Below are 111,774 nucleotides of genomic sequence, written 5' to 3'. Positions count from 1 at the left end.
ACACCGAAGGTGCACTTATCGGGGTTCAGCTTGAGCTTGATCCTGCGGAGGTTGTCAAACATCTCCCGCAGGTCATCAATCAGCGAGTCCCCACGCTTCGAATTGATGACGATGTCGTCCATGTAGGCCTCCGTGTTGCGGCCTAGCTGGGGCCCCAAACATTCACGCAGGGCACGCTGAAATGTGGAGCCCGCGTTCTTCAACCCGAAAGGCATGCATGTATAACAATAACAGCCAACCGGGGTGATAAACGCTGTCTTTTTCTCATCCTCGACCGCCATCTTGATTTGATGGTAGCCGGAGAAAGCATCCAGAAAACTCAGCAAGTCACAACCAGCGGTAGAATCAACTATTTGATCGATACGGGGCACAGGGAAGGGATACTTGGGGCATGCGCGATTAAGATCAGTAAAATCCACACACATGCGAAGCTTATTTCTTGCTTTAGGCACCACTACAGGGTTAGCCAGCCAAGTAGGGTACAGAACTTCCCTGATTGCCCCGGCAGCCTTGAGCTTGTCCACCTCTTGCTTGATGAAATCTTTACGCTCTTGTGCTTGCCGCCGAATCTTCTGCTTGACGGGGTGCGCATCCGGGCGCACCGCGAGCCGATGCTCAATCACCTCCCTGGGGACTCCGGGAAGATCCGACGGTTCCCAAGCGAACACGTCGGCATTATCCCGGAGGAAGGTGATGAGGGCGCTTTCCTATTAGGCAGTAAGGTTTGCACCGACGGTAACGGCGCACCCCTTATCACCGGCTTGGAGGGGCAGCTTCTTCACCCTGGCGGCCTCCTCCCGGAGCCCCCGCCCCTTGCCGGGGCACGAGCTCGAGCCTGTGCCTCCCCCGGCAAGCTCTTGCGGGGTAGCGCGGGCCTTCTTCGTTGCCGGGGCATCGCCCGGCAAGCAGTCGTCCCCGGCAACATCCCCGTCACCGGCGTCAGCTGCGGCAGTGGCCCAGACGACTTCGCCAATGCACCAGGCCGCGTCCTTGAGGTCGCACCTGATGGAGAGGACTCCATAGACGGACGGCATCTTCATCACGCCATAGGCGCCATGCGTGGCCGCCATGAACTTGATCAGCGCTGGCCGACCAAGGATCCCGTTGTAGGGCAACAGGGTATGCGCCACGTCGAACACTATGTGTTCGGTCCTAAACGCTTCCCGGGACCCGAAGGTGACCGGCCGCGTGATGCGTCCCAGCGAGCACACGATCCCGGGGTTCACCCCCCGGAACGGGTCGGTGGGCTTCAGCTGCTCCACCGGCAGCTGGAGCTTTTCCACCAGCCTGGTGAACAGGAGGTTAAGCCCCGCTCCGTTGTCCACCAGCACCTTGGTCACCGTCATATTGCTAATGATCGGCGAGACAACGAAGGGTATTACCCCTTAACCCAACTGTCGTGCTGGGTGATCGTCGGCGCTGAAGGTGATCGGCATGTGCGACCACCTCAGCGGCTGTTGCGGCTCCGCATCCGGCAACAGCGCACACACATCGTGGGTGAGGCACTTCACCGCAGCGTGGGATGAGAGAGCGTAAGCTCCCCCATGGATGCAGGCTTGTCGCTGCCAGTACAGTCAGACTCGTGCTGCTCCTCAACGCATGCCCTGTCGCGTCCCCGGGGTGGGCATTCCCGCCCAGCGCGGGGCTGAACGCGCCCCCCTTGGGGTTCATCCCTGTCGGCACCGCCGCCGGCAGGCCTCGGCCCCGCCCTGGAGTCGTTCGGGCAGTCTCGGGAGAGATGCCCGATGTCGCCAAAGTTGAAGCAGGCGCCGGCGGCGCGGCGCTCCTCCCGCCGCTGCTTGATCCCCTGCAGGACACGACAGTTCTGCGCGTCGTGGGTGGAGTTGCTGTGGATGGGGCAGCGGGGCGCATCGCCCTGCTTCTCGCCCGACCCGCCACCCGGCGAGGCCTTCTTCACGGGCCTCGCAGCAAGAGCCCCGAGTCCGCAGCGAGAACTTACTTCCGGCTGCGCTTGTGGGAACCATTCTTCTGCGAGCCCTCGCCCGGGCTCGCGGCAGCCTTAGCTACTAGCTCGGGCGCTAGGCGCCCTTCCTCGGCCATGGCACATTTGTGTGCCGGGGCGTACAGGTCCTGCGTCGTCCGGATCCGATGCGTGCTCAGCTTCTCGCGCATCTTGGGATCGCGGACGTTGATGGCGAAGGTGTTGATGATGGCGGCCGCTTCCGCCTCTGGGATGGAATAGGAGAGGTTGGAGAAGCGGTTGACGAAGGCCCGCAACGTCTCTCCCGGCTTCTGCACGATAGTGTGCAGCTCCGCCATGGTTCCCGGGCGCTTATAGCTGCCCTGGAACGTGCTCACGAACTGCTCGCGCAGGTCCGCCCAAGTGGCGATGGACCCAGCGGGCAGGTGGAGCAGCCAGGTTCGCGCTGATCCTTTCAGGACCATCGGGAACCAGTTTTCCCTGACCTTGTCGTCGGCGCCGATGGCATGCATGCCCAACGTGTAGGTTAGGAGGAAATCCTTGGGGTTGGCGGTCCCGTCGTACGTACCGAGCGCGAGCGCTTGGAACTTACGGGGCCACGTCACCCGCCGCAGCTCACGTGTAAACGCGGTGCAACCGTCCTCGGGGCCCATGGGAGCGTCTTCCTAGTCCTGTGGGTGCTGGCGCTCTACCTCGCGCCTGCGTCGGCGCTCCAAGCGTTGGCGCAAATCCTCCTGCTGGCGGGCATTCAAGATGCCGCGCGCATCGCCCCCCGGAACGGTGGGCGATGAGTTCGAGGACCCCTCCGGGCCCCCGTCTCCTTGGCCTCCCTACGGAGGGGGAGGATTCTCCTCCTGTCGCGAGGCGGGTGGCGCGTCCCCGCGCTCCGGATTCTGCCCGTGGTCGGAGCCTACCGGGGCACCCTCGCCTCGCGCCTGCTGGGCGGCCAGGGCGAGAAGCGCTTCTAACTCCTCGCCCCACGTCTCGTGTGCCGGCGTGCCCTGTTGCGGCTCGTACCGCAACATGACGCACGCGGCGATGATGGATTCCGCCGGGGTTCGTGCGGGGGGTAGCCGGTTTCCTGAGCGGCTGCTTGCTGCTCTGGCCCCGGACGCCTCCGGGTGCACAGGGTGCGAACCCCCAGGGGTCGCCCGCGACGCGGTGTGCTCCCGGTGCCGCTGTCGCGGAGCATCCTCGGCCCGCGACTCAACCCGCTGCCGGGCGCGGGCGGCACCGTGCGTGCTCGCGCGACTGGCCCCGGCACTGGGAGCAGCCGGTCCCCTTGGCCGATTGTCGGCAGACGGCCGAGGAGGCGGGGGCAGCAGCTGCGTTTGCTGCACCCTCGAGGGCTCGGGGTTCTCCTGAGCCCCCGACTCGGGTCGCATGTCATGCGACCACATGTGCACCGCTGGGGCTTCATGCGGGTCTATACGAGGATCACCAGCCCGCTTGGGAGGCATGGCGACTAGTCCCGTCGGCGAAGAAAGCGAGGCCGACATCGATGCGAACGATGTTCCGGCGACCACCGGCAGGCTCTTCTCCCGTGCCCCCTACCTGGCATGCCAGATGTCGTCGCACGGTGCTCCGACACTGGGGGCGTGCGGTCACGGCCCCCTTTAGGTTCGGTAGGGGCGTCGGTGTTCGCCCCGGCGATCGCCGGCACAGCCGATGAGGCCCTGCGGGGCCGGCGAAATGAAGTACTGAAAGTGCGCTAATCAAAGAACAGACACACGCACGTTTTTACTAGGTTCGGGCCAACCGGAGGTGTAAAACCCTACGTCCTGCTTGTCTGAGCTGGTATTGGTTTAGAATCAAGTGTTTACAAGTTGCCGGGTAAGTTCCCGGGCACCCTCTTCCTTTGGCTAGATACTCCTTACTATTATTCGCTAGTGTTGGTGGCTAACTGTGAGCTGGTCGAACTCAGCCGAATCCTACTGTCTAGTGGGATCAACGGCGAGTCGAACTGAGCCAAACGAACCAAGACCCCACTTACTCGGAACCCCTTGACCGTTGGCGAGGGTCCTCCTTTTATACTCAAGGGGATGCCACAGGTGCCACGGTGCATGAGCTACAAGTGTCGAGCGGGGAGGCATACAACTCCCTCCGGTGAGCTGGTGGCGCGCATGGATGCCACCTCCGCCGCTAGGGATCTAAAACCCTAGAGTAGAATTGGACAGCCACTGTTCCCTCGATCGGATGGGTAACGCCCCGCCTAAATGAGCCGTGTGCCTTACTCGCCACGTGCCTGCATGGCGCTGTTGATCTGGCTATTGGGCCCCACGCTTGAGGCGGGGGCATGCGCCCGGGAACCCCCTGTCCCGGCAAGTCGATCCCCGGGAAGCGCCCGAGCCCAACGCACCCGGGAACCTCCCCCGGGAAGCAGCTTCCCGGGAGGCGCCCAGGCGGGAATATTCCTCGAAGCCCCGCTAGCCCTTCCAGGCTGGTAACTTGCCGGGCTGCTCATAGACGCTGCCCGGGATGAAACCTTCCCGGGAACCCGGGAACAGGGCCCGCGCATCGCGCAGCGGTTGTACCCCCGGTGCCACTGGTGCGACACCAATCAAGCCATCTCTGTTACAGTTGCGTCGATCCATCATGTCTCTAGTATTCAGACGATCTTGCGAGAGGAGCCACATGAAGCCTTTGATTTTGCTCACACACTTGTTCTTCCAAATCCAAGTGTCCACGTCAGCGCTGAGTTGGGGGAAGCAGTGTAAGTAAAATTTCTTAGAAGAAAAAGGTCCAGCGCCCCAGCGGGAGACCCAAAGATCATTGTCTGTAGGAACGAGAGTAATGTCGTCCAAGATGGTGTTAATGGACTGAAACTCGTGAAAGGCCAAGTCAGACAGAGGGAGGGCAAAGAGCTCGAAGCGATCAGTGGCGAGGCAAAATCTCTGAAGTGTAATGTTTTTGTCAATTGCAAAGGAGAAGGCTCTCGGGAATTGAGTGTTGAAGGAACGGCCATTCCAATTGTCTTCCCAGAAAGAGAAGGATGCCCCATTGACGGGCAAACCTTTGAACATCTCCTTAAAGTAAGGAATCAGGCGAGACAAATCTCTCCACCAGAAAGAGCCAACCCCGTCATCCTCAGAGGGCGCTATATGGCCATAGTAAGACTTCCAAATAAGTTTTACCCAGGGGGTATCGGCATGTTGTAGAACTTGTGAAGGAACTTGATCATCTGGGCTTGATTGAAAACAAAAAGGTTGATCACACCCAGACCTCCTTTGGAGGAGGCAGACTTTCTCCCAAGCAGCAAGCGCTTTGCATCTTCCAGTGATTTCAGACTTGTTCCAAAGGGCGATTCTCCTGCGCTTATTAACCGCTTCAATAAAACCATCTTGAACCTTGAACACGCTAAGCGCATACGCCGGAAGAGCGGAGAAGACCGATTTCACCACCTGCAACCGACCCCCAAAGGAGAGAAATGATGCATAAGAGGCCAGGCGTCTGTCAATTCTGTCAATAATGGGCATGAGATCACGGATCTTGGGTCTTGAGGTGCCAACAGGAAGACCGAGATAGGTGAACGGGAAGGATCCCACCGCACAACCCAAAGTGCCGACTAGGGTGGCCGCACGTTGTTCCGAAATGTTAATCGGCATAAGGCACGATTTGGCGAAATTAACACGAAGATCGGTAGCTTGGTGGAAGGATTCAAGCAGCGCCCTAAGCCAGACCAGTTGCATGCTGGAGGCTTGCATGATGATCAAAGTATCGTCCGCATATTGCACAATAGGAAAATCCACATCGCCATTCGGGATGGGGAGCCCAATCAGACCGAGATGGAAAGCTCTGTTGATGATGATCTGCAGTAGATCCGTCGTAAGAACAAATAAGAGAGGGGACAACGGATCCCCCTGCCGGACGCCACGGAGATAGTTAAGTTGCTTGCCCGGCACTCCGTTAAGAAGCACCGACGAGGTCCCGGAAGCTAGAAGGTTGTCAATCCAGCCCATCCAAGTGTCATCGAAGCCCATGTGAGAGAGAATGGAGCGGATGGCAGAATGCTCAATCAGATCAAATGCTTTCTCAAAATCCAGCTTAATGACCACAATTTCTCTTCTAGAATGTTTACATTGAAGAATATACTCCAGAGTCCAAGCCAAGCAATCTTGAATCGACTGACACTTAAGAAAGCCATACTGGTTGGCGTGCACAAGAGAAAGAATGACCCGTTGAAGACAAGAGGCGAGAAGCTTGGTGATAAGCTTAAGACACGAGTTGAGCAGAGAAATAGGTCGGAAGTCATTGACCGATACGGGGGCGAGCACCTTGGGGATTAACGTGATGAAAGAAGAGTTTATGCAGCGCAGACTAACATTGTCAGAGAAAAACTCGTTGCACAGCTCATAGATCTCGGTCTTGATTAGCGGCCCGCAGGTCTTGAAGAACAGCCCATTGAAGCCATCTGGGCTGGGGGTGCGGTCAGGCGGGAGGTGCGCCACCACGGAGTCAATTTCCTAGGTGGTGAAATGGGCCGAGAGGGCACCCAGCCCATCAAAGTGAGGGATGAGCGAGGCCAGGTCCAGATGAAGGCTGCGTGGCTCGGACTGCCCCAAGCAGCCACGAAAGGCCAGCCAGAGAGCCTGGGCCTTGGCCGGATGAGAGTCTGCCAGAAGTCCATCCGGGCCTCGGAGGGCGGGAATGGCATTCTGACGATGTGCTTTAGTGGTCCAGGCATGGAAAAATTTAATGCATTCATCGCCAAGTTTAACCCATCTAATAGAACACCTCTGCTGCCAAATAATTCGCTTCAGATTTCTGAGATGGCCCACCTGGTTCTTGAGTAAAATTCTGAAATTGAACTCCTGGGACACCAAACATCTAATCTCCTCCAGAAAATCCAACTCATTAATGACAAGTTCACAATTATTGATCAGAACATCCAGGCGGGGTAAACGCTTGCTCCATCTCTTGAGCCCACGTCTAACAGCTTTCAGACGCCCCACCACCCTACTAGCCACATTGTTAGCCCGGACCGGAAGATTCTAGAAAGTGGCAACAACGTCGGCGAAGCCAGGCATGTGAATCCAGTAATTCTCAAAGCGAAAAACCGTCGGTTTAGGAATAGCAGATCCAATACTAACCACACAAGGCACATGATCGGAAGTAGAGCGCACCAGAGATCTGACCGAGGGATTAGGGTGGTTGATGGTCCAAGCATTCGAAGTGAAGAACCAATCCACTTGTTCAAGAAGGGGATCCTCCTGCATGTTGCTCCAAGTGAAGGCCCTGCCTTGAATGGGTAACTCATTAAGCTCCAGCGAGGCAATCACGTTGTTGAAGTTCAAGATGTCCTGAATGTTGCCCCCCGTTCTATTCCGGTTCTCCAGCGAGCGATAGAAGTTGAAATCGCCCAAAAAAAAGCGAGTCTTCATCCTCTCCAACTGTTGTCGTGTTAACTGACTTTTCTGTATAATGACATGTTTATATTATTAATTACGTAATACACAGGGCTTCTGCAATAGTAGTAGGTTGCCAGGTTTATCTGGAGCTACTAATTTGATATTGTCCATGTTGCTAATTTTTCTATAAATCTGATCAAACTTGCTATTTAAAAATGGGCCGCCCTTAAAAATGGAAGAAATATTTGAGACAGAGATGAAAACAAGACACCTGATGTGATGAACACAGAGTGAATCACTGTTGACTGGCCCTTCATAGTTTCAGAGCAAAGCTCATGAACGGCTAGCTAAAACTGAACAGTTCAGTTTAATCTAATTAGCAGCCCATGGCAGCTGGAAAAGATACGGCAATCCACTGCCATGGTCACAAAACTCAGCCTTGGTCTTGAGGTCCTTCAAACCAACGGCGAAGTGTCGGCTCTCGCTCTCCCGAACAAGAGCTATCCCGGCGGCGACCGTGGTGACATGACAGTGACACCAGCGGTGGCAGCCGTGGGGCACCACCTCGCTCACCGGCGTCTCCTTCTCCAGCTTCCAAGCCTTGCCTCCGGCGCCGAAGCCGCGGCCCTCCTCCTCCTCCCTGACGAGCAGCCACAGCTGGAACATTTGCCTGCCGTTGTCGACGCAAGCGAGGCAGCACGCGCCGTGCTCCGTCTCGCCGACGGCGTAGCTCGACCTCTCCAGGCCGCCCGCCGGCCAGGGGAGCAGGAAGAAGTCCCTTGTCGCGGTGTTGAGCACGGTACAGGAGGATGTGATCCGTTGGTGTAGTCGGCGGTAGAATATGAGCCCGGCCGCCTGCATTGTCGGCCGTTCGCGACGACTCTGAACCAGCGACGCGTACCCGAAGTTGTCCTCCCGCCATGGGTGGAAGCGCCACCGGGACGTGCCGGAGTCGTACACGACGGCTCGCTGGCGCCCGTGGTGCTGCACCTGCACAGAGACCACGCGGAAGGAGAAGAAGGCCGACGACTTTGCGCCGCGGCGGCGGATCAAGGAGTCCAGGATGTACCCGTCCACCGGGACGATGACGCCGTCGCCGTCGAGTTGAGGACGGCGTATGGTGACGCGGCGGAGGGAGACGGGGTCGTAGACGGTGAGAGGTCCGCCGCCGCTTCTGGAGAGGAGGAGGAGGCCGTCGTGGCAGTCCCGGAGGCGCCACGCCGGGTCGTCGCCGAGGCGGGTGAGGAGGAAATCCCCGCCGCGCGCGATGACGGCTAGGTCGGGGTCGGAGCGGACGGGGGGGGCAAGGTGGAAGACTGGGAGGCCGCCGCAGTCGTGGAAGACGAAGAGACCGACGAGGAGGTGCGATGACGACGAAGAGGCCGACGGGTGGCATGCGCGGAAGCGGCGGAGGAAGCCCCTGCGGGAGGCGACGCGGCGCCAGCGGTTGGACGCGAGCGCGGCGCACGCGAGGGACGCCGGCGACGAGAGGCGGAGGAGGATCTCCTCGATGTTGTCGTCCTTGAGGCAGTCGATGGTAGGCATCGGTGGCTCCATTGCGTCGTCGTTGGCTGGATCCGCTGCCGCCGGCGCTGAGCTCGTACGGATCGGAGGAGGCGATACTTGTTGGCTCCATTTGTATTTGTTAACCGTTGGATGTTATCCGCATACCAGGCCAACAGAGGATGATGGTCTTGGGCCATGGGCTGGGAGCTTCGTGGGCTGTACGGTCTGAGTTAGTTTTTTTGTTTGTTTGAGAAAACAAGATACAAATCCAAACGCTCACAAACAAGTGCGGGTATACCCATTTTTATGAACGCACACACGCATATTCTGTCCTTAAGTGCACCTTTGAGAGATTGAGCCGGAAGATCTTGAGAGATTGATGAAATCACCACAGATGCCTCCCTGTTGTTGATTGATATGTCACATACCACTGAAATAAAGCGCAAGTTAAAATTTGGAAAAATCCTAAACACACGGAATCAAACCACCTGAGTTAAGATCAGTTCATGTTTGAGTTGGCTTTCGAGCAAACTGTCGGTGCTCTATTTTGTTTTTTTGAATTAGCTCTACGGGCATATTCTATTTCAAATCGGTTTTATTAAATCATCACTTTCTTCAAAGAAAAAATCATCACGATATGCATCCTTGCGTTGTCATTATTTGATATTGACAATGGTGCATTTTCTATTAATTTATAACAACTTGTAACTCGGGCATTTTCTATTAAGTTTTTTCTTTCCTTCTTCCACACGCATCCTGCAGTAAAAGAAAATGTCCAGGTCAATCAGCGATTTCGTTGCGTGCGTCGCTGAGAAATCGAGAACCGCCGGAGGTCATCTTCCAACAACTGGACAGAAAAAAGAAAAGGATCACCAACACAGCACACCTTTCAGACGACCAAGCAAGATGTCACACCGTGCGACTGTACTGGTTTACACGTACCAAAAGTAAAAGCAAAAGAAAGAATAAGTGTGCGCTCGATGCATGCATCATATGTTTGGCCATGTCGTTGTGGGTAAGTACGTTGGTTGCTTAATCTTGATAATCAAGATTGATCATCTGGCGTCAATCGGGTGGATCACATAGCTCCGACAGACCAAACACTCGTCAATCGGGTGGATCACATAGCTCCGACAGACCAAACACCGCAAGCGAGAGACACCTTAATTATCTCCGATCAAATCGTTTCTAATCGAAGTCTTTTCTCGCATTTGCTGTCGATCTGTGTGGAGATCGACCAGTTAATTCGGGAACCATCGATCGGCGCCCCATGTAATGTAAACCTTGGGATGATGAGTTGATTGAGTTCTGTCTCTACACGTGATCAGAAAACTCGCTCATCCATCCGGGATAAGCCCGTGCGTTCTGGAATCCTGGATCAATCAGGGCTGTCGTCGTACAGTTCAAGCAACGTACAGGTACGTACGTATTTGTGGCATTGTCATACAGAGAGCTCGGGCTGGTATTTTTCACCAGTGGACGGGAGAGAGCTACGTCGCTGCCGGCGAGGACCATGGCGACTTGTGACAAAAACAGCCGTATATATCCCCGGCTGCTGAAGTTGAACTCTGTGTGGGAAGTGGGGACTTCAAATTCATCCATGAACTTGACGAACGTACGTATTCCTCAGTCCAATAAAATATGTCTAAACTTTGATTAAATTAAAATACATTTATACAATAAATCATGTTTAAATGCATTCAAATTTTAACAAACTCGAGACATCTTTTGCTGCTGGATGGGGGTGAATATGTTCTTTGTTGAGTCGCCCAGCGTGTCGAAAAAATGGCCAGTTGCGTGATAACCTGGCTAGGGAAGTAGTATAGATGAGTACTCAGTATTTGGCTCCGTTGGAGAGAGACGTGGTAAATTCAGCGTTTGGCTTGTCGTGCACGCTCGATTCAGCGTCTGATTTTTTGTCGAGACAAGGGCCGATTTTTCACCGATGGGAATTGAAACGGGAGAGCCGCGCGCTGCGTGGCGTGGCGAGACGGAGGCCCCGAACGAAACCCGATCTCCCCTGCTGCTGCTGAATTGAAAATTCCCCGTCATTTTCGGCCATTATGTTACTACGCACACGTGGATCACGCCTGGACCTATCCGCCCGACTCTCGTCCCCGGGGCTCCAATCAGCGAAGTCGTCTGTCTCGCTCGCAGCGCTCCCGTCAAGGCGATCTCTTCTATTCTCCATTCTTCTCCTCCGATCTCTCTACGCCAGAGCCCGCCCAGTTAACCAGATTCCCAGCTCACCCGAAATCCAAATCCCAAACCCTATTTATACCCTCCACGCCAGCATCCATCCAGGCGAAGTAGTCCGTCGAGGAGTGGAGTAGGGAGAGCAGGGGTTGGTGACAGCTAACTGCGGCGATGGCCTCCGCCAACTACCTCCCGGTGCTCGTCCTGCTGCTCTCTGCTTCTGCTGCTGCTGCTGCGGCGGCGGCTACGGGTGTCGAGCGGGAGGGGAACCTGTCGGCGGCCTACGAGCCGCTGTTCGAGGCGTGGTGCGCGGAGCACGGGAAAGCGTACGCGTCACCGGGGGAGCGCGCGGCGCGGCTCGCGGCCTTCGCCGACAACGCGGCCTTCGTGGCGGCGCACAACGCCGGCGGCGGCGGCGCGGGCGGGTCGAACGCGGCGCCTTCGTACACGCTCGCGCTCAACGCGTTCGCCGACCTCACCCACGCCGAGTTCCGCGCCGCGCGCCTCGGCCGCCTCGCTGTCGGAGGGGCGCGCGCGCCGCCGTCGGAGGGGGGATTTGCCGGCAGCGTCGGCGTCGGAGCCGTGCCCGAGGCGTTGGACTGGAGGCAGAGCGGCGCGGTCACCAAGGTCAAGGACCAGGGCAGCTGCGGTGAGCGCACGCTTCTGAATCTGTTCTACGCTTAACATTGCAGGCCCATCTGTTCCCTATCAGAACTCTGAATCTGTTCTACGCTTAGTTATTGGGATTTATTGTTAGAACTTAAATATTGAAATGATAGTACGTAAGTATCAAACGGAAATGTATTACCTGGCACGTCAAAATTTATAAGCATACTCATACTTCAGATATGTATGACCGAGGCATTTTTTTTTTCTGCAAATGGTTCGAAAAAATGGAATCCATGATAGGGAGCAGAAATACAGACTAACCTTCCCTTTTCGTAACTCACTAGGTAACACGGTGGTAGATTAATTGGTTAGCACTTGGCATTCAGTACATGCCTGACTGTGGTGCTTATCATGATGACATGATGTGCAGTTAAATAAGATGTTGAAAAAAATTGCTCTGTTTAGTTGTGGTATAACTTGGTGAACCAGTCACAGGCAGCACAAGGTGTTTTGTTCGGAGTCTTGATGTGCAATTTTACTCGGTGCATTTATCCAGGTTATGTTGGTTTTTAGTCACTTCAGTTCTTTCCAGCACTACTTCCACTGGCTTTGTTATATCCTTAAAAGTTTAAATTGAAGTGACTAACCAGTGTCCTGATGACTGAGTAAACTAGATGGATAAAGAGTTATGCCTCGAATTCCTTAGGCGGTGTTTCTTCTTTGAGAGTCTGCACAAGAGAATTGTTAGCTTCTGCTGTGTAAATACTAAATAGCTAAGTGATGTTTCAGTGTGCAGTTCAGTTGTTCCATCTGGTTTAATTAAGAATGTTGGAAGAAGTTGGGAATAGGTTGGCAACTTGGGATTATCTGGTTAGGAACTTTGGAACATGGAAATAGTTGTACCATGCTTCCAACAATCTGGTGTTCTAGGCTCATAACTTGGGATTTTCTATGGTGCCTCTGGTAATATTGGAAAGGGGCATCAGAGATGAGACTCGGGAGAGCTACAAGGCCGTTTCAGCAATCTTGTTTTACAAGTTAGGATTAGGATTGAGGAGTAATACTAAAGACGCAAGGCTTTGTTTCCACAGAGTCACACCTTTTTGGACTCAAATCCAGTGTGTGGTTTGGATGATGGCCAAAACCCAAATATTTGGTCATGACAAAAGATTAATCTTTGTTTCGATGGTTGCCAATTTGTTGAGTATTTAATATCGAGATGTTTGTTCGTAAGTACAACAAAAGCACATTTCATTTTTCTTGTCAACATTGGCTAATTCATGGACAAGCAATCTTGGGCTGAAACCAAACATATCCCTTTGTTTAATTTTTGTAAAGGACCTTTATATAAGATATAAAGTATATTTTCACTTAACTGTTGGTGCTGTCTCATTGCTTATTACTAAACCACAGTAGTACTTTTCATTAATGTGACATGTATGTTTTCACTTAACTGTTCTCTCCTTACTTCAGGTGCTTGCTGGAGCTTCTCAGCTACAGGTGCCATCGAAGGCATAAACAAGATCAAGACGGGCTCTCTCATCAGCCTTTCTGAACAGGAACTAATTGACTGTGACAGATCCTACAATGCTGGCTGTGGCGGTGGGCTCATGGACTATGCTTATAGGTTTGTGATTAAAAATGGTGGAATTGACACGGAGGATGATTACCCATATCGTGAAGCAGATGGAACATGTAACAAAAACAAAGTAAGATGGAGGTGTAAAAAACTACCTTGAAGAGCATGTTTAGGCACCTGCTGTGTAATATTTATAGTCTGTCTGCTTGTTTTGCAGTTAAAGAGGCATGTGGTAACAATTGATGGCTACAGTGATGTACCTGCTAATAAGGAAGACTCGTTACTCCAGGCTGTTGCCCAGCAACCTATTAGTGTTGGAATATGTGGCAGCGCTAGAGCCTTTCAGCTATATTCTCAGGTTTGAATACAATTTTTGGTTGTTATTTCTCAGTAACAGTACAATTTTACCACACACTGTACTTTACTTTCATTTTTTCTCTTATTCAGGGTATCTTCGATGGTCCATGCCCAACATCTCTTGATCATGCAGTGCTAATTGTGGGATATGGTTCTGAAGGTGGCAAGGATTATTGGATTGTGAAAAATTCTTGGGGTGAAAGATGGGGAATGAAGGGCTATATGCATATGCACCGAAATACTGGCTCGTCCTCAGGTATCTGTGGTATAAACATGATGGCGTCGTTCCCAACAAAAACAAGCCCGAACCCCCCTCCTTCACCAGGCCCTGGTCCAACCAAATGCAGCGCTTTTACTTCCTGCCCTGAAGGATCCACCTGTTGTTGCTCCTGGCGTGCATTGGGATTTTGCCTTTCTTGGAGCTGTTGTGAACTGGATAACGCAGTTTGCTGCAAGGATAACCGTTCTTGTTGCCCCCATGACTACCCTATATGTGACACAGATAGGGGACGGTGCTTGAAGGTAGGTCATATGCATTCTTTATTTGAGCTCCCATCATGTTTGTGAGGAAACTGACCAGCTTCAAAGCTTGATATGGTTATGCTTGACAATGCTCTAAACTAAAAAGTTCTTCTATCTTAAATTTTTTTCATATCTTGTTCCTTTTTTTATGGACTCTTCGGATGTCAATCAAGTTACCAACATGGTTTACATCAACATCGGAGAAATGCTGTGTATTCTGAGGACTGAGCATTTGGTGAATCACTGTTTCAGGCTAACGGCAACATCTCCAGTGTGGTGGGGGTTAAGAGGAAGCAAGCTTTCTCCAAGGTTCCTTATTGGAATGGTTTGTTGGAACTTCTCGATCCATGAACATACAAAACGTGACGGTTCCAGGTAAGATCATGCCAACTTGATTTGTCCAGTACTGCCACAATCTGCATCCTTAATGTGATGGCCGCTTGAATCCGTTATACTCACCACTGACCATCCTTTCTCCCGCGGACAGATGCACACGAGTGGACAATCTTATAGAAGCGACGGGGTTCACTGTGTTCTTCAAGTGCCCTGCTGCCTTGTTGTATGCTCTTATAGCCTCTAGCTGCTGGTTGTCTTGCAGAGAGATGTCCCAGACGTTTTTTGAGGAAGAGATGCCCAGGACCCCAAATTGTAGTGTGCACTGGTGACTCACGCAGCTAGCACTGTATTTGTAGAATTTTATGATTGTAGTACGTATCAAATTAGCCTATTATGGGCTCAGATATTCGTTGCACCTTGCACGAATGGTTTGATTTTACTCGACTTGTATTAGATGTGAGAGAACAACACACATAATAAAGCTCCCAGGTTCCATGATCTTCAAATTTGTGTGTGTGTGTGTGTGTGTGTGTGTTCTGCAAGCATGTTTTTAGTTACTCGATGAATCTGGTTCTGTCGCTACAGGATAGGATGCTGCTACAAATTTACTATAGTTAGCATGCATGGTCCTTTGATTAACCAGTCCTTTTAGTTCTTCTGTAACAGGATAGAATACTGGAGTTCTACCAGTTTAGCTCATGGTCCTTTGGTTAAATCATTTTCCAGTTGTTCTTCTGTTTGATCTTCACTTCGTGCCTGTGAACCTTTACTTTACGGCTTTACCCAGCCCGAACTCGTTTTCCATATTCCGGTCCCCGGACTCCCGGAATCGGAGAAGAGGAAACGAATCCATCAAATCCTGTGGCGCTTCGCGGCCCCGCAACACGGTGCGGGCGTCCCAAAAAGGGGCGGCGGACATATTCCGACCTCGACACACTGCTGAAGGGGGGCAATATGCGGCTGCGGCGAGGCCTCCCATCCCAGCCGCACAACCGGAGGCGGAGTGCCCACTGCCCGGCGCCGCCTGCTCGATGCCTGAGGGCGACGCCGTAACCGCCCCGGCCTGACCACGTGCGGTGCCGCCTGGTGGAGCGCAGTCCCCCGCGGCACGCACGCGCTCGATTCGCGGTTAGTGCTGCTTCATCACGATTCCCCCGTGGGGAAAAATGGCGTGCGGCGAGAGCCGAGTGCCTTCCAGTTCACCAAGGTAAAACAACCAACCAGCCAGCCCCGCCAGGATCCGTCTTTTCCTTTGCATCAAAGCTCCCCGTGCCGTGACATTACCACATTGCACAATTAGCCAATTAGGGATCTAGAATCTCAGACATTTATTACTCTTTCATGTGCAGTTTGACACCGTGAGCATGGTGGAGTCTCCCTCTCTCATTTCATTTCAGAAAATGCAGAAAAAGATGTAGTCACGAAGTGCCCGTCAAAGAAAGGTAGCAGAATAAAAGCATCCTGCAAAAATAACGTCTGAAAATGATTTCTCTCTTCTTTTGTTTCACCGCAAGCTCTGCTTGCCCCACCATAGTGGAATTCGGCCATCCACACACAGCACAAAATATATTCTAGAATGCCAAGGAAATAACATTTTGTTGGGGAATAGCTTCTTTAATTCTCCACCACCAAAGTCAGCATGGGAGATGAAAAAAAAGAGAGAGGAGAATATTACAGGCTGGGAAAAGATTGCATCATTTTCCATCTTGTGTGAATTGGCTCCAGTAGGTCATCGAATCGAGTTCCCTTTGGTTGCTTTCAGGTCTCCTCAACCGTTAACGCGGCTGACAGTGGTTTCTTTCTCTTGGCCCTTCTTGTTCTTGCCATCCTATAAATTGGCAGGTCGGTGTTTCCCGGTGTCTTAGTAAGCTCAGACATAGCAGCGGACAGGCGGTGGCAAGAGTCACAATCTTAACTGTCTATCCCTCGAGTCTTTGATCCTATTTGCACAGCGGAAATATGGTACACTATTTTGTTTGCTCATGAACTTGTGTGTGTGTGCATACTTGTGTGTTTGTTTTCATGAACATATGTTTGTGAACAACAGAGAAATGAGATTGTGAGCATGCATAAAAATCTTCAGAAATTACTTGGATATGGAATTACAGCGACATTTCAAACATCTGAGTTTTTCTCTACTTTCATTTTTCCATTGAACAGTTGTAGACCCCTAAAATTTCTTCTGACACTGAACAGAATTCACATCAGATTGATACTTTTTTTCTTCCATGCTAAGAGTATGGTGTGACATCATTTTGATTTGACTGGCAATGAAATGTAAAGCATTATTTTCTTGATGGATTTATAGTTTCTATTATTCAAATTTCCATGACCATACTCTAACAAAATCTTGGTGGCCATGTCTAATAGAGCGGCAATGGAAAGAGCCCCATAGTGGTTGGGCCTTGGGGAGGCACAGGAGGATACCCTTGGGATGACGGTGTGTACACGACGATACGCCAGTTTGTGATCACCCACGGAGCAGCTATCGACTCCATCAGAATCGAGTATGACCTGAAGGGAAACTCAGTCTGGTCAAAGACGCATGGGAGTAATGATGAAGGGTCAGAAATAGATAAGGTCTAGTCTACTAAAATCCTCACTAAAACGTTTTCAATGTTCTCTATTATTGGAGACTTCCTATTTACACAACCTGAAAAGCTGATTGTTGTCCTTCGTCCAAGAAGTATGAACTTCTATATACAGATCTCATAAAGTTTTCCAGTAAAACAAACCGATAAAATAGAAGGGTACTTGTTATCCGAGCTCATAATTGTTGCTTAGATGATCATAACTATGTTTGTACAACACAAGTTTACTTTGGAGTAGTATTTCTTAATTTTCATATTTCTGAAAAAAATATTCAGACTTCATATGTATGATCTACAGGTGAAACTAGATTTTCCTGAAGAAATTCTTGTGTCTGTAAGTGGCCACTATGGATCAGTCTGCGGGACTCCAGTTATCATAAGATCACTGACATTTCAGAGCAACCATACCAAGTATGGGCCTTTTGGAACTGAAGATGGGACACCTTTCTCACTTCCAGTGAGTAGTGGCAAGATTATTGGTTTTCATGGAAGATCCGGGTCGTATCTTAGCTCAATAGGCTTTTACCTGAAGCAAGTGCATGTTCCAAATGCCTCAAGTTATCCATCCTCACCTCAAAGTCAAAGGCTCCCAGCTGCATATAAAAATGGTTATAGTGTGGCTGAGAGCGGTCTTGAACATGACATGGTCCTTGCTGTGCGAGATAGAGGTGACAGCTATGCCGTTTATTCTAGCAATTACCCTAAGCAGCAGTATACAAATCCATCTCCATACTACAATGATGGGGCTCTCTGGAATAAGGTGCCTAAAACTTGTCTTGTCACATTCGCATTCCGGTGTGCGGTCCGTTCTTTGTATTTCTGGCAATTCTTAAGTCTTGAAATTCTGAACTTTGCTTTGCAGATGGTTTCTTTTCCTAGTTCATACAGAGAGAGGGGGTCCGCAACAATGAACAGCCATGACACACATGGCCCCTGGGGTGGAAGTGGCGGCACCATCTTTGACGATGGCATATACACCGGTGTGTGGCAGATCAATTTGACACGAGCGGTGGGTGTTACTTCTATGAAGGTATTGTACGATCGACACGGGCAGGCGGTATGGGGCAACAAACATGGATTCAGTGGAGGTGTTCCGGCCGACAAGGTAATGCAATTTTCAGTGCTGCAACTCTTCCGCTGAATATGTAGGAATCTGAATGTATGATGGACTGAAACTTGTGTCTTGCAGATAGCGTTCGATTTTCCATCAGAGATCTTGACTCACATAACTGGGTTCTACGGTCCAACAATGATCATGGGCCCAACGGTGGTCAGATCGCTTACGTTCCACACAAACAAGCGGAGATATGGACCTTACGGGGACGAATACGGCACATACTTCTCCACAAGCTTTACCAATGGGAGAATAGTAGGATTCCATGGCAGGGATGGCTGGTACATTGACGGCATCGGCGTTCATGTCCAGGAGGGCAAGGTGGCAGCACACAGAGCCAGTAGGAGGGTGACCGGAACAAGCCCGTCTTCTTCGCCCTACAACATGGTTGCACAAGCACCGAGCGATATTGACGAAGAGGTAACAACTAGCAAAAAAAGAACTCTTGACCAACTTTGAAAAAAGAGCATTGTGGTAAATAAAAAGGTTCCGTTTTCGAAAGATGATGAATGTGAAAATTCTGAACCGTTGTGCGTTTGTGCAGGTTCCTTATAGTGTCATGGTGAAAGAGCCCGTTCCGATGGGGCCGGGGCCGTGGGGCGGGGAAGGAGGCATGCCGTGGGACGACGGCGTTTACACCGGCGTGAAGCAGGTCTACGTCACGCGGGGCGCCTTCATCGGGTCGATACAGATCCAGTACGAGCGCAGAGACCAGCAGTCGGTGTGGTCGGCGAGGCACGGCACCAGCGGCCACATCACGCACAGGGTGAAGCTGGACAGCCCCCACGAGGTGCTGACGAGCGTGCGAGGGTACTACAACACCGGTGGGGAAGATGGCGGGCCGCGGGTGCTGCGGTCCATCACGTTTGTGAGTAACAGGGGAAGGTATGGGCCGTTTGGGGATGAAGTTGGTGTGTACTTCTCGTCGCCGGCGACAGTGGAAGGGAAGGTGGTGGGGTTCCATGGCCGGAGCGGGCAGTATCTGGACGCCATCGGGCTGCACATGCAGCACTGGCTTGGGGACGCCCGGGGCCCCGCGCCGAAGTACGTCCTCTCCAAGTACCTCTTCTGATGATCTTATCTCATCCGGGACGCGTAGTTGGAGTTAGGAGGCTATATGAGATTCGATTGGTTTTGAGATTGGATTTCTTTTTCACGCTGCGAAAGCCAGAAGATATATTTAGTTCCTTCTTTTTTTATCCTTATTATCAAAGAAAAATGTGGTGTTGCACCGATGATCTGAATGCCTCTACGCAAATCTTGAGCTATTCGTTGGCTGGCTGTTGTGTGCATTTGCCGACGTGTTTGAATCAGGCCCTTGCACTGGCCGCACAGCTAGGATGGTTTCATGGAGAAAATTCCATATGTACCACTCAAAACTTACTAAGATGCTCACATACCACTAAAAAAATCAGTTTCAAGTTGTGGCACTGAAATTTTGCACCAGTGACAATTCGTCTCGATCCTTCAAACGAGCCTTGGGCGAGAGAGATCACCTTGAAGAAGCTTAGACCACATGTATGAGAGAAAGCTCTTTATTCATACGAGCGAATAGCTTGACACTTTGATCGAGCAGTCCAAAAGCTCCGGGAATTTGATCTGTTTCCTGCGTTGTATATCCACTGGTTTCTTTCTGCTCGTTGAAACCAAGACTTTTTTACAACGTTTGGTGAATCCGATCTGTTCCCTGCATTTTTTAGCGCACAAGAAGGTTGTGCTTAAATCGAGTCAGGATTCTTATTTGCTTTCATGTTTGATTGATTCGGCGCAGAGCCTTATCCAACATCTTAGGGGCGCGCATTGTTGCTTTGATTCTGGCTATATATTTTCTTGCGAATGTATGAGCCTTTGTTTTCCTTGCAAATTGCAATAGATGGTGATTGACTTCACTGCATCCTGGTGACGGACATGCCGCGTAATGGCTCCATTTTTTGCTAAACTCGCCGAGAAGTTCATAAGATTACATCATTCACCAAACCAAAAGAGGTGTGTAATACTAGGGGAATGAGAGAATCAAACCAAGAGGCTGCTAAAAAATTTCTTGCCATCTCAGCAAGCTCATGGACAACGTTGTTGGCTTTAAGAGTACAGTACTCGAACTCTACGTTCCCGAGCGCAATCATCATGCTCTCTCCGTCACGTATAAAATGATTTTCTATTACATGTATCTAAATGTTTTTTAGGCATAGATTGATAGATACATTCATATTTGGATAAATTTAAGTCTTTTAATATGAGACGGAGGGATTAGACTGCAATGGCTGTCCCCATATGTCATTGGGTACTCAGTTTGAGCGCCTGAACAACAATCAAAGAGTCTGAATGAGTCGAATGCAAGATAACCCAGAAGCCCCTCGTCGATGCCTCCGCTCCAAGCCGATGCGAGCCGCTTGTTCTTCGGCTCGTTCTACATCCTCAAAGAAATCAAATTTCCATTTGATCGGCGAGACAAGTCGTCCCGAATTATCCCGAATAACAAATGCCATTTCATGCAAGCAAATGTATCTACACGCATATAGAACTACAGAAGTCGGCACTTTAGAGCAAGATTAATAGTTATAGCCTGCTACTGACTGTAAGCATTGCCATGTCATTTTTAAGTAGTATAATAGCTAACATGTATAATAAGTTGGTTATAAGAAATACTATTTCATTAATAGCAGGCCCACATTACAATCTCACAGGATGCTTAGGAACACGTGTTGCAGAGTTAACATCCCACTTCTCTTCTCTCTCTTCTTCTCTTTTCTCCAACTAAACATCAAAACAATATTTTAATTCTTGTAACAGGTTATAGCTCATTATTATTCTTGCACTTATACACGTTTCCGGTTTTCACGAACGCATCCCTCCGACGGTCCGACCGTTCGTTCAAGATCGGACAGCACACTAGCACAGGCACCGATTCTCGGCGAGGGCTCTGACGTAATTCCGTGCAGGAAAAAGGGTACATTCGTAATGCGGCCCGACAGGACGAAATCCGATTCCTCCCAGACGATATCTTTCGGAAGACGAACCGGGCAGAGGAGAGAGAAAAAACAGAACAAAGGACGTGTCTCTCTTCGCGTGAGAAAGAAGCGGTTCTTGCCAAGAGAGAGAGAGAGATGGCGGCGGCGGCAGGGGCAGCGGCAGGTGCGGCGGAGGTGATCGCGATTCACAGCTTAGAGGAGTGGACCATCCAGATCGAGGAGGCCAACAACGCCAAGAAGCTGGTATCCGCTGATTTCTTTCTTCTCCCTTACTCCCCTTCCCTAGATGGCTAGATCTGCAAGGCGGCGCTTGCCTAGCCTAGCCTGGGTTTGTTTCAGAATCCTTCGTTCGTCCAAGCCTAAAACCTAGAGTGTTTGGTTAATTTTGGTTGGGTCTAAACACGTGAAATAGTTTACTGAATTTTCCTGTCAGGGCATCGTTTTTTCCTTTCTGAATCCAGTGTGAATAGTTGATTTTGTTAACAGAGAGAAGTACGTATAATTGTGTCGGTCGCATGTAATGGTGCATATTTTGTGAAAAGTTCTTTATACTTCCTCTGATGCAGATGCCATATGGAGATTAGAGAATGTTTCCTTTTAGGATTGTAGAAATTGCTAGTATTAATCTTCCCCTTTTTGGTAGTGCTAAATTCTGCTTCAATTTTCATACAAAGGTCAGAGCGTCTTCCTCTATGTATTTGGTAGCGTTAAATTTGCACCAATTTCTCATATGGAAATCAGGACGTCTCCTCAAGTTTGTATACTTATTAGGAAGCATCATGTTTACTTGATGGATCCCTAACCATAGAGTTTGTATCTTCACGGTTGCTTAGTTTGTAATTGTGTGTGTGCTGGGGGGAGGGCGGGCTTGTAAATTTATTGTAATTTCGATTGGAAAGTAATCACTCTAATGTATATCTATTTCGAAAACATTATTGAATCACAAGATCTGATAATTTGTGCTTTTCACCAAGCAACAGAATTGTTGGGCCATGTTGTTTTTTGTCAAATGCATGTTAACCTTAATTTTCTTGTATATATAGGTAGTGATTGACTTCACTGCATCATGGTGTCCTCCATGCCGTGCCATGGCTCCAATTTTTGCTGATCTCGCCAAGAAGTTTCCCCATGTTGCTTTCCTGAAGGTCGATGTTGATGAACTGAAGGTTAGCTGGACTTCTGACACAGTTTACAGTGTACTATAGTACAACTTCTTAGTTGATTCCCTCCTGGGATGATGTCCTAACAAAGCTTGATGTGTCAAACAGCCAATTGCTGAGCAATTCAGTGTTGAGGCCATGCCGACATTCCTATTTATGAAGGAAGGAGATGTTAGGGACAGGGTTGTCGGAGCTATGAAGGATGACCTGACGGCGAAGCTTGGGCTACATGCAGCCCAGTAATTACATAATGGAGTTGTATTCTGCTAAATAAAATGACTCTTCAACTTTGAAAGATGTACTGCCTCTGTAGTGGCAACCTTATATGCTGTGTTAACTACTGTTTGATACTGCTTAGTTTATGGATAATGCCATGCTTGATCCAAGCTAGTGCTTTTGCATATAATGGTTTGCTTGCAGGTAAGATGCCAGAATGGTGAATCAGTGTCACTTTCTTGTGAATAGTTGAAGTTCTTATGGTTAGCTAATCTAACCTAGTTACTATTTGGCTATATAACCAACTCCTGGAATGTGCCTACTGGCTGGCATGCCCATATGCCACCAACAGAGACCCTACAGAAAATGGTATGATACTCAAATCAATGTCATCTCAAGCCAGTACATTGCTCTCTTGTTTAGAGTTCTCCAACCTTACAAAATAGTGATTGCGGTTTCAGAAGTGGCGGCCTGCGTTTGGAACCCAACCTTTTCTACTACTCCGACCGGTATTACTTGTCTCAAATTTGTCCAAATACGGATGTATCTATGTGTAAAAAGCGTCTAGATTCATGTAATATTTTGTGTGTGTTTTTGATTCAAACGAATTTCATAGGATTCCAATCCTTTTAAGATTCTCTTTTCGATGCTGTTTCTTTGATTCTTTGCGGTTTGAGAAATTTCTCCAAGGATATCTTTGCAATTCTTTGGAGTATGACTTCACCCTCCTTGAAATATTTCTTTCTACGGTGTAAACAAATAACCTTTGGTGAAATTTCATTTGGTATCCAATTGAGATTCGAGGTGACAAGACTTTGTAGTCCTATGTTTTTCCTATTTATGATTTCTCAGAATCCTTGAAATCAAAGATTTAGTCCTATCGGGGGAGCCATCAGCCATTTCTTTTTCGGTGTGCGCTAGCTAGATGTATTAAGTCAAGTACGGAGTAACAAGGCTACAGGTCAAACACAATTCCGAAGAACAGAGCAATACAGCGGTGATGCAAACCCATACAGAGCGTGTTCTAATGTGGATATTGCGTTTTCTGATTCTATAACCTATAGTCTATACTTTTAGCTTCACTACTGTTGCATTTCTGCTAGGCTGCATTACATACTCACGTTACCCGTGTAAGCGATGCTATCCTTTACTTCACTGGGTGTCTTCTGGTCGGCGGTTCTGACGCTGCCTCCTCTTCTCGTCTGTCCTCTCCGGGCGGAAAGGCGGTTTTGATCACCAGCCGAGCTGCTGAGAATCCTGCGCTGATTTGAAGAAAGCTTGACGAAAACTCTTTCTCTGCCAAAATGTTTGTGCGAAACCTTGCAAGATTCTTGCCTTCCACCGTATGCCCACCGCCCACAGCGGCAAAAGAAGTTCCTCGCACACACATTTCAATCCCATTCCTTGCTCTCCTTCTCAGTTGGGGGTCCATTGATTTCATCCTCGGAACATGAAAACCAAAACAAATCATCGGGCAACCAGGCAACATTGATTAGCCTTTCATGGTAAAGGCGCCGTCATCATGGAGGTGCCGACGACCAGCAGCAAGGCGGGCAACGGCGGCGGAGTGCGCATCTTCGAGAACCTGAACACGGTGGAAGGCCGGCTCCTGCGGCTAGAGGTGGTGGTGCTGCTGAGCGCGCTGGTACTCGCGGCGCTGGTGCTGTACGGGTCGACGGTCCGGCGGAGCAGCGACCGGCTCCTCCGTGGCGTGATGTGGATCGCCTACTCGCTCTCCTACGTGGTGGTCACCTACGCCGTGGGGATCATCCAGGACGGTCCCTTCCACGGCGAGACCTTCGTGCTCTGGGCGGCGGCGCTGCTCCTGATCCAGGCCAGCGCGTACGCGGCGCCCGTGCACAGCCGCCGCGACGTGGACCAGCGGAAGAAGCTGCTCCTGCAGCACGTGCTCCAGACGGGGCTCGTCCTCTGGCTCGTCCTCAACGCCACGGGCGCCAACGCCAGCTACCGCGCCGCCATCTGGGCATTCTGGAGCCTCAACGTGCTCAAGACCGCCGCCAAGATCGCCGAGATGGTCAAGGCCAGCCTCCCCGACCGCTCCGTCAAGGTCATCGCCGACTATATGGACGTCGAGGAGTCCCTCGCCGCGGATGACGAACCCTTGCCGCCGGACCCGGAGACGATGCGAGGGTACAAGTATATCTTCCATGGGGAGGACATCATGGAGCTGACCACCGAGTACGGGCGGCTGTCGCCCAAGGAGATCCGGCTGCAGAGCTCCTGCAAGTCCGTGGTCACCATCGACCAGGTGTACCGGTGGATCGACACGCAGGATGACTACAGCGAGAAGGAGAAGGACATGGCCAGGGACTTCTGCCTCGCCTTCGCGCTCTTCAAGCTGCTCAAGCGCCGCTTCTACGGCTACGTCCCCGCCGAGGCCCGCTCTTCCAAGGCGCTGAACCTCGTCCTCAACGGCCTCATCCACCACCAGGACGCCGTCGCCATGGGCACTGACGCGGCGTTCCGGGTGGTCGACGCCGAGCTCGCGTTCCTCTACGACTTCTTCTACACCCGCAACATCGTCCTGGTGGGGGTCAGGACATACATCTGCATCGCCGTCGTGGTGCTGGCGCTCACCCTGTGGGCGGCGTTCTACGGCACGCTCGGCCCCGCCTACCGCCGGCTCGTGATCGGCGTGAAAGACCTCGACCGGTCCGTGACGGTGGTTGTGGTGGTGATCACGGCGGGGCTCGAGATGTGCCAGGCGCTGGCCGCCTTCTCCAACAACTGGCGATACACCAAGCGGGTCTACCGCTGCGTGCGCGACGGCCGCCCATGGCGTCGCGGCGGCCACGGCGATGACGAGAAGAAGCGGCGGCCCGGCGTCTGGCGGATTTGGTGGTGGTGGAACAAGGAGAACATCGCGCCGCCGGAGACGAAGTACTGGGAGGAGAAGATCGGCGAGTACGTGCTGCTCAAGCGGTACGACCACCGGCCGCTGAACCTGCTGTCGTGGATGACGCTGTATTTGGTGGAGCCGAGAAGGCAGGGGCAGAAGCGGGGCCGGAGGAAGGACCTCCCGTGGCAGGTCAGGCGCGCCGTGCTGGGCTCCTTCAAGGCGAGCCAGGGGAAGCTCAGCAATGGCATCGTTGCCCTGGGGAAGCACGGGCTGCTGCCGCGGCTGGCGTGGGCGTGCGAGGAGTTCCCCAAGGTCACCGACCAGATCCTTGTCTGGCACGTCGTCACCACCCGCTGCGACTGGATCTGCCGCCGCCGCCATCGCCATGAGTCCCATCGTCGTCGGTACCGTGGTGGTGGAGGTGAGGAGGACCGTGGCCATGGCCATGGGGACGAACTGTGCGGCGGGGACGACAGGGTGGTGGCGACGAAGCTGTCGAGCTACTGCGCGTACCTGGTGGCGTTCGTGCCGGAGATGCTGCCGGACCCGAGCTACAACGCGGAGCAGATCTTCGACACGGCCGTGCAGCAGGCGCGGTGCCACCTGGCGGAATGCCGGGACAAGGATGAGATACTGGCGCGGCTGGACGAGATCGAGGCCGAGGAGATGGACGCCGAGGCCGGCGGCGGAGGAGGAGCGGGAGCGGCGCCCGGGAATGGCAGGGCGGGGAGCAGGACGGTGATCGAGAAGGCGGCGCGTCTCGGCGGGCAGCTGGAGGCGGCCGTGCGCGGGGACGAGGCACGGCGGTGGGGCGTGCTGGCGGAGTTCTGGGCGGAGCTCGTGCTGTTTCTCGCGCCGTCGGATAACGTGGACGTCCATGCCGAGATGCTTGGCGCTGGAGGCGAGTTCATGACGCAGCTCTGGGCGCTGCTGTCCCACGCCGGCGTCCTCGAGCGCCCCGCCGCGGGCGCAGGCGCAGGCTCAGGTGCCGCCGCGCAGGTCACGGCGCCGCGGCAGCAACGCCGGCGGCGTGATTGATTTGGCTTAATTTTAGCTTCGGAACGAGAACAGAGGGGAACTGATTTGCCATGCCGCCCGTTTTTGCCTCGATCGTGCCTGAGCTCGTTGCCACGTCCTTGTTGATCAGCAGTCCGTCCTACTCGATCGGTCGAATCGTTTGCTCAGATTCACATGGGGTGGTCGAAATATAAACGCGTTTGTAGTAGCTAGGGAATTTAGCTGAGGTTGTTGGCATGTCTCACCCGCAGTGTTCAAAGGTTCCAGCTCCCGCGAATGTGGGCTAATTTTCGGACTGTAGGACATCGGAGATAGCTTTCGAAATGTTGTTTAGAGATTCTAACCTTACCCCGCACGTATGAATTCAACTACTCTCTCCAGTCCATATTAGTTGTCGACATATTACATGTATTTAGAGACCTTTTAGGCATAGATACATCCATATTTGGTCAAATTTGTGATAATTAATATGGATCGGAGGGAGTAGAGATTCTAAACTTTCCCCTTCACCATTGGATTAAACCTGTGCGCTAAAACATCAAGCCCATGATCAGATCGTCGGGTGCTGATCGGACAAGAAACATAGCACGTAGAGCATTTTTTAGTCGACTACTCCCTGCGATCCTAAATTCTTGTCGTTGAGTACTTCCCATTTTGTTCAACTAGGTCATGTGATAACTACGCACATTTGGTATTGGACACGCGCTTTTTTTTTAAAAAAAATGGGGGTCCTATAAACATTGTCGACAACAAACTCATGCTGGCGCAATACAAAAGCGATGGGGCTAGCAACCGCACGGAGGTCGAAAGAAGTTGATGAACTAATGACAGTCCTCTTTGAACCGTCGTAGTAGCTAAGACCTAAGGTAGCAAAATTATTTGTCATGTAAGTTCCGACAATAAAATATTTAGATTATTTCAAATAAAATCTTATCACACGTCACAGTTTCTACCATTCTCTCACTGCTTCTTCTCGAATGGTTAGGTTTGAATTCCATGACAGAGCTTCCCAAATAAATAAATTTCATGAGTTAATTTTCTCAAATTTATTAATCTGGGTAGCTATTTAATTATTGCTTTAAATCGAACCTTTTGAATGGCTCTACCCTATCGCTGAGAAGAGAAAGCAGGGGAGGATTAAAACAATTAATAGCAATAAATTGCATCCTAAGGAAATCAACCGACAATCAGCCGTCTCTAGTTTAATTTATATGTTAAATATTGATGGTGGTTTGGGTTTTCGGGACATGCACCTCTTTAATCAAGCATTGCTCGCTCGACAAACATAGCGCCTCATTGACAGACTGGAAAATCATTGTTCACGCTTGGTAGATACCGTTTTCAGCGGCACTACCTTTGCGGTGTGGTGAGGTACTCTGCATGGCTTGGAATTTCTCAAGAAGGGAATCATTTAGAGGATAAGGAGATGGTCGATCGGTGAGAGTGCGGAGAGATCCATGGTCGCGAGGGGGATGTCACGGCCCATAGTCTTTGTTCGAGGAAGATGCCAGTCAAATCGAGTGGCTAACTTTCTGGATGACCGGTGAGAGTAACTTCCACGGGAACACTTCGATCTACCAGTGGATGTGGACGCAATTTTGCAAATCAAACCTTCGAGGCTCATGGTTTTGGTGCATGGCATCCAGATAAGCAAGGGTTGTTTTTGCGGTTCGTGGTGCCTATCATTTGGCGGTGGAGGTAATTTATGGCAATCTGGCCGAGTGGTGCCTCTAGCTCTCAGCGTTTGGGAGATAAGCCGGAGTGGAACTTGGTATGGCAAGCAAGTGTACCACAGAAAATGAAGTCGTGAATCTGCCGGTTGATTGTGAGTGGTCTTCCAACCATGTCCAGTATGAAGCGGCATCATATGGACGTGCAACAAACTTGTCCGCGGTATGTAATGGGCGGCAGGGACACTTTCTCGCAACATTACCAGGATGCGCTGGTGGCGGAGGCGTCAGTAGTGATGCGTTGCGACACTCTGCACTTCCTATTACGCTCCAATCCGACTGAGAGGTATTACCGCATGCTATGGATAGCCTTTTCAGATGCCATTCGAGCGTTGAGTTTCTACTTCATGAACTTCGAAGTCTCAAGAAGGTTGGTCGTTCACAAAACAAGACCACATATCTTTTAGCAAATTTTTCTAGGGTTTATCGAGGGTCAGATGTTGTTTCGGATTGTCCTCAACCTTGTTTTTTTACGAAACAACACAACGTGTTATTATAACCTTGTCAATCAATAACAATGCTCTCTTAAAAAATCATATGTAGAAACTGAATATACAAAACATATATTTACAAATGAAGTGTACAAAACAAATAAAAAAGGACACTGTCAATATCTAAGGCTCAACAGGCGTGGCTCCCGAGGTCCCGATTCGGAGGCCGCAGCGAGCAGCTTCCCCCCACCGCCAATCCCATGGGCCGACCACACGCAAGTCCACAGAGCCTCCCTCGCGCTCTCCAAATCACATCGTCCGCCATCTCCAGCCGACTTCTCTCCCCGCTTTTCCTTCACACGGGCGTCGACGCGCATCGCAGCGCAGCGCAGTGGACGAAAGGGAGATCAGACCGTGCCAAGGTCTCACACACCTCATCACCCTCTCCTCTCGATTTTCTTTCCTTTTCTTTCTCTCCACACCCCCCCCCCCTCCCTCTCTCGCTCTACCCGTCTCGTCTCGCTGTTACAAATCGCAATTCCCCAATCCAAACATATTCCTCTCTCTCTCTCTCTCGTCGCCGCCGCGCGACCAGCAGCCAGCACACTCCCCTCGCTCGCTCCTCCTCCGCCGCCGCAGCAGCTCGCTCCTCACGGCGGCGGGCCGCGGCAGGTAAACCCCGCCACCCCCGGGCCTCTCGGACCGTTTACTTAGATCCCCGTTCGCCGGCGGCTCGGGCGCGGGGGCCCCCCGTCTCGTGGGGGCTAGGGTTCGGGCGGTTACGTGTTGACTTGGTTTGGTTCGAGAGCTAGCTGATCCGATGGCGAGCTGGCTGCCTCGCGCACCCGAGAGGTGCTGTCACCTCGGGTTGTCGCGTTTGTGAGGAGGGTGAATTGTCGAAATGGGCAGATCCCCTTGTTCCGTCCCCGTTGGGCGGAGCGGAGTAGCATTAGAGAATAGAGATGGCTGAAGCGTCAAGTCCACAGATAGTAGTCTGTTCGGAAGAGCAGAGATTATTTGACTGTCTCAATTCGATGGCAACTTTACAGTATTTGAAGGTTCTGTGTTGGGTTAGATTATGATATGCTTATTTATGTGTGTGTGTGTTCGTGGGGGGTGGGGTGGGGAGGGGTTGGGTTCGAGAACTGTTTTCTCTGGTTGCAGTAGACTTTAGTACTTGTATTGTTATATCAGTCTGGTGTGCTGGACTAAACTCAAAATTAATCCTGTTGTTGTTCATGCTTGCAGCCACGAATAAGGTAGTCTCAAGTAGTTGCTGATTTGCTGATGGCTGGTGCCTCAGCAACCGATGAATCTTCTGCAAGCACAGCTGGGATGAGGGATGATGACCGCAGCCTGTCTGGCGAGTCCTTGTCGGAGTGGCGATCCTGCGACCAGGGCGAAAGTGGGAGCCCTTCTACGTCCCCACCCTTCTGGGACACTGACTGCGATGATGATGATCCTGGTGCGTGAATGCACTTGCATAATTGCATGTTTATAGTACGTTATTTTGGTGTGGTACGTTGGTATGCTGCGATGTCTTTATTTCACATCATTGGCGTTTGTCGACATTGGGGAGAAGTGTGTAGATTGTTCCCATTAGTCCCCAAAAGATCCAAGGTTGATTCATGCTGGCTACTGGTGTAGCTTACTGTACTAATAACTACCCCCTCCGTCCGGGTATGTAGCCGTTCTCCAAACAACGCCGATTCGGAATTGTTAAGCCGTTTGCCGCGCATGCATGATCGGAAATGGGGAGTAACCCCTGTATTGTTTCCTCTTCCACCTCGCATTAATTAGTCAGTCTTTAACTCAAACTTCCGCATAGTTGCATGCCCAAAGTTCCTCATCCACGCCGCATTAATTAGAATCCGTTACATGTTGGAAATTTGCGGTTGCTTGGCCATACAGCGGCGATTCTGTTGCTGGAGCAAAATTAAGGAAACCGTCTCGGCAATTAAAGAAGGAGCTCGGGAGTAGATAGTGTCGCAGTTAATTATGGGGGAGGCAAACAGTAAGTGCAGAATTATCACGTATCGATCCAATTAAGGAGGAATACTATGGAGCGCAATTATTGGCCAATTTCTGGCTCGAAATTTTCGGCCTGCTGTCGCCCAATGTTTGGTTACGGCGTTTTCGGAGAACTACCTTACATACCCGAACGGAGGGACTATGATTAATAATGTGGGTTGACCACTCAAATCATTGTGTGGACATTGTGAGGGATAGTGTTTGGCGTTGGCTCTCACATGTGAAATCTTGTCGTATCTGATTTGCACTGTATAAAATATATGCAGAAAAGTTAATTTATTCCTAATATCTGTCTTTAAGTGGGAAAAAAAGACAGACTTTGTTATATTTCAAAACACTTAACATTGATAAGTGTGTAGTATATGAAGATGGAACTGTTTGACCAGTAAAGAAATAAAATGTAATCATGCTGTTGTTTGTTTTTGTTTAGGACTTTAGGCTATCCATATGTACCTTGTCGATTGCACTTATTGTTTTTGGAAGTAACTTGTACCATTACCTTCTGGCTTCTGCAGTTGTTCTGATGATTACTTAATTCACTTTCTAACCAGAAATTGGAATATCTAAACTACTAAATAAACACAATATGATTAAATCTCACTTAAAAAAATGATTAAATCTTAGCTAATTCACATGTAGAAATTTTAAAGATTCGTGATACTCTTTGTTTGTTGCTCCACAACCTGAAAACTCGAAATTATTTTATCCCTCTGTACAGTGAAAATTTTCATTTAACTTCACATTTGTGCCACTTCACAATGTAACTAGTTGTCTGGTTGATGCAATTTTATTATTGCAAACTGGTGAATTGGGGTAAGTATTTTAAATAGTTAATTCCATGCTGATGTTGCATAGATAAATATAATTCCTTACTCTGATGCAACATGCAACTCTTGGCATGCTATTGGTTGAACTTTTATTTAAGGCTGTGATTTTTGGAAGCTGTACATTTCGTCTTTTATCATATTTCTTTGAACTACCATAGCAGGCCCCAAACCTTCAGGCTTATACGGCCGGCATGTATGGAGGATTGATAATTTTTCTAAGGAGAAGAAGAGAGAAATGAAGAGCGAGCCATTTGAAGCTGGTGGTTACAAATGGTAAAGTACTTGTTGATTATTGTTTAGGAACACTGTCTCCAATATTTGTAGAATGTCTTGTTAAATGGTGTGTTTTTCCAATGTGACTTGGAAACTTTGGTGTATGAAATCTGCCATCTATCCTACATGTCCTAGTGAACTGATTGCTTGGACTGTATAGATATAATCCAGCTTCTGTAGTTTCCAGTGTTCCACAATTCAACATTGTATGTTTTCTTTTTTCCTTATGTAGTGGCGTAGCATGCAAGTGTTTGTTTCGTGCATAGATGAAGACATTATGTAGTTTTCTTGTATCTTGTCATTTGTTTGATTTCTCCTATGTTGATATTTAGAGATTGTAATTTGGACCAATTTTCATCTTACTATGTTTTCCTTCATTTGGGGGCCCCAATCATGTGCGATTATGACCTAATGCCTACCATATAATACAAGTTCTGCTGATGTATTGACCCTCACCAAGAAACGCTAGTTCTGATAATATCGCTCCTTAAGTTGGAGATTGGAGAGTACTATTGCCTCAATCAAATGTTTTGACATGTTTGGTTTATATTTTCTTATTACAGTTATTCATTTCATGTGGGTGGTTGTGGGAATGGATCCCCTTAAAGTTCATGATCCTGCTATCTCTATTTTTATTATTCTGTTAGAAACTGTTAGCACGATGCATGTTGTTACATAGATATCTCCAAGGAAATAAACAAATCCAGAAGCTTCCTGACTCATTTTCTGGTGTATATTTGTTATTTTCTGTATGCACAGATACTGAGTCCACTGTTTCTGATTGGTATTCTACAGGTATATACTTGTATACCCTCAAGGATGTGATGTCTCCAATCACTTGTCATTGTTTCTTTGCGTTGCTAATCATGACAAACTTCTCCCAGGTTTGATGTTACCCTTTTTTTCTGCTACGTGCTATCTTATACGATGGAATTTTTCTGATTCTAATATGACAATTTCAGGATGGAGCCATTTTGCACAGTTCACTATAGCTGTAGGCAATATGGATCCTAAGAAAATTAAATACTCAGGTGAGCTGAACTTGGTTTGTGCTCTTCCTAGGAAGCTTGCAATTAATATCTCATCACTGTGTTCAGGCTTTAATTCAGTAGATACTGTAGATACTTTGCACAGGTTCTGGAAGAAGGAGCATGATTGGGGATGGAAAAAGTTTATGGAGTTATCAAAGATTCAAGATGGTTTTCTAGTGGATGATGTTCTTGAAATCATTGCTCAAGTTCAAGTTATCAGGTAGTTAATCTGTCTATGCTCAGAATTGTTAGCTAGTATGTTCATCATGGTGCTTCTTATTCATGTCTGAGAAGAGAACTATTAGATCTGTTCCTTTGAGCATGTCTGTGTATAATGCTTCATGTCCTAACTGCAAGAACAATGCTGTTGAGAATTTACAAGGCAGTCTGCCAATTTAGCTGAATATATTGATTCATCCTACAATTTATTCCAGTTTTTCTTTTGGTCGGTCTTTCAGTAATCAAGCAGATCTGCTGACCATCTTTATGCGCATCTATATAGTATATATGTTGCAGCTTTTGTTTTCTCTTGATATTTAGAATCAACTGTGAAATATCATGTAACACCAGAATGCTGTATTTTCATATTTAAGGGAAAAAGTGGACAGACCATTTCGCTGCCTTGATCGTCCTTATCGAAGAGAATTGCTCCGTGTCTATACAACAAATATAGAACAAATTTACCGACGTTTTGTTGAGGAACGAAGAAATAAACTTACCAAGCTCATCGAGGACAAAATGAGATGGTCCAGGTGAGGCCATTATATTTTAGGGAATACTATCGCGATAAGTTAATGTTGCTTGTTTGTTCTTATTATGTTTACAAATTGAAATCTTTCTTGGCCTTCCAGTTTTCGTGCTTTCTGGTCAGCAATTGACCCAAGAACGAGGCATCGCATGTCCAGAGAGAAGACTGATACTATCCTTAAAGGATTGGTGAAGCATTTTTTTGTAGAAAAAGAGGTCACTTCAACATTAGTGATGGACTCTTTGTATACGGGTCTGAAGGCACTCGAATACCAGTGTGAGCGCAAGAAAGGAAGAACAAAATTAGCAGAGTTGGATGAATTGCCTGCACCCATGGTCCATGTTGATGTGGACTTATTTGTCTTGGCTGGCGATGTTATAACTTTACTTGAGAGAGCAGCCCTTGAACCCTTGCCTTGTCAACCAGTATCTCCAAAGGATGACAAATGTTCCCAGAGCCGCATGAAGGTAGGAAATGTGATATATTGCAAGATGATTTGTTTTCCAGTTCACATTTGTTAGTAAGTCGCCCCAACCCCAGATGTGTTCTATTAGGCGATATTTCCGTTACTAGTGTCTCAGTCATATCTCTGCATACTGTTTTGATGATACAGTGTAGTTTATCTACTGTAGCCTAGTTTCTGTACTCTGTTTTCATGATACACACAAGTACCTGCTGCAGCTTTTTCTCACGCCGTTGAAAGAACTTTGTTGGTGCTGGTTGTAGCTACCTAGTTTATGATGTTCACTGAATTATATGCTGGTCTTTATGAAGTGTGAATAATGCTTTTGGACGGAGTTAGCATGTTTTCTGAATTATCTTGATAGAATGGGCAAATGTGAGCTTATATTTATCATACGATCCTGTAATTTTTGTGGTCTTCAAATTTGCGTCATATGCTCTTCTATTATTACTTAGAGCAGTGAAATCATTTCTGCACCTAATCATTTTATAACTATGCTCATCTTCATAGGATGGTAGTTCTGGTGAGGTTAACAAAATTTCTATGGAGCGTGAGGAAAGACGCCTAACTGAGCTTGGGCGGAAGATACTTGAAACATTTGTGCTATCTCATATATTTAGGTAACAATTGTTTTCTGTATTTTGCACTTCTCCTTAAAAGCTAGTTTGTTCTCTTGGCAACTATCAGAAGTGACAAGTTTGTATTTGGTCTTCATGCTTTTGCGGTTTGGCTCATATGGAGTCTTGAAACAGTTGGACATTTAAATAGCGCTTGTTAAGTTTCAAGATAACTGGACATAGCGAATTTTATGAAAAGCAAGAGCTGTCTGTTAGTCTTTCTGATTTGATGCTCAAGGCTTACAGTGAATCCAACTCCAAAGCACTAGAAAGCTACTATATCGTTCAAATCTCATATTGAGCCGTAACTTTTTGTTTGGGAAACTGATGTTATAATCATTAGCAACAATTTTTTTTTTGATCCTGTTTCTCATATTGGGCCATATCTTATTGTATGGGAAACTGATGTTATAATCATTAGCAATAAAAAAAAATTGATCCTGTTGAAAATAGTTGGTGTCCCAGAATTAACGCAGCCAAACTTCTTCTTTTTTCAATGATCTAGACGAGTTATTAGATTAGGCACATGAGCGTGATAGAAGTAGATTTGTCTGAAGAAAAAAATATTACGCATGTAGTTTTACGATATATTGCAAATACAAATCGGTGGTCAATTGTATTTTGGGTACCTATTTGTGTCTAAAGTATAAGACTGGTACGAGTCGGTTGCTATTTATTCTTTTGTTTAAATGGGCTGCTATTTATTGTGTGTGGTTGTGCTCCACTTCTTTTAGATGAATGGTATTTTGGCAATTTTGCAATGAAGCAGGCGTCTATTCTATTTAACTCAAAATAGACTAAGATATTGTACTTTTGTTTGTATTATAATAGAAATTAGAGGTATTTCTTCTGTTTATGTGCAAATGAAGTTTATTTACAATCAGAAATTAAAGCCATTTCTCCTACTCCGTATTTACGTTTGTAAAGAGAAGTTGGATGAATATCTTCAGTTGTGGGTTAACTGTTTTTTAGTGGTGATAACGAGCTGTTACTATCGATTCTTAAATCTGCTTGTATCAGTGGAATTGAAGTTGCATACCAAGAAGCAGTTGCCTTGAAGAGGCAAGAAGAGTTAATTCGTGAGGAGGAAGCGGCAGGGCTTCTTGAAAATGAGACAAAGGGAAAGCGCAATGGTGGTGTGAACGAAAAGGACAAGCGTGCAAAGAAAAAGCAGGTTACGTTTTACATGCCTTCTTCTTTCGTCTTAGGTTTGATTTTGTATTGCACAATTGCTATTGGTATTTAGAAACGCCACGGTAGGGAGGAACTCTCTAGCTAATAACTATAATTTTCTGGAACAATTTTCTCACCCAAGAATTATTGAACTTAATAAATTGATTGATCACTGTGAGTTAGGATTTATAATTCTTCTTTGTCTTCTTATTTATTTGATCAGCCTTGATGTATGATAAAGCACCATTTTGAGTTTAGTTGTGCCCTATATTTTTCATTTTCATCAGTCACAACTTTTCATATACTTCCCTGTTACTGCCAAGTTGTTGTGAGCATGTTCTGGACAGGAACTGCCTGGGACTCGCTGCTGGGATGTTAAACCAAAAAAAAGGCAGCATCTGGTTTCTCAGGGATTTCAGTTATTTTATGGAACTACCTGAAAAAGTTTAGCATGCTGTGTTGTGATGAACTTGACTTATATTCCATCTAAAAACTTGCATAAAGTTTCCCAAGTTTGAAAGAGCTGTTTAACCTATAGATGTATTGAAGGTCATCCCATTTAACCAGAACAGTTTTCTTTCTGTTTTGCAATACCATGGTTTTATGTTGTGCTGCCTACCTAGCAGCTAGCATTTTTTATAACAATATCCTGTAATTGGCATTCGTTAATTAGCACTGATTTTACTTCTGTTCCTCCCTTACGTGATATTCAAGATACAAGTATAAGCACCTAGTCTTAGTCCTATTTTTGTTATGCTGTATTATATTCTGAAATCTGAAGTCTTGTAATACTGATATTTTAGAAGAACAATTTTATTTCTTGTGACAAATAAGCTATTGGGATGGACATTGATTAATGTAATGGTGTATCTCTGAGGATAAATTTAGCAGTGCAGTGCATTGTCTGGGTTTTCAAATGTGTTTCTGCACTTCTAGTTTTTGAACCTCGAATCTCAATGTCCTATTGTTAGGTTGATGCTTTCGTTGCTCTTGCATTTTCTTGTTTTCTGCTTATGTGATTCTCTTTTGTTTTCAGGCCAAACAAAAGAAGAACAATCGTAAAGTTAAAGACAAGGAAAGAGATGAGAAATCTGAAGCTAAAATTCTAGAAAGACTTGATGATGAAATCACAATTGATGATAGTGATGGCTTACCATCTAAGCAGGCTGAAGAAGTAACAATGAAGGTTGGTGATTCATTGGAAGAAGGTGCTTCAGATGTGCCAGATAATTCGGATAGTTCAGTAATGACGTGTCAACAAGATTCTGGTGATAGACATTCTAGACCTATGAATGGAAAGAGAGTCTCCTCTGTGGAGGCTAACTCGTCAACATTTTTGGCTGATTCTAGTGGCATGAATGGTACCCACAGCAAAGGAAACGGTTTGCCAGACAGCAAAAATCACCTGCCACCAAATAGGTAGGTGAAAACACTGTTTAAGTTTTGCGTTGTTCTTGTAAGATTGGCCCCTGGCCTGACTGGATTTGTGTGCAGAGGAAAAAATCAGCGTAACAAGGGCATTAGCATTATCAGCTTCGCCGAAGAAGATGATTGCCTTCCCTCTTCCAGTGTTGCTGGTAGTTCAGATCGCAATAGTTCTGGCTGTGGTACTGCTCCAAAATTGGACCGAGATACCGTTTTACTCACCTTGAAAGATAGACTCCGTGAGCTAGGGCAACGCCTGCATGAGGTGAAGTTACTCTTTCAAAAAGTATTTGTCTTTATATCATCATGAAGTCTATAGTTTTGCTGCATTTTCTGAGTTTCTAAATATGCATGCCATGAAATTTGATGGATCTTAATTATGAGAACAAACGCTCATTATCTGAATCAGAGTCTGGATAAACTAACGTGATCATAATCTTGAACCAAAATTGAAGTTACTCGTTGGTGCTGTGGTTAGCTGGTAGACGATGCCTAGTGATTTTGTTACTTGGTTTGTCAAGTGGATGAGGATGGCTTTGAGAGAAACAACTTATATCTGTAAACAGGTTCTGATTTACTTTTCTACCCCTGGTGGGAAAAAATATGTATCTTTATGTATATTTTGAGTGCATAAAACACAGATATATTTACTGTAGTAACCTGTAGTAGATGTGCTACCAATTCACTTCCGTGACCTGTTTTTCATTATGTATATTTCAGAAGAACATTGAGGGGAGAAAACTTTTCAAAGCTCACTTTGAAGCTATGGAGTCTCAAACGAAGACAGGTGGGTCATCATCCAGTTCTTTGGAGAAGCCACCTGATGTTCCAAAGAGCCCAGACCATTCCTCGGAAGTTATAACTAGCGTAAAAGTTAATGGTACAGCCAATAAGGAAGTACATGTGGCCAACTCTGTGCCAGAGGAAGCTGCTTCGGTCACACCAGTCACCGCGAGTACCGAAGCTGTGCCTGGTAAGGCCCCTGCCAGATCAACAGTTGACCCAATTTCAGACAAAGATAAGGAGTCAAGTTTGACACCGCCTGCCGATAGGGCACCTCCAAATTGCTCAAAGTCGACTCCAGTTGATATGGATAAAGATGTTCCTCTTCCTTCAAGATCACCTCGAATCAATAAAGCTGCTCCCATTTCCTCGAAATCGCCACCAGTTGACAGAGCTACTACAGTTTGTCCAAAATCTCCAGCAACTGATAAAGCTACTCCTGTTCGTCCCAAATCTCCATCAGCTGGTAAAGCCACTCCAGTTCCTCCAAAATCTCCTCCAACTGATAAAGCTACTTCAGTTCCTACAAAATCTCAACCTACTGATAAAGCTACTTCAGTTCCTACAAAGTCTCCACCCACTGATAAAGGTACTTCAGCGCCTGCAAAATCTCCACTGGCTGATAAAGCCTGTGTGGTTCCTGTAAAATCTCCAGTGACTGATAAAGCTATTCCTGTTCCTGCAAAATCTCCATCAGCTGGTAAATATTCTCTAGCTCCTTCTGTACCAGCAATATGTGCTAAAGATGCTTCCCTTCCTTCAAGGCCACAACAAGTTGATAAATTCACACCAGCCCCCACAAGAATACCACAGGTTGATAAAGCTGCTCCACTTTCCTCGGAATTGCCACAAACATCTCACACGGCTTATTCAGAAGCTCGAGAAAATACTGCTCCCATAAAGGCCGCATCCACCACAGTTTCTGAGGTTGCTGTCATCACAACATCACGGCCTTCAAGTGCCCCTGTATTCGCTACACCAAGAACAACTGCACCAGCTGCCCCACAAGTTCAAGTTTCCCGCTCAATGAGTGAAGTAGCTGGAAGATCAGGAAATGAACCTTCCCCTTCTGCCCCAGCGTATGTTCCACAAACCTACCGTAATGCCATCATTGGTAAGCCTGGTCTGGGTACAACCTCTTTAAATCTTTCATATCAGCCAACTACTATGGGCCAAGCTAGTGCCCTTCCACAGCCTCTTTCAGCATATGCATCAACCACGTCAGTAATGATGCCTCCCGCTGGGAGGAATGATCTGTTGTCAGCTAGGCATGGATTCAAGTCTGAGTTGGGGAAATCTGATACACGTGATAGTTGGCAACCATGGAAAAGTGATAGCAACATTAACAATCACCTCTGGAGGGATGACTCCCCTTACCAACGAACGACCAACAGTCATGCATATCAGCAAACTTGGAAAGATGATGCTTACCAGCAAGCACGGGGTGCTGAAACAGAAATTCTCAGCAGGTTTGGAGGATTGCAACCACCTAGGCAGACTCCAGTCAGTTTTGTCATGCAGCAGCCACAGGCGCCAGTTGCTGAAGAGTATCAGCACCTCGACATCATTAATGATTTGCTCGACGAGGAGCAGAGCAACGACAGCATGCCAGAGCCTATTCGCCATGATTACCATGCATTTGGCCTGCCATATTCGCTAAGAGGCAACTTGGCAGATGCAGAAATGACTTCTGTTAGCAGTCCCGGGCGGTTTAACAGGGGCAGCCTGGCAGATCTGGAAATGGCCTCTGCTAGTAGTCCCAGGCGATTTAGCAGAGGCAACATGTCAGAATCGGAAATGGCTTCTGTTAGTAGTCCCGGTCGGTTTAGCAGAGGCAGCATGGCAGATTCGGAAATGGCTTCTGCTAGTAGCCCTGGTCGGTACAATTCCACCGAGCGCTACTACGATGAGGGATTCTCGAGGGCCTATGACATGAGCCCTCTTCAAGGGTCGAGGGAGAGGCAGTTCCCCTCGATGGATACATATGCTAACGGTGGCTTGCCTGACGTGAACACGTCCAAGCCATGGCCATATGGCCTTCCCAACCCATCGATGAATCTTGGGGTGAATGCCAACGGGTTCCAGCAGCACCAGATGGGGGACTATGGTAACCTGGCTAGTGGGGTGAACGGAGGAGGTTCCTTGTATCGTCGCCACGCCAACGGACGCTGGTGATGCGATGCCTGTATACAGTCTTACAGTCAAGAATAATGCTTGTTGTAACAGATACTGGTTCCGGGCCCGACCTTTGCCGTGGCCTGTAATTTGAAACATTTAGTTTTAAAATGGAAAAAAGGAGAGAAAAGGATACAGTTTACATTCTGTAAAGTGCTCGCTGCGTTTAGGTTGCTCTCGATTTTTACTGATTGAACGCATTGTTTAACGCTCGTCTTGTCTCACTCAGCCGTCGCGCCTACTGTGTATGACTCCGTCGCTCTTGCCGTGCCATTCCATTTCCGCCCGACCTAACTTTGGCTGTATACCAGAGTCGATTGGTTTCTCATTTTATGTTATTCTTCAGAAAACTGGGAAGCAACAAATGATAATCCAGTCTGACCAGCATCGTCCAACCGTCGTGCAATATCGTAGGCATTTATCATGCTGAAGAACAAAGTCGTTGGCATTACTGATGTTCAAAAACAAAAGTCGTTGGCACTTCTGCCAGTCGCTGCCTCGCCAGGTGCCATCAACTTCCAACACGGCGGCCAAGATCAAACGCTTTTGCTTTTGCTGGGCCAGTCGCTGGCTACCCACTAGAGGTTCCAACAATCCGGCTGCTACTCCTTCACTCACGGTTCAGAGTCGAGACATTACCGAGGAGTACCATGCTACCGACATACGATCGTGTAAGAAATTTAGACACTATTTTCCGGATTGGTCGTTTTTTCTTTTCTTCTCTGTGTACAATAAATGCGAATTTTCTGTGGAATTGTACACACATACGTACATGTTGCGAGCGCGCTGAATTTAAAAAAATGATTTTAGAAATCTTTAGAGGTGGTACGGTACGGTGTGTTGATCGATAGGCCAGCGACGAACTCAATTCCGAGAGAGGATCCGGAAGGTGTCGCCGCACATGGCTACGACCGTGCAACTCGGACTGAACGGAATCTGGACGGTGGCCAAGTCAAAACTGCGCGATCATTTCACTCCCACACTCCTACTACTAGTACGGTATACACACACGTTTCCTCCGAAGCCCCCCGCTCCCGGCAGTTGCCACGCACGCACGGACGCCCGCCGGCCACCAACCGCCGCGTCCGCCGTCGCGAGGCCGCGAAACCGCCATAAACAGCCACCCACCGAGAGGCCACCCATCCTCCATCGTATTACATTCCCCCTCGGCCCTCTCCCTTCGTTCCTTGCCCGGTCAGGTCTCCCTTCCGTTCCCTTCTTCCTCCTTCTCGCCTACTAGTCTCCCCATCCCACGCGGATCCCCGCCGCGCGCCGCCCCGTCGCCATCGCCGGCCCCGCGCGGCGATTTCCCGTTCCGTGGGGTGCTGGGGCACGCCACTGGCCCCAAATTTCCAACCCGCCTTGATAGATAGCTAGCGCCAAAGCGGAGGAAACCAACCTCGGCCCTCTCGCCCCGTATAAACAAACAAAATCGACGCCGCGGCACGGTCCTCCTCGTAGCCTGACGTTCCTGGACTGGTGCCGGGAGTGTTGCTCGGGCTTGTTGTGCACTTGTGCAAGCCCGACACCTCGCCATCCCGCTTCGCCTTGACCGCCGCTGCGAGGGAGGAGGAGGAGGAGGAGGAAGGGGCATGAGGGACGACGGGCCTGCGGCCGCGCTGGTGCCGCGGCTGGTGGTGTCCAGCGGCAGCCGCGTCGAGGAGCTCGAGAGGTTCTCCCATTACGTCGGTACGGTTCTCCGTTCTCGCCCCTCCCCACTCCAACACTGCTTTGCTACCTTCGGCTGCTACCGCTAGGCGTTGCTCTTCCTTCATTTTGAGTAACGATTGACGGGAGCAGCTTTGCATTTTCAGAGTTGGTTTATGGATTCAGTTGTGCTGTTTGTTCATCTGTACTCCCTCCGTCCCATAATTCTTGTAGCTGTTTTAGTACAAATTTAAACTAAAACAGCGACAAGAATTATGGGACGGAGGGAGTACCGATTAATACCAGTGAATTGTGTGATCCATTTCATCAGGCCAACTACGGCAACTTTTTTTCGGAGTTGGCATTGCTTTTCGTTTACTTGCCCCAATTTCAATCCAAGAAATAAGGATACAGCTCGGGATTCCAGCAAAGCATCTCGATTTGTTAATTCATTATCGGGTCTCCTGGTGGAGATTTAAAGTAGAGCCAACTTGAGTAACGGAAAAAAAAACTTATACCTTCGATAATGTTTCTGCCGCCCACAGCACTATCATTTCCCTTCTTTTGAATAAAAAACACATCACAATCAAGATCCAAATGCCATGTTCTTAGTGGCTGTGGTTGCCCATCTTATGATATGCTATTTTGGACCTACGCTGTTTCCCGTGCACCTTCCTGCCTTGCCTGTATTCATGACAAATGATTGACCTTTTCTTCAGCTAGGCAAATTGGCTTTGACCATGCGAATGAGTGCCACCACCTGTGTACACTAGCTTACGATTATCTGAGGAAGAACAAGGGTTATGAAGAAAATATATTTGCATTCTTCCAGAATACCCCGGATCCTGAATCCCTGGTTGTAAAGTTCATCGAGGAGCTCGACAAATGTATACTTGGTTACTTCTCCTTCCATTGGAAATGTTCAACTTACATGATTACCCAGGTAAAAAGGAGTAAGAACTTTTGAAACCCCTTTTGTTGTTTCTTCCTTCAAATCTTCTTCAACTGATATTTTGTGTATTGATACAGTGGTGATGTCCACAGGTTCTAACTGTAGAAGGTGCCCCCAAAAGAAAGCTCAGGAACATGGTACTGGAGGCCACTAGGTAATTATCTATCGTTAACCTACGTGGCTCATAGCAATGCACATCGGTTGACTATTCTTTGCTTTTTTTCTGCCTATTTGTTCAATTCCCTTTATCTTACATCATCTCCTATGCCAACTCTAGTAGATTTCCATGTTACATCACTCTGTTGTATATAGTTTGAGAATCTCTCGTTTATCGTTGTGCTGGATCTCATTCCTTAAATTTTAATTATTTACCCTCGTTGACTTTCTATTTTATCCTTTCCACTGAGTGGATTAACCTGACAGTAGATGAAATTCAGAGCCCAACCTGGATATTGTAGCAGAAACTGCATCTTTTGAAGCCAAAAGTAATGAGTTTAGATGCATGCGCTAAGGTTTTAATTACTCCTAGAACCGCACGTTGATTTGTCATGATATTTTTCTGGAAATGTTAACTACAACTAAATGCATTGCTAAATTCTTTCAGTCTATGGGATACAATGATTTCAATATGAATCTACCAATTCTCAAATCCTCTGTTCTGGTCTCTGGATTGGGGAACCATAGTTCAGTTCATCCATCAAAATGTAAGAATATAATGATAAAATAAAATTACAAGAACTGTATCCTTAAGATTCCCCTTTGATGTAGCATCTATCACCCTAACTTCCTAGATGAAGGAGTTCAGGTTGATACTTCTCAGGAAGCATAGACAAACTGTAATCTGGTACAATCACACATGAAATGCATAAGCATATGTGTTCCTCTCGAACCTCAAAGTGGAGTCTAGTGTCTGATTCTCCTCTGAACACAGGAATCAGAGATTTGAGAGGGTCACAAGAAACTTAAAGGTTACCAGGCTATTTTCCACACTGGTAGAGGAGCTGAAGGCCATAGGGCTATCTTCCCATGATCAGGCACAATGCAGTGATGTGATGGTCCCAGCAGCACATTGTGATCGCAGCCCAGTCCTACTCCTGATGGGTGGTGGGATGGGAGCTGGCAAGAGCACTGTACTTCAAGATATACTCAAGGAGTAAGTTGATCAATTTTGTAATTGTTGCTCATTGTTAATTTAGTTTTGCAATCTGCACAGTGCACACTTTTGTCACACTAAAGAACACTTAATGAATGAGAAATGCTGAGATGTTTGAATTTATCTGAGAATAGAGAAACATCACCGGAGCATTTCTTCAAAGCAAGTAGAGAAACTAAAGGAAACAAAAACATACCTTATAAGTGGCTTGCTGGCTATTAACTGATCAGTGATCTCCATGCTATACTTATTATTTGCAGAGCATTTTGGTCTGGAGCAGCAGCAAATGCAGTGGTGGTGGAGGCAGATGCATTCAAGGAAACCGATGTTATCTATCGAGCCATCAGCTCAAGAGGCCACCACAATGACATGTTGCAGACGGCAGAGCTGGTATTTGTTATTTTGTTTCCTATATACATACATTCTTTAGAAAATCAACCTAACGGAGTAACACAGTATGGACCTATTAAGTGACGAACCAAACTGAATGAGCTTGCATATTCGACTGGTTCAGATTTAAAATAACCGAAAACAGTATCAGCAGCTTTGGTTAATCAAGCCACAACTTCAAAATATACTGTAACGAGCCATTTATACTGGAACAGACTTCAAGGTTGCTTCCTGATCTTGGAAGAGAAAAAACGGCCTGAAGCAAATCCACAACCTCATTGTTTCGAATATTACTGAAACAAGCAATCTATCCAAACTGCAAATAGCTGATGAACTTATGTAGTGATTCACAACATTGATGCAGGTGCACCAGTCATCGATGGATGCGGCCTCATCACTCCTTGTGACAGCCCTCAACGAAGGGAGGGATGTGATCATGGATGGCACGCTATCGTGGGAGCCATTCTTCCAGCAGACGGTGGCCATGGCAAGGGCCGTACACCGACAGCGGTACCGCATGGGCGTGGGCTACAAGGTTACTGAAGACGGGACAATCACCGAGGATTACTGGGAGCCGGTTGAGGACTCCAGTACTGATGAAGATAGCTCGCCAAGAAGAAGGAAGCCTTACCGCATCGAGCTCGTCGGTGTAGTCTGTGATGCCTATCTTGCAGTTGTGAGAGGAATCAGGTGAATTTCATAACTTAATCCATGCCAAAATTAACCCTGACGTCAGTAAAATTCAGCTCATTTGTGCCTATTTCTGCTTGAACTACTATCTCCTGCAACTGCCATTGGCTGAACTACTTGCTGAGTTTCGTGTACTTAATTCACGCAAAAAAGATCTTAAGATGACAGTAAAATGCTGGAAGATTTTTGCTCACGCTTGGATACAAACATAGAACACTATCTAAAATAAGTGGCCTTGGCAGGAGAGCCGTGATCACAGGGAGAGCAGTGAGGGTGAAGTCCCAGCTGCAGTCCCACAAGCGATTCGCCATGGCGTTCCACGGATACTGCGGCCTCGTCGACAATGCGAGGCTTTACAGCACCAACTCCATGGGTGCTCCAAAGGTGAGTATGCAGTCCAAAACGCAAAGCCAATCCAGTCCTGGAGTAGCATATAGACACAATATCATACTTTTCGTTATATACTAATGAACCCTGCTGTGCTGTTCGACGCCGCAGTTGATTGGGTGGAAGGACGGCGATAGCAACCTCCTGGTGGACCCCGAGGAAATCGGTTGCCTGGATAGGGTGGGCGGCCTGAACGACGAGGCCAACAGCGTCGACGAGCTCTACCCCGGCGGCGCGCCGTCACCGTCGGCGTGGCAGGACCTCGTCGCGTCGCCGTCCAGGGCGTCCTCGCAGCGGGAGCTCAAGGCCGCCGTGCAGACCAGCGAGGCGCGCTTCCGGGCTGTGTAACCGGCCGTGCGTGGGTGTAAACTTTTGACACGATGTCAGGGCTGAGGGATGCTGGATTGACGTGGCCGCGAAAAGGCCATGCTTTCCTTGACCTCGTCTCGAAATCTTTTTCAATCACTGTGTTATAGTACTAGTAGTACTAGTGGGTAGTGATATATGAACTGATCACGTTTTACGGCCAGCGTCGGTGCAAAATTTTGTGCAACGACAGCGAAGGTGCGCTTTGAATCTTTGATGAAGCATCTGTTCAAGCTTGAGTTGAATCAAAAGCCAATGAAGGGATCTCATTTGTGATTTCTGTTCCCGTTAAAAAAAAATTGTTACCTTCTGGTGTACTAGTATAGTACGGAGTACATGTCAGCCCTGTTCCAAATTGAATCAATGCGGGAAACATTTGTAACACTTTTGATCAGCATCAAACAGTCAACATCTTCAAATCACTACGTACTACTGGTTGCGACAAAGCACGATTTTGATCCGAGTAGAACCCAGTTTTAGGTGATCGAGATTTTTTTTTAAAGCAAAATACTTGAAATCTAAGTTCACGAATCAGAGCCGTTAGATTAGTAGTATTTTTTTTTTGTTGAAAGGTCCAGCAAACGCTGGCTTTCGATGTATTAGCATAGAGAATAATTATAAGGCTGCCCTGAGTCAAATGAGTAGGAAAAAAGGAAAGAAAACCCGAGGCGTGGAAAAGTTAAGAAAATTAAGGTGGTTCTCAAAGTAACTTTCTAAGGGTCTTGGCGCCCGCCAAAGCCCACTCGCGGGCCTCATCCTTAATGAAACAACAAATCTGGCGAAACGAAATTTCCTTGTCGTTGAACAAATCTGGCGAAAGAAAAAAGGGATTAGTAGTATCTGGATCTCATTTTACCTTTCGTTTTTCATCATCCGTTTTAAATCTTGAAGCACACTCATATCCAACGGTTGAGGAATCTTATCTCTAACTAAAAATCAGACAACTTAGATGTAGCAAACCCTTTTTTTTTTATATACACCATCCATTCATCTGTTTTTACAAAGATAAATTATTCACGGATATTTGAAGAATTGTGACCCTACATTTCACCGTATCCTAAATTTGAACTTTGGTCAGACCGGCCAGTGAACTAAACACAAAGTAAGCAACTAATAAAATATCGCTACAGTAAAAAAAACCCGAAGGGCTCGCGTTCTAAACTTTAATGTCTTTCTAAGGATCAATCATGCTCATGTTCCGGATTATTTGAGAGTATTACTCTAACATCACATCAAACACAACATGCCACTCTTATAAACAGTCAATCAGACTAGCGTGAATCAAGTTTTAATTTTTCTATGTGACAATATCACATACAAATGATGAAATGGCACACACACCTATTATCTATTTGGTGTTTTCTGATCGACGTAATATAGCAATACATATATCTACATCTACATTAGTAAAAATAAATAAGTCCACCACATTCGTTTGTAACTGTAAGATGTTCTTATTTTTTTCGTAAGTCGTATTTTTTAAAATTTGACAAAATTTATAGAGAAATCTATCAGCATCTATAACTTAGTTTTATTAAATTTGTCATGATACATGTATTTTCGTAGTATACCTATTTGATACCGTAGATATTAATATATTTTTCTACTGTATAAACTTTAACTTAGAACAAATCTAGAACATGTCACATTTAATAACGGGGCAGTGCTACTTAAACAGAAAGGAATAAAAATCAACATCCCAAGAAGGCAAGACCGAGGAGGCCGGAAACCGATCTCCACGAAGCCCTAGGCCCCTAGCGCGGTAACGCCGCTGCTCCCGAGGGTCTGCTCCTCCAGCAACACCACCAGCGGCGAGCGATCAGCCGCGGTCATGGTGAGCTACGAGAGCAACTCACCCCCGCCACGTATCTCCAATTAAACCCTCCCGCATTCCCCTCGCTGATCCATGAGCTGCGCGGGTTGCCGGCCTTGCAGGTGGACTTCGACGACGAAGGTGGCCGCCGCCGGAGCGGGACAGCCGATGATGATCAAGAGGCCGTTCCGCAAGTTCACCTACCGCGGCGTGGACCTCGACGACATCCTCGACATGTTCGCAAAAGAACTCGCCGAGCTCTTCCCTGCCCGCGCCCGCAGAAGGTAGATCCGGTGTGAGATTGATCCTCTCTCTTTGTCGAAGGGGGTCGAGGGAAATTAAGAACGGCGAGTTTGTTCCTTTTTTTTTAATAAAAAATCTCTTCTGCTGTGTCGCTTTAGGTTTACCAGGGGCCTCCTGAAGATGAAGCATATCAGACTAATCAGGAGCCTGCGCGTGGCGGTAATGCATACATCAGTACATCACTGCCTCTTTCTTAAAAAAAAAAAGTTCGCAAAGTGAGCTAGGCACGAGAATCCGACACTGGGGGGCGAACGGTATATCTCGCTGGACTACCACCCGAGCTGAGCGCTCGGTTTTCGACTGCCCCTTTGCTTCTGGGTTTCATGGAATTGCTGTTTATAAATGTCGTTGTGTGTTACAGTTTTGCAACTTAATTGTGCCAGCATGCTGGAATGGGTAATTTTGAACGAGCCGTTTACTGCATGTGGTTTCTTTACTTAGTACCAGTACTTACGAGTACCAATTAATTAGCTATTAGCATGCAGATATGCAGTCGTCTGCCCATGTAGATTTTGGGATCTAACCATTTGATGGAATCCATTTTTCTTGTGGAATCCAAATTACATTTATGCCGGCTGTAGTTTCTGACATATCCATTTTGTTTGCTTTCAATGGTACTGAAATTATTTGGAGATTTTTGAGGTTTTGCCTTCCCACTTTGTAGGTTGCAAATTCATGTCATGTGCTGACGCTTGGCAACATACTGTATTGTAGATTTAAATTGGGATTCCCAAATTGCCAATAAACCCTTGGCATTGTATTACTAAGAAACTGTACGTAGAGTCAAATTAGACAACACATGAACTTATGTTGTTAATTTTCTGATGCTTTGGCAACATATCTTTGTTCTGATATGTAGTCCTTCAGATCATTAGTTGAATTTGTTGGATATATTGTAGCAGATACTACTATACTATATAGGACAGTGGAACCAGTTGACTACTGTATTATTTATTTTTGCCATTGGTGATGTATTGCTTGCGTCCTTCTCCGTGGTATCACAACATCGAAATGTTGGTCCTGACTTTTCTTTGTTTTTAGCATAGCTGGTCCTGACTTTTCTGTTTGAAGAAGTATTTTGCTTACGCTACAGGATGGAAGAAGTTTAGGGCACACGCTATAAATTCTTCTAGTGTTATCAGCTTCCGGTTATGATATGTCATTTATGGTCTGTGCAAATATCGATTTGGAGAAATGGGAGTACTGATGCAGAGTTATGAAACTTCGGGCAAGGGAATATATATCTTTAGCCTGAGCACTCTTGTGCATCTTTTAGAATCCACCGAGATAAAGTTAATGTTCTCTAATTTTTGGCAGACCTATGTATTTGTCGGGAAATGAAAAATTAGAAATGTGCGATATAGACTTCTGAGTAAATTTTGTTTGAGAGGTATTATATAGATGTGATTTGGATAAGGTGGTAGAACCATGCGTGTATTACTTTTTCCGAAACGGAATGTGTTTAAATTTACTGGAATGCCATTATACCTGCAGTTTTGAGTGTTTCCATCATTCCAAGTTATTTGTGTGCTCCAGCTCTAACAGTATACTACCAATTCTGTTCTGGTCTGAACCATTAACTCTGCTGTACTACTATTTTTATGTGAGATTATAACATCTGAAGCTCATCCGTCGTTTTCTGAACATGCACAGAGACAGGCTGCAGCTCCTGGCGAGAAGCCAGGGTGTGTAAGGACTCATCTGCGCGACATGATAATTGTGCCAGAGATGATCGGCAGCCAAATCGCAGTGTACAACGGGAAATGCTTCAACCAGATCGAGATCAAGCCCGAGATGATGGGTCACTACCTTGCCGAATTCTCCTGCAGCTACAAGCCCGTCAGGCATGGAAGGCCTGGGATTGGCGCCACCCACTCCTCGAGGTTCATTCCTCTCAAGTGAAGAGGATCCCGCCGCATGTGTGCACGCTTTGCCCGTCCCAGCATTTCGCTTGGAATCTTGTTTATCTGTTTTTGCCTGTGAAGTGGAGCTTCAAAGCATGTCCATTGGAAGTCTGAGCTGAAACTTCTATTATGTGGAGTCTGCCCTATGTTTAGAAACTGAAAGCAGAGCAGGCATATGGCATCTGTTATCTGTGTGGCTTAAGCTAATGTTTATCTTTCTGCACTGTCCAAACTGCAATCATCTGTTACTCAACGTGTTGGCTTTCTTTTCCTTTGAGAAGCACATAAGAAGATGATGTGTTTCACCTGACGCCTACGATTCCAAGTTGGCTGTTTGCCTGGTTGGAGTCTCCTTTCACCGTGCAAACCTATGGTTATTTTCAAAGGGGATCTGTGGTGTCCAGGTGGCGGATTCTTATTGGACGCACCCCCAAGAGGATAGAACATGCACGGCCGGCGCCTGGATCCCCAAACACTTCTCACACCCAGGCTTCAGTTGGCTGAGCTCTCCTGCTGCCTGTCACTTTGCTGCCTCTACCCCCAGAGCTCAGGGCAGGTCAGCAATGGCAACGATCAGCGCCGCCGTTGGCTTCGCCACCGCCAGGCCATCGCAGGCTTCAGGTAATTAAGGAAGCTCATCATCCAAAAAAAGAAGCATGTCAGCAACTTGTAGCTTTGTGAAGAAGCCTCTTATTAACGGTGAGACGCTGCTGCTAACTGTCGTTGCAGGGCTGCCGCAGCTGAGAGTGGTCAGGGCCGAGAGACTGAAGTGCGGCTACTCCAAGGATGGTAAGTCTACGGCCGCTGTGGCGGTCGTCAAGGGAGCGGCGCCGCTGGTGGCAGCCGTGACGGCAGCTGGCCCGGCGCTGGCGCTGGTGGACGAGCGGATGTCGACGGAGGGCACGGGGCTGAGCCTGGGGCTGAGCAACAACCTGCTGGGGTGGATCCTGCTGGGCGTCTTCGGCCTCATCTGGTCCCTCTACACCGTCTACTCCTCCACCCTCGACGACGACGACGAGTCCGGCGGCCTCTCGCTCTGAACTGAACGCCGTCACCATTCACCACCAATCATCTTGTTCTGCATATCTGCCCGACTGATCCATGAAATCTTTGCCTACGGGTGCGTGCTAATTAAATTTGCTGCGGATGTTTGTGGCATTTTGTTATTGTTAATCCCGTTTGCGAGTATGACACCAAGTTCAGCCGTGTTAATATATTGATCTCTCGCCCAGCTAGCTGTTTTTTAGTTTTATAAATCTCTCGTCCAGATGTTCAGTCGGTTTAACCCAATGGGATGATACGAAACATTTGTATTAGGATCGGAAATGAATGTGATAAACGCGATGTAGGTTCACATAAAGTTCGCTGTAATTACATTGGTGGAACAAATTGACCATTCGTCTTCCAGCTATCACTTCACCATCATATGATAGAATCGGGGTATCTGGAGACAGATAGCTCTTTTGTGGCCCAAGAGGCCAAGACCTGGACGACACCAACAGAAACAAAATGGTGTGATTAATTGAAGGCGCCAACAGAATTATATATGCTCCAGTCCAATTTTGCCTTGGCGTCAAGATGCATGGTGGATCGATTAGCAGTGATGGATGCTCACCCTTTAGCCGGTCTTTTCGTAACTATATATGGTTTCACAGTAGGTGCTGGGGCGCGCTCTTGAGCGCCACCTGGACGTTATTGATTAGCCGGTGATCTAACCAGGGTCCAGGAAGACGTTAATGATGCGCGCATGGATATATGGTGTGAACTATGGATGGATATATGGTTTCACACGTCAACAATCGATTCACAATGCACGTACGGACCAGCATAGCATCCGCTTAAACCCCTTTTTCCAGAAAGGGATGGAATACCGCGTGTACGTCCGCGCTGCTGTCCGAGCGCGCGACGCTGTACGCAGGCGCTTTGGTCCGCGAGAGCTTGCACTATGTACGTAGTACCATGTATCTATGTTATTTCTTCGCCAGATTCCGAGCAGAACACTAACGACGTTATTTTTTGTCTGATTCCTTAGCATAAGGACAGTGACACGGTATGGTACCTGATTCCTAGCATAACAACACCGAACAACAAGACTTCACGAGATGAATCAAAACAGACTTAGAATTCTTTAAAATTTCACATAATAACCTCGTACCAAATCAGAGTAAAACTAAGAGTTGCCACACAAACCATGTCTCCCCTAATGAAACACAAATTGACAGTCCTCTATTAACTGCAAATTGCTAGTCCTCTATTGACTGCAAATTTTTGGTCAAAATCTACCACTCACAAGTGTATATAGCATCTCCTCCACTCCAGCAAACTAAGTTAAATGACCAACCACTAATACAAATCATCACCCCTAATGAACACAAATAATCATGTCAAATAATAATAAGAATTCGCTTAAAAATCTATCACCCACAAATTGTCACCCATAATGTATAAGAGTTGCCATCACTGATAAGTACAAATAACCATATCAAAAGGAATATATTTCGGTAAAAAAAACTATCCCTCACAAATTGTCATACCTAATGAATACAAATTGTCATCCCTAATGAATACAAATAACCGTGGCAAAAAATAATATGCTTAGGCCAAAACTCTATCGCCTGCAAAATGCCACCCCATAATGAACATAAATAAGCATGTTCACCCCGTTTCGGTCAAAATCAAACTCCCACAAATGCATCATGCATCTCCACCAATCCAAATCGAGTTACCAGCTCCATTCAAACAACCCCACAAAAATACTATCTCGCTGTCACCCCTAGCAAACACAAATCGTCACACCTAAAGAATACAAACTGCCACCCCTAGGGAATATAAATTGTCACCCTAATGAATACAAGTTTTCATCTCCAATGTATACAAATTGCCACCTCTACAGTACAATGTGTCATCCTCCTAACGAGCACAAACTTCCATCTGTAATGAAGACAAATTGCCGTCACTACCATACAAAGTGTCATCCCCTAATGAGTGCAAACTGGCACATGTAATGAACACAAATTGTCATCTCTATTGTACAAAGTGACATCCCCCCTAATGAACACAAATTACCACGTGTAATGAACACAAATAACCATGTTTATCTGTTTGAGTCAAAATCTATCAACCACCACAACATCCAACATCTCTACTACTCCAAAATCGAGCTATCACCTCCATGCATAACAACTCCACATCAATATTATCTTCATGTCGTCTCTAATGAATACAAATTGCCAACCGTAATGAACGGAAATTGCCTCCTGTAATGAGCACAAATTGCCTCCTGTAATGAGCACATGTTGCCAATCGTAGTGAACGCAAACAACCATGTCATCAAAGTCCGCCACCCACAACCGCATGACGCATATCCTCCACTCCAAATTATACCTGGGCATTGACAACCTAGCCCGAGTCCGGATAAAAAGCCTGGGTCAAGAAGGGCTTCCCATCCGGGCCAGGCTCGTGTCTTGATTTGTAGCTCTAGAAAAATTTCAGACCAAGTTTCGGGTTCAATTTGCAGCCCTAAAATAATCTGGTCCGGCCCGGTAGTAGAAATCTGGACAGAAGGAAAAAACAAAAGACCCACCCAAAACATTCTACCTCAGCCCAGCCCAACAATGCATGAAACCGTTCCTGACTTCCTATACTACTCGAGAACGATGGATCGCAGTTCCTACCTACCACCTCCTCCCGTGAGTCCCCGTCCCCAATCCCCTCCTGCAGCATCTAATTCCCCCCCCCCCCAAATTCCCTCATTCAAAGCACGAGCACCCGTGCAGCCTGCCTTCTCCACTTGCTGTTCCTGATGGCGCGGTGGCGCACAGCATTGCTCGGGGCGGCGGCGGCAGTGAGCGACGCCGGCTGGGGGCGGCTCCACGGCTGGGGCAGCGCTCGGCGGCGGCTCGGGGCGCCAACGCACGGTGGCGTGGATGGTGCGCGGCGACACACCAACAGAAATGCCACGAGACGAAGGGGATGGGTGGATGAGCATAGCCGGGACTCACAGCGCGTCACGCGGGGAGGACGGCGAGCGAACGTTCGTTTGTTATAATTCCTGTTCCAGAAAACCCCTACTAAAGACACAACATTACCTTTTCCCTTTGGACCCCAATCGTCCAGAACACTTCCTCTTCCTTCGCTCTGACACAACGATGGAGAACCACCGGCCTCCACCGGCTGCCTATCTTTGGATCAGTGCCGGCTGCCTGCAACTTTGGGTATCTCTCGCAGCAGCAAAGCCGCCAGCGTCGTGGCCCTCGGGTCTCCGTCGCGTGGGGGAAGCGCCATGACGCTGTCGGGCCGTCGTGCGGGCCACCTCCATGGCCGCTGATTCGTGGCCGCATGAAGCCAGCGCTGCGACCGTCGGGCCTCCGTCACGTGGGCGCGTGGGTAAGCTCTAGTAGCCGTTGCCTGGGGAAGCGCCAGGTCTTCGTCGTGGAGGTCGCCATCGCACGGGAAATCGCCGGGGGATTTCCATCACGTAGGGGCGCCACCGCGATCTCCGAGTCGTCGTCACCTGGGTAGGGGCGTGCTACAGCCGCCGCATCTGTCGCCATCGTGTGTGATCCAGGAAGGGGATGACCCAGGTATAAGGGCCATGGAAAATGTGATCTTGACTTGTTAGTAGGGGTTTTCTGGAAAAGTGGTTTAAGTGGATGCTAAGTCTCCCACCTTTGATCTGGTACGTGCATTGTGGATCTAACGGTTGACGACGGAAATTTTTCACATTTGTCCTGAAAAGCCATTTTCATTGGATATACTTCCCTAATCAACATAGAGAGCTACTCCTTCTGTCCCACAAAGATTGGCACGGATTTAAACTGAGTATCTATATAAACAAGTAGTCCTACCTCAAAAACCTTTAATTAGCTGGCATAGTATGTGATTTGAATCAATTAATTGGCATTCATCCAGTACATAGTCGTTGATGCAACAGACAGAAACAAACAGGAACAAGTACATAGTCGTTGATGCAACAGACAGAAACAAACAGGAACAAGTCTGTAAACTGTTCATGCGCACGTGTGTGAGCCTTCAACACAACACGATCGGCAGGCCACCTTCAAACAAGGTAAGATCTTCTTTTCCTTCTAAAATACACCTAGAGAGGTGTGTCATATATTGAAGGAGAAATCCGCGACGCGGTTACAATCCAGTAGAGGCAAGCCACCTTCAAACAAGGTAAGATCTTTTTTTCCTTCTAAAATACACCTAGAGAGGTGTGTCATATATTGAAGGAAAAATCCGCGACGCGGTTACAATCCAGTAGACGATATAAAGCAATTACTCACGCAAATACCCACTCCGGACTCGACCTATCAAATGTACCGAAAATAGTTCCTTTGAACAAGCCTGCACTAACCCAGGTGCCACCCTCGTGAGCGATGGGAATGGCGAATCGTGCACACTCTAGGTTGAACTCCATCGAAAACCATTGCATTTCGATGCCGCCAGATGCAGCAATAAACCAAGACCCACGCAGTGTTTATGTCGTTGTGGAGTCACGGCAGATGCCATGGGATGGTTTATCTTGGGGCCGATGGAAGAAGGAGGATCTGGAGGAGGGAGGACGTGAAGGGAAACATGCACGAATACACAAGCACACACAGATTTACCCAGGTTCGGAGCCCTCTTGCCGAGATAAGACTCCTACTCCTGCGTTGTATTAGCCGAGATAACAAGCTCTACAATGGCGCTCCTTGAGTTGTATTCTTGAGGAAGAAGAAGAAGAAGGGGAAAACCCTAGATGCCTAAGTGACCGCCCCTTCTCCTGTGAGGGGTAGTGCTCTATTTATGGACCCCCATGTCACACTGACATGTGGGCCAGAGCCTAACGTTATCTTCTTTGGGCCCCGCCGGGCACGCGCCTTGGTTCCCTCCGGGTGGCGCCGCAGGGGACAAGACAACTTTACTTTTCCTGACGTCCTGCAACAAGTACAACAATCATCTGCCGGCTTCCATCAGAAATTCTCTTTCGGTGCTTCTCTGTGCAGTCGCCTGGCACCGCAACGTACGCGGCGACTACTTTTCCGTGATAAAGATAGTGCTGCTTTACTTTGCGCCATGCGGTGAGAATAAGACAGTTGAGACATCTCGGCACCAGCCGAGATCAGAGTATTCGTCCTTATCCTGCAATCTTATAAGACGAGATAGTCATGGCGGCATACACTTGGTATGCCGGCTTAGCAATAGTTTAACTTAACAATGCCGGCATACACGACTATGCCGACTTTGCCTTCGTCTTCTCGGTTAAAGCGTGTCGTCGTGACCCTACCCGGGGTTATCCCCCCGACACTAGTCCCCGAAGCTGTTGCGGTCCGGCAGGGAAGAATGTCAGACCACGACAGTTTCCCATAAACAAACCACTGAAGCCAACCCGGGCTTAGCTGAAGAGGATACCAAAAGAGCCCCGAGTTCTCTTAGCCGAGATCAAGTTATTCTGACATATTGAATCGGCGTGCTTATTCAGCCCTGAGCCGAGATTCCTTTTTCCTCCGTGGCCAACAGTAGTAAACCTGCTCCTGCTGACATAGGTGCCACCTGTCGCTCGTACTCTGAGCTCTGCTTATAAGATTGCAATCCGCCATTGTGCTAGCTCCAAGTTCTTCCACCGCCGCAGTTCTTAGCTCTTAGCCACCGAGCTTGCCGCTGCAAACTCGCGCGCGCTCGCGTGGCTCTCCGCCGCACTTCCTTGCTTCGCTCGAGCCTCGCGCCAGCACCTTCTCAACGGAGAAGCAAACCCTAGATCACTTCTTTTTGGCTAAGTGTTCTTTGCTACTTTTGGACTGCTGATAGTGTGGTACTACGAGTTGGTCCAGCGAACCCTTTGACCGTTGGCGGGGGTCCTCCTTTTATAGCCAAGGAGATACTACAGGTGCCACGGTGCATGGTTTACAAGTGGCGAGCAGAGAGCTCGGGTAGCTCCTCCTCGGAGCGCTGGCATACATGCAAGAATACTAGCCCTGTAACTAGGGGTCTAAAGGCCTAAAAACTACTCTTGAGCAGTCATTGTTTGCTTGACTTGACGGGGAATCCCCTTTCTGCCGGTTCATTAAATGCGTCGTGCGCCTCACTCCTTGTCCTGACGAACCTTGCGCACAGGGTGCCTGTCGCGCGCCCACGTGGCGTCGCTGTTCTGCTTGCTCGGTCCCGCTCTCGCAACGGAAACCTGCGCCCGGGAACGCCCCTCCCGGCAAGTAGCTTCCCGGGAGGCGCCCAGGCGGGAATTCTCCCCCGAAACCCTGCTAGCCCTGCCAGGTTGGTAGCTTGGCAGGCAGCTTGTACACTGCTGCCCGCGGTGTGATCCTCCTGGGGAGCAGGCGAGGCGACCCACGCGTCGTGTAGCGGTGCTACCTCGGGTGCCACTGGTGCGACATCTACTAAAAAATCTGTGAGAGCCTGAGATTTTATGGCATCCCGCCTGTCGTATTGCAGCGTGTAGAGTGCTAACTCAATAGCCCATTTTACAATCCGGCCACTTGCGTCTTTATTACTCATGATTTCCGAGATGGGCGCCTCACATACAACCCGGATTTGATGGGCATCAAAATAATGCTTCAGCTTCTTTGCCGCCATATAAACGCCGTATGCCATCTTCTGCTAATGGGGATAATTCTGCTTAGAAGATGATAGCACTTTGCTCAAGTAATATACCGGCCTTTGCACCAATTTGCCGTCTTCATCTCTTTCCACCACTATGACGGCACTAACGACTCGGTTTGACGATGCTATGTATAGCAACATCGGCTCCTTCTCCATCGGCGAGGCTAATATCGGCGCCGTAGCAATCATCTTCTTCAGCTCTTGAAAAGCTACTTCTGCCTGTTGCGTCCACACAAATTTGTCAGTTTTCTTCATCAGCTGGTATAAGGGCATTGCCTTTTCACCCAACCGACTAACGAAACGACTTAGTGATGCTAGGCACCCAGTGAATTTTTGCACATCTTTGAGGCATTTCGATAGTTTCATTCTCTCTATGGCGGCGATTTTCACCTGGTTCGTTTCTATACCTCGGCTTGATACCAGGAATCCAAGCAACTTCCCTGCCGGCACACCGAACGTGCATTTGGCCGGGTTCAGCTTCATTCGGAATCTCCTCAGATTTGCGAATGTTTCCCGGATATCATCCAGAAGCGTGGCGCTTTCCTTGGTTTTTATGACGACATTGTCGACATATATCTGTACATTTTTGCCGAGTTGATCATGCAAGCATTTCTGCATGCATCTTTGATAAGTTGCCCCTGCATTTCTCAAACCAAACGGCATAGTGCGATAGCAATAAGCCCCGAATGGGGTGATAAATTATGTCTTTATTTGATCGTTACGGTTCAGCGGTATCTGGTGAAAACCAGAGTACATGTCTACAAAAGAAAAAAACTCACACCCGGCAGTACAGTCGATCACTTGATCGATCCGAGGTAACGAAAAATGATCTTTTGGACATGCCTTGTTCAGGCTGGTGTAGTCGATACACATGCGCCACACCTTGGTAGCAGTTGGATCGTCTTTCTTCTTCTCAACCATGACCGGGTTTGCCAGCCAGTCGGGATGCAAAACTTCCATGATAAAGCCGGCAGCTAGAAGCCGAGATATCTCTTCCGACATGATTTTCCTTCTGTCGTCGGCAAAGCGTCGAAGGGTTTGCTTCATCGGTCTTGCGTCTGGTCTGACATGTAATGAGTGCTCAGCCAGCTCCCTCGGCACACCCGGCAGGTCCTGATTTGACCATGCGAAGATGTCCCGATGCTCATGGAGGAACCTGGTGAGCTCACCTTCCTATTTTTCACCCAGGCCGGCACCAATGATGACGGTGCGGTCCGGGAATTCGCTGTCGACCAGTATCTTCTTCGTCTCCTTGGCTACTTCGAAAGCACACTCCCAAGGGGATTGGTCATAGTCGGCAGACCAATTTGTGCCGCCTGTGCCATCGCGATAGCTTCCTGTAACTTCTTCTTCTCACCAGCGATGACTAGTGACTCGGCCAAAGCAGACCCTGCCGCTGCGCACTCCATTGAACGCTTGGAGTTGCCAGTGATGGTGATGGTACCATTAGGTCCCGGCATCTTCATCTTCATATAACCAATGTGAGTAGTCGCCATGAATTTGGCGAGTGCCGGTCTACCGAGCAGCGCGTGGTAAGGACTGCTAAGGTCCACCACCTCAAACACCAAGTTTTCGGTCCGACAATTCTCCCTGGTGCCGAATAAGACGTCAACTCGGATCTTGCCTACTGGGGCACAAGACACTCCCGGCACAATACCATGAAAAGTAGTCCGGCTGGGCTCAAGCATGTTATCAGTGATGCCGAGCTTAAGCATCGTGTCCCGGTACAGGATATTTATGCTGCTCCCATTATCAATGAGAACCCGAGTGAACTTGACATTAATGTCGGGCCCGATGAGTGTCGGGTCAACCACCAGAGCATATCCACCAGGGTTGGGCGTAACCTTGGGATGATCTGTCCGGTTCCAGTTGATCTCCTGCTCCGACCAGTACATGAACTTCGGAACAGCCAGCATTACGGCATTGACCTCCATCTCTCGCCTGCGCTGACTTTGCTTGTCAGTCGGCTCCGTGATGAAGATCATGTAGCTTTGGTGATGCTCCTTATACTCATTTCTTCTGGCATATTCCGGAATACCTTGGTCCTCCATCTGGTTGACGGCATTGTTTGCCGGAGGGGGTCCCTGGATCTGCGCGTTAGCACCTGTGAGCGATGGAGGAGGGGGCAGCTGACTTGCCTCACCCTTCTCGGCCCGCTGCATCCAGCTGCATTGCCGCGTTGTGTGATTAGCCGGTTTGTTGGGGTTAGTCATGTGAAAACGACAAGGCTGATCCGGCATCACCTCGAACGTATATTTCGGCTTATCTTGCCAGGGCTTCTTTTGCTCTCCCTTCTTGACCCACTGCTGATTCCCTGTCTTTTGACGCTGGCTAGAGCCGGCATCGGGTTGATCCTGAATAGCGGCGACATGGGCTGGCCTATACCGGTAATCCGGCCTGTCATCCCTTCTCTTGTTGCTGTGGTCTTCATGATCATTCCTCCGGAATGCTCCGGCAGGATTGTATGTCGGCTGTTCCCTTTGCGGTTCCGCCGGCATCAGCGATGGCTGGGTCGGATCACCGAGCGCATACATATGATCTTGATCATCTCAGACAGAGTTGCCGGCATTTCTCTTTGCAGCTTTTTCCACAACATGCTGCCGTGTCAGCATCCTTGGGCAAACCACGCTATGGCTTGCGACTCCACTATCCCTTCACAGGAATTGCGGAGGTTGTTCCATCTTGTCAGGTAATACCGGTCAGTCTCGTTGTCTCTTTGCTTGCACATGGACAACTACTGCGGGCGGTTTGGCCTCTTGTAAGTACTTGTGAAATTGCTGACGAAAGCTTCTTCAAAGTCTATCCAGCAATTTATGCTGCCTTCCGGCAGATTATTCAGCCATATCCTTGCCGGCCCTACCAGCATCTAGGGTACATAACGTACTGCCCATCGGCGATTGCCACCTGCCACATGCACCGCCGTGACATAATCGTCCAGCCAATCCTCCGGCTTAGTACTGCCGTCATATGTTCTTGTACCCCTGGGCAGCTGGAAACCCTGGGCTGGTGTCTCCCTCATGATCCGGTGCGCGAAACAACGCGGTCCCGGTGGACCTTGTTCTTCCAGAAGCTCTGACAGATAGATTCTGTCGAGCCGATGTTGGGCGTCCAGCGGCAACACTTGTTTGTTCCCAACTCAGGCTTCGAGCGGACCGAGATAATCACGCTCTCGCCTGAGATAACCTTCATCACCCATGGTCGAGTACCGTCATTGTAATGATTTTGCCGGCGATCTTCACCTCGATACGGGGGGTTGCGCCCGACACCCTGCTGTCCTGCAGCAGTATTGGGTGTCGGACCCCGAGGTTGGTGTCCATGACAAGCCGAGTGAGGTTCTTGCTGATCTCGGCGATTATTTCCAAGACGAAGACCACTCTGGCTGTCATCGACTCTCCTGACCATTTGTCTCTCGGCCAGAACTGGATCATAACACTCTAGGCGTTTATCTCGGCCTGAGTTGACACCTTTGTCCCGTTTGCCACCAGGCGAGGACGCTTGTTTGTCAGCCCGGCCATCGGCGCCTGCTGCGGCGTGAACGACTTGAGACGCACCAGGCTTGTCGTGCAACCTCATGTATGCCTCATTCTGCTCGTTGGCTGTGTGGAGCAATTCGGAGTGCCTCTCCCGTAAGATTCGGCAGCTCTTCGGCCGCAGCCTTGGCGGCTTTGAGATTCTTGGCAGGGGTGTTATATTTTGGCCTCAGCGCCGAAGCAAAACCTGCCGACACTGCGGGCACCCCTCTGCCATCTCTAGCTATCTCGGCATTCAAGTTCCTGCCACGGTTACGCACCTCCCCAACTCGGCTAGGGTTAGTCAATGCGGTAGAATTGAGACCATGGGCTTTGTTATACTCACGGAACGAAATATCAAGTTCTTGCCGAGCACGAGCCACATCGACGGCCTCCTTCAGCAGCTTTTGGCGCTCCAACTCCAACTCCGCCTGCAGCTGGGCCGGGTTAGCGTTTGACGCCACCGGCGCAATCAGTCGTTCGATGGAGGCCTGGAGCTGAGTCGGTTTTGGCGGCAGAGCCAATGTGCCGGCTTGAGCATCGACGTTATCCGGCTTCTCCAGGGGGAACTTTGCCGTTCTGCCGGACTTGCTTGGGACCGCGCCACTCTCTGCGGTGCCGTTGCCAGCATCGATGCCATGAGCCTTCACCATGACCTCCACACGGTCAGCAGGGCAATCGACGTGCCGGACGCGAACCGTGCAGACAACGGGGAGATCTTCGTCCACCATCACCTGCTTGGGATACCTGCAGGGACTGTCAGTAGCGACATAAACCTCATGTATGCTGAAGTTGATGAAGCGGCCCGCGCAAGGAAGCTGTGCGTTGTTGAAGCAGCCCACGTTGTTGTCGATGAAGCCTAGAGAGCCGAATCTCTGGACCAAACCGGAGACCATGCGCTCTCCGGTGGCGAGAAAGCTTCCCGTTCGGATGAAAACTCCAGCCAGCGCCGCTGCTGGCCCCACGGTAGGCGCCAACTGTCGTGGTGGAGTCACGGCAGATGCCATGGGATGGCTTATCTTGGGGCCGATGGACGAAGGAGGATCCGGAGGAGGGAGGACATGAAGGGAAACACGCACGAATACACAAGCACACACAGATTTACCCAGGTTCAGAGGTCTCTTGCCGAGGTAAGTCTCCTACTCCTGCGTTGTTGTATTAGCCGAGATAACAAGCTCTACAATGGCGCTCCTTGAGCTGTATTCTTGAGGAAGAAGAAGAAGAAGGGGAAAACCCTAGATGCCTAAGTGACCGCTCCTTCTCTTGGGAGGGGTAGTGCTCTATTTATGGACCGCCCATGTCACATTGACATGCGGGTTGGAGCCTAACGTTATCTTCTTTGGGCCCCGCCGGGCACGCGCCTTGGTTCCCTCCGGGTGGCAGCGCAGGGGACAAGACAACTTTACTTTTCCTACCGTCCTGCAACAAGTACATCAGTCATCTGCCGGCTTCCGTCAAAGATTCTCTTTTGGTGCTTCTCTGCGCAGTCACCTGGCACCGCAACATAAGTGGCGACTACTTTTCCGTGATAAAGATGGTGCTGCTTTACTTTGCGCCACGTGATGAGGATAAGACCGTTGAGACATCTCGGCGCCAGCCGAGATCAGAGTATTCGTCCTTATCCTGCAATCTTATAAGATGAGATAGTCATGCCGGCATACACTTGGTATGCCGGCTTAGCAATATTTTAACTTAACGATGCCGGCATACACGACTATGCCGACTTTGCCTTCGTCTTCTCGGCTAAAGCGTGTTGTCATGATCCTACCCGGGGTCATCCCCCCGACAGTTTAGATCACGTCTATCCTTGGCGCATGGCACACGCATTTCGTCCACCATTCCACCAGGTTCTCCTGCCCATCCGGCACCCACTCCTCTCGATGCCATAGCCGCAAGAAGAAGTCCCAAACCTGCCTCGCAACCACACAATTGACCAGCAAATGAGAAATACTCTCCTGCTCTTGGTCGCACAATGGGCAACAGGGAGGATGCGGTAGCCCGCGCCGGCTCAGTTTGTGTGCCATCCAACATCGATTGCGCAGGGCCAACCACTCAAAGAAATTGCACTTGCTCGGCACGCGAGAGTCCCAAACCTCAAATGCCCCTGGCATCATTTCACGACCACGAAAGAACGCGGCGTAATCAGGTGCGCGGGCTTCGACCCCTCCGGCTGGGAGCCGAATGATTCCATGGAAATTTGGTGGCTGCATAGGAGTGAGGCGGCCAGGGCAGAGACCTCTAAGGCGGTAGGGCGTGGTGCCACATCTCTTTTTCTGCTCACCTTTGGTCTATTTGAAAGGAGAGAAACAACCGCATTTTCAATCTTAAGAGATTGCCGGCCGCCGGGGTGGTCTCCATCATCAAGAATGAGGCGACGATGTGGAGCTTGATGGATACTTCGGGGCTTGGGAAGTTGGTGTCCGGAACGGATGATGTTCCTTGATGCCTTTTAGCTTGATTTGATCCCCTTGTACAGTGTTTTCGTTGTCTTGTTTTGTTTTTGATCTCTCTTGTACTCTCGGGTTAAGGTTCCTCTTGACCTTGTTTGATACATGAATGGTACGCCGTACCGTTTCGTGAAAAAAAAAGGAACGAAGCCGACGCCGCAGGAAACTGGCCCGAGCCATTCCACTTCCAACACCGCGAATGCGACAAAACCCTTCGGCTTCTCAGGCACGGATATAAGGCATAGGCGCAGAGCACAGTGTCAAACAGTGCTCGTCGACGTGGCCCTGGGTGCACCCTTTCTCTCCAGTTTACATGTTTGAATGCCTTTTTTTAGCGGAATAATATACATGCCCTTATATGGACACCGTGAATGGATCTCTAGAGAAAAAGGACAAATCATGTTAGAGAGAAAGCAGAAAAGCATTAGCATCTGCTATTTCTGAAAGAAAGAGGTGCCAATGAATTTTGGAAATAATGGCTTCATTCTTATTTGTTCACATTACACTTGTAAGCAAATATCATCCATTCTGAGACACCTTTAAATAGATAATACTCATTTGTAAGAAATTCCCGTAATATTTTCAAAACGTGCTAGTACATCAAATTAGTTTTGTAGTGTTATTTATTATCATTCCTTAACGAAGCACGGGTGTGCTAGTATCATGTAATGACTGAATTAAAAAGAAGACGTGAAGCAATTGACATGGGAAAATCGAACGTAATTGGTGAGGGCCTGGAGGGCCTTGTAGACCCAAATGAGCAGCAGAAGAGGCAGCAGGGCAGGGCTCGATCCAATATAAAAAGAAATTAAAAAGAAAAGAGCCGTGCCGTGCGCCCGTGCCGGCCCGCGGACTTGAGGCCGAGGCCCAGGCACAAAGAAAGCTACCTAGGTTTTTCCTTCTTGCGGGTGGGGGCCGTTCTAGGTTTTCCAAGAGAGCTCTGCCCTAGCCGTCACCATTGAAGATTTAGCGTTCCCCTCACCTCCGGCCGCCGTCTTGGCGCTGGGAGGTGGGGAGAACTTCGGTTCCTTCTAAGATTATACATAAGTGTTTGCATATTTCAATTGCTTGGTTCCGATCGGCGACGCAATGACGGAGATTGTGATGTTGTCGCGAATAAAGGTACTCTGGTTCTTCCTCTGCTGTGGTGGTGCCTCAACGGGCATTGCTGCGGAGCCAGAGATTTTTAATCCCCGTGAGTTTAGTGTACCCGATCTTGTGGATCTTGGGTTTGTGTACTCGCAGATCCATTTATACGTATCTGTTGAGTTTTTGTTAGTGTGTCATGGTGCTTTTGTTGGTTTTATCTTTTGTAATTTTGAAATACTTCTCTGACATTCGGATGAAGATCTTGCGGTTCGACGACCTGCACGTTTAGGGGATCATCCCCGGCCCAAGTACGTTCAACGCTCATGACTTCTCATCTTTTTGGATGAGCGACTCAAGGGGCTTTTCAAAACCTTTGAAGGTAGTCAAGTTCGTGCAGGGATACTAGTAACGATGTTGCTGCTACAGTCAAATTGCAGTCTCTATGTTGAAGCCTCGGCAGAATTTCATGTTGAAAAGTATGAAATCACGGAGAAGAGTGTAAAGAGATTTCATTGTAATTCTCAATTATATGAGTTACTAGTTTCTAGAGTCTATGATCCAAAACATTAAAACATTGTAGCTATAATGGTTATAGGTTATTCTAAAAAAAAAGTTTTTTCCTTCTTGCTTCAATCCGCCGGCGCCTCCCACCCCAACTCTCCCCCGCACCCCTAACCTGAGAAATCCACGCAGCTCCAAATCCGTTTCCATGGCGGCCGCCTGCGTCCTCGTCGATTCCTTGGCCTACATCGACACCAACGACAGCACCACCCATGGGTTCATTAGTAAAGGCAATCTCATCGCGGTTTCCTTATGGCCTGCTCACCCGCCGATCCCCTCCCGTGTGTCCGTGCACGGTCTCCGCTTGCATCCCGGCGAAGACTTGTTCGAGGAACCGAGCATCCTTTGCACCGTGGACTGCTTCTTTGTCCTCCGCATTGCCATCGAGCGCAGCCCCCCACCCAGAAACATTACACAAAAGATGAGCGACTACTTCATCTACCGGTCAGCTAGCTCCACAGATTCGTCGCTCAAGCTCCTCCCTCACCCTCACCCTCGCTTATTCGGAGACAGTGAGGTTGGCGTCCTCCCCCGCGGCGACCACTTTACGATCGCCGTGCTGTCTCAACCCTTCTACTCCACTGCAATTTCGTGCTCTACCTGCTCAAATCTGAGGACTGGGATTGGACCTTCCAAGAAGGTGCTAGTGGACCCTCCGCAGATACCCTTCCCGATGCCGCTCCCTGACGATGGCCGCCGGCACTTTCGGCATGTCACCAACTCAGTGATCACGATCGGGAGCAGGGGCACCGTTGGCTGGGTTGATCTCTGGCACGGGATACTGCTCTACGACGTGCTCTCTGACAATGACGACAAGGTCCACCTTGTGCCGCTGCCAGTAAGGCTGGGAAGCCATGGCGGGATGGCGCTTGATTGCTGTCCCAGGCCTTATCGGAACGTTGCTGTCATGGGTGATTGTCTCAAGTTTGTCGAGTTGGAAGCCTTCGGCGATCGTCTTCCTGGTAAATAGTGTGAGATCAAGATATGCAATCAGAGGGGGTGAATGATTGGGCGGAAGCAAATTAAAACTTTTCCCGAAAGTTCAAATCTTAAATCACCTTTCTGTCTGCGATAGTAAAACAGCCGTAACTTTTGATTGGATAAACCAAAAAATACGTATGAGTATGCAAAAGAAAGGTGTTGAAATTATCTAACCAATGCAAGAAAAATAAACTCAATTGGACTTACAAATCAAAAGATATGATCAAATCAGTAACAGCTGACAGAAAGTTACGAGAATTAATCTATAATCGATTTCGAGGAATAACAAGAAAGATAAAGTAATCGCGATCTTCCTTGATCTTGTGGTAAACCTCCAGAAAAGTATTATGAACTCGTGATAAACCTGCAGCAAAGTGTTAGAAAGATTTAGCACGAAGAATCCACGAAGATCCGAGAAGAACAGAGATGACACCGCCAACGAATCTCTTTATTGCAACAATGTCGATCGATTACAAAAGATGCAACCATACATCCAAAAACTCTCCAAGAATTGATCTAGATCCAAAACTCTGAGTTCCCTCACTTCCTTGCTGAAACCCTAGCTAGGACGTCCTCTATTTGTAAGGGAAAATTCGCGACCCTAAACCGAGTCCGAATCCAACACGAACTCTTCTGTCCCGGTCGTTATTCTGCCCGTGGGGCCTACAGACGACCTCGGGTTGAGACGACTCCAGAAGCAAAGTTGTTCGTCTCGACGACGCCCACAACTTTCATGTTGACCACTTTTCCATCCGACACCATTTTGATGACGCTACTGTTTAATTTTTAAACAGCTCTCATCCAGCCACGGCTGGACCTACATATCTTTACGTCGATGCCACTCCGTGCCATCAACTCTTCTTGTGATGTCTTCAAAACTCGACCATCACGTATCGAATATCTCCAATACCGTACATATCCGGTATAAACAACGTACGACAAACCGGTGCCCTCCCGGATCATCGTCGCTTTCACTTCCATTGTTCCTTCGCACGAACGTCCCGCATGATCTTGATCCTCGACCTCAGCTTATCCCAAGCTTCGTCTCTCGATCCCGTCATTGACCACGTTCCTCTAGCTCCGGCAACACCTGAAAACGAACACACAAATAACCAGTACGAGCACAAGTCCACGACTTGACTCAGGGTAAGTTTCACACAACTCACGCCATGTTTTCACATAAGAAACTAATGGATCAGCACACCACTAGCAAAGCACCAAGTCCAAACAAGATACATGTCATCACATAAATATTCATATCATCCAAAGTATCCACATCAATGTTTCATCTAAAACACTTGCCAATGTTACACAGCACCTATGATTTCACAATCTCCCCCTTGATGAAAACATTGGCAACATCTCCTTAACAACACTAGACATTGAACATTGATTGGCATACACATTCACTTAATTCTTAGATTTTCAAGGTTTTGAAAAGAAAATGAAAAACCTCAAAAAGTTGAAGAAACACCAATAAAGGTAAAATATGGTATGTATATGTGTTGAAATCTCTCCCCCTTTGACAATAAATTTCATCAAAACCACAAAAATATTTCCCCCGCTTCAAAAAAAAGTTTCTTTAAACTAAAAGCGATTTTTTTTGTGTTTTTTTTGGTCATATTTCATTTTTCTTTGTTGTAATGAGCATTATGAAACATCATGAACATGATAATTGTGCATCCAAGTCATGTAAAAACTAGTTCTACTCGACATGTATATAAGTATGATGTTGAAGCGATCCTTCCCCTTACTAGGGTTCGATCTCTGTGCTTACTGTGCTAGTCCCTGGATCGACTCACTAGCACACACAGTTCATGATGAAGTATACAGAAACAAAGGTCAAAAGTACTTTATTACATCGCATCATCCAGAATTTAGATAGTAGTTACAACCTCGCATGACCTCTTGGGCCAGCATAAACAAATACTGTTTCATCATCATAAGACAATGTTTCAAAATACTGCAGCGAAAAAAGGGTAGAACATAAGGGCCACACTACTCCAAGGTGAGAGCATGTTGGAATGTAAGCACATGACCCATGACAAAACGACGAACCTCACTCATCGTCGGATCCACCTGCATTATTAATTGCAGCCACTACGTGGTCAATACATTTGAATGTATTGGCAAGCTCACTAGAGTTATAAAGGACCTACCAAGTATATGCGTAGTTTGGCTAAGGGGGGGGGGGATTGGCTATTTTGCATAAAAGCATCATTATTCAAATCCTATCATTTTTAGACAAATAGTTTTGAATTCTATTGGACACGGGGTAGAAACACCCATGCTCCTATTAACCTAGGCACATTGAGTAGAAACATCAATGCTCCTACCCAGTTCAAATCATTCATTTTATTAGGAAATTTGAATGAGTGAGACTTTCCTTACAGCTCCGATGTCTAGTTGCTCATAATTGTCCGTAACCGGGGACACGGCTAAGTACTTAGTTTGACACTCTCGAGAGGTGGTACACTTTACCCACAAGAAATCGATGTGTTAATCCCTTGCTGTCCTCAGGGTAGAGTAGCAACGGCATCGACTAAAGGAATTTTCAGAACATAATCCCCCAGACCACCTGAGGGACGCGCCCCCACCTACACTGCTACATACCGATGTCACCTCGGATCCGGGTTCATAATTCTTACATCCATCCTGGCAGAGCCCATAATACCATGTGGTTGTACTGAAAGCTACTAAACAGGAAACTAGTCCAGTCTCTGGTTACCCCGGGTGGCATTCCTCGGTTGCAACGCAGGCGCTCCCATAGAAATAGCGAGACGACTCATAGAAATGGACCCATAAAAATGGACCTGACGCCGCATACATCTCCACTTCCTCAAAGCAGCCCACCCAGGACGGTTCATTGAATTACTCGTTTTGCCATACACTAGGAAAACTATATTTGTAATTCAATAGTATCACATTGTAAATTGTAATAATACCGCCCTCATTTATTATCATAGCCTAGCAGTTTACTACTATGTTGGCGATTGGTGGTGAGGAAATGGCAAGGGTATCCTATACTACTAGGAGAATCATAGCATAGCATAGATACAATAATAATCCTAACAATGCAACTAATAAAATCTAGTGCATAATAAAATAATAGGTAAATGATCAAAGTGAACTTGCCTTGATAGTAGTTGGTATTCAGACACTCTTCACAGTCACACAGTTCGCTCTCCGAGAAAACTATACAATCAAGCAAATATACACATACATAAACACACCATACAAGCAAAAGAATATGTATGTCATGATGCAATGCAAAACATGTGACATGAGTTTGGTTTATTTTATTTGAGTGATCTACTGATCCAAAGCATAAATAATTTAAGCATATGCAATTAGGGTTTTTAAATAGATTGCAATGGCTAGGGTTTAAACCCTAAAATAAGGTTTTATTAGCATCAGCCAAATATATTAATTCAAAACATTTATTTCTCTGTCCCATTGGACAGAGGACATTAAAACAAAATTTTGGGCACTGGTTTCATTTAAAAAGAACTTCTAAATAATTAGTTATGATTTAAATGGCCTAAAACCCTAATCTGTAATTTGAATGTGATTCAAATATTCAAATTTGAAATTGGACAGTGCCAAAAGATTCTACACTTCCTAAGGATTCCAAAAAGGTGTGGATCACTAAATTTGGCCAAACAGATTTAAAGTTATGATCATTTGAAGTTACAGGGGCCTATCTGCAAAAGTGCCTTTTATTAATTCCGGGAGATTAAAATTACATTTTTATTTTATAAAACCGGGTGCCACGTGGCGCATTATTATTGGATGGTACCGGTTCGGTTTATAAATAAATCTGAGCCGTTAGATCTAACTTATAAAGATCGGACGCTCCACAGTGCGTACCGGTTCATTTTATAAGTGATCTAATCCTAGCCATCGATCTAGATCGGACGGACGAGGGGAGTTCTAGGGTTTACCGGGCGGCGTGGGCTGCCGGAGTCGGGGGAGACGGCGGCGCGGGCACGGCCGAGGCGGCGCGGGGTGCTCTGGCGTCGCGGGCGGCTCGGGGAAGTCACGGGAAGGCGCGGCGCGGCACAGGGAGGTCGATGGCGCGGTCGGCGCAGCGCGGGGCAGTCGGAGGGCTTGCCTAGGACGACGGGGCCGTGGCGGCGGGCGACGGATGGCGGCGGAGCTTCGGGCTCGGTCGTCGGCGAGCTGCAGGGCACGAAAGCGAAAAGAGCGCGTGTCATGGGGTGCGCGAGAGAGAGAGGAAGACGAAGGCGCGAGCAGCGACGAGGATGGCTCACCGAGACGGCGTCGGCGAGCGGAGATGCGGCGGCGCGACAGCGAGGGCAAACGGGGGGGAAAAGAAGCAGGGTGCTCGGGCTTTAAAGCGACGCGGCCTGTGGGTTTCGGGAAGGCCGGAATCTCCAGATTCCGGTGATTGCGGCGGCGCGGGTAGTCCGGCGCGGGCGGCTCGGGCACCTTCCAAACGGAGACGACAAGCCTGACAGGTGGGCCCCACCTGTCAGCGTCTCTGCGCACGCACGGGCGGCCGGGCTGGCTGGGCCGGTCGGGCGCGGTCGGACTGGGCCGGTTCGGCCCATTTTGGCCGGGCCGGTCCGGTTTTCTATTTTTTTTTCTTTTAGCCTTTTCTTTTTCTGCTTTTCCCATTTCTTTAATATCTTTTGAGTTTGAACTCCAAATTGGTCCAAATAAATTCCAGAAAATTTGTAAAATCATGTCCTACCATGATACAACTTTTGGGAGTAGATTCCCCTCAAAATAAAATATATAAAAATACATTTGCCCTATAAATACCTTTAGGGCTATATATCTGTTTGAATAAAATACTTTTTCAACTCCAAATAATTAACCAAAAATTATGGGATAGCTTATATATGCATTAAACCCTTTTTATACATCAACCCTATTGGTTTGAAAATCCAAAGGTTACAGGGATGTAAAAAAAATCTCTTAAAGCCTTTTGTGATTCAAAATTTGAATTCAAACATGCAATTGTGGCATGATGCTCATGGATGCAATGCACATGTAAAAGTTTGAAATTTTGGGATGTTACAGATGTAATTTACACATGACTAACAATCAAGTATTGTTACGATTTATTGCAAGACATGGTCTCCCCTTGTCAACTACATCAATACTTGAATACAAAATAGTTTGCAGCACATTACATTAAACATAGCACTTTATAAAAGCATAATATTTATTTTCATTGAATTTACATACCAAGTCAATTCAACCTTGTCAAGCCTATATTTAAAACACCATGCCAAGCCTATGTCCAAAGTGCAATGATTAACAATCAGAAGCTTAAGGCAAATGGTAAGCAATCAGAAACTTAAGACAAAGGTTTCAATAAACACAGCAACTTCCAAGTTCATACCAAAGTGCAATGGTAAGCAGTCTCGTGAAGATGTAGTGCGACATTGGCATATTTATTTACTAAAAATTGCTTGACACCACGTGTCTTTGTATATTTGGAACCTTGATACCATTATATTTTCATCATTGCTAGTAATTAAGTATCCAAGACCAAAATAGCTAACCAAGTTTAACCATGACAAGATTTAGTTCAAGTTATCATTCGTATTAGAAGTCATGTGATAGACTATTTCATACGAGCATGCATATAAAATGACAATGTTCTCAAAACATAAACGTGGTTGCAAAAAAGTCATTTCAGGATGGATCACAATGCTCGTTACTTTTTCAGATTTTTTTATTTATTAAAGATAAAAGAACGAAAAAGAAGCAACCGAAAAGATATTTTACATATCGTACAAGAAGAACACACTCCCCCTCAAACCATCCCGTATGGTTTGATTACTCCAAGTTCACCTCGAAGAAAAGCAAACCGAGAAGAATCCAATGGTTTAGTAAAAATGTTTGCCAATTGACGTTCGGTATCTATAAAGTTGAGCACAACATTTTCTTTTTCAACATGATCTCTAAGAAAATGATATCTTATATCTATGTGCTTAGTTCTAAAATGTTGCACCGGGTTTTTAGCAATACATATAGCACTAGTGTTATCACAATAAAGTGGTACACTTTTTAAAATAACCCCATAATCTTTCATTGTAGCTATTATCCATAAAATCTGTGAGCAACAGCAAGCAGCAGCTACATATTCACTTTCAGCAGTAGACTGTGCAACAGAACTTTGTTTCTTAGAAGACCAAAGTACTAAAGAATCACCAAAAAATAAGCATGTATCAGATGTACTCTTTCTATCAATTCTACAACCTCCAAAATCAGCATCCGTAAATGCACGCAATATAATACTAGAGCAAGTAGAAGCCTAATGCCAAAACAAAGGGTGACATGTAGATACCTGAAAATCCTTTTGACAACTTGTAGATGTGATGTGCGTGGGGAAGCTTCAAACCTAGCCTAGTTGCGAAAAATAACATAATACCCAACGTGCACCAATAAGGGTATGACCTCTAAAAATATTTCCTCCCCCTGAACATATGTTCCTGTATTACGAATAAGAGGACTTTCGCCACAACAGTAGAGGTACAAGCATCTCCATAAATTATACTTTTAGCCCGAGATGCACGTGTGAGGGAGGAGAACCAATTTTTATCACCGGTCATGTGACGAGAACAACTGGAATCCACTAGCCATATGTTCCCCTTCCTCAAGTGAAGTGCCTACAAACAACAAACACATGCCGAGATCTCCGTACTGGGGTTAGATAAAAAACTTTTAGGTATCCAGTACTGAGATACACGACGAGTAGGCAAAGCACGAGTTTCCTTATACATTGGGACAGATTGTACGTGTCTCATGCAAGTTGAAACAGAAGGTGAAACATTCACCCTAGGCACATAACGGGGAGTAGTAGTTTTATCATGAGCATAATGTGCCTTGAATGAATTAGATCTAGTTTGTTTTCTTTCTTTTTTAATTTCTCTAGCTAGTTTAAAACAAGAACCTACACCATGTCCAGGTTTATTACAATAAGTGTAAGTGTACCTACTTCTAGGTTTAGCATGTGATATATAACCTACATTTGCAATTGTTGAAGTATCATTAGACATGATGCCGACAGATTTAAAAATCACATTGGTTGGCTTGTTAGATGTTTCAAAAATTCAATTGCCAAGTGACTTAACAATAGTGGGTGGATTAGCCTTAAAATGAGCATCTGTATTAAAAACCGAGGCCGGTCTTGTTTTCACTCACTTTAGACTTATCTAAAATCATATTCAGATTTTTGTGACCACTAGAAAATTTCTGCAAAGATGCGTGTAAATAATTAACTTGATGAGACAAGCCAATACAATTATCACAAACACCATCAATGATTTGTTTTCCACTTTTACAATTAGCGCACAAAGAAACCTCATGGATATGTAAAGCATTTTCAACATGAGAAACCCTAGCATTTGCATCTTTCAACATCAATTCAAGAATATGACAATTATTACAAGAAGTTGAATCTGTCAAATCAGAAGTATCCATGCTAGCATCATTAATATGTTTACGTTTATGCACAATAGGTTTCTCATTGTTTTCTAATGCAACTCTAAGCTTATCAAGAGTATCATCATGAATAGAACGCAAAGAGGTAAGCTCAGAATATATAGAATCACAAGACTTGCAGGAATCATCATCAGGAATCATAGACTTAAGTTTAGTAATTTCAGAATTCAAGGATGCAATTTTCAAGTCATATTTCTTAATTCTTTTAGTAGCATGATCAAGCAAGGAACTCAATTTACTAGCACTTTTAAGTAATTCATCATAAGAGAGTTCTACCTCATTGTTGTTGTCACTGTCGTAGTCGTCACAGGAGGTAGCACTCTTATTGCTAGCCATAAGACACATCCCATTAATGTCGCGCTTGCCTTTGGATGCATCATCTTCATCAGACTCGATATCCACATCACTCAAGCATGGTTCACCATATTCATTGATTACAGAGAAAATACTGTGAGCCACCACTCGAGCAAAGTCGCCCCTCTTTTTATTCTTGATGTTGAAGGGGCGCTTCTTCTTCTTGTCCTTCCCATTTTCTTCTTTCGCCATCTTAGATAAGAATTTAGAACAATTTTGACGAAAGTGATTTGGATCACCACATTCAAAGCACCTTGGAGCATTGTTCCCACCTCTCTTCCTTGAACGAACATTTTGCAGAGCACGTGTAAAACGAGAGGTGAGGAGTGCCAATTCTTCCTCTGAGTATTGCTCTAGCTGTTCATCAGTTAGTTGAGACAAAAAAGACAGAGCATAGCAATATGTAGAAGTACCATCATTAGAGCTGCCAGGGTTAGTAACAAGTGCAATTGATTTGGAACCGGTTCTCCTAGCAAGAATATCTAATTCATGAGTTTTCAATTTTGAGTACAGAATATCAAGTGTAAGTGTGCTCATGACAGTAGATTCTCTAATAGATGTAACTTTCATCTCCCATATGGACATATCTAATGCACTCAAAAGTTGCCTAGAAGTCTCAGCATCACCACCAAGGCGAAAACCGCAGACCAGAAGCTGCGCCACCACGACGCCACACAAGGAGGCCGCAACACCGTCAGGGAGTCTTGCCGTGCCGCCGGGGAGCAACACTCGGCCACCGATGCCATGCCGAGCCACCAGCAGCCGCCCCATCTGGGCCCAGCGCCCGCACCGCCGCGAGCCGCTGTAACCCCTCGCCTCCGCCGGATCTGCAGCGCAGCAGAGATGGGGACATCCCTCACGAACCCGCGTGCCACCAGGTGCAGCACGCAATGCCCTCGCCGCCGAAGCGGCACCTTGCCGCCCCTGCAGCGCTCCCCGCCGCCGCAAGCGCCGCCAAAACAAGAGTCCTCGCCGCCACCGTCCTCGACCACGACCCGGGCTTAGCCAACGGCAGCCTCAAGCGGCGGCGAGGGAAGAGAAGGGGAGGGGAGAGTGGTGGCGGCGGCGCTAGGGTTTCCCCCTGAGCCGCCCGCGGGAGAGGTGACGTGAGGGGGTCTTGTGTTAAGTTCTTGCCCTCCTTTTTTCTATTTGACTTTCTCTAGCTTGAAGTTGTAGTGCGTCCGTCGATTTGCACTGCTATGCGTACGAATTTTCTTGTACGATTAAAGTACGACAGTTCAAATCCAACCGTCCATGCACAAAGCAACCTGCAGCACGTCCACTTGATAGCCCATCGTATAGAAATCGTACAATCAAGGGTCGTACGTGCAGTAGTTTTGTTCTCTTATCGACGCGATCTGCCCCTCCTCTTAGCCGGCGCCGGCATTCCGACGAGTGTGTAGACCTTCGATTGGAAACAGTGTTCTGGCAAGTACTCCCTCCGTCCCATATTAAATGACTTTTTATTACATGTATCTAGATGCTTTTAGGCATCAATTAATACCTGTCCGGTGAGTGCTCACTGGCAGGCTGGTCCCGACGACGTCATCCGTTTGGCAGTGCAATGGCTGTGACGGTAAGGTAACTGCTGTACCAGGCAAAGTTGTGGTTAGCTTTACCCTTTTTCTTATCTGAGCTGGAAGTAGTTCCATGGTGAGCGAGTGTATGTTTGGTTGCAGAAACGGCTGTGAACTTATACGGAGTAGATAGTTTTACCAAGTTGACCTTGGGGCTAGACCACCTGGAAGAAGAGGGCACATCTCTAATTGTGTCACAAAACCAAATACGGAGTACTTCAAGCACACGTGGAAAGCAAGATCACCACTGGCTAGCCTACCACGTACGGAGGAGTATTCCGTGAAACATGATTTTGAGAGGCTGACATGTGGGCCCCACACCACATTGGCCCACAAGTCGGCCACCGAAAGTCAGGTGAAGTACTTCACCAAAGCCGTGTCCATCACGTACATCCTTACCCTATTGTTTCTATCACAAACAAACTCCGTTAATTTCCTCCATCAACTGGTAATGAAATAGATCTACTCGATGTTAAGCAATACGGAGTACTCCCTCCGTCCCGATTTAACTGATATGTATTTGTATAAATTTTTATAAAAATACATGTCAGTTATTCTTATAAAAATACATGTCAGTTAAATCGGGACGGAGGGAGTAGAATATCTATTTTGAACTAGCGTTCATGTAATCCTGTTGTTAGCAATAATCTGATTTCGTTGAGACAATTTCAGTTAGGCTGTGTTTGGTTGGGGAACTGGATGGAATGGAACTGACCCACTCTGGAACCAAAGGCAGCGTTAGTTTCAGCTTAACCAGGAAGGAAGCTCGAGAAGATTTCCTGGGGCAGCGGCTTTCTTGGGCCAGGAGGCTGGAGTGGGCCTCAACGTTGGTATAGTATGGGCCAAGGCGCCTAGCGGGCCGGTATTTCCCATGTGATAGCGAGGGAGACAGGTGGGTCTTCTTCTCCCACCTCCCGCAGGCTCACACGGTCACACCCAAGCGGCCGCACGCCGATACCGCAGCTCCCTCGCCGGCCACCATGCTGCCGCCGGCCGCTCGCCTCGCGGCCCGCCGCCTCCTCGGTCTCGCCTCCGCATCCGCGGTACAGTCCTCCGCGCGCCGCCTCTTTCCGTCTCCGGTTAGCGCGCCTCCTCTCCCTCCCAAATTCTCTCCCCGGAATCACCCCCAAACCGATCCCCTGATCCTGTTCTCTGAAATTTCCTTGCAGATCTCCTCCCCCGCCACCGCTTCCACCGCGGCCGCCGCCGCCACGGGTTACTTCTCCAGGTCCTTCTCCTCGGCGCTTAACTACGTGAGTACTCCTCGGATCCGCTTCTGTTGTGATCTGTTACGCCGTCAGAGGATGACTGAGCTAGATTTGTATGTTGTGTTGTTCTGTAGCACATCGATTCGCCAGAAAACAGCCCAGACATGCCATGGAAGTTCACGGAGGCGAACATGGAGAAGGTATTGTTCTTTCCCTTGCCTGCGCTGCGCGTGTAGTGGGGGCAATGTTGGGTCAGTTGACTGGAATTGGAATAACTGTGACAGACCTTGTTAACTTTTGTGCTTAGATGTTCTGATATGATTCTTAGGAAATAATTTCCAGTAGTAATGTGATGTTCTTCCATTAGATGATACTCTTGAATGACAGTCTTGTTAATTATCATTTGACACCTTAAGAATAAGCAAATGTAATAGCACTATGGGGCCATGATGTTCTATGTATTACAGGAGATGGGCTTAGTGAATGCAGACATGCAGTTACTACAAACACACCCGCAGTTAGTTATCTGGACTAAATTTTCTCTTGTGATGTTCTAGGTCAAGGAAATACTATCTCATTACCCAAGCAACTACAAGCAATCTGGTATTATTCCGATGCTAGATCTTGCGCAGCAGCAGCATGGCGGGTGGGTCCCAGTTGCAGCGATGAACGCTGTAAGTTGAAATTTTGTGCAATTTTTTACAACTACCTTTCAAATTCAGCTTGTTACTCTGTGTTCCATTTACATATAAAGGTGCTTGCTACGCACAATAGCCTATAGTTTTTAACATTTTATACCTTTCTTTATGAAACATGTATATCTCTTGTATAGAAAAGGTGTTGAGCCTTTAGTGACATTGTTTCTTGTGGTATTGCTGTCCTTTACAGGATAGTCTTATGTGTATATTCACTATGTCAGGAATTTCACTTAATAGTTAATATATGTGCAGAAAATTATCATCTGTATATTGGATAGTTTGGTTTAGCTCATGGCTTGCTCAGAGTGAGCAAAGATTTAACTAGTGGCAAACCAAGTACATCTGCCATCTAATTATTATTATTGTCTCATTTAAATAGTTTAGGGGGCAAAGACTGAAATGTGTTTGATGTTATTGATATGGTCTTAAACTTGCGATGGCGTATTCCTTTCCTTCACAAATCGAGTAAAGTTAGCTGAATTACGCTTACCATTCAGATATGAGCCCTACTAAAGGTGGGAAGAATCTAGTTACATCTTGTAGGAAACAGAACATTTGGTAGTGATATAACCCACTTCTGGATAATTTCAATGTTATTCTGAACTTGATTCTCAAGAAAAGTAGCCTGATTAGGACACAGCGAGTCATAGAGTAAGGTGTTGGAGAAGTGGGGTTGTTCATCAAGAAAGCACTCATTTGTTTTGTCAACATATATTTTTCTAAGAACATATTATTATATAATGAATTAAAGCCAGAGCTTATCCTTTCTTACCATGACTGCAGGTTGGAAATTTTCCTGCAAGTAGCATAGTTTTTCTTACACGCTCCTAGAAAAGTGAACTTTTCACATTTTCAATGTTGCTGATAATATGTGTCTTCTTTTCTTCAGATTGCTGAAATTGTCGAAGTTGCACCAATCAGAGTCTATGAAGTTGCCACATTTTACTCAATGTTCAACCGGACTAAGGTATCTTGATGCATGACCGCCTACGCTGTACCCATTACTACCAGCACTAGCACCTCTTTTACCCTGTTAAGCTTTTCATGCCAGGTGGGTAAGTATCACCTTTTGGTGTGTGGAACTACGCCTTGTATGATTCGTGGTTCACGTGATATCGAAGAAGCCCTGTTGAAACACCTTGGAGTTAAACGCAATGGTCTGTATATTTATACAGTTATCCTGTAACTTCAAATTTGTTACCATAAAGTCTGTCCTCTGAACAAGAGCTTATTTTGCTGTTTCTGTGATGTCATTATCATTTTTGTTTTGTTCTCAGAGGTGACAAGCGATGGTCTATTTTCTGTCGGCGAAATGGAGTGCATGGTAACACCATGATCTGGAAATATTGTTTTTACTTGGGTTTGCACTTTGAATTGTTTATCTGTAGGGATCTAGTATGTTTCTGTCGAATGTTTTTAAGTGCTTGGTTATGATCTGTTTTCCCTTATAAGTTATAAATCAACTTTTATTTACCTTCTCGCGTTTTCACAGGGTTGCTGTGTGAATGCACCCATGATTGCTGTGGCTGACTATACCAAAGGTTCAGATGCTTACACATACAATTATTATGTAAGTTAGTTTTGCTCTCCTGGTAGTACCAATACATATACAATGCAGCATTGGCACTATTCTGGCATCCTAATGTTTTTCTTTCCCAAACATGGGATCCTAAATTAGTAGTATCTGCACTTGCTGGATATTACTCGGTATCAATGACTTTAGGCTGGTATAGTGTGATGAATTTTAACAGAAACACCCTGACACATCTTGTAGGGCAACTGGTTCAACATTAGATACAAAAAACTGGGTAACGGAACAACGTGATATGTGTTCAGCACTAGAGTATATTGTTAGGAAAGAGGTGATGTGATAAAGAGTGGCTACGTATTCAGAGCAATTGATTTGTTTTAACTCTTAAGTTCATGTGTGCGCACAGACTAAAACTTGTCAACTCAAGAGACTAAACTTTCATGTCATCGGTTGTTGGTTCTATATGACTATACTGGGGTTGGGGCCTTTAGAGAAGTAAAATTTACCTTGATTATCGTTTTTAACTAAATTTCCATGCAATAGAAGTACAGCATCACTAAATAAAGTTTCTTAGCAGATGGCTTGTTAAAGCTCTGCTAACATAAGAGGGCTTGACTAAACTTATCTGTCTTATGTAACTTGTGGTTCCTTTTTCTACATTCCCTTTCACAGGAAGACCTCACTCCAAAACGAGTCGTTGAGCTTGTTGAAATGCTGAGAAGAGGAGAAACGCCCCCGGTAAGTTTTAGCCATCTTGATAAGATTATCTTACTATATCTGGCCACAGGTTTTATTTAGTTTGTTATATGGCACGCCCCAGCATTTCATCTGGGTTAATAAATCTGTTCTGATGACCGGATAACTTTTGCAGCGTGGCACACAAAACCCAGAGCGGAAAAACTGCGGCCCTGCTGGAGGGAACACCACCCTTCTCGGTGAGCCAATACCTCCTCCATGCAGGGATCTAGACGCCTGCTAGGTTTGCTTCGAGTTATGAGCACACAAATAAGTCGGCCTGCGCTGTATGTCACGCAAACCACAAACAACGAAAAGGCGATGTTGTTCTGAAGCCTTCTTGTGTTTATCAATGAAACACCTCTGCCTGTCACCATCTCTCTTTTTTTTTCTTCATTTGTGCCGTCAGCTAAAACTGCCCGTTGGTAGAGATGCTGCTATTTTGTAGCTGGCACTTTGGCTGAAGTGGTGGAACGGCGAAACATTTGTATTCGGAGAAAGAAACTGCACCTCTGGGCATCATGGGAGAATCAATCACCTGTTCATGCTCCTCTGGGAATCATACGGGCCTGCTACATTGTGGATTTTCTTGGAGTTATTTTTTGATACTTATGTGGCATTCGGTCTTGTTTCCGCTTGCAACTTTGAATACAGATGTTAAGTGTCTTTTTGCTGCACTGTTTGTTTAACGTCGATATAGCTTCAGACCGAACCAAACGAAGCCTATCTCGCGCCTGTAAATTTTGACATTGGAAAAACGGAAAAAACTCTGGTTTAGCCGGCCAATTCGATGCCTCTCCTTCCGCAGACGTTCTCTTCTCCGATTCCGGCAGCTCCTTGGCTCCGGTGAACCGGTCGACATCGTCGCCTACTCGCCTTGGAAAAACAAGAGAGAGGTGACAAAATTTAGCAGACTGCGAAAAAGGTTCCGCGACAGTACACATTGCACGAAGAAGACCATTCAGATATTAGACGTGATCATTTGGACATGGATGCAAATTTCTAATCGCAACTTCGCTTGCCCTGCCTAAACCCTCTTCCATTTCCCTCCCAAAACCCTAACCCCCGACCCGTCCCATCCAGCTCCCATGGCGCGCTCGAGCTCCGTCACCGAGCCCGAGGTCGGCATCACCTGCTTCACCTCCTCCCTCCCGGGTTTCCGCGGCGTCCTCAAGCACCGCTACTCCGACTTCATCGTCCACGAGGTCGCCCGCGACGGCTCCGTCGTCCGCCTCACCTCCTTCGACCTCCCCGACGAGGTATTCGCGTTTCCTGACCTCACGATGTGGTTCGTAATGTTACGCGTCTGATCCCGATTTCTGCAACCTCATGGATTGGATTGCAGTGCGTGGATGTGAAGGAGGAGGAGAAGGCGGCGCCGCCTGCCGACGCCGACCACTCGCAGGCTCTCGAGTCGTTCCACGCGCTCAGTACTGACGCGGACTGCGATGCGTTGAAGGGGCTTCTCGAGAGGGTTTCGGCCGGGGGTGACAGCGGTTTCTCGCCGGTTATTCTCTCGCCTGACGCCGACAAGGCTCATCGATCGGTGGGTTTGGTTCCCGATTGCTGATTGTTTGTGGTTAAATTGGGGGGAAACTGCCTGATTTGGGGTGTTTGGTTGTAGGAGGTGCATAACTTCTTCAAGAAAAACTTCAAGTTTTTGGTCACCGATACGGTAGAACACAGCGATGGGGTTAAGAAATGCATTAGGGTGCGCGTGGGATCAGAAGCAGGGGGAGGGCGGGGCAGTCGTGGGAGGGGCGGTGGTGGGAGAGGAAAGAAGAGGAAAAACATGAATGGTTCTGATTGGAGAGATGACACGCCATTTGATAGGAGAGGGTCAACTAATTGGCCACCTCATATTGGGAAATTCCTGAGGTAACAACACTCTGTTCGACATCATCTCTGTCGTCCTTCGATTTTAACTGTTGTTTGTACTATAATGCATTCGTTGCACGTGTTTGGCATTCTTAAAAGGCTTGTTTAAATTTGGTTACATGAGTAATGTAGCTACAGTCCACAAACACCTTGTATAGTTGTGTAGTAAGGAAGATAGTGTTGGTGACATATCCAGTTTAGCTTCTAACTAGTGCTGTAACTGGAGCTGCCACTCTGCGACATTGAACAGGTTTCACCTTTGCAAAGAGAACAAGGACACCCAAGATGCATTAGGAGTAATAGGGAAAATGTTAGGACTCCAGGTATATCTTGATTGCTACTATTTTATGCACGGTGATTATTTCTCTATTCAATCGCTGGATTCATTTACTGTTCTTTGCTATTTCTTTTGCAGCCACGTGCATTTGGGTTTTCAGGGACAAAGGATAAACGTGCTGTTACGACGCAACAGGTATTTATCACTCATATGTATACCAGCTCTCAATATTTTCTTCATGGAATCATAGACTGCGTCTTTGGATAAAGGTTGCTAAAATATTACACATGAGTGTGAATAATTATACTTAAAATGGTTTTAGCCTTTTCTATAGCCAACAATATATCTATGCAATTACGGTGTTACAACCAGTTAAGTAAAGGATAGCTGCTCTGATCTAGAATACTGAATGTTAAATTATTAAAATTACATAGCATCACTAGTTACTTATGAGTTTTTATTCATGATTTTCATTCTATTCTATAAATTGGTTATGTATTCGTACTATGCACAATTAAACAATTCATGTTTCATGTTATGACCCAGTTTGTATAATTCCATTGGCTACTTATCTGATTCTTTTCATATTAGGTGACTGTTTTCAAGGTGCCTGCAAATAAATTAGCTGCACTTAACAAGCGACTGTTTGGGATTAAAGTTGGAAACTTCTGGTAGGTGGTCACAAATTCTATTGGTAGATATCACTGCAATATAATTGTGATAAATGATGGTATAGCAACTAACTGATCCTTTCTAGTTATGTGAAGGAGGGACTTGGTCTTGGCCAACTCATGGGAAATCGGTTTACAATTACCCTGAGGTACTGTATCTTCTCCCTTTCCTTATAATTTAGTGCATAGAAGTGCTCCTGCTCCAGTGCTCTCCCTGGAAGTGAATCACACAAAAAATGAAAGCGATTGTAGGCCTGATTTGCAACTACAAATTTCCTCACCACAAATAGTTCTTCTATAGTTGCACCCTTTGTTGTGTGCTATTCTACTCTAGCTCACACCTCACATGCATGAAACCTTGTATAATTTTGTTTTAACAAAATGGAGCAAATGTAGAACTTATGTTTGCCTAAATTTCTTCAGAGGCGTTGTTGCAGAATCAGAAGGCGTAATAAAGGCTGCTGTGGATAGCTTAGGGAAGAATGGATTTATCAACTACTACGGTCTGCAGGTACAAAACATGAGCTTTTGCTCGTGCTCCACGACTTATTTCGCTGTTATTTCCAAAGCTCATCAACTTTATCTATTTTTTCTGGCCAGCGCTTTGGAAGCAGTTCAGTACCAACCCACCTTGTTGGATCTGCTTTGCTTAGAGGAGAATGGAAAACTGCTGTAAAGTTGATTCTTGATCCAAGGGAAGGAGATATCCTCGAAATATATTGTTTGTATCTAATTAGATTTGCATGCTGCGTTGTGTCCACTTTTTGTTCAACATAACTTAATACTCCGAACAGCGTGATGACATAAAGAAGGTGCGTGAACATTACAAGGAACACGGTGATATTGATATGGCGCTTAGGAACTTCCCTCGCCATCTTGTAGCTGAGAAGGCTATAGTAAGTGTAGTTCTTTTACAGTACAGCCTTTTATGAGGTATCTCTGTATCTGTTGTAAAATGCATCCTTTTTGGACGTCAAGCTAATGTATTCTTCCATGCACTGTTTCCAGCTTCAGTGTTTGAGAAAATGCCCTGAGAACTACCTACAAGCATTAAAGGGTATACCAAGAACGTTAAGAATGATGTATGCCTCATAGCTTTATCTAATTCTGAATTTTTTTTCTTGATTTAAGTGATTACTGCAAATTGGTAAACAATAATAGGGTTTTCTTCTCTAGGAATGTGATATTTATAGAATGCGAAAATTTATTATCTAAAAAGGTATAATGGTCTTTAGTCATGTAATCTTCAGTAAACAGTGTGCGCATCTTTACGTTTTAGTCAACAGTGCATTTGCCTTGCTGATTTGCCATTCAAGTTACATGTGCTCTATCAAGACATTTCTATTGCCCATTTTCTGTGTTTTGTTGACTAGTCCACATGTGTTTTTGCTATTATTTTACTTGCTGTTGATTATTTCCTATAGGTATGTACATAGTTACCAAAGTTACCTTTGGAACCATGCTGCCAGCATGAGAGTTCAAAAATATGGTCAGTCTACTTTATCCTTGTACAGCTACTCGGTTTTAATTGAATCATTATTCAGTTTGATTATTTGTACCAACCTTTATTATTTCTTGAGTATCTTGTGGGTTTTTATGTATTATTTCTTGAGTATTATCTTGTGGGTTTTTATGGTGGACTCTTCCCTTCCCTTTTTTTCTAACTGGTGACTTGACAGGCATTTCACAGGTCATAGAAGGTGACTTAATTTATAGCAAAGAAAGCCATCCTGGAGAAGCAACTTCAGTGGGTACTTCAGAAACTGATGATGACCATGCAAATTCATCTGAAATTGATATATGTTCTGAAACACTCCCAGAAGAAAATATCCAGTCTGTGAAGGTTTGCTATAAACATACATGCTCATGCACAAAAACTGTTCATTCTAAAATGCCTACTCCCTCACCTTTCTTTATCTTATAGATAGTTGATTCTGAAGATTTATTGAAAGGGATCTACTCGTTTGAAGATGTTGTTCTTCCTTTGCCTGGGTAATTACCAACTCCGATGTGCACACATTCAGTTTTTATGTTGTGAGTCCACTCAGTAAAAAAAGTTCCTGCCTGCTTATTGTGTTATGCAGTTCACAAGCATTGTTCCCTGGGAATGAAGTTGCTGAAATTTACCATGAAATGGCTAAAAAGGTAACACTATCCTACAGTTTTTATTTCATTGTTTACTTTCAGATTCTTGTTTGCTATGGTCAAAACTTGTGCATTGTTCAATTTCCTGTACAAGAATTTCCAGTTTCCTGTTTCACAAATCAGATATTTTAATGTTGCTTGTTGGACTATGCTGGCTGTGAAATACCTGTTTGAGTTTCCTACTGTAATATTGTATATCATAAAAGTTGTACCATTAAAGAACATTTGAAGTTTCTAAAGATATAATTTTGTGATATAAAACTCATATTGCATCAGTTTAATCGTTGACCTAAGGATATGCTTAGGCCTTGTATACCGATACGGAGGTACTATGTTTTTAGTGTGTTCTTCCATGATAGTGTCGTAATGTTATTTATGCTTCCATATCTCAGGATGGAATTAGCTTGACAGGAAGTGCTCATGGTGTCAAGTAAGTTTCTTCTTATAGCTTGCAGAATCCTCTGTTAGCTATCCATAGTCCTTGAATCAAAGGCAGCATGCGGCCTAGTGCATTGTGCCCTCACCAGTTCCTTTTTCTTTTGCAATGCAATAATCATTTCATGCACATTTACACGTGCTTGTTTTAATTTCCTACATCATACCCTAATTTTTGTGCTTTATGATGCAAACACCATTTTTAAGGGAGTTCTCAATTACAAACATGAAAGGGAGTTACCGCCGGGTGTTCCAGAGGCCTATTGATTTTGAGTGGTACGTATAACTCCATCATATATTTCTGTGTTAATTGATCAAAATCATTCTCTAAACTCTCAATTCGTTGGGCTTGCTTGACGACACAATGTGTCCATGGCATAATTAATTTTAGAGGAATGATACCGCCATTCAATAACGCTTCTTCCATTTTGTCAAAATTCCAGTATCATTCTGCTAAAATTTCTTGATATGACTGCATCGTACAGCTAAAATGCTTCAAATGACTTCAGGGAACTCATGAAATACACGGATGAAAGTGCATCTTTAGCAGAAACTGATATGGATATTCTGTCCAAAGTCAAGCTTACAGAAGCAAAAGCAAACGAGCCTGGATCTAGTGGAGTTTCCAACTCCAAACCAGCTGATTGCAAGTTGGAAAGTCCATCGGAGAACTCGATGCCAACTAGTGAAACTAGCTTAGGAGAAAACAAGTCTAATGGCAGCTCAGATATATCGCCAAGCAAACTGGCCGTGAAATTAGCGTTTACTTTACCTGCATCAACCTATGCTACAATGGCAATCAGGGAGTTGCTGAAGAATCCAACGTCGGTATGTTTACAATCAATATATTATTCTTGATATATTATGCTTTTACTAATTGATTTTGATGACTAGTAAATCCACTGATGTCTATATTTTATAGAGTGTTCAATCTTGAGTTCTTAAATTAAGTTTGTTGATCTTTAGGTAACATGATCTCCACTTGGTCTACTAATGTGCTCTGGTTTAATTGGGTTGAAGTTGTGTCCTTGTCTATAAGCATGGATGTAATTATGTAAATGATTTTCTCATAGATATGAATACGATGTTCATATTGAAACAAACGAGATTTGTTTTTCTTGCATTTCTTTCATTATCTCCTTTGGGCTGCCTGTAGGTTGCGTACCAGAAAACACTTGATTGCTAAATTTTCTCGCTGACATCAATTCTCAGTGAGAACTGATCCAGTATCTTCATCATTGAGGACGTGATATAGTTAAGCTTGCTAGTAGGTATGGTCTTTCAAAGGCTTGTTTCGCTGTAATTATTGATCAACACTCTTTGTGGGCTCCTGATTCTTGCTTCCATGTTTGCAGCTAGAGCTTTAGTTGGCTCCATGGACCAGCAAATGAGAGATGCCGTGCTGCTCTCCATTTGGTGCATGCAAGTGATACGAGTGTTCAAAACTATTTACTCCATGTTCTGAACTTTTGGTCTGTATTTTGTACTACAATGCGGCATGCCATGAGAAGCTAAGCTTTTGTTTACTTTGCTTCCGTGACAAAATCAGGATAATAAATCACGCTGGGCCCATGTCTGGTTATCGTGAATGTTTATTTGTGTTTTGATTTACTGTATCAACTTTCATAGACATAGAGGAAGACGTTAACATCGCATCACCCATCATGGTAAGAACTCTAAAGCGATGATAACAGTTAGATTTCCGTTCCTTGACTCCCTGGAGATCCTGCGATAATATGGACCCTGCATGACGACGGTGACTTGGGATTGGGAGAGGCAGGGCAGTCCGGGCTCCATGTACCAGCAATCGGCGCAAGGGAAATATCCTGTTCTTCTTTGGTACAGGAGTACACTTCCAGAATTATCCTTTTTCAGGCTTAGAACTCCTAGACATGTCGGAACATGAGGATATTCCTTAGGCTTGTTTGGAGTACAAAAATGTGTATATTCCAACACACATAAATCAATTACCAGAAATATACGCACGAAATGCTGAACTAACATACTCCCTCCGACCGATATTACTTGTCTCAAATTTATCCAAATATGGATGTATCTATGTGTAAAAAACATCTAGATACATGTAATATTTCGACAAGTAATTCTGGCCGGAGAAAGTACCATTTCTTCTGGAGGTAATCTTTTCACGCTTGTATTCCAGGGTAAAACATTAAACTAGGTGCAGGTGCATAATAAATCGATTATTATAACAGATTATCAAGTACTCATCAGCTAAGCTCTCCACAAAGACAGATGACAGGAAATTTGGAATACACCTCAGTATACAAGAAAAGCCCATGTTCCTGCGAATCCCAACCGACCAGCAGAGCATCCATAATCTAAACCAAGACCCAATAAACAACATCCAATACTGGCTCTCCAGTCTCCACCCACCATATCCGCTGGAGAAACAACATCCCATACTCCCTCTCCAGTCTCCACCCACCATATCCTCTGGAGAAACAACATCCAACACTCCCTCTCCAGTCTCCACCATATCCTCTGGAGAAACAACAGTATAAAACAGTCCTAAGTCAGGTGCTGGATCTTGCGCCTCAGCCACAGAGCACGGACATCAATGCCGAGAGAGACGAATATCTCCCGGTTGCCTGGCTGCAAGAACACGTCAGGGGCAACCGATTTCTCCACCTGCGAGAGCTCGGCCATGCTGTTCAGGATTTGGATGCATCTCGATATGCTGTAGCTGTCCTCCTGGTGCTTGGCTAATTGCCAATCATTGTTCAGATTTCTGTTCTCTCCAGAGTCATCGATCGCACGATCATTGATCTGCCTCTTGGAAGACTGCCAGCGGGGCTGCCACTGTGACAGCCCCTGCGGGAACAAGTGTGTATCCCTGCTTGAAGCTTTGTTGCGAGATGGAGTGTGTTGAAGAGAGGATTCCTTTGAGATTGGTGATTGCATGCGTGGAGATCGCTCCACGACAAATTCATGGTCATCCTCACTATTATCCAGATCAGCGCCAGTGTATATAAAACGCTTTGTTTCTTCCGTCATTATACCTTCTGCAGTAGGCGAACAGTCATTACTAGCTAGCACGTGATAATTGCAAAAGGGGTACACATATTTCATTGGTGAAAAAAAATGTTATTAGAAGCATTAGTAAAGTATATATGGAAGCATTTCTTAGTTACCATTTTTCCCATAAGGATTCTTGCAATCCTCACATCTACAAAATAAGGAGCATCCAGTCCCATCCTGCTCATAAGAATCAATCTGAGAACAAATTTGTACTCACAATTTTTAAGCAAATAGCTTGAGCTAGATTAAACCTGGTAGCAATCGCAGTATTTCTTCAAGCAACTTGATTTCTTGCAATTGCAACCTCGCCTTGGCGGAGTTGAAGAAGAAGAATTGTGTGCGTCTTCCTATAGACAAAGACAAAGTATGGAAATTATTATTATGAACCATTGGAAAATTCAAAAAATATGAAATCATCTAATTGAGTCAAGAAAACAACCATGGCTTCAGCATTAGCCTCAGATCTTCTATTAATCTTCAGTGACATCCGTTTCTGCCGTGAAAGCAGCACCTTGCGAGTGGTCTGAACAGTTTCTGCGTAATCAGACTTGTTGAAACATGGCACGCATCCACATTTTTCAGAACAATAACCACCACCAGCAAAGCATGGGCAATATCTGTATATGCAGATAATGATGATTAATGGCATTGGATCAGCAAAGCATTCTCACCATTCATAGTTCAGAAGCAAATTAACTGCACAGACAGGCATGTAGAGACAGTGATCTAAACTAACAATCATCTATTCAATATAATATGTTTAGCTTCTAAAACACTTCCATAGTAGCTGCTGTAGATTTGCCTCATAGCTATAACTTATAAGCTGCTCCATGAGCTACATGGATCAAAGGAGTACTAGAGGTAACCAATGAAGAAGTATCGAAATAATCGAGATGCTAAAACAAGCGATGCACCTTCCAGTATCAAATTTTGATTCCTTATTTTAGAAACGTCCACAGTGAGCATTTAAATCTGGTAATACTTTCCTGAAATTTGCATTGCCTACTAAAAGAAGCAAGCTACAGGCCTACAGCATGTTCAGACGACTGCACTACAGAACCGACAGCAAAAGGATTTTCAAACTCTATAAGTGATTTTCTGGCAGCGATATAAATTTAGACATAATCAAATCAGCAAACCCTCGCGCTAATACCTCTCTCTATTACCAAAATGGATACAAATATCAGCTCCAAATCGCGTAGGAACTTGAAGCAACCTAGGCATCTGGACATATCAAAACCCTCGCGCTAACCACCCAACATTTCAAAATCCGCTACCCCTTTATAACAAAATATGAATATCTAGGAACTTGAAGCAACGAAGGCAAAACAGGCTGCACCCTAAAACATAACAACGGCCAAAATCACCACATAATCGATGAAAAGCAGGGTTTCCTTACAGCTTCAAGCATTTGGACTTCTTGCAGGCGCAATGTTTGCACCCGTTCCCATCCGCGGCCTCCTCCACCCTCTGCCTGCTCAAACACAAACACCCAACCCAGATCAGCCGACGGGGAGCCTCAGGGAAACAGTCGAATAGAGAAACAGTCACGCCCCGGTTTGGGCAGCGTAGGGTAGGAACCCTCACCTCTTGGGCGTCGTAGCGAGCGCGAGCTGGTTTGCGGCGGAGGGATCCGCCTCGAGCCCTCCTGCCACGGCCGGCGGCGGTGAAGGCGAAGGCAGGGGCTCCACGATGGCCAGCGGCACCGCTTCTATCAGGGGAGGCGGCGGAGGCGGAGGCGGCGGTGGAGGCTGCGCCGGCGCCGGCGCCGGAGCCGGCGACGGTGGCTTCATGGAGATCGGGGTGGCCTCCATGAGAGAGCACGAGGAGGAGGAGGGGGAGGGCACGGGTCCGGGTGTGGGGGGGATGGCTCTTTTGAGACTGGGCGTAGGCCCTGCCTGCAGGACGAGCCTTCTTGTAGGGGTTTGTTTGGTGGTTTTCGGTGGCTCTTTCGGGAAATTTTCTCCGGTTTTGAACAAAACCTGGTGCGATTTGGAGGATGAGGTTTGGTGGAGATCTGGTTTGGAGCGATTTGCAATTTAAATCCGGTGCGTTATGCGTTTTTACCTTCTTTTTTTATGAGGGTTTTGCAGAGCTTTACGTTTTTCGGCACGAAATAAGGAAGACGTTTGAAGATTGAAGAGCTGACTCTGGATATGCGTTTTTGCCCTTTTTTCATGAGGGTTTTGCGGGGCTTTACGTTTTTTCGGCGAGAAATAAGGAAGACGTTTGAAGATTGGAAGAGCTGACTCCGGTTACGTTATTTGTCATTTTTTTGCTTTGGGATACGTCATTGTAGCCGGTATCGTTATGCTTGGAGATGCAACTGGCTATATCAAAGATGTGGAAAAAGAACGCATTTGAAAATTGATGATAGAAGAAACTACTCCGAGATTCGGTAAAAAAAAAAGCCTACTCCGAGATACGCTACTTGTCGTCTTCTACTTTGTGACACATCACTATATCCAGTACCGTTGCGACTGTAGATACAATTAGATGAAATTGGCGTCAATGTGGTACTTACATTTTTCAGACATAAGTATTAATGTCGTTTCGACTCATCATCTCACTGTCTTGCGGTGCCACATGGTTTCTTTTAGAAAGAAAGTATTATTTTTACATTAAATAAAACATTTAAGATACCGTATTATTTTCTCAGACATACATGCTAATGTCGATTCGAGTCGTCATCTCACCATCTTACGAGCCCACATGGTTTATTTTAGAAAGAAAGTATTTATACATTAAATAAAATATTTAAGATATTGTGAGAAATATTATTTTCACAAACATACGTAATAATGTCGATTCGACTCGTCATCTCATCGTCATACGATGCCCACATGGTTTCCTTTAGAAAGAAAGTATTTATATATTAAATAAAAACATCTAAGATATCGTCAGAACTAATATTTGGTGGTTTCCGGTGGTTCCTTTTGCAAATTCTCTTGGATTTTGAACCAAACATGGTTCATTTGGGAGGATGGTTTGGTTGGAGATTTGGTTTGGTGCGATTTGCAATTTGAAGCTGGTTTGTTATGCCATTTTGCCCTTTTTCATGAGTGCTTTGAGGAGCCTTACGGTTTTCGGCGTGAAAAAAGAGACGTTGCTTGTATTCTTCCGCTTTGTGGTGTGTCACTATATCTGGTACTGTTGCGACTGGATGCAGTCAGATGGAATTGGCGCCATATAGTACTTATATATTTCCTAAAAATACTTACTAGTGTCGATTCGACTCCTCGTCACCATCTTAAGATGCCCACATGGTTTCTTTTAGAAAGAAAGTATTTATGCATTAAATAAAAAAATACCGTGAGAACTACTATTTTTACCAAAATACATTGCGGCGAATATAACTTCGTGTCACCTATTCATAAAACGACACACTACACTTGTCGTCTTTTGCTTTGAGATGGGGCACAAATTACTTATCATCATTTGTTTTGATTTGTGTTATTAATAACAGCACAAACATTGCGTTTTTAATATTGGGCAAGTGCAAATACACCAGGGTTTTTTATATATAATTTGTATTAATAAAAGATTTTAAAAAAATCTTGGATTATGTTCCACAAACACCCGAACACCCAACTGGGTCCGCCCTTGATTTGTTCCCACATTTGAAGTTAATTTTAGAGAGGACATATCTGGATCTGTAGATTAAATAAAAAGAATTCAGGATATGAACTGGAGGATATTGTGACGAACAAAATCTTGTGTTATCTCTGCATGAAATGGTTTGATAAAACAAATTGAGGCAAGATTCTTAAAAAAAATTCCGTTTGGTATTTCTGTTTGTGAGAGAACTCTCTGTTAAGTAGGAATTCCCCATCAATCCTAACAGCTCCGAAGTCAAATTCAACGTTTACTTTCATTTTGAGCAAAATAGAATACAAATATTTTTCAACAAACAGTACAGTTAATTAGTAAATGAATCAACTCTTGTTCATCAGAAAAAGTGTTTATAGTGGAGTTATAAGTTAGGCTTCGTCTAACTTTTGATTGCATTTTTAATTGGTAACCACATTTGCCACGTGGTAGGCTTCGTCTAACTTTACGTTTTCTTTTGGACAGTAAGTGTCATGTCGCGTGCTTTGATTGTACATGGAAAAGGCTTTATAAAGGGTATTACGGTGCGTTATTGCTGTCTTTACTCTTTACGCTCCAGCATGACACGTTTCTTACAACGCACGGCAATCTCAAAGTTATCACTAATTGTGAATTAATAAAGGTGTCAATTACTTATCAAATTTTAGTCCTGAATCTTACTACATCCAACTTGCGGCTGATCGGTCTCACCGACTCACCCTAACCAGAAGTCCTTGTGAGTAGCTCAATGATTGAGCAAATCCACAAAACTATACTTCCTCTGTTCCATAATTCTTGTCGAAATATTAACATGTTATTACATGTATCTAGACTTTTTTAAAATAGATACATCCATTTTTGGGCAAATTTGAGACAAAAATTATGGAACGGAGGGATTACTTTTGTATTTGAAGACCTACATGTTAGTTCCAGAGGAACTGTAAAATGAAATGGAAAGTTGGGAACTATCATGTCAGGAGGAAAGTCTTTAAGAGAGCAGATTCTACAACACATCAAGCACAACTACTATAGCAGAAGAACTACCTAAAATTTGCAAGATTAATGATCGCCACCCATGCCCATGTCACCAAGCATTTTGCTCATGTCCTTGCCGCCCATTTGTTTCATGAGTGCCTGCAAGCCGCCCAGGCCACCCATCTGCTTCAGCACTTGGGGAGGGAGGGCTTTTTGAATCTGCTGCATGTTCAGGTTCTGGGAAAGATCACTCATTTTCCCATTCTTAGGCATCTTTAGCCCCTTCATTTTGCTCCACATCTTGGCTAGCCGCTTGTACTCTTCCAGCATGTCCATCACATCTCTAATTTGCCTGCCAGATCCTCGAGCGATCCGCACAATTCGCGACTCGGTCATCAGCTTTGGGTTTGTACTGTCAAGCTCTACAAAATATTTGAGGGGCACGATAAGTTTCAGAACATCAATCGTGTTAGAAAAAAGAAAGTCTTGCACTAACTAGCTCACCTGCATTTGTCATGGAATCCATAATCGTCATGTACCGTTTGATCTTTGCCTGTCCTTCCTTCTCGTGTCCTTTTGGCATCAACTCCGAACTAAATCCAGGCAACATAGAGAAGACCTGCAAAATAAATATACAACGCATGCTTAAAATATTACCATGGAAGTATAACTAGTTGAGGTTTGCTTGTGTTGTTGGATGATTTTCAATCAAGGATTCAGTATATAATTGTACCACACGGAACTTAATGAGATGTTAATATTCACCAATAGATAAAAAAAATAGTTAACCTGGCCAATAGGACCCATTTTCAGAAGATTCTGGAATTGCTCATAAAGAAGTCTGAGAGTGAAGGTTCCCTCAGTAAGCTTTTGCAGGAGCTCAGGATGTTGATCAGCAGGCATAACATCCTGGATCTTGTCCATTAAGCCAGACAAGTCTCCCATGCCTACCAAATACATCATTAGGTAAAACTAGAAAGAAGATTCAAGTTATAGAAGTATCAGATGCAGTTGCTAACCTAACAGACGCTTGACGAATGGTTTCACATCAAAAACCTCAAATTCATCTATGTGTTCTCCAGTTCCAATAAATATCACAGGGCTTTTTGTAGCTGCAACCCTGAAAATAAGATGACAAAGATGTCAAACAATTTGTTACTTCACCTGTTTACTTTAGCCAAAGAATCTTGGCCTATTTGCAGAAAACAACATACCTTCAAATTAAAACAGGATTTAAGAATACAACACAACATTTCTAACTGCTCTTGGCATATTAAACATATGTGCAGTCATCTAGAAATAGACATAATGCCATACCGAGTTGCATTTTCCTGTTGAACTAAAACAACATGGGTGATATGTAACTTGCTAAAATGAAATGCAACTCTAGAACGACTGGTGTGAAATAGTGGGGGAACCACAGGGGAGAAAGCTAATAAAGGAAAATTACCAAATCAATGCACTCAACTGACCATCTTTGACTCATTGGAAAAACCATCTTTCGTAAACAAAATGATAAAGGAAATAGCACAAGTAGGATTATGCAAGAAAGTGGAGTAATACTAACGCGCTAAGTGCACCTCCTCCTTTTGCATGGCCATCCATTTTCGTAACAATCACAGCACCAACAGCAGCACTTTGCTTAAATGCTTGTGCCTGATCAAATGCAGCCTGACCAATACTACCATCCATCACAAATATCACCAGGTCTGGTTTCTGCAAAGAACAGCAAGGTGGGTCAAATTCTCAATAACAGAGGCATAACATGATAGGAAACCAGGACAGTGCAAATACCGTTGCTTCTGCAACTTGACGCATTTCCTCAAAGAGTGCAGCCTCTTGCTTATGGCGTCCACTTGTATCAATGATGATGAGATCAGAGTTTTCTTTTCTGAACCTTTCCAGGCCCTCAACAGCAATTTTCACAGGATCTGATTCCATGTAGCTGCCAAGAGAGAATTTTTCTCTAGCGTAAATTTTGGGGCAAACTTTTAACTAGTAGTTAAATCTGTAGGTGTAGAGTACCTTCCGTAAAAAGGTATCTTGGCCTTCGTTGCATTCTGCTTTAACTGATCAAAGGCACCAGCTCTGAATGTATCAGCACAAACCAGTGACGGTTTAAATCCCTTCCGCTGATGATAGTATGCATATTTGGTACAAGTAGTGGTTTTTCCAGAACCTACAGCAATGTACATCGTTACCGAGTGAACAGATTACTCAATGTTATATTGCAACTATATAAGAGAAGAAAAACAAAAATGAAAAGAGCACTGGTTGTTATCACTTCTCAGAAAGTCAGAAGTAGGCCTAGTTTGGAGAGAATTCAGAACTCCAAACACAGAAAAGCTAGAAAATAAGAAACTGGAAACACAAATAATTATCAATGCATTGCATCTAGGCCTAAAACTAGCTGCGGAAATGCCTGGGTCATAACAAATTCTCCAAACACAATTTATCAACCTTGACATCTATCTCAAGACAAACTGAAAACCCACTTGAGTACAATACTATCCTACAGTTGTCTACCATCACAATTACAGAAAAGGGACACGGAATATAGTAACATGGTATGCTACTATTGGTGCTAGGTGATTAATGTTTTTTTCCTAGACAGCCAAAAATAATCTCCAACACCTAAATAGTTCATCAGCATGATCCAGATTGCGCAACGTTGGACAGTTCTACTCCCAATAGTAGCCTAATCTCATCTGAACTCAACCAGGTTTGGGGCATTTATACCGCACTTTATTCTATGAGCACATCCCTGGTGCTGAAACATCACCTTTATTATAGGTGGTCTAGTAATTCTACAGACTAACATATTATAGCTTAACAATCATATGTAACTCAACAAATAACGATTGAACAAAAAACGTAGCAATCGAGCTAGGATAGTAAGACCGACCTTGCAATCCGACAAACATGACGACGCTTGGCTTGCCCTTCTTGGGGATGAAGGCCGGCTTCCCGGGATCCAGCATGTTGCAGAGCTCGTTGAAGACGGCCTGCAGCGACATCAATCCAAAAAATTAAAAAAAAAAGGCACCAGGCTCCTTCTCAGTTTCCCCAGGTACACGCACGCTGGCTGGATCGAATTAGCGGAGGGAAAAGGGGGAGAGGGCTTCGAGGGTCATCCATCATCGCATCACCTGCTGTATGATGCGGCGCTTGTTGGTGCCGGCGGCGAGGGCCTCGAGGTTGACGATCTTCCTGATGTTTGCCTGCATGTCGCGGACCATCTTGAACTGCACGTCCGACTGCAGCAGCGCGCGCGAGATCTCGTTGAGGCACTCCCCGAGCACCTTCTCGTCGATCACCGTCGCGTTGCTCATCTGCTGCAGCGCGCGGGAGATGCTCCCGCCCAGCTGCGCGAGCACCATCGCGGCGAGCCTGGGGTTGGACCTCGGGGAACGGGGTGGGGTTCCGGCGGTGCGATCTGGGAGAGGGGAAAATCGGCTGCGGGGGCGACGGAGGTGATGGGGGAGGATTTTGGGGGTGGGGAACCGTGGCCGTGCGCACGGAAGCCTCAGGCTGCTATGGAGCGAGCGACCGATCTGGCGGGCGGGGTCGGTTGCGGGAGGCGTCGGGCGCGGCTCGGTCTCGTGTCGTACTCCGTATGATCGTATCGTGTCGCACGGCAGCACGGGGGCTTCGTTTCGTGGCGTGTGATGGAAGGAAGCCGGGTGGGTGTTTACCTTACTGTTTAGGGCCTCTTCGGTTCGCAGAAATGTAGTAATTTTACAGAATTTGAACTCTTGGGAAAAAAATTTATGTGTAACATTCGATTTATAAGAATGAAAGTGTTAAATTTTTAAGGATTGTGTCCAAATTGACCTAATTCCTAATGATTAAAATCATTAGGTAAGACATCATTTTAAATTCCTAAGGATTTGGAATGTCATTCACACTCCAATCATTTACTTTTTCTATCCTGTGGTTTCAAATTCATATGAACGAATAAGCCCTTACGGAGTACGTCCTGCGCAAATACGAGTCGGACCTGTACGGGCCGCGTTGTTCATGTTGGGTCGGGCCTATTCTTAGACATGACTAGGATTCTTAAACTCAAGCGACATTTCGTGTTAAAAAAAAAAATCGAGCCACATTTATTATTGCTTGGTAAAAAAATTGGCCGGGGTGCTCCCTCCTGTACAGATCCAAATCCCAAATCGAAGCCACTTGATTTCCTTTAGTTAATTCAATAAATCTCATAGAATTGAAAGGAATAATTTACGAGAATTTTCACTATGTTCTTTGGATCGAAGGATTGGTTTGAAATCCTTTCATTCATGTTTTGAAGGATTCCAAATATTTGCTCAAATTCTATGTTTTATTTTTAAAGTCTCTTTATTGCAAACTTGTGGGAATGCATAGAACGTGACATCTCATTCCTGCATTCTTTTACTCCCTTCCTCCGATCCATATTAATTGTCTCAAATTTGTCCAAATATAGATGTATATATGTCTGAAAAACGTCTGGATACATGTAATATTTCGACAAGTAACATGGATCGGAAGGAGTATCATGAATTTTTTATATGTTTCCAAATATGGCCCGAGTAAATTCTTTGTATGCCCTCGGTATCCTATGTTGAAAACTCATCGCTATTCTTATAGAATCATGTTATAGAATCAATATGATGATCCAAATCCTACCATTGCTAAATCAATATTCTTATTTGCTAAATGATCCAAATAAACTTTACAAATATCATAAATTGCACCGTCAACTCGAATTCAATGACTAAACATGCATTGCAAATTACTCTTTTCGATTCATGCAGTCGAACAACAAAAACGCGAGCAAGACGGTTAGGCCTCTTGAGTAGTGTCTCTTTTGTTCTGTTGCTTTTTGACCTTTGTTGCTGTACGTATTTCTCGATGAAAAGCGTAAAAAAGAAACACGAGCACTCCTCAGACCGTCACATGCACTGCACAGGGACGACAACGCAAAACGGGCTCTGACTAACGCAAAACGGGCCTAATCGTACTGATCCCCGCGCGCCCGGCGTCCCGAGTCGACCACCGCGCGCACCGGCCCGGCCCGGCTTGACCGACACGGGCCCAGCCTGGCGGCCCATCCCCGCCGTGTGTGGCCCGCTCGTACTCGTCGAGGCACCTGCGCTCGCATCCGGGCTTCTTCTCGCGCGATGACGGGCCGACGCGACACTCGTGCAGGCAACGGTCGCGCTCCTTGTCGGGGTCGTCGTGGCTTTGTTTCTCTTCCTCTTCCTCCTGGCGCCGCTTCTTCTCGCGGCCATACTCGTCGCAGCGCTGCGCGCAGTAACGCAGCTCGGGCTCCCCGAACCGCCGCTGGCCCGCGCACTGCTGCTTGCACGCCACCACCTCCGGGTCCTCCTTTTCACCCGCGGCCTCGTCCCCGGCGCCTGCAGCGTGTGCCGCGGCGGCAGCCACCAGGACGAGGATCAGGAGCGCGGCGAGCCGCACGGCATCATCAACAGCTGGTCCTCTCATCGCGGTGTGGAGTCTCGAATTCTCGATCGAACGGATGATCTTTGCCCTGGTCGAATGTCGACCGACCCACACACGTACGTGCGTGCAAGCCAAGTTAATTTGTAGCTGAATGCAACATGCGTATATAGTACAGGGCGACGCGAGTGAGGATAAGAGGCAGCGAGTACGTGAGCGACTTTGCGTACTACGTGTCCATAGTGGGTGGGTGCATGCGCATCGGCAGGGCACGACACGTGCTGCAACGTAACCGATCGGCACGTACGGCGGCACCGCTTGGATGGATCGATCTCCATCTCCAAGGCGTGCGTACTGCTGCTTACAGGCCGGTTTGTTTGGGCTTCTGGCACGTCCACGTGCTTCTTTGTTTCGTTCGTAAACGGAAAAAATGCTTTTAATATTATTAGAAACACTGAAAGATGAAGCAGAAGTCTAAATAAACAGGACCCGTGGACGGACATCACGACAGACGAGAGGCACGAAGGAATATCTACGTGCATGCTATGTACTGGTCTGTTACAAAATGATTAACACGTAACGTCGAGGCTGTGCCACCCCAAGTATCTGTCCCCATCTTCCTAGCCTGTTTCCTTCCTCCTCTCTCTTAATTAATTTCTTATACTTTAAATTAGATGGGGTTTAATACTTTGACCACTGACAACTTTTGCTCTTCTCTTTCTCCTCACTTTTAAGTACATTTTGATTCATGAAATGTTTGTAGGTACATATTTAGTACATTATGGTATATGAACTGTACCGTATCAGTTTTTAAATATCTCGTGTACATGAACTTATGATACAAGTACATCGTATGGTACATCACATGTATCTTAACAGTTTTTAAGTACCTCATGCACATGATAGAAACATTAAGGTATATGACAAATACATGAAGGTACATCACAGAACATCAAGGTACATGATAGTTCCTCAGCTCGTACAATTAATAAGTAGCTCATCAACGATAAATTACATCATGGTACATGATAAGTACCTCATCAATTCTCAAAGGAGATAGAAAAAAGAAGAAGAGATAATCGAAGTACCTCGTCGTATGAAGACTTTGTACATCAATTCATAACAGTACATTGTGTACTAGAACAAAATCACAGTACCAATAATCAACGAAACACGGTACCAATCATCTAACATGGAAAAAAAGAATCGACGCGGGTATATCATGTACCAAAACAAAATCACAGTACAAACAATCATCAAAACACAGTACCTCATGGATCTAACATAGAAAAAAGAATTGAAACGGGGTACATCATGTACCAGGACAAAATCACAACACAAACATTCATAAATACCAGTACCTCGTCATGTACCATGGGTACATGATGGTACTCGAAAATCACAGTGGCACATCATCGTGTAGACAAGAAAAAAGTAGCTCAATCCTCAATCACAATAATCAACGGGGTGAGTGAGGGCGTCCCAGATGCAAGAGATTTGGCCCAACCCCGAAACAGTTTGAAAACCTGACGCATCGGGAGCTCGGCGCGGCGCCCATGCGTTGGAGGCTGGGTGGCCAGATCCGGCACCCGTGGTGGAGACCGGGATTGCTGCGGATGCAGGTGTGGGGGCCGGCGCGGGCAGGGGCTTCGGCGGAGCCCGGGACAGGGGGCCAGCGCGAGCCAGGGCGGCAGCGAAGCCCGGGACGGGGGCCGGCACGGGCCGAGGTGTCGGCGGAGCCCGGGACAGCGACCGGCACGGGTTGGGGCGGCGGGGGAGGTCGACTCGAAGGCCGGTGTGGGCCGGGGCGACGGCCAGGACGGGGGCACTGGATCCGCCCAGCGGGAGGAGGAGAGGACGGCCTCGCGGAGAGGCAGAGTCACGCGAGAGAGAGAGGGGCTGAGAGAGAGAGACACGTGAGAGACTCCCTGCTAATTAGAGGATTAAGTGGAGGTGAAGGACATGTGTGTGGCTACGAAGGTGGGGTTAGATAGTTTGGTGGATCGACCAAGCCTGTGCATCATCGTGATTATGTCTCAGTCTGAGGTCGTGAAGACGGGAAATCAATGGCATGGCATTGAAACGGGACATCGACGTACATGGTCTCTTAATCTCTGTAATTCATTGGCGTCTCTGTTGTGTACTGCCATGACAGTGCGCGAAACGACAGGTGTATTGGCGTACGTACACGGGCTAGCCAATGAAGCTTATCATCATCAGCTCGATCGCGTGCGTACTATACGCATCAACCTCGTGCGGCGTGACCTGTGTGGATCCACCACAGTCCACACGCATATATGCTCCGGAAAACTGTACCTCTCACAGTCACAAATGGATGTACGTACACCTCGTCCAAACTACAGTTCTCACACTACTCACAGTACCACCGCACGCACGCTCGTGAGTCGTGTCGGCGCTTCTTCTTTTTTCTTTTTAGAAAACGACGCTTATCTACCTTTTTTTTAGAAAATTAGCCCTGACTTTATTAACTGGTAAAATTAGGAGGAATAGATGAGTGGTCGGGAGGAGTAGTCAGCCAAACATAGCGGCATGCCACCAAAGAAGTGACCATCCTAACTAGACGATCGATGAGCTTCACGCTTCTCAAAAGAAAAACACGGGCTTGAAAATATTGTTTGAGCTTTCAAAATGTCTCAAATCACCAAACCATGGGCACCACCAATAGAGCCATCCTTTATCTCATTCACCACACTTTGACAGTCTGACCCGATCTTCATGTGAGTGATTTGCAAGTCAGCGGCTACAGCCAGTGCTTCCCAGAACCCATCAGCTCAAGAGTCGAGGGATCCGTCTGATCTTCAATCACAACAGCTGTCGCTCCTAAGAACATGCCATCACCATCTCCGCACACCACACCTGCAGCTCCTCTTCTTGCTGTCTTAGCCACTGCACCATCAGAGTTAAGCTTCATTTTTTTTTCAAGAATGCAACCCACGGGCACATCATCGTTTAAAGAAGGAGAGTCAGAAGGCTAGTACAACGCCAGATCGGCAAACAACGCCACAAGTGGCAAGAAAAAATAAAAACAACTACTCGCTATCTATCCAACCAACCGTCACGGGACCACAGCAGCCACCCTCCTCCTAATGAGACCCGCATGCTTCCAGCGACCAAGCTCCTACCGAATGCACTGAAGGATCCTCGCCACCGAAGGGACCGCGCCAATGAAAACCACATCATTGCGGTGCGGAGGTCCTTCCGGGCCCGACGAGGTAGCGGAAGGGAGGACCACCAGTCGCAAACCCGCGAATCTGCCACCGGAACCCAGTCAACATGACCCCAGTCGGCAAGCAGGCTCTTCCACACTTGTCTCGCCATGACGCACCCCAAGAGCAAATGGGAGATGGTCTCCATCTCCTGGTCACAAAGGGGGCAGCGAGGGGGGTGCTGCAGGCCACGACTCGCAAGCCGGTCCGCCATCCAGCATCGGTTCCTTGCCGCAAGCCAAGCAAAAAATCTACACCTTTCCGGGGCACGTGACTCCCACACCACCTCCGCCAGTGGGTCTCCAGTACGGCTGGCAAAGAGATTCGCGTAAGCCGATTTGGCCGAGTCACATCCGTCCCTCGACCAATTCCAAGTCAGAGAGTCTGGCGCACCATCCACGAGCTGGATCCCACGAGACAAGTCCCAAAGAGTAAAAAACTCCTGGAGAGCAGCCCCCCACAAGTTGGGCCCCACGTCGGTCAACCAAGCGCCGTCAAGAGCCTCCTGCACTGTGCGTGACTTCACGTGTTTGGGGCGAACACACGCCACAAGCGCCGGGAAGGCATCCTTGAGGCGGATACCATGCAGCCAACGGTTAGTCCAGAAGAGCGTGTGCCTCCCATCACCCACCCGAGAAGAGGTGGCCACCTCGAAAATGGCGTCAACCTCCTTCAGAGTCTCCAACGTAAATCCCCTCCAGGGCTTAGTGTTGTCAGTGCGCTCAATCCATCGCCAACGAACCCTCAAAGCCAAATTGAGGAGCTGAAGATTGAGGATGCCAAGGCCACCAAAAGGTTTAGGGGAGCAAACCACATTCCACGCCACCAAGCAGTGTCCACCTTTGGCCTCCTTTTGCCCACGCCAAAGGAAGCCACGGCAAGTCCTCTCGATCCCCTTAATGGTCTTGTCGGGGAGGTCCAGGGAGTTAAGCTTCATCATCCCAGCGGAAGAGGAATCCATCTCGAGACTTGCAGCCGGCTAACAGGCAGCACAGGTCCCCGCTCCTTCAACGATTCAAGCTCAGAAACAAAACGATTAATAAAGAGATGAGTAGAGAGACGACTCTGGAACTCTCCTTCATGGATCGCCTTGCTCCAAGCCCACCAAATCGCCTATAAGGTGACAAGGACATTGATAAATTCATCATGTTTTAGGGTCTGGCTCAGCGAGAACAACCAAAGCTTCGGACTCGGCGTCTCATCACCAAAGACAGGAACATCATGATCATCTTCTCACAAGGCCCACACGCTTCTCGCCATATCACAATCACAATCTAGGAGCAAATGTCTCCATGAATCCACAGCTTGGTTATTACACTGCCGCTTATCTAGCTTGGCGACGCCAACCCTCTTCTAGGCTTCCTATAGTCTTAGTTTAGCCTGGCCTCGGTGGTCTGGTCGCATATGCTGCGGGCCGGGTCTGAACATTACATCAACAACTGCATGATTAACACAGGTACGTACGACACTACAGAAATACTTCCTCCGTCCCGAAATAAATTACATAGATTTTTATGACCGAGGGAGCATTTTCGATGGGATAATGTATATTCACACGTACACACGCACTAGCTAGGATACATCGTGCATCATAGCCATGGCTAACTTGCTAGGCGCCGATCGAGCACATGGTTCTCAAGTCCCCACAAATAAACAACGTACGTAGCACCTGCGGATTTTGCGCGAGGCTTGGTCGCCTGGGTTTTTTTTTAGGGGAAGCTGGCCAAGTGGGCAACCAACGACGTACTGTACGTAGGGGCCTGGACTCGATCTGATGCATGGATGCGCGCGGGCGTAGGGGCCCGGAACTGGAAGTCTTGAAGCAGTGCCGGGCGCGGCAGGGAGGAGGCCTTTTCACGTGGAGGTGCAGTAAACCGGAGACTGAGCTGCTAGCGCCACCACGGCAGGCTTGGGCCGGCCTGTCGGAACTGCGGCGAGAAACTCCACGGCGCGTCCACGTGCCTTTGCCCCGGCCCCGTGAAAGCCTCAGATCACATGCCCCGGTCGTCCGTCCCGTTGTCGTCCCAGCGGCACGGAGAGACGACAGAGGAAGGAAGAGATCGCTCCCGCCCACTTGCAAAGGTAGCAACGTCCGTCCGGCGTCCGGTGCGTCCACACGCGACACGCCGGGACGACCGGCTCGCTGTCTCAGGTGCGCTTGTCCGTCCTTTGCATATTTCACGTACGACGGGCCAAGGAAGACGCTGGGCGGCACAGGCTTACGTGCGAGGCGGTCACATACCAACAAGGACCTTCAGAATCCCTTCATGTTGGCAGCGAATTGAATAACTCACCTCTCCACGCTTAATTACCAGAAGAAAACGTACCGCATGAACTTATGCTGTGGAATCGTCGCATCATCACTGATCTTCCCGACAGAAATACGGCCACCAACCAAAATACGAGTGCAAAGATGTTTGTTAATCAAGAAGATCACGCACTGCTAGGCAAGGCAAGGATCATTTACATGCCCGCACCGGCGAATTTAACGGGTTTTTCGTGAGGTTGAGACAGTGAATATCCATCTCATGCTCGAAAGGCTTCAAACAGAGCAGCATCTTGCATGAGTATTCCCTTGTTCCTTCCACCACTCGTTATGAGTTATATGACCTGCCCAACCAAGTAAACATGCTTACAATTAATGTAAGGAGAGTACGAGATCAACCTAAGCAGAGCTATCAGGGTCAGCATGAGCATACGAAAGTAAGTCATATGGTTCAACAACTTGTAGGGAGAGAAGACCTACAGCCCCAATGGATCATAGATTCATAGCTAATCAAGACCCCGAACATCTGCTCCTACAGCCATGTGAACTAGGTTTCCCCACATCGTTATTTTTACCTAGTAAAGTGGTAGCCGTCGATGCAAATCATATGCTCTCACCAGCCAGTACACTGCTCAAGATACTATGGGCCAGGGCAAATCCAGAAATTTCAACAATCAATCAAGCTAAGCAAGACAAAGCCAAAGGAAAAAACAAGCTCTTCAAATTTTCCATACAAGTAGCAGCCCAATCCCGAGGTCCTTATCGCTCCCTTCTATTTGTGTCCTTCTCCCTCTCTCTTTCTCCAGCTCTGCTTCTACACTTGTATTTTTCACATATTGTTTCCATCAACATTGAAGATGGACACTGAATCAATGAGGTGTGCATGCTGCGACCTCAAAGAGGAGTGCACCCAGGAATACATAAAGAGCGTGAAGGACAACTTTGGAGGGAAATGGCTCTGTGGTTTATGCTCTGAGGCCGTAGGGGATGAACTCACTAGAGACAGAAGAGGCCAGGAAGGTGTCGAAGAGGCTATCAAAGCGCACATGGCATTCTGCAGGATGACACTGTCAAGCCCAGCGGTTCGAGTCGCCGATGGCATGAAGGAGATGCTGAGAAGGAGGTCAAGAGATAAGGGAAGTTCTTCAACATCGTGAAAGGCACGCTCACTCTAACTAGGTGAGAAGCTTTCATAGTAAGAAACATTGGCAATGATGCTTTGATTCATCTCTGGGCATTACTGATGTAAGTCTGTCAATCTACTGAATAGTTAATTTGTAGAAGTTTAATTTGATATTCCAAGGCAACATGTTAAGTGTAAATATGATTCAATCTCCTAATATGAAGTTTCGATGTAATTGCATGAATGTATGCAAGCTTCATTCACGGGAGATATATCTGACTGCTTTTCTCTTTTCCTTTTGTTTTTCATGAGGACAATAACTTGTTTGTCTTCAAGTCTAGAATATGGCTTGGTTCTCGTTCTCAACTGACGCAGTTGATATATAGTGAAAAACTAACTCTCATACTGTAGAATGAGTGAACAGTTACTTTGCCAATTCGACCCTACAATTTCTGTTAAATATTTTCCTTTCTTACCTAGACAATTTTGAATAAGACTTCACCTGTGGTCCAATCCTTCGGGTGAAAACCTAGATTTGGCTTGCCGGATCGGACGACGGCGACGTTGTTGACGTCGCTCCCTTGTTGGAGGCGTTGTTCTTGGAGGATAACCCTTGGTTGGAGTATGTTCCTGTGGCATATGCCTCGGCTCTAGCGAGCAGGTCTTGGGCAAACTGGCATCGTGCAAGTGCGCCATCTCGGACGGCACGGGTAGTGGTTAGCGGAGGATCCCGTGCTGCAGCATTCTGGTCGCATGGGTGCACTCGACAGGTTTCGACGGACAAAACTGGACCTTTGTTATGACCAACAAGTGATATGGACATGCTAACCATGGATACGACCTTTGGTACCCTCAATTCTATAATATTTGATAAGATTTATAATCAGGTGAATTCAAGTAGTAATTGTTTTCATTGTCATAATTATGAAGAGGCGGAGCTACTACTATCTTGTCTTGTTTTATTACGTAGGCATCTTGTCGAGCTTTTCAAGTCCAAGGTCAAGATGAGATACGATGGAGGCGAACGGGAGGGCCAACAAGAATCAAGCATTCATACAGCTGAGAGGGAAGGATTTCAAGTGTACTTTCCAACAAATCAAACGGCACATGATTCGGAGCTTGCTACAGAAAGATATCACGAATTAAAGTTGAATCCGATTCGGGTCCGAGCTGTCAGGAGACCCGAATTTGTTTTAATCACCCAGGCCGCATCCGGAGTCCAAATCAAGCAAACAAGTACTTGTTGGAAAGGTAATTACAAGACCTTTCCAAAGGATCCGGCCCCACAAGAAGATTTGACGCGTGCTGACCGTGGCGGACAAAACAAGCTGACGGATCTGTTTTTCGGTTTCCTAAAGAGTTGTAGTTTGTTAGGGAAGTTAAAGATAGAGTTGGATTTCGGCCTCCTTACTCAAGGTTGACGAAAATCTCTCTCCCTCCTCCTTTATATACCCCACAAGCCCCCCTAAGGAGCCTTGGGTTTCGATTAGATAAAGTTTAGCCATCTTTGCTACTTTCGTGTAATCGCGTGTCGGTTAGACCACCTGTTTTACCCTCGTCAAGACTCCAACTTATCGTCTCATTGAGACACTGGTTTGATATAGTACACTCGCAATTTTTGATTGCATCTGCTATTTATCTTGTTCTTGCTTGTTCTTCGATTGCTTGCAGGAACAAAGACCTTTGTGGTCAGGTTGATCATGCCCCCGCGTGATCAATAACCCTCTGGAGTTGGTGTATCAATTGCTAAGGCGCTGCCTTCTAGGCCGTAGTCGGATCGTCAACGTCACCTCCTACCCAAATCGAGAGTTATCAATCTCATCGAAAGATCAGGCCACCCCCACCCATATCAACAGGGGAGCGATGAGATATGGTGGCGCAATGTTCGGGACGAGCGCGGCGATCGGCGGCCTGAGGCTTTTGTAGTTGACGAGACGCCTCACGGGCTTGTCTTCGAGTTCTGCAAGGCCGGCGGGTCGCGGTGCCTTCTTCGCTATCCTGTACTTTTGTGTTTTGGCATTTAGGCCTAGGGTTGTTTGGTGACGTTGGTTGTAATGGTAGTCTAGCGGCCGTTGGTCGTGTTCTTGTTTTGAGTGATCGGTTGAGTTGGCCTGTTCTTGGGCTTGTAAATACATTCTTTCTATCAATGCATCGAGATACAAGCTTTGCGTTTTCTCGAAAAAAAAAAGACTTCACCAAGCCGGATGTCACTGCTGTGCTACTCTTTATATAGCCCTGGAGCATTCCAGAGGAAACTGTCTATTGCCAACATGTACAGGCAGTTTAAAACATGATAAAAAGGGAAACTGCCCTACACTTGCAGGTTTGGAATGTTCAGTTGATAGGGACTACGAAAGCTTGTAAAACATGGAACTAACACTAGTGTAACAACTCACAGTATAAACTCATCTGATAGTAACATTTTTTGATAACAAGGCAACAACACGATATTAGTATGTACTCCCTCCGTTCCATAATTCTTGTCTCAAATTTGCCAAAAAAATGGATGTATATATTCCTAAAAGGTGTCTACAGTAAAGATAACATGATGTGGGCAAATGGAAGAATGATTTGGTCATAAGGTAGTCCCTCTGTCTCACTAATATTTGTTCATTTATTGGCCTCGCTTCAGAATTTTTGTTTCCCGAGAAAGTGTACTGATGGTGAATTTTTGTCTAGTTATTACAACAATTTTCGGAAGTCGAATTGGCAAAGTAACTGTTCACTCATTCTACAGTATGAGAGTTAGTTCTTCACTATATAAGTTAAAAACATAAGGTAGGAGTAGTTATTACAACAATTTTCTCTACCCCTATTTTAAGGTTGTCAAAGTTCTAGAGTCGATGTGTACTGATGGTGAATTTTTCGGAATCGTGGAAAGACAATGGGACGAAATTAAAGAGGGGAGTGCTCGAGTGATGGTTAAAGGTGTACCACAGATAATGCAAAATTGCCGCTTAAGCCAAATTGAAAGGAATGAAAACACAGAACTTGCAACAGGCATGGTATGTAGACAGGCACGGTATGTAGACACTACTCATAAGTTAAAAACTTAATACTGCTAAAACAGCGAAAATAGACACACTGAAAACAGGCCTCGAGCATTTAGTCTAGTCCTGACCTGCTTGTGCTGACATTGTTCACTGTAACTAGAACAATCCTTCTCCTGCATCCAAAGGTTATTGTTATTATGATTTGTCTGGTAATACAGAAATAGATTTCTGTGCCAATAACTGGAAGACCGTGAACTAGTACACAATTCTTGACAACAAGAAATAAAGGAAACATTCTTGTAAATCGGAACCTAAAGATAGCTATCACTTACGTAGTTCATCTAGTGATATGCTAGAAGCACTCTCCCCAGATTTAACCAGTCGAATCTTGCCTGCCCATAAAAACATTTCCTCAGAAGAATCGCTTTTGCACAATGAGGATGCATACAACAATAAGTACAGAAGAAAAGCACAATTGAAGAAAGCAAATCAGCTGGTTATATAGAGTAAAAAGGAACGTTAGCAAAGAAAACATAAGAATCACAGAGTTACTTATGAAGACAATTCTGAAACAATTTATTCCTGTTATGACATATTACTACAATAAAACTGGGATATTGAATTATCATTATATTTTAGTCAAAAATTGAATGTTGATTAGCATACCATCACGTCGAATACAGATCTCTGGTATATTTTTTACTTGATCATTAATGCTGTCATTGTAGACCCTGGTTTCGATATCACCCTCAATATATACCGCAGAGCTGAAAAAAAGCAAGAATGAAGATAGCAATATTCAAATGAAGATAAATCGATCCATTGTGGAGATAAAATCCAAGACATATTTGAATCACATACTTTTTCACCAACTTCTGAACAGCATAAGCACCTAGCTGCTCATTATGAACAGCTATTCGATGCCACTGAGCTGGCTTTGGCACATCCGCTGACTCAACAACCCTCTGGTCAAACATGCCTCCAGTTCCAATGGTAAATACAGTTATTGTACGCCCATTACGTAAAATTTTCTGCACAGGTACTTGTCCAACTTTACCACAGAGTATAGCCTAGCAAGAACAAAACATATCAGTAAGTGTCAAATTATGATCCAGGAAACCAAAAAACCAAGCAGCAAATCATTGTATCACATAACATTTGAATACCCTATGCACGCCACGGAATCCCCAACCCTTCTTGGGGTCCACAGTTTGTGGTTCTAACTCTCTCCTTGAATTATAATCACCATCATCACCCATGTCACTCTTGTCATCTATATCGGAAAATGAAACTGTAGAGCTCCAAGCTCGCGATTTTCTGCATAAATCTACAAAAGGGAAAATTATCAAGCTTTGTCCATATTTCTCAGTACAATTGTGCATGTCATGCTGCCATTAATCATACTCCGTAAATAAGAAGGGAAAATAACGGACCAACTGATTTCCTTTGCTGCTCTAAGAATCTCCTCAAGCCCTTCATCAATCCAGTACCACCAGAACCCATGGGTGAATCTACATGCATGGAGAGAAGAACTTTAAGTGATGTAAAACAAATATAGTAACTGGAAAATACCCCTATTCTCTTGACCCTAGAGCTTTCATGCGCTCAATGTAATGTTTTCCACAAGAAACAACATGAGCAACAATAGGCATTAGGAATTTAGAATAACTGATTAGCGGCAAATCTAGGACAAATAGAAGGGGGGACTCACAGGCCAAAGCTAACACGAGACAATTGTACCAAACACATATAATTGTCACATGAATATCCAAATCCATACACAAACATAAGAAGAAGAAAACTGTGAAATACAATAAACCACGGCTTACTCAAGCTGGGACCAAGGCACTAAGCAACAATGGCAACATTCCTACTCATGAAAAAATATCAACAGCAGATAGGACTAGTTGCCGTTGAAGCCAACAAGCACATCAAATTTTTTCCTACAGAAAACACATAAGGCATGCGCATCATTTCATCCAAAGGAAAAACAATCAAAACAGTACTACTCTTGAAGTTGATCAAGTGAGCATATTTAGCCTATCGGATTACTTTATTCGAGGGTTAGAACTAACAGCAGGACGAAATGACATGTCACAACTCGCAACATTCGAGCTTGTTTAGTATTCCCTGGAAAGCTAAATTTCTGTAAGCCTAAAGGTCACACTTAGACAATCAGGGAGGTTTCTGATATAAGCCTAACACATATGCCCAGGAAATGTCTGCCCTGAGGTTTTCTACGTTTTAGACAAACGATCCTACTCCTATCATATTAATCTAACACATTGGCAGGCATGACCGTTTGAGCTCAGTTTCCATACTGATTTACAATCCACAACCAGCAGCATTGGCATCCTGTTCACTAGTACGGAGTACTTTCAGTCTCCAATAACCACCCGAAAGGAGCAGCATTGGTTACAGGATCATACTACCCAATACCCACGGGCAAGGTAGGGTGGGCGCCCTACCTTGATTTACAGTTACGATTTGGGGAAGATTAAGGAGATGAAGCAGGGAGCTAAAGGGTGATATCCGTTCGTGGGGTGATGGGAGGAGGAACGGTCGGGAGGGACAGAATCGAAGGGGAGATAGATACCTGCCGTGGAGAAAGACGAGGTAGGGGGCTGCGGCGCCCGGCAGCGGGATGGGGAGAGAGGGGTGGCGGCGCTTGCGGAGGAGACGAGCGACGGAGCGGGGGGGAGCTTCGGTGAGGTAATTTACAATCACTTGCAGGGGGCCGGTCCCACGCGTCAAAGACTGTAAAGTCAAGGGCAGTAATTCACTGAATTCTCGTTGGAGGGAATGTTGCCAACCAAAAAGAAAGAAAAAACGATAAATGAGCTCCGGCCCACAAAGAATTCATGTGAAGCAACCGATAAAAAAAAAGAATTCATGTGAAGCAAAGAAGAACAGAAGGCATGTTTCATTCCAAAGAAGAATTTGTTTATTCTTTTCAAAAATCATTTGTCGATTTTGTCTATTTTCTCAATTTTTTTAAACCACGGCTCCTCAAACATTTATTCTTCGACTACTTTACAACGTCGTTTTCAACGCAGGTCCAGTCAGCTTAGCATTCGCGAGTTGGACTTATTGTGGATTGTAGTGACGCAGTCAAAAAGTTTTCTACCATTTACACTTACGCGAGATGCAACTATTTATTTTCCTGCAAACTTTACTTAGTCAGGTCAATTGTTAATACATGTAGTCGACAAGGTTTGTTATGACCGGCTCATTATATATTCTCGGTAAAACGCAATTGACTCCTTCGAATTTAGCTTCGGCATCTTTGTAATTACATTCCACATAAGCACTTTTGGTCCGAGAGTCTCTATAAAATAAATAAATACAAACTCGCAATAGAGGCCGCAACTATTGCACATGAATTGTGTTGTTGTTCTAGAAAACAACAGGAGTAAGGGTGCCAATGCTCGATGGCACAAGTGCGAGAATATTATATAGGGTGTGTACGCCGGTCTTATAACAAAGGTCGTCGTACACTTGGACAAGTTGACACGTCGATATTTTTTGAATAGGTTCGGTCGACTCATGCAGGTACGACTTAGTCCTATGTTACGAGAGGCTTCGAGGGGGTCGTTAGCCGGGTGTTTGGGCCGAACTCTTCTTCCCAAATCACCTATGGCGAGAGATCTCTAGGGGCCGCCTCGGACTTGGGCCGAACTTGTCTTCCCAAGTGGCGAGGTTGGGATACCCTCGAGACTCTAACCCGATCTCTCTACTTCGAGTCGAGGTCGTACTAGACGGCCCGGAACCTCGAAACTAGGCTTCCCAAGTCGCGTCCCCGAGGTCGAGTCGAGACAGGGCTCGACCCAAGCACTCAAGAGCTGGCTCCTAAGGTTGCTCTAGCCCTCTCCCCTTTGATCTTATTCCAATGGAGAGTGAATGATACATGCCCCCATGGGGGTATTTATAGCTTAGGGGTCCATGACAAAACACCATGGCTACCCTTGAGGGAGAGAGAAAGTGAGGGCAAAATGGTAAACTCATCCCTACACCTTTCTTGGCCCCTACTCAAGCTAGTCTTCTCCTTTGACCATGTCATGAGGGGTTTGACTTGTTGACTCCTTTGACCGGCGCCTAGTTGGCATGGCTATGCCTTGTTGGCAATTTGACCGGTCTTTGGGATTTGTTGACTTGGTCGTCGCCACGTAGGATTAGTGCCCGGCCCATGTAAGGATTTTATTATATTACAACAGTAGTCCCCTTGAGCCGGAGGCATTGGGAATGCCTTCGGGTCAACTTCAACGTTGATGGCGTGCCGAGATTCTTTTTCCGATACCTAGAGCGTAGCTCTCCTTGGGGCG

The 111,774-nt window shown here is 46.5% G+C and overlaps 13 protein-coding genes and 1 long non-coding RNA gene across 17 annotated transcripts; 9 read left to right on the top strand and 5 right to left on the bottom strand.

Moving 5' to 3' along the window:
* Positions 1-10,891: 10,891 nt before the first annotated feature.
* Positions 10,892-19,472, top strand: LOC100846915 (jacalin-related lectin 3). The gene is made up of 10 exons (XM_024458763.1): positions 10,892-11,641; positions 13,075-13,310; positions 13,398-13,538; positions 13,628-14,059; positions 14,312-14,404; positions 16,766-16,975; positions 17,285-17,746; positions 17,849-18,091; positions 18,176-18,520; positions 18,645-19,472. The coding sequence occupies exons 1-10, from the start codon at positions 11,164-11,166 to the stop codon at positions 19,170-19,172; spliced, it is 3,168 nt and encodes a 1,055-aa protein (XP_024314531.1). The 5' UTR covers positions 10,892-11,163; the 3' UTR covers positions 19,173-19,472.
* Positions 19,473-21,118: 1,646 nt separating this feature from the next.
* On the top strand, positions 21,119-22,653 carry LOC104582621 (thioredoxin H-type). The gene is made up of 3 exons (XM_010232896.2): positions 21,119-21,312; positions 22,113-22,235; positions 22,338-22,653. The coding sequence occupies exons 1-3, from the start codon at positions 21,205-21,207 to the stop codon at positions 22,470-22,472; spliced, it is 366 nt and encodes a 121-aa protein (XP_010231198.1). The 5' UTR covers positions 21,119-21,204; the 3' UTR covers positions 22,473-22,653.
* Positions 22,654-22,671: 18 nt separating this feature from the next.
* Positions 22,672-26,831, top strand: LOC104583127. The gene is made up of 2 exons (XM_010234866.2): positions 22,672-22,814; positions 22,907-26,831. Exon 2 carries the CDS (start codon positions 23,968-23,970, stop codon positions 26,341-26,343), a length of 2,376 nt encoding a protein of 791 aa, XP_010233168.1. The 5' UTR covers positions 22,672-22,814; positions 22,907-23,967; the 3' UTR covers positions 26,344-26,831.
* A 1,965-nt stretch (positions 26,832-28,796) lies between these two features.
* On the top strand, positions 28,797-40,182 carry LOC100846300 (TNF receptor-associated factor homolog 1a). Of its 4 annotated transcripts, none has more exons than XM_003568104.4 (13): positions 28,976-29,155; positions 29,732-29,948; positions 31,503-31,614; positions 32,410-32,498; positions 32,577-32,645; positions 32,736-32,865; positions 33,239-33,397; positions 33,497-33,860; positions 34,367-34,476; positions 35,494-35,647; positions 36,683-37,065; positions 37,141-37,336; positions 37,792-40,182. In XM_003568104.4, exons 2-13 carry the CDS (start codon positions 29,771-29,773, stop codon positions 40,027-40,029), a joined length of 4,182 nt encoding a protein of 1,393 aa, XP_003568152.1. In that variant the 5' UTR covers positions 28,976-29,155; positions 29,732-29,770; the 3' UTR covers positions 40,030-40,182. The 4 variants fall into 4 exon arrangements, with proteins under 4 accessions (XP_010231197.1, XP_010231196.1, XP_003568152.1 ...); XM_014899034.2 differs by having other exon boundaries at positions 31,500-31,614; XM_010232895.3 differs by lacking the exon at positions 28,976-29,155 and adding an exon at positions 28,797-28,905 and having other exon boundaries at positions 32,410-32,645.
* Positions 40,183-41,087: 905 nt separating this feature from the next.
* Positions 41,088-45,937, top strand: LOC100837470. Its single transcript, XM_003566012.4, has 8 exons — positions 41,088-41,718; positions 42,396-42,619; positions 42,721-42,782; positions 43,560-43,781; positions 44,042-44,171; positions 44,536-44,861; positions 45,104-45,245; positions 45,360-45,937. The coding sequence occupies exons 1-8, from the start codon at positions 41,622-41,624 to the stop codon at positions 45,594-45,596; spliced, it is 1,440 nt and encodes a 479-aa protein (XP_003566060.1). The 5' UTR covers positions 41,088-41,621; the 3' UTR covers positions 45,597-45,937.
* Positions 45,938-47,325: 1,388 nt separating this feature from the next.
* Positions 47,326-49,905, top strand: LOC100837164 (40S ribosomal protein S15). The gene is made up of 4 exons (XM_003566011.4): positions 47,326-47,448; positions 47,550-47,711; positions 47,829-47,889; positions 49,384-49,905. Exons 2-4 carry the CDS (start codon positions 47,596-47,598, stop codon positions 49,630-49,632), a joined length of 426 nt encoding a protein of 141 aa, XP_003566059.2. The 5' UTR covers positions 47,326-47,448; positions 47,550-47,595; the 3' UTR covers positions 49,633-49,905.
* A 188-nt stretch (positions 49,906-50,093) lies between these two features.
* LOC100845994 (photosystem II reaction center W protein, chloroplastic) lies at positions 50,094-50,880 on the top strand. Its single transcript, XM_003568103.4, has 2 exons — positions 50,094-50,255; positions 50,364-50,880. The coding sequence occupies exons 1-2, from the start codon at positions 50,198-50,200 to the stop codon at positions 50,672-50,674; spliced, it is 369 nt and encodes a 122-aa protein (XP_003568151.1). The 5' UTR covers positions 50,094-50,197; the 3' UTR covers positions 50,675-50,880.
* A 955-nt stretch (positions 50,881-51,835) lies between these two features.
* On the bottom strand, positions 51,836-54,174 carry LOC112270613. The gene is made up of 2 exons (XR_002962915.1): positions 53,723-54,174; positions 51,836-52,565 (listed from the first exon to the last, which is right to left on the bottom strand). It is a non-coding gene; the product is annotated as an uncharacterized LOC112270613 (long non-coding RNA).
* A 21,955-nt stretch (positions 54,175-76,129) lies between these two features.
* On the top strand, positions 76,130-80,082 carry LOC100845688 (NADH dehydrogenase [ubiquinone] flavoprotein 2, mitochondrial). Its single transcript, XM_003568102.4, has 10 exons — positions 76,130-76,312; positions 76,403-76,486; positions 76,576-76,641; positions 76,999-77,115; positions 78,029-78,106; positions 78,191-78,296; positions 78,417-78,463; positions 78,632-78,709; positions 79,343-79,408; positions 79,542-80,082. The coding sequence occupies exons 1-10, from the start codon at positions 76,214-76,216 to the stop codon at positions 79,647-79,649; spliced, it is 849 nt and encodes a 282-aa protein (XP_003568150.1). The 5' UTR covers positions 76,130-76,213; the 3' UTR covers positions 79,650-80,082.
* Positions 80,083-80,379: 297 nt separating this feature from the next.
* Positions 80,380-86,418, top strand: LOC100845387 (pseudouridylate synthase 7 homolog). Its single transcript, XM_003568101.4, has 20 exons — positions 80,380-80,664; positions 80,751-80,951; positions 81,030-81,283; positions 81,534-81,606; positions 81,699-81,755; positions 82,152-82,231; positions 82,318-82,380; positions 82,655-82,742; positions 82,832-82,934; positions 83,024-83,127; positions 83,240-83,313; positions 83,656-83,720; positions 83,911-84,074; positions 84,156-84,223; positions 84,316-84,376; positions 84,769-84,806; positions 85,019-85,087; positions 85,321-85,639; positions 85,968-86,082; positions 86,167-86,418. The coding sequence occupies exons 1-19, from the start codon at positions 80,494-80,496 to the stop codon at positions 85,995-85,997; spliced, it is 2,082 nt and encodes a 693-aa protein (XP_003568149.1). The 5' UTR covers positions 80,380-80,493; the 3' UTR covers positions 85,998-86,082; positions 86,167-86,418.
* Positions 86,419-86,966: 548 nt separating this feature from the next.
* Positions 86,967-89,740, bottom strand: LOC100845078 (protein tesmin/TSO1-like CXC 3). Its single transcript, XM_003568100.3, has 6 exons — positions 89,438-89,740; positions 89,250-89,324; positions 88,290-88,467; positions 88,102-88,197; positions 87,964-88,027; positions 86,967-87,834 (listed from the first exon to the last, which is right to left on the bottom strand). Exons 1-6 carry the CDS (start codon positions 89,662-89,664, stop codon positions 87,341-87,343), a joined length of 1,134 nt encoding a protein of 377 aa, XP_003568148.1. The 5' UTR covers positions 89,665-89,740; the 3' UTR covers positions 86,967-87,340.
* A 2,493-nt stretch (positions 89,741-92,233) lies between these two features.
* On the bottom strand, positions 92,234-95,983 carry LOC100844770 (signal recognition particle 54 kDa protein 2). Its single transcript, XM_003568099.4, has 9 exons — positions 95,563-95,983; positions 95,319-95,418; positions 94,439-94,592; positions 94,208-94,358; positions 93,981-94,129; positions 93,433-93,533; positions 93,203-93,360; positions 92,918-93,032; positions 92,234-92,835 (listed from the first exon to the last, which is right to left on the bottom strand). Exons 1-9 carry the CDS (start codon positions 95,791-95,793, stop codon positions 92,498-92,500), a joined length of 1,497 nt encoding a protein of 498 aa, XP_003568147.1. The 5' UTR covers positions 95,794-95,983; the 3' UTR covers positions 92,234-92,497.
* Positions 95,984-97,071: 1,088 nt separating this feature from the next.
* LOC104582620 (sucrose-binding protein) lies at positions 97,072-97,996 on the bottom strand. The gene has a single exon (XM_010232892.2). The coding sequence runs from the start codon at positions 97,886-97,888 to the stop codon at positions 97,379-97,381; it is 510 nt and encodes a 169-aa protein (XP_010231194.1). The 5' UTR covers positions 97,889-97,996; the 3' UTR covers positions 97,072-97,378.
* A 5,410-nt stretch (positions 97,997-103,406) lies between these two features.
* On the bottom strand, positions 103,407-110,200 carry LOC100844461 (single-stranded DNA-binding protein, mitochondrial). Its single transcript, XM_003568098.4, has 8 exons — positions 110,049-110,200; positions 108,886-108,963; positions 108,619-108,779; positions 108,314-108,522; positions 108,119-108,219; positions 107,785-107,844; positions 107,581-107,625; positions 103,407-103,680 (listed from the first exon to the last, which is right to left on the bottom strand). The coding sequence occupies exons 2-7, from the start codon at positions 108,953-108,955 to the stop codon at positions 107,609-107,611; spliced, it is 618 nt and encodes a 205-aa protein (XP_003568146.1). The 5' UTR covers positions 108,956-108,963; positions 110,049-110,200; the 3' UTR covers positions 103,407-103,680; positions 107,581-107,608.
* Between the last annotated feature and the right edge of the window lie 1,574 nt (positions 110,201-111,774).

This window comes from Brachypodium distachyon, chromosome 2, assembly GCF_000005505.3.
Source record: "Brachypodium distachyon strain Bd21 chromosome 2, Brachypodium_distachyon_v3.0, whole genome shotgun sequence".
Lineage (NCBI taxonomy): Eukaryota > Viridiplantae > Streptophyta > Magnoliopsida > Poales > Poaceae > Brachypodium > Brachypodium distachyon.
This window is presented reverse-complemented; position numbering and strand designations above follow the sequence as displayed.

Coding starts and splice junctions, on each gene's coding strand:
- LOC100846915 (XM_024458763.1), top strand. CDS start 11,164: ATGGCCTCCGCCAACTACCTCCCGGTGCTCGTCCTGCTGCTCTCTGCT. Junction 13,311..13,397: donor GAACATGTAACAAAAACAAA/GTAAGATGGAGG, acceptor CTTGTTTTGCAG/TTAAAGAGGCATGTGGTAAC. Junction 18,521..18,644: donor CGAGCGATATTGACGAAGAG/GTAACAACTAGC, acceptor GCGTTTGTGCAG/GTTCCTTATAGTGTCATGGT.
- LOC104582621 (XM_010232896.2), top strand. CDS start 21,205: ATGGCGGCGGCGGCAGGGGCAGCGGCAGGTGCGGCGGAGGTGATCGCG. Junction 21,313..22,112: donor CCAACAACGCCAAGAAGCTG/GTATCCGCTGAT, acceptor TTGTATATATAG/GTAGTGATTGACTTCACTGC. Junction 22,236..22,337: donor TCGATGTTGATGAACTGAAG/GTTAGCTGGACT, acceptor TGTGTCAAACAG/CCAATTGCTGAGCAATTCAG.
- LOC104583127 (XM_010234866.2), top strand. CDS start 23,968: ATGGAGGTGCCGACGACCAGCAGCAAGGCGGGCAACGGCGGCGGAGTG.
- LOC100846300 (XM_010232895.3), top strand. CDS start 29,771: ATGGCTGGTGCCTCAGCAACCGATGAATCTTCTGCAAGCACAGCTGGG. Junction 35,648..36,682: donor AGCGTGCAAAGAAAAAGCAG/GTTACGTTTTAC, acceptor TTTTGTTTTCAG/GCCAAACAAAAGAAGAACAA. Junction 37,066..37,140: donor AATCACCTGCCACCAAATAG/GTAGGTGAAAAC, acceptor ATTTGTGTGCAG/AGGAAAAAATCAGCGTAACA.
- LOC100837470 (XM_003566012.4), top strand. CDS start 41,622: ATGAGGGACGACGGGCCTGCGGCCGCGCTGGTGCCGCGGCTGGTGGTG. Junction 42,783..43,559: donor ATGGTACTGGAGGCCACTAG/GTAATTATCTAT, acceptor CTCTGAACACAG/GAATCAGAGATTTGAGAGGG. Junction 43,782..44,041: donor CTTCAAGATATACTCAAGGA/GTAAGTTGATCA, acceptor TATTATTTGCAG/AGCATTTTGGTCTGGAGCAG.
- LOC100837164 (XM_003566011.4), top strand. CDS start 47,596: ATGATGATCAAGAGGCCGTTCCGCAAGTTCACCTACCGCGGCGTGGAC. Junction 47,712..47,828: donor CCTGCCCGCGCCCGCAGAAG/GTAGATCCGGTG, acceptor GTGTCGCTTTAG/GTTTACCAGGGGCCTCCTGA. Junction 47,890..49,383: donor TCAGGAGCCTGCGCGTGGCG/GTAATGCATACA, acceptor GAACATGCACAG/AGACAGGCTGCAGCTCCTGG.
- LOC100845994 (XM_003568103.4), top strand. CDS start 50,198: ATGGCAACGATCAGCGCCGCCGTTGGCTTCGCCACCGCCAGGCCATCG. Junction 50,256..50,363: donor CAGGCCATCGCAGGCTTCAG/GTAATTAAGGAA, acceptor CTGTCGTTGCAG/GGCTGCCGCAGCTGAGAGTG.
- LOC100845688 (XM_003568102.4), top strand. CDS start 76,214: ATGCTGCCGCCGGCCGCTCGCCTCGCGGCCCGCCGCCTCCTCGGTCTC. Junction 77,116..78,028: donor CAGTTGCAGCGATGAACGCT/GTAAGTTGAAAT, acceptor TCTTTTCTTCAG/ATTGCTGAAATTGTCGAAGT. Junction 79,409..79,541: donor GAAGAGGAGAAACGCCCCCG/GTAAGTTTTAGC, acceptor TAACTTTTGCAG/CGTGGCACACAAAACCCAGA.
- LOC100845387 (XM_003568101.4), top strand. CDS start 80,494: ATGGCGCGCTCGAGCTCCGTCACCGAGCCCGAGGTCGGCATCACCTGC. Junction 82,381..82,654: donor CGGTTTACAATTACCCTGAG/GTACTGTATCTT, acceptor AAATTTCTTCAG/AGGCGTTGTTGCAGAATCAG. Junction 82,743..82,831: donor TCAACTACTACGGTCTGCAG/GTACAAAACATG, acceptor TTTTCTGGCCAG/CGCTTTGGAAGCAGTTCAGT.
- LOC100845078 (XM_003568100.3), bottom strand. CDS start 89,664: ATGGAGGCCACCCCGATCTCCATGAAGCCACCGTCGCCGGCTCCGGCG. Junction 88,028..88,101: donor AATACTGCGATTGCTACCAG/GTTTAATCTAGC, acceptor TCTTATGAGCAG/GATGGGACTGGATGCTCCTT. Junction 87,835..87,963: donor GAATCCTTATGGGAAAAATG/GTAACTAAGAAA, acceptor CGCCTACTGCAG/AAGGTATAATGACGGAAGAA.
- LOC100844770 (XM_003568099.4), bottom strand. CDS start 95,793: ATGGTGCTCGCGCAGCTGGGCGGGAGCATCTCCCGCGCGCTGCAGCAG. Junction 95,419..95,562: donor AGCGCCGCATCATACAGCAG/GTGATGCGATGA, acceptor ATGTCGCTGCAG/GCCGTCTTCAACGAGCTCTG. Junction 93,033..93,202: donor AAATGGGTCCTATTGGCCAG/GTTAACTATTTT, acceptor TTTATTTTGCAG/GTCTTCTCTATGTTGCCTGG.
- LOC104582620 (XM_010232892.2), bottom strand. CDS start 97,888: ATGAGAGGACCAGCTGTTGATGATGCCGTGCGGCTCGCCGCGCTCCTG.
- LOC100844461 (XM_003568098.4), bottom strand. CDS start 108,955: ATGGGTTCTGGTGGTACTGGATTGATGAAGGGCTTGAGGAGATTCTTA. Junction 108,220..108,313: donor GTTCAGAAGTTGGTGAAAAA/GTATGTGATTCA, acceptor GCTTTTTTTCAG/CTCTGCGGTATATATTGAGG. Junction 107,845..108,118: donor GATCTGTATTCGACGTGATG/GTATGCTAATCA, acceptor TTTTATGGGCAG/GCAAGATTCGACTGGTTAAA.